At 41.6% G+C, this 144,179-nt stretch overlaps 1 protein-coding gene across 2 annotated transcripts; it reads left to right on the top strand.

Moving 5' to 3' along the window:
- Positions 1–40,248: 40,248 nt before the first annotated feature.
- On the top strand, positions 40,249–132,705 carry TSC22D1 (TSC22 domain family member 1; the record flags this gene model as incomplete). 2 transcript variants are annotated; one of them, XM_082013899.1, is made up of 3 exons in its annotated part: positions 40,249–43,109; positions 131,238–131,289; positions 132,448–132,705. In XM_082013899.1, the coding sequence occupies exons 1-3, from the start codon at positions 40,276–40,278 to the stop codon at positions 132,703–132,705; spliced, it is 3,144 nt and encodes a 1,047-aa protein (XP_081870025.1). In that variant the 5' UTR covers positions 40,249–40,275. The 2 variants fall into 2 exon arrangements, with proteins under 2 accessions (XP_081870025.1, XP_081870026.1); XM_082013900.1 differs by lacking the exon at positions 40,249–43,109 and adding an exon at positions 129,649–130,806.
- Between the last annotated feature and the right edge of the window lie 11,474 nt (positions 132,706–144,179).

Below are 144,179 nucleotides of genomic sequence, written 5' to 3'. Positions count from 1 at the left end.
CCCGCTCCAGCAGGTCCATGTCTTGCCTGGGCTGAGGGCTCCAGAGCTGGACACAGGACTCCAGGTGAAGTCTCACCAGACCGGAGTAGAGAGGCAGAATCACCTCCCTCAACCTGCTGGCCATGTTTCTTTGGATGCAGCCCAGGAGGCGGTTGGCCTTTTGGGCTGCAAGCGCACATTGCTGGCTCATGTCCGGCTTTTCATCCACCAGTACCCCCAAGTCCTTCTCATCAGGGCTGCTCTTGATCCCTTCATCCCCCAGCCTGTACTGATACTGGGGGTTGCCCCAACTCAGGGGCAGGACCCTACACTTGGCCTTGTTGAACCTCATGAGGTTCACATGGACCCACTTGTCAAGCTTGTCCAGGTCCCTCTGGATGGCATCCTGTCCCTCAGGCATGTCAACCATGTCAACCAGCTTGGTGTTGTCTGCAAATGTACTGAGGGTGCACTCAATCCCACTATGTCACTGATGAAGCTATTAAAAAGTACTGGTCCCAATACCGACCCCTGCGGGACACCACTCATCACCAAACTCTATCTGGACATTGTGCCATCGACCACTGTCCTCTGGATGTGACCACCCAACCAATAACTCAACCACCCAACACCTCATCCACCCAACAGTCCACCCATCAAACCCATATCTCTCCTATTTAGAGAGAAGGATGTTGTGGGGGACCGTGTCAAAGGTCTTACAGAAGTCCAGGTAGCTAACAGCAGTAGCTCTTCCCTTGCCCACTGATGTGGTCACTCCATCACAGAAGGCCACTATGTTGGTCAGCCAGGATTTGCCCTTGGTGAAGACATGCTGGCTGTCTTGAGTTACTCCTTGCCCTCCATGTGCCTTAGCACAGCTTCTAGGGGGATCTGTTCCATGATCTTCCCAGACACAGAGGTGAGGCTGACAGGTCGGTAGTTCCCAGGGTCCTCCTTGCTACCCTTTTTAAAACTGGGTGCAATGTTTCCTTTTTTCCAGTCTCCAGGGACTTCCCCTGACTGCCAGGACTTTTCAAATATCATGGAGAGTGGCTCAGCAATTACATCAGCCAATTCCCTCAGGACTCTGGGATGCAACTCATCGGGTCCCATAGACTTGTGCATGTTCAGGTTCCTCGGGTGGTCTCAAACCTGATCTTCTCTTACAGTGGGAGGGACTTTGCTCCTCCAGTCCCTGTCTTACAGGCCATCCCCTTGAGAAGTGTGGGAAGAGAGTTTGCCAGTGAAGACTGAGGCAAAGAAGTTGTTCAGCACCTCAGCCTCCTCCTCATCCATTGTTACCAGTCTGCCAGTCTTGCTTATCAGGGCATACGCTTTCTTTGACCTTCCTTTTCTGGCTGACACACCTGTAGAAGCCCTTCTTATAATTCTTTGCATCCCTTGCCAAGTTCAGATCCAGCCACACCTTGGCCTTCCTGACCCCTTCCCTACACAATCGGGCAGCATCCCTGTGCTCTTCCCTGGATACCTGTCCCTGCTTCCACTGCCTGGGCATTTCCTTCTTGCCCTTTAGTTTGACCAGCATGTCTCAACTCAGTCATGTCAGCCTCTTGCCCTCCTTTCCTGTTTTCTTACACCTGGGGATCGAGAGCTCTTGCACTCTATGGAAAGCGTCCTTAAAGATCTGCAAGATCCATTCTGCTCCTTGTCCCCGAGGGCAGTTTCCCAGGGGGTCCTATTGATGAAGTCCTTCAAGAGTTGGAAGTTTGCTTTCCTAAACTTCAAGGTCCTGACTTTACTCTTCGTCTGCCCCGTATCCCTCAGGACTGCGAACTCCACCATGCTGTGAAGAGCACTGACTCCTGTGCACTGCTCATTCAGTTTTTCTTCCTGCAAGCCACTTAGCATGGAGAGGAGGAAAAAAGCACAAGAGGAGTTACCTGCAGGTAATGCAAAGGAATACCTAGAAGGCTTAACCCTTCATAGAGTGTGTTTGTCCAGTACATACAGTTTAATTAACTTATTTCTAATTTCTAGAGCTCTGCTAGCCTGTTTTAGAGCACCCTGATGCAAGCATTTATTTGCAGCTGCCTGCAGTGAGGTTACAAATCAACAAATGATATAATATTTTCTCTTGGAATTTATTCTATGAAGATGATTCATACTGGACAGCTAAATGCCATCAGTGTTGTGTCAGCTTTTACGGACTAAAGTATTTTTCCATATGTGATAGTGGACTGTTCTCATTAATGGCTGAGCTGTAAACTCTTGCTTTCCCTCTTACTTATGATACTGGAAAAGATCCAATGTAGCACAGTACATATGTAAGTCATTACCCTCCCCCTAAGCTCCCCCCCAAGTATGGAATGTGACTGTATTTTAATATATCACAGAAATAAACAAATGTTATACATGTGGGGGATGAGCATAAATCAGTCATGGCTCAAAGGGCAAAGGGGCTAAACAGAGTTTTCTGGACCTGAAAATCTCTGGAGCGCAAGGGCTGTCGTGGCGGGGGGATGCTGTGCCGCTGCGCGGTGCCCCCGCCTCACCGGTTTGCCCATGACCAGCCCTGCATAGTGCCAGGTTTCCAGTTCATGCAAGTTTTTGGGGCTGATGTTTAGAGGGCTCAGGATATCCGATACGGTTTGGGTCCTGTGGTCTGCGCAACAGGCAACGATGCTCCTTACTGCTGCGTCCCAAGGCTCGGCGCAGGGAGCCTTTCCTTCCCAGCGGCTGCTGGCTGCTGTGGCACCTCTGCAGTGGGCACCAGAGCTCCCCTCCTTGAAGCCTCCTGAGGGCTGGACCCAGAGCCTGAGCACTCCCATCCCTACCTCACTGGCTTCAGCAAGCAACTGCCATGGTCTTCATGTTTCTTCTCACTGAGACAAGTAAAGGCTGGTGGAGGTTGATTGTAGAGATACCTCTGGGAACAGGGACCTCCTGAGTGCCTATACATTTTAGCTTTCTTCCCTTCTGGCCCTCTGTCCCTTGGCTGTTGGCCCTCACCATTGACAGTGTCACCACCAAAAGGGCAGGAGCCTTTTGGAGAGCTCTCATAGCCCCACCGGGTGCAGGAGCATGGTCTGTACACTAGCGGGTGCCATCTGTACTGGCTGGGAAAAAGGGCTGCTGAGAACACATGGCACACATATCTTCTGTCCTTCTGCCTGAACTCTTTCACCTCTCCCCAAAACAGGGTAGCTTCACACATCCTACCTGTGAACAATCCCGAGTCTGATCCTGGGCTCACCAGCCTAGCCGCAGGCATGGAATCCACACATAAATATGCTGTGTAGGTAACATAGCTGCCTAACTTGGGCCATCAGAGATAGCTGGTAGGTCGCCACCCAAGCATTGGGTATCACACCTCCTATCCCAGAGGTGCCCAAGTCCTCTTTCGGATCAGGCGTTGAGTTTGCCATGCTGAACTCCCCAGCCCAACCATTTATGCTTTGATCAATTCTCTGTCACACAGGGAGCGAAGAAAAAGAATATTCCTCCTGCAAGAGCCTTTTCTTCCCTCTAGATCAATGCATACGACTTCATTTGACATCAGTGGGAGCTCTGTCACAGATCAAGAGCAGTAAATGGCCTAATGGAAAGAATAATAACGCTATCATGAGTACGTACCACTTCTCATCCATCTTGTGGTTTTAAAGACCTTCCCCTTGGTGAGCTTGCTGGTCATAATGCTCACCCTCAGCTAATTCATATCTTTTAATTATCTTTTCAAAGGTGCTATCGGAAATCAGGAAAATGGAAAAGCAGATTGCAAGCTGAAATGAGATGCTCTAAAAGTTGAGTCTTTCCTTCTTTGAAAGGAAAAGTTAAAAGTAGTGAAAGTTAAAAGTTAAAGTTAAAGTAGGCAAAGTAAGTTAAAAAAACCCAGTAACTTTTATTAGCAGCACTATAATTTAAAAATTGTGAGCCTGAGATTTAATTTCATCCATAAGCTGCAGTGTAATACTTTATTGACCTCAGGTTGTTTTATACTATATTTTTTTCTACTTGTTAATGCTAGGAGGCACATCTGGATCACTTGTGAATGCTATACTTTCATTGTATTTCAAGTAGGAAGAAAATCTCTTTGTTGTGGGATTTTATTTTTCATAGTGTTTTTTCCAGCGATGTTGCATCTTTGTGGGTACCTTTCATCTAATACAATATAAACATTTATGATGAGGCTGACTGCTTCCTTGATATTCACTTGAAGCTGGATAACAAAGTAGGAAAGAGTAAGAGAAAGACAATAGAAATAGAAAAGTCTTGCTTATATGTGACGGTTACTTGTCTAGCAGCAGCATCATTACGTCCCCAAAAAACTGTTTCTCCGTTTGAGATTTCACTCTCCTTTTCATGTTTTGCATCTCAATGGACATTTAAAATAATTATTGTTATCTTTTCCTTTTGTTTGTACAGCAAAAATGTGCTGGCATTCTCACAGGTTCAGTGGTCTCATTCACTTATAGTTCCAGATGTAGAATTACCAGAAAATTTTTTTTAGGATATTGTGCAGTGACCCAAATAGCACACACAGAAGGGATTCAAGTAAAGCTAAATTATTTTTATATTAATTTTGGCATCCAAAAAAAATATAAAACATCATCCTGTTACTGTAAGTCATCATTAGGAAGAAATTGAGAGTTTCTTGATGGCATAATTGATAAATTCTTAAAAATTAGGATGTTAGAAGAGTGCAATAGTGTTAACAAATTGTAATGGATTGATTTTCAAGAAATATTCTTTCCATGTCAGGTATCACCATATATTCACACTATGGAAGACTTCCTACACAGTGAATAAATAATAATAGCCTATACACGAGGAATCTCAATAAAAGCATTTGCATTTAGTTTCAAAACATACTAAAGAGCTAAAATTAAACACGTGCTTCCCCTCCCTCAGCCAATTCATCTCAATCTTCAATGGGGAAGCAGAAGCACATCTGCACGTGACACAATAAAACACAGAAATTGAGACTATTGATAGAAAATTATTTTAGGGTAATTGCTGTTTGCATTTAGTCTGCTCCTTGGAGATGAATGAGTTGTTATTAACCAAATGTTCAAAACCATGACACATAAATCTGCTCTCCCTGTGTGGCTCGAGAGATGAGTCTCGGGGAACATGAAGCGTTACTAGAAGGAAAGAGACATTTTAACATGAAACCTGCAGCAATGTGCTGCAGTCCTTGAACAAAAGAGACAACTTCCTTTGTGGCAGGGAAGGATTTCATGCAGGAATTCTGAAATTTTAAGAGAGGGCAACTGGGGTTTAATTCATGCGATGAAACAGCACACCAGAAGGTGGGCTCTTCAGCAGAGCCCTATTTTCCACCAAGAGGGTTGAGGAGAACACGACTTGTCCAGCAAAGCCTCGGGACAAATGAAAACATATGAAAATGTTTGATATTTTCCCCACCAACCTCTGGGTGTTAGAGACCGCAGGGCAAAAAGCCGAAATACCTCGCGAGCAGCTGCCCGTCGTTTGGGACCCTGCCAGCGGCCGAGTGGCAGGGAGATGCGTGGCTCCAACGGGCTCTTCGTTAAGCGCCAGAAAACAGGCATGCCAGGTAGCAGGGCACCACTTCTGGGCAGGCTGGCACGATTCAGACAACAGGAAGGATTATCGAGACCATACGCTATTTCTTCCTCCATTTTAACTCCTTTGAGCTCCCATGAACGAGGCAAAGCAGCTCGTTTCCAGCTTCCAGAGCGCTCCTCCTGTCAGGCTCTGAAGCAGTTTCTTTTGCAGAGGTCATGACTGAACCTCAGAGAGGTCAAGTGCCTTTCCCAGGACCGAAGGGCGACAGCAATCAGCGCTATGGGGAGCGATGATGAAGATAGGTCACGCAGCAAAACAATTGCAAGTCAGGAAAGGAATCCGGGCCATGGGATGCTCAGACCCCCACACAGCCGGACATACGCTCACCACGGTGGGAATAAGAAAGAGGACTTTGTTTCTTCAAATGTCTTGGGCCTGAATGTTTATCAACATGGAGCCATCTTCAGATTTTTTCAAAACATGGTCGAGCCCAGGGCTTTCCTGGACATCGGGGCACTGCTTCAAAGGAGTTCATAAAAAGCAGTGAAGACTAATGAGCCTTTGGTAGGCTTGAACTCTATTTCAGCATTACAAGATAGATGTCCGCAAATCAAAATATTTTGAAAAAGTCACAGATCCCACGTTTATTCAGAAAATAAAATCATGTAACAAAAGAATGAAAAATCCCAGAAAACATCCACCAGAAAGACATCATTATCCAGACTCCTCTAGGAAAGTATGAAAAAAGATGAGATCAAAGGTAGCTACACCAATTGCCTTAAACCATGTTTATACATAACATTTTCCATGCGTTCTGCTTTTAAAAGTAGATTAGGATTGGAAATGATTCAAAAACTTCTTCGAAATGAGCAAGAGCCCTCTGAACGGGGATGCAGCTTTAGTAATACCAACACCAGGATGAGGAAATGCACAGAAAGAGGTTCAGATGTAGATGAAGGGCTGTAAGAGAAGCTGTTGTAAAGCCCTTGCAAATTAAAGATGATGGGCAAGATGTCCAGACATCCAGACATCTGAACACAGGGAGCTGCTTGTGTCACACGAGGACCTCAGCCATGAATAGAGGGAACCAGCAAGGGCAGACCAAGGAGAAGGAGACTTATGCTGAGCTGCTGGCAAAGAGAAATGAAAAGAATCTCAGTGTAAAATCTCTTATTCCTTTAATGTTACGTTTTGGGTGCAAGAGAGAGACAGGGTATGCATTTGATTTATGTTTTAGTACAGCTTTTCCTTTCTTTTTTTTCTGTCATGTCACAAGAATGCTCTTATTTAATAAGCTAAGGTAAGCCTGGGAAATGAGGGTACTTACCCTCTGCATGGAGCCTGGATGCATGAAAGGAAGCAAAGGGAACCTGCCAGCACCTCCCCAAGGCTAGGATTCACTGGAGTTTTCTAACTTCTACAGCTGTCACAGAGGTTTACCAGCGGCCTGATTTCACTAGAAGATTTCAGGTGTGTTAGATTATCCACAGGGAGCGTGTAAGAGCTTCTGTGCAGACCTCATGTGCCCAGTTTGGGTTTCTTTGCTGGGTAGGAGAGAGAAGGAGGCAACAGAGGAAGACATCTGCTTGCATGGGGCCAGTGCTTCCCTGACCATTTTTGACCAGCAGAGTTCTCTTGGCACCATTTGAGAAGGATGAAGGGAATGTGTCCCAGTGCACAACAGATCCTAAAGAATGGCAAGTGTGTTTGTATCCAAAATACACTTGAAATAAAACATCCCAGATCTACTGTTCAAAGAAGACATTACAGTTCCTGCCTCAGCCCACCTCCTGAGCACGTTTTGCCTTGACTCTCACTGAAATCAATGCCCCTTTGAAGTGTACTTTCCTACATTTCCAAGAAGCACAAGGGAGATACTGAAAGGTTAACCTAAGGTAATGGCACGATAAGCTATAAATTTTAAACTTTGATCTACAGTCTTTTCACCCACAGCTGTATAGATGGGTAAATTCCTTTTGATGCCTACAATCGTGTTGCAGCACACCAACATTTAGGAATTGCAGCTCCTGATTTATTGCTTGAGTGAATTTCTCTTGTTGCAAGACAAGGCACAAAGGAGCTTCTGCAGACCTGGCCAATTCAAGGGCTGGTCTGGTCAAAGCACTTCTGCTGCTGTGGGTGTGAAGAGTGAACTTAGTCACTGTGGAGCACAGCAGCGATGGGCAGGTGGGAAGACACCTGGGTGAAGACAAGATTACTCGGACTGCTGGAGTGTAGGTGTATATTCTGGAAAGCTTCAGGGGAAAGCAAACTGCAGCCTGGCTCCAGCACGGGGATGCCTCACCCTGCTGTGCCTTCAGCTTTACGGTCTGACATCATGTGCGAACGAGTGGGCAGCCGGCTCCAGCACGTACCACTGACACCGCCCTGTCTGCCCACGGGGTCACGTAACATCAGGTCAGAATCACCCTGAGCACTGCCTTTCGCATTGCTCTGCAAAGCGCATCCTTCGCTTTCTGTCACCCCCGGCCCTCCTCCAGAGCTCTGACTTTCTAGGTTTCTCATCCCCTTGAACATCTGCCTTTCAGTTGTTTTTTCCCTAGATGTGTTACGTTTCCTTTCCTGAGTGCATGCCACTGTGTTGTTTTTCAGCGTTTATGGGCAGACTTTTTCTATCCCCACTTGTGTTTGCAACAGTATTGTCTGTGAATCTTAATAAACCAGAGTGCAGGCTACCAAAGACAAGCACTTGGGTTTTTAGGAACTGCTGAGCTAACGAAAGCAGAAGGCTAGCGCCCTGCCTGCAGCCCCAGAGGTGCGTTCAGACTCTGGTGGCACAGAAAGCGTTCGAGCTTATGCCTGATCTGCAAGGATCAAGTTTTCATCTGTTATGAAAAGAAAACAGCAGCGATGGTACCCCCCCAACCCCGATGGTTTGTATAAATGCACAGCAGTAAAGATGAAAAGCAATGTGGATGGAAGAGGAAAAACCATCCCTCTTAAAAGTGCAGTTGGCATTTCAGAGGCTGCTTTTGCTTTTAATTAGTGGGTCTGGGAAATGAATGCGCATTAGCTGACGTTACAAAAGATGGCTCATGCTGAGCAGGCATGTTTGGTGGTGTCCAGAGGAGCCGAGTGAGGAACAAGCGCTGCCTGAAGGAGGTGGACGCTCAGCCTGGCATTGCCCCAGGCACCCAGACTGACCTTTAAACGAGACACAAGCCCTGGGCTCTGCCTGAGGCCACCGGGATTTTTCTAGCATGTGATGGGGTTTGGGGGGATGCTTGGAGGTTGGCTGGGGCATACGTACAGGGGCAGGTTCAGACTGCCCCACAGTTAGCTTGTCTGTCCATACTTCAGGGTGTTGCCCACTGAGACAGCCTGGGTCTGGCATTCCCTCCGCATGGGCATCCTCTTTTCCCCTTAGAGAGGACTGTTTTCCCCAGTCCCATTTCAATGTGCATCTGTATGTCCTGATTATCCCTTCACTTATAAACAGTGGGTAAAGGGTGATTTTTAAAACATCACTGGTCTATCTCTTTTAAAAATACTCCTTCTTCCCTTCTCTCCTCACCTTTCCCATCTCTCTCTTTGCTGACTTCAGGGTGAACGGTAAAGGGCAAACTCGATTTCACAGGCTTGGTATTATGTATGGTAGGCTGGAGAGCAACAGCTTTCCAAAGCAAGTATAATATGGAAGGTCTCATGGGAAAAGAAAGGAGAGTGCACATATAGCAAAAAGGAAAGCTAGGATGAATGAAAAACAAAACACTGGGGGTGATTTCCTTATGGCTGGTGAGTACTTGTTTAGTTTAGGACAACAGGTATTCTTGTAAAATGCATTAGCTAGCGTGTTCTAACTGCTACCTCTTAACATTCATATTAAAGAATATTTTGAATTTTAATATATTATCATATATTTAAAGGTAAGGCTCAGACTGAAGTGAAGGCTAATGAGGGGCTAACTTTGCTCTAGCTGGCTGATCTGTGCTAAAATAGTTTTCCTTCTCTAGACTAAGGGCGCAGTCCATGACTGCCAGCAGTTGTAGTAGCTGACCAAGTCAACCCTCATCAGCTGATCTGCAATACTGGTTGAGTGCCTACTCTTAGCTTATGAAGACATTGAACTCACGTGATTTCCCAAAGGGGACCCTCATGGAAAATCTGAACCATGGTTTATGTTCAGATGTATAAGACAAGTAGTTGCTGTGGCCCTGGTAAGCACTTTCAACAGAGGATCTGCCTAATTTTTGTGCCACAAGTACATCTCTAGATGCCATGAGGTCTGGGGATCTGGATCACTCATCAGTCCTTTGATCCTTTAAGAGTCACAGCACCTACGTGAGGCACTGCTAATAGGCAGTCTGAATAAAGCCCCTTTCTCTATCTAATCTGACCACACTGATGTAATGCATGATACGAGCCAGCATCTTCACGAGATAGGAATCTGGGAGCTGCTTATGTGGCTAAGCCTTATACCAGACACTGCCCGGTGATGTCGATTGGATGGGGGAATTAACTAGAGGAACAGTCAAGGCTCTTTGATTAAGGGATTGCATCAATTGTCGTAAGATATGTTTGCAATGAAGATCTGTGGTTCCTGCTAGCAGGTCGGTATCAGTTGTGGCTAAGAACACTATCTTGCCATCTGTTCTTGGCAGGAATTGTACAATCCTTTCTTTCAAGTCGTAGATATCATTACACTTACTCAGCCTTTGTCAGCTCAGGACTTGACCATTTTAATGCTCCCTGCAGGATGCTGTTCGCTGTGACCATCTGGAAAAAGAAGCTAGATCAGTATACAGCTGCTTGCTTATTCAGTAGCATTTCATACCGCAAATGTCTTACACATCTGCCTTATCGCCTGTCCCAGCTACTCATTTGTGGGTGTGGTGAGAGGTGTTGCTTTGAATCTATACAGTGCTGTGCATGCACACACAAAACTATGCTAAAGGAACATTAGGCTGCAAAGTGGAGTACACCTGGGAAACTTCGGTACAAAAGTAGAGCGTGGAATTTCTAGTTTAGAGGCTTTGCAAGAAGCCTCTGGACTTTGTTAAGTGTATGATAAAGGAGTATTAGGCTACATGGGCACAACCTCTCCCCACCAACCAGATTTCTGACTTCTTCCTCTGAATTGCCCTCAAGCCAGATTGCTATGATATCCTCCAGTCCCTGTGAATACACTGTCCCCCCACCAGTCCCAAGCCCTTGTCTCTTTCCTTGCACAGAAAGGATGGTACCCATCAAGTGAGCAGCTGTTTAGTGTTTCATTTTTCATCATTATTTAATGCATAGCCAAATGCTCCGTTGACCACACGTTATCCAAGCCTTTCTCAGAGGCAGATTTGTTCCTTTCCTCATGGTCCCATCTGTGCCACTCATCACTACTATGCAGTTATTAATCAATTTCTTCTCATAGCCTTGTTTGTGAGAGAGACGGTGGTTTTATTTTCATCTTGCCTGAACGTGGTTGCTAAATTCTGCTAGGGTCTCAGCTGCTTTAAGCATGCTTCACTCTTTCACAAGTTCTCACATACCAAACACAATGCAGAGCCATCGATTCTGCAGGTTGGGTCCAGCTCAGGGCTGCAGGTCTTTCCTCACTGTCACCATGTCTTGCTGCTGGTGGCCAGGGTGGCTCTCATTGCACGAATGAAGGACATGGCCTCCTGGCTATCTGTCTCTCCTGGCCTTTCAACATTCCCCTCCCTGGTGCCCAGGTAGCAGGGAGAAGGAGGTACCCACCTCAAAGGCAGAGGAAACAAGCACTGGCACAAAGATAGGAGGTCATGGGGAAAGTATCTGAGGACCAGGAGCCTCACAAAGAGAGGAAGGGAGAGAGGAACAAAGACTGTGACTGAGGTAAGGCCACTGGCTCTGCGGGATGGGGTGCTGCAGAGACTGCACCAAGGACTGGGAAGAGAGGCCAGGTAAAGGATAAATAGCTCACAGGCTGGAAAATAGGAAAGGCTGGAAAGATTAGGAGACCAGGACAAGAAGCCAGGGATAGTAAAAGAAACAGAGCAGAGACTGGGAGATGCTGGAGCATGTTCTCCACCACGGTCTTGGACAAAACCCATCCTGACACTCCTCTGTTGGCAAGAAACAGCCATGAAACTCACCCACAAACTGTGCTATCATCCTCATCTTCTCACTGGTCCACAGATGGCAATGTATCGCTGCTATCAATTACTCCTCAGATCAAGTGTCTGAGTCACTTCAAGTCTTGGAGGATCAATCTACAACAGACCACATCTAACCTACTGGCTTTTCAAGGCAGATCTTACCTGTGGAGACAAGGTAGAAGCTAAAATTCAATTCACAGTTGAAAATCTTTGGAGCTACTGCCATACTAAGTGTCGTATTTTCCCGAATAGCATTCATGTAGGTTGTAGCAGCAATGAACGCGTAGCTCTTCTGTGCGCAGCTACAACCGCATGAGGAAATCACACAGTCTATTTGCACAGCCCGTTAGCTGCATAACTGGTCTTTTGTACACAAAATCTCTGATTCAGCAAGTTCTTTAATCATGTGTCCCACTTGAAGCATGTCTCTGAAAATCAGGCTTTATGTCACGTACCTCTGAAAAATAAATTTTTGTAGCAATTTGCAGCTTTTTCTGTCATTTTAGCTCTCTTGTTGGATTTGTCTCAAGTTCGGTGCCTGAAGCAGAACATCAAGCAAACATGAAAGTTCATATAAATGATTCTGTTTGTCAAACAGTTATCTTCTTATGGCTTAAAGTGATACTATAATTGTTTTCCATTTTTCTGCATTATTACCCCAGAAGAAAAGATTACCACTGTAAAAAAACCTCTGCTGCTAAAACTACCCATGGTTTGGGGTTTCTTATCTCCTTTTGGTTAATGGGAGTAAAACTAGACCCCAGAAAAAGCCACGTTTTAGGGAATGTATCTACCTCTTTGTCTTCCTTTAAGCTCCATAAACTGTATGGGCACACCATATAGCTTCCCAGGTTTGTTTGCATTTCGCAAACACGCTAAACTGGCATGTTCTCACACAGCCATCATACACTACATTCAACCACATGGTAAGAAATTTGCCCAACTAACAGTTTTATGTCTGGTTCATGTGCACAGTACAAGACTAGTGATTCCATTCTGTCCACTGAGAAATGGGAAAAATTATCTGTATTATTAAAATCCAGTAGTTTTCCTATGCATTTGGTAATAACATTTTTTGACTAGAGCTATCTAAAATACATCCTGCCCTCCTACTCCTTGTTATGTGCATGACAGCCTTCATTGCAGGCTTCCCCAGAGATGACTGATTGTACTTGGGTATCAGAGAGCACGTTCCCAGGTCTTGGGAAGTTCTTGAAGGCAGACAGTGCGTGGTTCCCCTGGTGACTCTCAGAGGATGTATACGCCAGACATGATGGAAAGAAACGATGACCTCTCTTTTTGTCTTCAGAAACTTTACAGATCTGTCCACGGAAAGACAATTTGGGAATCAAAGAATGTTTGAGTTTTCTAATCTGCAGCCTGAATAGGCAGAGAAGAAGGAAACCACTGTCAATAAATGCAGAGCTAAAAATAGGCAGACCAAAAGCCTCAGCAGAGCTCTGGAAAAATTCTGAAGGTGGAAGTAAGAGTTATTTATAAGGTTGGGAATTGAGAGGGGTAGAAAGAGGTCAGTAGAAGACTTTATTTACATAGTTTGGGTTCCAGAAATTACTCTCCAGTGCATGCAGCATCATTAGGAAGTGTTTCTGCTTGAGTCCTGAGTCCTACCTACTGTTTGTGCCTACACAACATACTGTGCCACTCCAGGAAGCAGGTTGCTGGGCACTGCCGGGATGCAAGAGGGATGGGACTCAGGAGCTGCAACTCCACTTTTCAAAGGAGAGATTCTTACTTGCAGATACATGTTTTGTGAAAGCACTTTTTGGAGTCTGAAAGCAGGTTAAGCTGCCTCCATAGGCATGGTCCTAATTGGTAGGTAGGTAGGTAGAATTATAGATAGATGCATGCCTGGGGTGGAGTCATTTTCTCTAACCTGAACTGCAATGAAGTGAGTTTTCTAAGTTAGTTAGCTAGGGTGTATCCAGACATCTCCACGATGGCAGGTGAGCTTTGATGATTAACATGGACTTAGGCCATGTACACTTAAGCAAGCAGTGCAGTGCAATAGGAGCAGGTTGAGAGAGGGAGAAGCGGTGTTGAAAACTTGACATTTACACTATACACATTGGTCTTGCTCTAGTCTTATCCCATTAGCACACCAGACGTGTCCCTAGGGCACATCTTTTGGTTTAGTTTCATCAGCAAGGGATCCAGCTTGGTGCCCCTGAGACCACTTCGTAATGTGAAGCATAGCATGGAAAGTGGGGACGCATTTCAGAAGCACTCTACCAGTGCAAACAAAACCTCTGTTGTAGACACATCCTTAGATTACTAATTTTTATACACCTAAAATAGCTACCATGATACCTATCCCTCAGTCTGTGTAGTCCAGTGCAAATATGAGATTTGAGACAAAAACAAGAAGATTGATCTCATTTACACTTCTAAAGTTTGAAAAATGCATAGGTTGTCACCTCACATTTTCAAAGGAAATAGAGGGAACATTTATTTCACAAGAGATCATGTCTATTTTTTCTGTCTTTACTCTTATAGGTGACTAAGCTAGCTGGCTATTTCGCTTGAGGCAGATAACCAGCGTGAACAAATTCTGCAGTATAACAACTGTTACAATTTTATTTAAAAAGAAGTCTTGGGCAAGCTTAATAACAGATGGATCTTCCAACCTAACGTAATGTAATAGAATATAAATGACCAGTAAGTGTGTATTTAAATATCTCCTCTTGGGTGTATTTTAAATTGACTATTTACATTAATTATGAGTTTAATTGCGAGTGAATTTCATGAGGAATTTAATTTAGTTTGTCATATATGAGGACGAAGGACAACAGTTATGCAGGTGCACTGCCCTGCCTGGTGGTTTGAGTGGACCTCCTTGGCAGCAGAAGGACACCTCTGAGAAGTTGCCCGTGTAGAGGAACATCAGAAGGAAATGCTGGGATGACCAGCTTCTCGCCCACCTCCTGGATGAAATCATTGACAGCATGAAGAGCACTAACATTTTCAGTGACCTGATTTACTGCATGCCCTCACAAAACGATTGCACTGGCACAAGTGCAGGACAGTGAATTGCAGTGTGGAGGTGGGAAGGAGCAGTCAGGGCAGAAATCACTTAAACCAGCTTTGCTGCATCAGGAAATGAGATAAGGAGGGATGAGGTGGGAATGTCTCTTGCTGAGGCTGGAGCTTGAAAAGCAGCAGTAGTCCTTCAGCGGCTAATTTAACAGTCATCTTGCATATCAAAAGGACCCACTGACTTTTGGAGCACACAGAATAAATAACTGATACTTTGTGAAGGGGACTATCAGGTCTCAGCCATCAAGCTGATGGGAATTAGCCTGATGGGAGGGGATGTTTGCAAGGCCAGACCACATGCAGTACTGATGCTAAGAAGAGATTTGGCTATGACATAATGCAGAAGTTAACAACATGTCAATTTTTTGTTATACCATCATACTCTGCTCTTCATTACACCCTTTCAGTGCCTGAAAAGTCATTTCTTCCCAGCCATCGCTGCACTTTTGAGAGCCCTCTCTCCCTGGCAGCCTGGTTACAAGGCTCGCTCGCCGAGGTCTCCCAATTTTCCTGCTGGAACAAAGCAGCTCTCTGGAAAGTGTGTAGGCAAGAGGGAGCCAGCAAAGGCCAATTCCACTGTGAAGCTTCTTGGACCTTACAGCATTTGGGAGTGAAAAGACTGAAATTATTTTTAAGAATAAAGGCTCAGGCTTTTCATGGTTGACATGACGATCTTAAAGGTCTTTACCAACCTTAATGATTCTGTAATTCTATGATCTTACAAATGGCACCTCAGAAAGAGGATGGGTTCCGTGGCACCGATGGGTTTGTAGGTAAGGTCATGCCTTTGATGGGGAAGACTGGCTGTGCAGCCATTGTGCAGAAAAGCCTGTATCACAGAGGCTTCATTTGTGCTAGCCCGGAGGCAAATGCTTCACCAAGAGAAAATCCCACTGCGGACTTTTGGTCAGAGACATTGCCTCGTTGCTGGACTCAGAGCCTAGATGAGGTATGTGAAAATAACCTGTGAGTACAACACAAACTGCGGGGAACAGCTGTGAACCAGTAAGGTGGTGAGTGAGGCTGGTCTACAAAATGGTTGTGTATCTTGGTCCGAGTCTTCACTCCCGTGCTCTGGATACATCTGCATGCACCTGCAATTTAAGTGAGAGATTTTGTTGGACACCCGAGCCAGCAGGAAAAAGAGTCCAGTGGAAGCAAATCCACAGCTCTCTATCAGCTACCTCTGTATCAGGAAAAGGAGGCAAAACAAAGTTTTAATTTCTCAGGGACAGGCTATTAGACCTGGGAGCTCCTGAGTATCACAGCGATGACTGCTGAGACCAAAACACTTAGGGATATAGGGCAAAAGTACCCTCCATCCCCGGGTCAGGGGGCTGAAAGCTCGCAGCACCTCTTGCTCACATCTCAGCGGTGCAAGCCCCCCGAACGCAGCACGCTGCTGCAGACAGCTCCCAGCTACGGCCCCAGCCGGCAGCTGCTCCCGAAAAAAACAGCCCAGGTCACGGGCTCCAGCTGGGACTGGCCCGGAGCATGCCCCAAGGCCTGGCCCGGCGTGCCCTGCATGTCTCAGGCCCCCTGCCGCCAACGGGGGAGGCAGCCGTGGTGGGGGAAACCTGTCCCATTAACTGCTAATGAACAAGCTGGCAAGGGAGGGGATTGGTTTTTTGGCTTCCCCCTGAGAGGGAGCCGAAGGTAACTAGATAGGAAGACAAGGGTGAGAAGGTCACCTCTGCTTTTGGCGGCCCCGGGTCGCAGCTCTTTCCACGGGCGCTGGGTCATGGCCTGTGCCGGCCGGGGAGCCGGGCCAAGCCGCCGCACTTGTCCGGCGTCGGTCAGGGACGGGGCAAGGAACGGCCACAGGCTCGTTCGCGCCGTCCCCCGAAGACAAGCCGTGCTGCACATCGCCTTCAGTAACACTGGGGCAGTGCCTGAAGCTTCGGGAAGAGTTTGAAGAAGCTGATGTTTTGGAAATAGGGAGGTCTACTTAAAAAAGTGTACCGTGGCTGGAACCTGGATGTGCTCCGCAAGACTTAAGCCGGTGGAAATCGCCACTTTGCAGTTTGTCCTGCTCTCAAAATCCTGGAGCTAAGGTCAGAGGTGGTGCTGGCGGTGATGTAGATTACCCGATGTTTGGTTGAGATAAACAAATGACTGGGAAATTGCCACCTTATTAATGAGCAAGTCTGTTTTACCAAAGTTTCTGGGAACCTAAGTGCCGTCAGTGAATATATCCTCCCAAAACATGTCTGTATAGTTCCCTGTACAGGTGAAGAACGAAAAAAAAGGACACTGGGAGATAAAGTCACTTACTGAAAGTCATACAAAAGACCCACTGCCTTGCTTTTGGCATTGAAGCCAGGTATGCACGCTGGGAGCAGCCTCACCCCACATTCCTTCTGTTTTCTGAGATGAACACCCCCAAAGGCTGAGCCCTCTGGAGGTGCTTGTTTCTCCCCTTTTATTGCAAAGGGAGCCTTATCTGCGTACATGGGAGGAAGTGGAGACAACTAAGCCTCTCCTGAGACACTGTCCAATACCCTTATAATGATATTAATCGCCATTCCCAACTGTGCTGTTCTGTCTGGGATCAGGATTTAGCCTGTGATGGAGCATGTTTGCATTTCATAATCTGCCTCTGAATTCTAACAATAATCCACCATAACCACTGTAATAAACATTTCAAATTAAAATGCTGTTTAACAGGAAAATGAAGTTCTAGAAATGTATTGCAAAATTAGAATTACCCACAAAATAAAATAATTTTGACATGACATATCTGGCTGTAAATTTGCCTTGCAACAGAAATATTCATAATTACAGTAATTTGCAGCTCAGCCTCTTACTGTAGTTATATGATCCCGTAATTGCTGAGTTGTCTGCAACGCGCTGGTTGTGCTAGCTAAACCAGTTTGCTGCTTTAAAGGAACAGACTGTGAGCCAGCTCCAGTGCATCCTGAAGCCATGGAAAACTTCCCAGAGGCTGCAGCGAGCAGTGGGCTGGACCTTGAGCTGGAAGGGAGGATATTCAGCCTCTCGCAGAACAGTGTTTCTGTAACATTTGTTCAAAAAAGTGTGGAATACTGAGATGGAGACAAATTGGTTAAAACTGTGTGAATCAGCCTCTACTATAAGTCACTGCTTGTTAACAGAGTAGTTCTGGGTTTATACCATTACAAATGGAAAATACTCTGGTCAACATCATGTATAAAACTCTGGCCTGTAGTTAGGATACACAGCTGTTGATTTCCTCAAATTCAGAATTGAATTTTCACTTCTTAGGAGCCAGAATTAGGTGAGGTATAATTCAATAAATACTACTTGTAGCTTAAATGAACATACCCAAAAAACATTGAATACTTGGACTCTGCTGTAATTAATGAGCTTGAGAAGATAGTCTGTTTCTGCTGATCACATATGAAATAGCATAACCCATGGAGGTATGTTCCTAACACCAGCAGTGAGCAAAGAACTTGCATGGGAAAGGAGAGCCTGAGGTTCAGGTCCTTGATCCCAAGACAGCATCTGCATTTAGTGTTGAGTAAAACACAAAACAAGTCCTAAGATCCTGTTCCTAAACCCTGAGCCTTCAAAACCGTCCTCAGCCTGTCCTACCATCTCGCTTCCATGAAGCCTGAAGGAGGCTGTGACCCCGTGGGAAGCCCACGTTGGAGCAGGATTGCTGGCAGGATCTGTGGCCCTGTGGAGAGAGGAGCCCAGGCTGGAGCAGGGGTGCTGGCAGGACTTGTGACCCCGTGGGGGACCCAGGCTGGAGCAGCCTGTTCCTGAAGGACGGCACCCATGGGGGGGACCCAGGCTGGAGCAGTTCGTGAGGAACTGCAGCCTGTGGGAAGGACTCACGTTGGAGAAGTCTGTGGAGGACTGTCTCCCGTGGGAGAGACCCCACGCTGGAGCAGGGGCAGAGTGTGAGGAGTCCTCCCCCTGAGGAGGAAGGAGCGGCAGAGACAAGGTGTGATGAACTGACCACAACCCCCATTCCCCGTCCCCCTGCGCCACTCGGGGGGAGGAGGGAGAGAAAATGGGGAGTGAAGTTGAGCCCAGGAGGAAGGGACCGGTGGGGGAAGGTGTTTTAGGGTTTGGTTTTATTTCTCATTACCCTACTCTGATTTCAACTGGCAATAAATTAAACTGATTTCCCCAAGCTGAGTCTGTTCTGCCCGTGACGGTAATCACTGAATGATCTCCCTGCCCTTATCTCGACCCATGAGCCTTTCGTTGTATTTCCTCTCCCCTGCCCAGCTGAGGAGGGGGGTGACAGAACAGCTTTGGTGGACACCTGGTGTCCAGCTAGGACCAACCCACCACAGGGGTTTTTTTATAAAGAATGAAAACCAGGGTTTTTTTTAATAATGAATACTACTATTTAAGCTATTTTTCTTCTCGTATATAAAATAAGTGTTACAATCCATCTCATATTTTATGACACTAGATAGAAAAAGAGAAACTTGCAACAGATAGGTTTTTATATTATTATTTATATATAACATTACACCAGTGTTACAGCCATGCTTGTTCAGTTATCTTTATTGAGTACAGTGTTTGAATGATAACTCTTCTGTTATCTATTATCTATGTCGGTAATGATCACCCACTTAGGAAGCACTTACCGCAGCCAACACCATGAGATTTCTTCAATAAAATTCTGTGACTGAGGTTGGCCAAGAACCAACCTAATTTAGCTAGGAGACGTACGGAGTAAGAACTTTCTGCTGTGCCTGGGGAAGAAGCAATGACAAGCTACTTCGTCTAAGAGCATTTGGAGAGCAAAAAGGCCCAGTGTCGTAATGCCTGTTAGCAGCCTGAATCCTGCTGCTGATGGGATGGCTGCTCGGAAATGCCCCATCCGTCCAGGTTCATACGTTACAGCATTTCATGATCTTCACTGTAACTTAATGCCTCCTACAGCGAGCAGGCTCCTCGCACATAAAAACATAACCAGCCTGCGTGGACTCATTGCTATGATGAATCTCGAGGAGCGTTGCCACAGTATTTCATGCTACAGGCTTTATGGCAGTTGGTTACAAATGCTAGTATTATTAGAGAAAAAAAATATGACTATTCAGCTTGTGTAAATGCTTACAAAGGACGGTTTCAGTATGTGACCTCTGGAAGGAGAGTTCAGATGCACGTACTGCACATCTTCCCTCGCAGCGGGCCAAGCAGGGAAGCTGCCAGTCAGGTTTTGCCCAATATGTTTTGGAAATCTATTCCTCCTTCTGACCTCGTCCCACTAGGCTTTTCTCATCGCTTGTGTTTAAGTAGGTTTTCTGTCACTGTAGTTTGAACAACATTATACACCTTCCTGTCCAGGAAGGAGTCCAAATTCAGAAGCCAACACACTGGACCTGGGATTTGGGGTTGTTTGCCCCACGCTGCAATGCACCCTCTTCCTCCCTGATCTGCACTTGGAGCTGCTTGCCCTTCTCCTCCCTCATCCCTGGCAAGACCTCACCTCCTCCTCGCCAGCCCCAGGGGTCAAGTCTAGGATGCTGCTGGTGAGGAGGAGAAAGATGAGGTGATATTGTGGTTGCTGCCATGCAAGCAGAAATGGGAGCTGCAGGGACAACTGCTGCGGCTGGGAGGGCCAGCTCCATCCTGGCCAGTCTGTCCTGTGCAACCCAGTGGCAGCTGCATCAGTCCAGCATATATGGTTAGTCCACAGCACACTCTGTGCCACTCTCCTTTGAAGAAACAAGCCAGGGAGAAGGCACCTGCAAGCTCTCTTCAACCTGCAAGCCACCTTCAACCTGCAAGCCACCTTCAACCTGCAAGCCACCTTCAACCTACAAGCCCATGGGCAAATATCTGTGAATAAGCGCAGTATTTTTTCTGGAAGTAATGGATTGCAGTATAGGAATATGGGGATCCAGAGTGTTCCTACAAGGGGCAACAAGCAAAATTGCCCTTCCCTTCTCCCTGCATGCACACCATCCCAAAATAAATGTTGATGCCACCAGTGATCAGAGCAGCATGCAAACTTATGGACCAGCACCAAGACGTGCACTGCTACTGCCTCAACAGAGAGACCTTTTGGAGTAGGACTTGACTCATCTCTGTCTGTATTCTCAAATTTTTTGTTTCAGGTAGGTCTTTGGGGTGTCAGGAAAACAAGTGCTTCTTTCAGAATGGTTCCTCCATCCTCTGCCCCACCTCTTTTACTTTGTAACACCCACCATACCTGCAGTTTTTAATTGCAAGTACCTTTCTTCCACCTGAAGAGCTGTCAGTACTGATTCCTGACGTCTAATGCAGTGGTTCCTATATAGGGAGACACTGGTGCCTGCAGAGATGGAGCCAGAGCCCACAGACAGACAGGCTCTGCAACGGGTCCCACGGTGACCTGTAGCATGTGATACCAAGGATCCGTCTTCTCAGCACTTTTCTTGGCTGTATTCCAAATCCTGGGTGAAGTTTATGCTTCTCCATGGTCAACCAGTAATCACTGCATTAAGTTATCATCTTGTATCATCTATTTTTTTTCCCCTCTCTTTAAAAAAAAAAAAAAAAGAAGAAAGAAAAGAAAATCTACATGACAAGAGGGTTGTTACATCAATAAGAAAAGCAATAAAAACATTGACTTTATGGAGTCTCCTGCCCTGGGCTGTATGTTTTGTAAAGCACTTTTTCAGTCAGTGCCAGGCTGGGATTACTAAGTGTGATAACCAGATGCAGATAATCTGCATGTACAACAAGCTGAATAGCTGGACAGTGCAAATGGCATTGATTTTTGTCATGCTTAATGAAAGTTATTATTCTGACCTTAACGCTTCCTTAACTTTCAAAGCAGTGCATGGTGTTTTAGCTCGATGGCTTCCCGGCTCCGTACTGCTCCTGTTCAAGACAATAGGAATTTTATCATTGATTTCAAAGGGAACAAGCTCAGACCAATGGTGTCAACAGCAATTTTACCATAAGGTTATTCTCTTGGAAAAATGAGCTACCTTGTCAGGTTACTTCTGACCACGAAGTACCACAGTATGTGTGATGGCACCGAATATTTGCTGTGTGACATCATATGACCCTGCATGTTTCCTCAGAGTTTTCACAGCTATTGTGGCAGTGAGTAGATGCACAGCTGGGCTCATTTTCAGGTGTCCATTTCCTCTAGATTGAAGGCAAAGTCCAGGTCTATTGGCAGTGACTCTGTAAAATGTCAGTAGAGTTTATGCTTCTGTGGCCAAAGGTAAATTGAGTCATTCTTTTTAATGAAATGTTCCTTAATTGCCTTTATTCCTTTGAATAGCACAGTAAATAGAATATGCATTTCATAAAGAGATTATAGAAAAGGAGAGTTGCCAATATAATTATATAATCTTGCAAACCCTAAACCTGAAAATGCCTTTTGTTTGTTGTTTTACAGCACATCTTTTCTTCCTGCCCTCTATTGCTGGCAGAATAGTGCTTGTTTAAAAAAATATGTGACAGAAAATACCATGGGAAAAAAATGTATTGTTAAATCTCAGCCAACCTGCAGGAAGGCTCAAGCCGGGACTGTCAACACATACAATCCCAATTCAATGTCTGCTCTTTGCAGCAAAAGAAGGCAGTGTGGAACTAAGCAGAAATTAATTAGAGGACTGAAAGGAAAGAACAGAGCAAATTTTCTTTCTTTCTAATCCCGACCCAAACCCAGTTTGCAAATACCTGTCTACTGTACAGGGATATGATTTCACTTTGTAGTCCCACCCAGTGAAAGCTATAAACTAGTTTATGGTGAAATTATCATATTTTTTTAAAATCATAAACAAAATTCCTACTGATTTCGGTGGAGCTAGTCTACCATTTGATAAGCGTATCTTGTGCTATTTCAGCACTTTAAGAAAGCAATATTAGTATTTTTTTTCCAAATCATGCATTTCTTGGTCTGTATATTTCAAGTAACTCATCATAAACACTGTGAGCATAGGGTGTGATGATATATATTTCTCAGAGCTGTGGGATGTCATTTCACTGCTTGCCTCTCACTGGAGACACACTAGATAAACCAGGCAAAAGACTTCTGTGCACCTCTCCCACTGTAAAGCAAGCCAGCTCTTAAACTGACCTTTCTGATAGGAGATGTGCCTTGGCACTGCTGAACTGCTCAGGGCTTGAAGGTACCCACAGGCTCTGCTTGAAAATGCCTCTTTGTTTGGCTCGGTTCCACCAGAGAAAAAAAAATTGTGCCACACCCCATCAGATGCACTCAAATCCATTTTGGATGCTTTGGACACTCTCCAAATGTAAGCAGCTAGTTTTGCTATTGCTAAGCAAAGGTTTGCACCTTTGATTATGAGCTGGAGACATTGCTATGGCATGAAAGCATTAAAAAAAAAAACCCACAACCCACCCAGGAACTTAAACCGTGTTTGATAGCTGCCTATGCCCAAGCTGTCACTTGCTTAAACTTTCTTTGAAGCATGATGTTAACCACAGGAGTCTAAGCCAGAACTGGTGAGCAGCTGGCATCTGAGGTGCCGTTCTGTTTGGTACCCCAATCTTCCCAGAGTGCCATTGCACCCAACAGTATTAGAGTTTCAGTGTGTGCCAACAAACCTTAAGAGTTCACAGGATCCTTTCTTCTACTAAGGCACTAAGGAATGCTGCACTATTTTTGCAAGCCTTTAAGTATGCTTTAAAAGCGGTCTGGATGTGGGATGTACAGCCAGTGCCAGGCTTACCTTCCTGCTCCAGAATGAGACTGCCCTTCCCATATGGCATGACTTGCACGGAGAACTCCCGAGAGCGTCACAGCAATGTACACATTGCTTATCACACAGAGAATTACATACAGAATTTTGATGGCCTCTCGATTTGTGGGAGACTAGCGCTGGCTTTCCATAGAGACGTTATGATGTTATGGTAGGTGTGGGGCTTGGCGTGTCACCTCCCCACCTACCTTACGTCAGTATTATAAAGTCATCATCACATGGGCTGTTGTATTACTAATGGCTATACAACCACCCTCCACAGCTGCTGCAACGCTGGGTTGCAAGCTGGTCCACAGCAGGACGAGGAGAACCTGGTTCCCTGCAGCTGTGTGTCTGTGAAATTCAGGAGACCTATGACTATACAGTTTTTATGCAACATCCTTAGCTTCTCTCTCTTTCTCTTACACTCTTCTCTCCATCCTCATGTCGTATCAGGAGTGAAACTTGCACTATAACTTTTCTCCTCTACTTGCACTAAGCTTGTACTAACTAAAGGTGTTTGTTAGTACCTTTTTGTCAAATATGTTAAAAATCATATGTCATTACGAAATATATATAATTGCTGGGGTTTGGAGAAAAAAAAAGGGAAAAATATGCACTCATGGAAGTTTCAAATTTTTTGGAAACTAGGTTAAAAAAGTAATACATTAGATGTAGGGCTTTCTACCATGCTGCTGAACAAAAGGAGTAAAATGGTCACAGCACTTTATTTATAGACACAGTGCTGGGACACTGCTGCCGGGCACCTGGCTGGCAGGGGCACTTCTGCTCTGTAGAAAAACCTTTCATCAGTAGGAAGCCGATCTTCATCGCTTCCCTGCAGTAACGTTTCTAGCTACTGGGCACACTGGAAACAAGAGGCACAGGATTAAATTCTCACTGTGGTACACTGCCACCAAAATTTGGGTATAGTTATAGTCACCTTATTAACTCCCTGAAGGTATTCAAGTGCCTTTCTAAAAAATTTGCACAAGACAGAACTGCTGGGATGTGATTTCTTTAGATCAGCTGAGGCAGAGGCTCTAAGATGCCTGGTATTCCCACAAAACTGAATATCCTGGGATTTGTTGCCCACACTCTTTGTTTATGTTGTCTTTTCTACTAACTTCTCAGGTGAGCAGGTAGTTTGGATAGAGTCTGCTGCCTTTGAACAAACAGAATCCCTCTCACAGCACCAAATAGGGACTGGTTGTTTTGGTTTGTTTTTTTGCTAAATATACACTTTTTTGTCCACCAGCAATTTAGCAACTGATTATGTGTCTTTCTAACAAATCACTGGCTTAAAGAATATAGAAAGAAATAACAACAGAGCAGAGAGACTTTAAGTCCTGTAAGACTCTTGTGGAGATCTCTGCCAAAGTAGGTCAATGCGTTTGCACATCAGTTTTAGCAGAACTGCTGGAAGATTCCTGAGAAAGGTAAAATTCTGAAATTACTTTATTTGTTGCTGGCTTTGCAATCTACTTGGACTTATTTAAAGAAGTGGTTAAAATTATACTGAAACAATTATTATGGCAACTGAGACAATAGCAGTCATGTTGAGAAGAGAAGCAACATGTTCATATCATTATGCAAAGCTCTAAATGATTCCTTCAGCAGGCTGCAAACATTTCTGACTTAATCCCAGACATTTCTCATACTTATTATAATTTTTAGCATTAAGAATTAACAATTTATGAGAACTTTCAGAAGCCCACAGCAATAGTCATTATCTTAGAAAAAATTAGTTTATCTGGGATTTCCTCAAACAGCAGGAGAACAAACAGAAAATTTCTGGGAAGTTTAGGGAAAGATGTGGCAATCCAAATCCTGGTCTGTATCTAGGAGCCATAGCATTTTCTGCATACTAAATATGCATATGACTGGATGTACAGGTTTTGATAAAATATTATTATACTTATACTAACATACCACACAAATTCTTTGGTGCCTCAAGGCTTTCTCTCAAACCAGTATGTTTTCTACAAAGATTCCCAAATTTACTTCTCTTTCCCAGTCTCCTGTAGCTAAATTTAATCCCTGTTTTTTCAGCTTTGCTAGACAACTACAACCGATAGCCAATTATAATTTTTGAGCTGTGTTTTCAGCCAAAAATCTGGATTTAGGGCTCTGGAATGTAAAAAACTCAACCAGGGCATTTATATCACATGCGATTGCAAGCCTTTCCTATAAATAGCTGGGGCAGGAGAGCACCTGTGCTTTTTCCTCCCAGCATTTTGATGGATAGCTGGGTTGGCATCTCTGCAATAGACACTACACTAAATTCAAAAAAGAGGCTGAGTCAGTCCTAAGTAATGGAAAGCATCCAAATTCTCCTTGGCTTTGATTCTAACAGAGAAAGACATCATTTTCTTGTCTCTTTCCAGATTAAACTCCATTCCATTTTCTGCTGCCCTCAATGAGCACTCCTGAAAATCCCACAGATGCATTAACATTCAGTCAATGAGATATTTCTAGCAGCTAGACTACTATAATGTTTAGGTTCTTCTGTAGTTGCAAGGCCTTGATTTTAGCCTGCCCTTACAATGCATAAATTGTCTTTAATTTTGACAGCCCTGAACAATACCATCTTGACAGCCTGTAATGTTTTCTACTCTTGCTGGCTGCACCATCCTATCTTTAAGGCTGTCGCTTTGATCTGCTGTTGTTTCCTGATAGAGAGAAAAAAATTCATAATCACCATCCAAATCATGAAGAACCTGTATTTTCATGAGTCCTTGTGGAAATTCATGAGGAATCTTTTCCTTTTCAGTGCAGATTTTTGGAAATTGCTCAAAATGCGGGTGAAAAACCAATGTTCACATGTTCTTTCTTCCCCTTGTGCAGGATAAATAAACCACCCCCAGCTGGTAGCGTATCAACAATTCCACATTCAGGCATTGGGGGAGCAGCGTGAAGGGAGGGATGGTATATCAAAGGAAGCATGAGAAGCACGTTCAGGCTGTGAACATAAACTATACCTACTGAAGGGACCAGATGTGAACTAGCTAATGTTGTCACCCTCTTAAACCCTCCTCTTGAAGATTTCATGCTACAGAAAGTACAAGCTATTTTCTTGCTGCTCGCAACCTTTGCTTCAGTTGCCTGCAGACTCAGGAAGATTTGCTGCACAAGTTTACAGTGGATCATATTTTCAAGGTTTTCTTTGCAACTTCAAATGGCAGGAGCATACTTCAGGCTGGAAATGGACAGCAACAACAGGAGAAGCTATGAACTGGGAAGAGTGCTGGCACTGTTTGGGTGCAGGCCATTCTGACATATTGCGATACCCTTGACCTAACCTTGTATGAGCCACTTTGCATATGCTAACACATGAATTAGCTCAGAAAAAGCTCACCAACCAAGGATTTAACCCATCACTCAAGCAGTCTCTACTATCTTGTCAAGCTTCAGATTACTACACTGCTGAGAGTCCCCAAGCTGGTTTAATGGCAGCTCGTGTACATCTGTGCACACCCACAGTCATAGATCGCTTGCTACACAATGTAGTCAAATGTGTTCAAAAAGTATGTGCTAGTTCTCAGTGGCCTTTTTTCTGCTTAAAATTCAGTTCAGCTGAAGTAATTCAAGGGGCCTGAGTAAATGTAGGGCTCCAAAGGGACAGCCAAGACTGGTTACAGAGCATGCTCCACCAGATTGGACCAGTTTGTATTTGTCACCCACCTTTTTAGCCTGATTTCCTCAGGAAAGGTTTGTAATTGCAGCCTTTATGCAAGCACACATACATGCACAAATATATGTGTACATTTGCATGTCCATGAATTCCCCTTTCCATCACTGTCCATCACCTACTAATGACTTTGAAGATCTCAGCCACTTCCAGCCAAATCTGACAGCAGAGCAGAGATTTCTAACATGCTTATTTCCTATGGTTCTGTATAAAAAGGCAGTTAGTTAATGGATAAAAGCTCTATTTGTGTATCAGTAGCCCTGAGGAAAAGGTATAACTCTCATTAGATATCATAGACTATGTCTACACTCCTACATTAAATTTCCTAGGACCATTTCCTGCCATTAAGGGCAGCAGGCAGTGAACAGCCCATGCCATGTACTACTAAATGTTCTTGCTGTCCAAAACAAGGTGGTCAAATGCAAACTACATGCTGGAAATGGCCTTGGCCAAAGCTCTGTCCCAAACTGTGTTCAGGAGCCACTTGGAAGATTGCTTATGGGCACAGAACAACACCGTGCAAAGCACCATTCGGACAGTTTGACAGTACAGAGGATCAAATTCAAGTGACCAGAAATGTTCCCTGGGACTGTTTGATTTAGTACAGCCACTGGCAGAGAAACTCCACAGGAAAAGGATTAGAAGTGTCCCATCCACAAGAAAAGCTTGGATCATGGTCATTACCATATTAGACAATGGAGAATCCAAGTATGAAGTGCAAACCCCCAGGAAATAGGTCTCATTAAATCTGTTGCTGACAGAACGACTTGTTTGGCTGATAGCACCTTATTTAGAATTCACTCCCACCAGCAACCGATTTCAAATATGATATAGCAACTCTCAGCCCTGGATGCCAGATGCACGAGTTGGTTTTTTTAGCATTCATTTAGCTGTTCATATTTTGTTCTCTAGTATGTTTGTCTTAGCTGCCACCGTGATTGTTTTTTTGAGACACTATAATTATGTACACCTTTATTGCTTAACATGTGAATCAGATGATTTACCTTATTTGCTATTAGTGGTCATGACTGAGAATTCAGACCATGACCTCCAGAGCTGAAGGACAAAGATGTTAAAATCTTAGAGCATGAAGTCTGTTAACCAGCAGCTGCAAAGTCTCATCTTCCACAGCACAAAGAGAGATAGAGGACAAATATTAAGTATCTGGATACTGGATATCTGGAGACCAGCCTCCTGCAAGAATAAACAGCTGAAAATTGTAGCAATGCTGAGAAGAAGATTAAGACTCTGAGGAGCTGGAACCTTGAATGCCCAGGAGGACTCTGAAAATCACAAGCTGTAGGCTCCATCTCTTGGGTACCAAAGAACAAAGTCTAACATTCCTGCTACAATATTATTAACATCTCCTGTTTGTATTTCAGTGGCACCTAGTGACCCAAATCCAAGACTGAGCCACCCAACTGAAAAATGAATATACACGCACCGCGAGTCTATGAGGTGCGTACATTCTTTCCAAGAAGAGAAAGACTCCTGTGAAGGAAATTCTTTTTGTACACTTTCTTTTTTGTCACAAATACACTTGTTCCCCGAACAACAGCAATAGTGAAACTCGGTTGCCTACAGACTTTTGTCCCCCATACAGAACAGGCCTCTTTCCTTCCCACTTCACCAATGCTTTTCTCCTCAGCAGAACATCCTCCCTCTTCAAGCTCTTTGCCCCCTGCGGGGGATGCGTGGTGGCTGGCCAGAGCCCGCAGGCTGGACTGTGATGCCGTGGCCACTGCCACCCCGAATGGCCGTGGGGATGCCTGCTGTCCCATGAGAGCGGTGCATTAGGACTTTTTCCTCTCACAAGCTGTAGAAGTGCATGAACTTTAGGGCCAACACACCTTTGCGATCTCATATCCCAGCCTGAAATCAACCAACAGGTTCAAAGTTATTAAAGAGAGGCTGACAGACAAGCAGACGGACAGCCAGGCAGAACGGTTGTGTAAGCTTTGTTTCCTTAGGAAAGCAGGCTAAAAAAAGAAACAAAATGCAGTATTCACTCATCATTGTCTACAAAAACACTGAAATCAGCTATTTAACACTTTGTAACGAGTGTAATGGCTCAGCAGAGTTATTTATTCTGCTTGAAAAACCTGTTTCTAGGCCTCAGAGGATTAGCTGAGAAGCAGCATAACCTCTCTGTGACCCTACCCGAGAAGAAGCTGGTCTAACTGGAAGTCTGAAAGCAGTATTTTGAGCAGCTATGCATAGATGTGCTAGAGCTGATCTAAGCTAAGGGGAAGTTTTACAGAGAAATAAAATAATCTAAGCATCAGAAAGGAGAAAGAGTTAAAGAAAAGGAGAAGTGAAAAGCAGGATAGAAGATAAATGAAGAAAAAAACCCAGAACCACCAGCACAGCAACGAATGCATTTCAGTGTGCTGAGGAACATGGTGTGTAATTTAAATGACAGGTTAAAGGTATGTTAGGACAGTTGATAGAAGCTGAACAACAAAGAAATTTGTAGAATACAGATTTGATCGTCTTAAACACTTTCTAAATCAACATGAAGCATCATCACCTCCAAATGCAGCAGGCGCCAGGGCAAAGAGCAGGCAACGTCTGCAAAATGAAGCCAGGGCTGAACCCACAAATCTGTTTTCATCTACCTGCCAGCGTTTGGTTTGGGAGGTCATGTTTATGTGGACTGCACCGAGTTGTCCAGTTTTGTGAGAATGAAGACAAGAAACATGGGAAGGAGCTCTTGGCTGCCCAGGCCAGGCCGAACCCGGCTCAGAGCACCCTCAGCTAATGGTACTTGACAGCAAGGGGATGCAGAAATGTCAATTAGCAGATACTGAAAGCATCTACAGGCTTCAGTTAGGAAAAAAACCCATTTAAAATTATATATATATATAAGGCATACTATATATATATTCACATACACAATCATGTATATAAATATTTACATATATATGTATATTTTTATACACATTTATCTGTGTAAAGAATGTGATTTCATTCCCTGCTCTAACGTTGAGGAATAAAATCACATTCTTTCCTGCACTGGATAATCATCTGTCACTTTACTCCTGGTATCAGGTAAGAGCCTTAAATTATAGATTATTGTCCTTTGCCAGATAAGAGTATTGTATATATTAATGGTAGGAATAATCTTACAGATTATATGAGGTCTCTCTTGATCAGCATAGGATTACTCTCTACAGGCAATTCTTTAGCATTTTATCCTGGCTAAATTTGAGTGTCCTTGTAATTGATTTTCTATCGCTTTTTCACTAATATCACTGTCAGTGCCCAATGTATCTTCCAAACTGTTTGTTTTGATGTTCAGTCTAAATATTGTTTTCCTTATGCCATTGGCTCACATACCTCCCACCTAACTCTAGGTCCCTACTGAGAGACACACGCTAGACCATCTAATTACCCTGGACTCTCCTAGCAGGCAATGGAGAGAAATTAGCAGCTCCGGAGGACGTAGAGGTTGTAGATGAAAGTTCCTGTTCCCTACGAGAAATTTTACAGCAAACCTTCTAATTCAGGTGCCTCACTGGGGGTGAGCTGAATCTGGGTCTGAAATATCAACCCCCTCCTTTAAATAGTTAGAGATTATCTTGTGATCTAATGCCTCGGCCTGCAGACACTCGCAAAACAAACACACGTTATGACTGAAACTCCAGCTTTTTCCAACATCACTTTTGTTGCATTTCTATGGACTATTTCCAGTTCTCCAATATACTTCTAGTACCACAGTGTCCTTAAATTATTACAATTCCTAGGGTATATCAGCAACAGCATCTTTACAAATGTCACCAAACATTAAAAACGTTACTTTACATCCATTTTATATTCCAAAATCATATCTAATTTTGTGTTTACTAAGTGTGTGAACCAAGCAAATGTACTTTTTCTAGAAATATTAAGTCCGGATGTTATTTCCTGGACCTGTCTGGTTTCCACACCACCTCTCATCTTCATGTCTGTGAATTTCATTTGCATCCTATTAACTTCTTCCTCTACACACCAAGTAAAAAAGAACCGTCTCCTGCAGCCCACGCCAATAGGGAGCTGCTAGAAGTCCTCTCACCAAGGATTCCCCTTTGACCATCACCACTAGCTGCTGAGAAGACACCCGTCAATTCAAGAGCAAGTGCTCTGGATGTTTCTGAGCTAGATTTAGCATGCATGTTGACCATGATTTGCCTCTTGCTTCCTACAGATAGTTTAAAAGAGACGGCTGAGTCACCAGGGAGACACCGGGCAGCGGGTGTTAGCTGCGGGAAACAATCCCTTCGCTTACGGCTATCGCCGTATTTTGTCTCACAGGACAGGCACACTGACACACTGCCCCTTATTCAAGTAGGACGGGCTACTTGATCAGCACAGTCTGAGGCGTGTTTTGATGCTATTTCTGCCTTTTCTTGTTTATTATCTATGAATTCTCTTGGCTGTAAGATGTGGCAAGTGACCCTGATGGGTTTCAAACTCCTTATCAGTGCTTCCATGCTGAACTGCTAATAAAAGTATTAAGACTGAGCAGAAATAAAGCACTTTCTAATCAATAGAAACATGCTTTTTTGTTTGATGCCCTATTTTAAATAGGCAATTTTCTAGTCTCTTACTAATAACAGTTAAAATGCTTTAATGAGTGGTAAAACTGGAAATGAGGTAATGTGGCTTGATCCTAAAGTAGTGAAATATTGCAGGGCTGGCTTTTAAGCTAAGACACAAAGCTCCTATCAGACAAAAAGTTAGCATCTTTTAAGCTAAGACACAAAGATCCTATCAGACAAAAAGTTAGCATCTTTCAAAAAATATTGGAGAATACCTGGTGGCAGCATATGGAGTAACTTCCTTCTTGATAAGGACTCAACGCTGTTACCAACTAAAGGTCAACATAATCCTAAAGCTCCGTAAGATCACACCTTAGCACATACCTCATCTTTTTGTTTTCTGAGCCTACAAATATTTACACATTTAAGGTGAAGTTTTTAGGGACTAAAAGTTAATAGTCAAAGGGACTATTCACGTGACTGAAGTTAAGCCTCTGACTGTGTGTTTGAACTGTCAGGACTTTGCACATCTTTTGTTCTACTGAAATGGATAAAGGCAATTTTTTCTGGTGCTTGAGTTGGAAATCCTAAACCTGTTTCCCACTGAGTTTCGTCACAAGGACATTTAATTTGACTTTTCAGGGTTTGTCAGTGTGTGTGTGCAGAAGCAAAAGTGTCACTTACAGTAATTTAAAATGCAGATAGTCAAAGAGAAAACGCCTGAAAAATTATGAAGTAGGGAAACAAACCAAAGACACAGAAATGGAAGAATTACATTTACTATTACTGTGAATAATTTTTTATGTCCTTTAGCAGAGAAATATTATAGTATAGGTGATTTTTATTATTGGAGTTATGGAAAAACATACAACATGACTAGTCATAAAAATTGTGTTTACTACTGCTGTGCTCATGACCAGTCTGTGCTTGCTTTCAGTAAGCAGCTCAGTTACACTACGACTAATGCATATAAAAACCAAAGTTTAAGTTTGCTCAAGTACTGTCCAATAGAAAATTCTAGATTTGTGCAAACAAATATTTGCTTCCACAGAGTACGTTTTAGATGGGAAGAACTACTGTTGACACAGATGAAAGGGGGATGAAAATTAGATACACAAGATTCAGACAATTAAATGAATTCAAGAAGGATTTCTCTATACCCTTCACAAGTAGGAAAGCCTATCTGCCTCCAGTTACTATGTGATAATATAATGACAAAAATTGTGTGGCTGTGCTAAATATTAACTAGCTACACATTCTGCTTTTCCAAAGAATTCTGCATCAAACAAGCCTAGTGCTTCAGGGGAAAAAAAAAATCAAAAAATCTCTTTACTTATTCCTAGCCCTAGATTTTGAAGATTTGTGCCTCATCACAATAGACACATTTGCCCTTGAAAATCACACATACATTGCAGAACTTTTAGACATTGCAGAATTCCCAGTGTAGTCAGGGAAAAAGTGCGTTCTTAAACAAAGCATTTTCCTGAGTGTTTTCCTCTATCAGGGTTAGGATCAGTCAAAAGAAGACAATTCCACACAGTCTTTGCCACCAAGAACTACAAACTAAGAGGTCACATTTCCAACACTATTAAATAGTCCTGTGTAAACGTTTATGATTAATTCATAAAAGCTAAAACTAATCTAAAAACCTGGTTGACTTGCCACTTTTTGCTCATAGATTTTCCAGAGGTAAAAAAGGGGTCTATTTAACAAATGGACCATTTTTCAATGATTTGGTCGTCTATTTTATTTGATCTTCAGCTTAATTATATATACCACTTAGCTGACAAATCAAAGATCAAGCAGTTAACAATCTAAGACCTATACTCTACAAACAAACAATTAAATAAATGATCTCAGACTACAATGGAACTGCATCCATTACAGTTGTAGGTTGAGGTATCCGAGAAATACTTTCCAGAAGCTTGGCGCTTCCATAAGATGCAATTTCATCAGTTGACTACAAATGCAAGTGAAAACAGAGAAGTAAAGGAGGGCAAGATGATAACAGTGATAAAATCATGGTCTTTTGGCTGGTAATGAATCAGTCATGGGCTGGTGGAGGATTTACTTTTAATCCTCACTCCTGCAATACAGTGCACATAGTCAATACACCTATAATCTATACGGTTTAAAGTAACAATAAAGCTTCTAGAAGACTTTCATAAAATCTGAATCTGAATGCAATCCCCATTAAAAAAAAAAAGGCTACCTACTTGGCCACATTCCCTAAGTGCAGGTATAATGAGTATTATAAAACAACTTTTCCAGATGATATAGAAAGATATGATTTTGAGTATATTGGCATTGGAGTAGACCTGATTAGTCTAAAGGAAGATGATTTTTTTAAAGATTGCTAGACTTGTTGATTTCTGCAAGCATTTAGTTAATAAAAACTTATGAGAAAACTTCCCTTTCCAAAAAGTTCAACATTATTTCATAAGAACTAAAATAAGGACTGAAAAATGTCTCAGTAGGCGTTTTGGAATCAGTCAGTAAACCCAATCAACCAACTAACCAGCCAACTAAAAACAAAACAAGAAAGGAAGATCAAGACTTGACTTGAACTTTCTAAGAAAATGCAGAAGCAGAATTACAACTTTTTCAGAGCTGAAAGGTGAGAATTTTCTTATGACTACTTCTCTAAGAAGGAAGAAAAAAATTGCATACATCTTTGCAAATCAACTTAGAGACTACAGTCAGCAATATTAATGAACACAGAAAAGCCTTCTGTCTAAACTAACAATGGCAGCTTCATATCACAAAAAAATTCTTTTCATTAGTTTAAAAAAAATTATTTATGAAGCAGTCGCATGGGATTTGAAACACACGTCAGACTTATTTGCCATGATTTTGACAGTCTTGAGTAAAAACCCCATAGTATTCCTGTTTGTTGGCTTTATAATTACTCTGTACAAAGACATAAACTATTGCATATGCTAGGATGAACGCATACAACTGGGTCAAACAGTAAAGGAGCCAAAGAAAGAAAATATTAAAATACTGCTTCTTCTGGTATCCTTGGAGAATCTGTGGTGGCAACAAGGCTTGTTGTTTCTTCTCTGAAGAAGTATTACATATATGGGAAACAGATCTCTAAATATTTACACTGTGAAGATCTTGTTCTCTTGTAACCTGAATGATAAGATTTTAAGGTTGAAATAAGAGTTCTTCCAGACACTCACTCTCCCTACCTGGCAGCAAGGGCTGCATGAAGCCCATCTGTGCTTGCTCATTTGGGAAGCATGTATGCAGGAGATGCAATCCAAGGGGATTCTTCTATACTGGCAGCCCTCCAGCAGTCTTCAGTTTCCAGCTGAGGTAATGACAGGATTGCAGGACCCTCTGCCCTGTAGTCATAAGCAGTGACCACGGTGAACAAGGTGCTGGATCCATCCAGTGATGACACAAGTACCTCTGGTTCCAGCTAGTTGATTGATACAGTTCCTTAAAAAACAGCAGGTGGACTTGTTTGGAATAACTCTTGGGTAATTTCACCTACTTACCATACGTGAAGGTCGCCAATTGTGTTGTGGCTGAATTTTGAAATATTTGAACAACTCCTCAATAACACAATTTATAGCAATTAAATTATTAATTTCAATGGTTTAATTTTAATTTCATACACCTTAATGGATATGAAAAGCAATTAAAATCTTTAATTTGAGAATCCCATTTTCATGCTTAGACTAAGGCTTACAAAAAATGAAAGAAAGAGAAGTGTAAGCATATACCTGATAAAATGGATAAGCAAAGGAAAAAAGGTATAACATAAAAATATTAATATTTACAAACAGCATTACAAATTAATTTCAAACATGCTACTTCAGGTGTGCTTTGTCTAGTCTAGACCACCATTTGGATTGTTAACTGACCAGTGACCACATTATGCAGATAAGTTAACACTTACCCAAATTTCATTTTTTTCTTCAGTTTCTCTTGCATAGAAAGAGAACTATATGGACCCAGTTTAAAGAATGGTTTCACATGCTGTACTAAGAAGTTTATAGCCCAAAAGACTACCAGCTATTCAAAATGAATACAAGTCAGTGTGGGCAACATTTAACAAACATTTAACCAACGAGAATACTACTGTTTTAAGTCTTTTTCAGGCTTGTTGGTGTCTATTAGGTGCATACAAACTCTACAGCTCAACAATCCTTTTTGAGATACTTTTGCACACGTTTTCAGGTTTAGAAATGGATTAATCTGTATTCATAGCCTATGTGCTTTAAAAGTAGTTGGACTTTGTTCAAACATTCAAAAAATCATCTTTGAGTTACGACTAATCATAGAAGACTTAATTCCTCAAGGAAATTGTTCTGGGAAAGTTAAAAGCAGACAGAACAGGAATTCATAATGGAAGTTGGCTTGCAACCTCGGGCTCTCGTCTCAAAAAAGTTTACACATGTGAGTATCTCATTAAAGATACATAGAAGGTCTCAGTGTTGCATCAGGATGTAGACAGATTGTGGGCACTTTTGTGATGCTTTCCTGAAATCTGTGAAGGTTACATGAAGGCTCCTTCCCATAGAGGGCTCACATTCAGGTAGTATGGTCTTCAAGCTGTTCTATCTGATTAGCAGTTTTAAAAAATAATATTGTCTTGCTCTCAGAATGGGCAGAATCTTATTTAATTATGTGTCAATCGTTTTGTAGTGTGTGTATACAGGCTGTGTCTTAGAGCCACAGAGTCATAGAATCATTAATGTTGGAAAAGACCTTCAAGATCATCAAGTCCAACCGTTAACCCAACATCACCATATCCCAAAGCACCACGTCCACACGTTTTTTGAACACTTCCAGTGATGGTGACTCCACCACCTCCCTGGGCAGCCTGTTCCAATGCTTGACCACTCTCTCAGTAAAGAAATTTTTCCTGATTCTAGTCTAAACCTCCCCTGGCACAACTTGAGCCCATTTCCTCTCATCCTATCGCTAGTTACTTGGGAGAAGAGACTAACATCCACCTCACCACAATCCCCTTTCAGGTAGTTGTAGAGAGCGATAAGGTCTCCTCTCAGCCTCCTCTTCTCCAGACTGAACAACCCCAGTTCCTTCAGCTGCTCCCCATATGACTTCTGCTCCAGACCCCTCACCAGCTTCATGGCCCTTCTTTGGACATGCTCCAGCACCTCAGCATCCTTCTTGTAGTGAGGGGCCCAAAACTGAACACAGGATTTGAGGTACGGCCTCACCAGCGCCAAGTACAGGGGCACGATCACTTCCCTACTCCTGCTGGCCACACTATTGCTGATACAGGCCAGGATGCTGTTGGCCTTCTTGGCCACCTGGGCACACCGCTGGATCATGTTCGGTCGGCTGTCAACCAGCACCCTCAGGTCCTTTTCTGCCAGGCAGCTCTCCAGCCACTCCTCCCCAAACCTGTAGTGTTGCATGGGGTTGTTGTGACAGAAGTGCAGGACCCAGCACTTGGCCTTGTTAAACCTCATACAGTTGACCTCTGCCCATCGATCCAGCCTGTCCACATCCCTCTGCAGAGCCCTCCTGCCCTCCAGCAGATCAACACTCCCACCCAAGAAGATGCAAGGGTTGCAAGTCTACCTTTCAGGTACCTGGAGACCTGAGCTGAATGTCTGCATTCCAGACATAAAGGGAATTAGGCTGCAAAAGGTGGGATTTTCTCAAAGCCACCCCTGTCCCCACACCAAGTGAGAGCTAGATAAGCTAAGTTAACAGGCAGAGGCAAGATGGAAGTGTGAAATTCAGGAACAGGCAGCAAAAGCTCCCACTGTGTGTGTGACCTTGAATACTCACTCTTTTCACAAAATGGAGCTAGAAAACCAGCTTTTTTTCGTACCTCAGTGATTAAACACCACACACCGAACATGGGAGACTCAAATCTCCTCTCTGCCTGAAGGAACTAACATTTACATCTCCCACAAGAACTCCCTAATGACTCAGCTATACGATATAATACCTCGGACTCTCACAACTTTTCTCCCTAGTTAAAGCTCTACTACTCTTCATGATGTGCTTAAATATTCACTGCAGCAAACACCAAGCCATGTTTTTTCCCCCCTGTGCCCTGTTGACTAACCAGTGGGCTTCATAGGTTACAGAATTAGCCTGAGCCAGTCAAGTTCTACAAACATTTTATTATTCTATGCAAACCAGACCAATTTCAAAGCAGCCATTTGAGACAACTCTACCAGGTCATCGATGCCTGTGTTTGGAGGCAAGGATGTGCTGCCAGCAGCTGGGAACACAAGCAGGTCTCTGGGCACTGGTACCCACCCTACCATGAGGCTGCTGGAGAAACAGGGGAGATGGTTCGAACCTGTTCCCCCTCTCCATAGGAAAGTGGGATGCCCAAATTATCGCACTCTGAAAGCTTTCCTGCAGATGGTCCTGCTGATGGGAGAGGTGGAGCAATGCTGACGGTGGGAATCTGCTGGGTTTGTGTGGCCATGGGATCCCTGCCTACCTGCTGGGCAGCAATCTGCACGCTAATGGCCACAAGAACTTGAAGGAAAGTCTCCTGGCGGACATGCATGCATCGAGCGTCTTCTGGGATGAGACGGTCGTTGCTGCATGGTAAGGAGGAGCTCAGTTTGGGATGGAGGGAAGCTAGAGCAGCCTCGCCATGTCGAGCTTTGCCCGCCTGGCTGAGGAGGGCCACGCGGTCTTTCTTCTCCCAGTGGGATGCTGGCACTGAAACAGCATGGAAATGTTAGTTTCACCTCAGTTCTCTGTAGTGACTTACAAAGACCTTTGAACACCATCATTTTTGGAGCAGCGCTTCGGTGCGCTTCCTCTACACACGCGCGTCGCTTGTGAATGCAGATGAACGATTTCACCTGATCCGGCCGCCTCCGGGCGTCGCTCCCCCTCGGCACCAGCGGCATCCCCCGCCCCGCGTCCCCGACACCGTCTCGCCGCCTCAGTGCGCGCCCCGGTACCGGGTTCGCACCTCCCGCCCTGCCGACGGCGGGTGCCGCGGTGGCAGCACCCGGGGCCTTCGGTCACCGCCCGGTGACACCGTCCTCCCCGCCCCGGGGGCCTTCCCGCCCGGGCGGCTAAGCAGGGAGGGCGCCCGGGGGCAGAGGTGGGGTGGGCGGCGGCCATTTCGGGGCGTGGAGGGGACCCACCCGCGGCGACCCTCGCCGGGGGCACAAAGAGGAAGGCGGCCCCCGAACGGGGCGCCCCCGCTTTCCCCATGCGCGGAGGGAAAGAATGGGCAGGAATATTCTGGACCGAGGGAGGGGAGGAAAGAGAAGGTGATGAATAACTTGAATAAATCTGCAACGGAGCTGAGGAGAGGGGGAGGGAGGCGGCGGCGGGTCATGTGAGGCACAGTCATGCTGCGGGCCCGAGGAAGAGGCAGAGAGGGGCACCTGGGGGGACGGCGCGGACGGGGGGGAAGGGCTGCCCGCTCGCCCGCCATAGCCACAGCTTTGCCCCCTCCCCGCTTCGCGCCCCCTCCCCAGCCAGGAGCGCCGCCACGCGGGGACACCCCCCCACCACCCTTCCCCCTCCCCGGGTTCGGCGCCGCTCGGCAATTTCCGCCACGCGAGTCGAGCCTATTTCCGTCGGCCTCGGCCAGACGGGCTTTATGTCTGCCAGCGGGGCGCGCATGCGCGGCCGCCGCCATCTTACGTTGTCTCTCGCCTGCCCTCCCCTTTGGCGACTTTTCCCCTCCCCCCTGCAGCCCCGCGCAGCGCCCTCCTCCAGCGCTCCGTGAGGAGACGGCGGCGGGAGGGGGAGCGACCCGCGGCGGCAGGGAAGCCGGGAGAGACCCGGAGGGAAGAAAGGACGGGGCAGGCGCGCACGCGGGAGGAGGACCGATCCTCAGGCGCGGTTCTGCGGAGGAAGAGCGGGTGCTGCCTGTTATAAAGGGGGAGGAGGCGGAGGGGGAAGGAAGAGCGTGCGGAGCGGAGCCTCCTCCAGAGACAGCCAGACACAGAGGGAGGAGAGAGAGAGAGGCTGCCTGGCTGGCTCCCCCTTCCTCCCTCCCTCCTTTTCATGGACTCTCTTGTCGGGCTGCTGCTGCTTTTCTTCCCTCCTTATTCCGTCTCTTTAATACCCAAAATGATTCAGCTCCATGGCTGCCACTGACGGGGATGTCCCTGCCCGGCTCAGCCTGCAGCTGCCGCCCTGCTGTGCGCCGGTCCTGTACGTATCTGCGCTCTCCTCCTCCTACTACAGCGGTGATGGCGAGGGGTGCCATCCGCCTCGCCGGGCTGCCCTGAGGGCCCGCCGGCTGCCCTCGCCCGGCTGAGGAGGCGGCGGCCCGGTAGCGGCGCCCGCCGTGGGGAGGGCGGCTCTGCCGGCGAGCCGCGGGGAGGAAGGGGCTCGTCCCCGGGGCCGGCCGGCTACCGCCGGCATTCCCTCTGCCCGCCCCGCGGGAGAGGCGCAGTCGTGGGGCGGTGGGGGTGGGGGGGTGGGCGGCCGAGCAGGGCTGGTGGTGGTGGTGGTGGTGGGAGAGGGAGAAAGAAAGTGAATGGCGGAGGATTGAAAGTGTCACATTCAGAGGCTCTAATCTAGAGGCGGCAGAGGACCGGTCCTCGCCCCCTCCCTGTCTCGGAGGGGAGGAGGAGGAGGGGAGGGGGTGGTTAGCGGCGGTGCCGAGGCGCCTCTGCCCGTGCGCTGCGGGAGCCGGGGGGGTTGTGCGTGGTGTCTCTCTGCCCTGCCGGGAGCGCAAAGCTAACTCTGTGTGTGTGTGTGTGTCTGTCTCTTTCCATACCGGGGGATTGCACTCTTAAAATACACCCGATACAATGCACCAGCCTGACTCAGCCGCAGACATTAGTGCTAGGAAGATGGCGCACCCGGCAATGTTTCCTAGAAGGGGCAGTAGCAGTAGCAGCGGCAGCAGCTGCGTTACTGCTCCCACTGCACCAGGTACCGGCGTTGGGAGCACTGCCCTCTCCGCCGAGGATTATCAGCCGCCTTTGCTGGTCCAGCCGCCGCCTCCATCTCCTGCAGCATCTTCATCAGTGGGTCCACAGCCGACACCCCCTCCTCCACAAAGCCTGAACCTCCTCTCACAGTCTCAGCTCCAGCCACAGCCTCTTGCACAGACTGGAGCTCAAATGAAAAAGAAAAGTGGCTTCCAGATTACCAGTGTGACCCCTGCTCAAATATCAGCTAGTATGAGCTCTAATAACAGTATAGCTGAGGATACAGAAAGCTACGATGACCTGGATGAGTCCCACACTGAAGACCTGTCGTCTTCAGAGATCTTGGATGTTTCTTTATCCAGGGCCACTGACTTGGGAGAACCTGAGAGGAGCTCCTCTGAAGAGACTTTAAATAACTTCCAAGAGGCAGAGACTCCTGGGGCTGTTTCTCCAAACCAGCCTCATCTTCCTCAGCAGCATGCTCCTCTGCCTCATCACCCACAGCAGAGTGTTGTGATCAATGGAAGTGTTCACCCTCATCATGTTCATCACCACCACCATCTTCACCACCACCATCATGGACACCATCATCCATCGCATCCTGGGGTGGGCAGTGCCGCAGTTTCTGGAGGACCACCTCCCAGTCCATCATTTAGAAAACTATCAACAACTGGAAGCTCTGACAATGTTATATCAACTGCACCAGTTTCTGCTGCATCATCCACTGGTTCCCCCGCATCTGTTGTGTCTAATATCCGCACTACAAGTACTCCTGGCAATTTAGGTGTAAGTCCTGCTACTGGAACTAGTACCTTAAATAATATGGGTGGTGGTAGTTCTAGTGTGGCAGGTGGTGTGCTTGGTACTATAAATTTAAGCAACATCACGAGTACTGGTAATGTAAATGCTTTGTCTGGAACTAGCAGCAATGTTAATGTGAATATCTTGAGTGGTGTTGGCAATGGTACGAGTGCTTCCTCTAGTGTCATTAACAATGTTACTAATCCAACTGCAGGAATGGCAGTGGGATCAAGCCAGCAGCAGCCTGTATCTGGCACGTCAAGGTTTAGGGTTGTAAAATTAGATTCTAGTTCTGAACCTTTCAAAAAAGGTAGATGGACATGCACTGAATTCTATGATAAAGAAAACACTGTTGCAGTTGCAGAAGGAGTAGCAGTAAACAAAGCAGTAGAGACGATAAAACAAAACCCGCTTGAAGTGACTTCTGAAAGGGAGAGCACCAGTGGGAGTTCTGTTAGCAGCAATGTAAGCACACTGAGTCACTATACAGAAAGTGTGGGAAGTGGAGAAATGGGAGCACCTACTGTGGTACAGCAGCAAGCGTTTCAAGGTGTGGGTCCGCAGCAGATGGATTTTAGCAGCGCTGCTCCTCCGGCAATTCCAGCATCTAGTATACCACAGAGTGTTTCTCAATCACAGCTTGCACAAGTCCAGCTGCATTCTCAAGAAGTAAACTATCCACAGCAGAAGCCAGGGGTCCAACCTCCTGCACAGGCCAGTCTAACCACTGTTACTGGGGTTCAGCCAGCCCCAGTTAATATACTAGGTGTATCCCCATCCTTGGGCCATCAGCAACCTGCCATTCAAAGTATGGCTCAACAGCAGCTACCATATTCTCAGCCGGCGCAGGCTGTGCAGACTTTGCCAGTTGTACAGCAGCAGCAGTTGCAGTATGGACAACAACAACAACAGCAGCAGCAACAGACAGTTCCTACGCAGATGGCCGCAGGTCACGTTAAGCCGGTGAACCAAAACTCTGTTACCGGGGCTATGCCAGACTACATTCAACATCAGCAGATCCTTCAGACTCCAGCCCCGGCCATGCAGCCTAGTTCTACAGGAGTAGGAGCAGGGCAACCGGTTCCCGTTGCCCAGGCACAGAGCATGCAGCCTTCAGTACAAGCACACCCAGCCACTGCCCCAGCTCAGCCTGTTGCACATGCTCCAGCGGCAGTGCCAGGTGTAGGTGCCAGTGGTCAAATGCTGAATGTTGGGCAGCAAGGAAGTGTAGCTGCTGTGGTGCAACCACCATCTGCTGCAAACCAAATTCCACCTCCAGTTATGCCGTCAACGGCTGCTCCTCCATCTTCACAAGTAGTGCAGCCTGTGCAGACAGGAATAATGCAGCAGGGATTACAGGCTAGCGCTTCAGGCCTTCCTCAGCAAATGGTCATTGCTCAGCAAAACACCTTGTTACCTGTACAGCCGCAGGCACAAGGAGTGGAATCTGTAGTCCAAGGGATGACTGGCCAGCAGCTGCCTGCAGTTAGCCCTATACCTTCTGCTAGCACTGTTCCTGCACCAAGTCAAGCCGGTTCAGCTGTGCCTCCCGGCATACCTTCTGCTTCTATAGGTTTGGGACAGCCACAGAATCTAGTGCAAACTTCGTCTGTGCAGAACGGGAATTTGGCTCAAAGTGTTAGTCAGCCTCCCTTGATATCAACAAGTATAGGTGTGCCAGTGGCACAGAGTGTGCCACAGCAGATACCACTAAGCTCTACCCAATTCCCTGCACAATCAGTAGCTCAGTCAGTTGTAAGCCAAATTGAAGATGGCAGACGCCCTACAGAACCTTCCTTAGTGGGTTTACCTCAAGCTGCCAGTGGCGAGAGTGGTGTTGGAGCATCAGCTGTTTCAGATGGCGGTAGCAGCAACATGCCATCCTCTGCTTCCCTCTTTCCGCTGAAGGTGCTGCCATTGACAACGCCCCTTGTAGATGGTGAGGATGAGAGGTAAGACTGCCTGTAACTTTGTTAAAAGATACGCTGTTTGATAGTTTGATTTGCACTAACTTACAGGTCTCGTTACAGCCATTCTGTGAAATGAAAGCAGTGTGATGTTTTTGTCTAACTAGAAATACTTTCTCAGGTCCCAGCACATGTAGGTATTACATTAAAATACTTGTTTTTCTCTTGAGGGGGTGGGTTGTATTGATTATGCTCTGGAACTACGGCATGGGTAAATTGTGTTTAACAATCTGTGACAGTGTGTATATTCTCATTGTATAGAGGAAGACAAAAGAATACTATGGAATGCAGGTATGCTAGTGATGATTGTAGTTTAGATTATTTATTATACTGAAATAATTAATATTTATTCTTAGGTAGATTTTTTTTTATTTCACAAGCCTAAACTTCATCCTGCCTCAGCTTCTCTTTTTCAAGTATTGACTTTACTCAGGTTGAACCAGTTGCGAGTCTGTGGTGTATGTAGAAGCCTTCTCTTTGACAGCCAAGAGACGCTTTAGGCAAATGAGTATGGTGGGAAAAGGGAGGTTCAGCAATACTGTTGTGGCTCTTTAAATTGAACTTGGGGCACTTTTGGTCTTGGTGGTTTGGCTTCAAAGCGTTAATCCATTGTGAGAGCCGCTCAGGCCTGTGGAGGGATGGTGAGCCTTTGAATCTGGTGCACAGATTCTGTGCTGTCAGAGTAAGAAACTGCACATGTTCTCCTACCTTCACCTTTTCAAGTAAATAACCACTGGCTGATCTTAATAGTATGTGTGTATGAATATTCTCATTTCGTTAACAGTGTGTGCAGAGAAGCTGTGTCAGTTGTGAATGGCCCTTGCGTGTGCAGGCTAAAGTGATCTGAACAGCAGTTTTAAAGTGCAATTGTTTGATATTAATTACATGTGGAAATTCCTCACTGTATTGAGAACTTCTTGTGATACCTTTTTACAAATGGACAGGAAGACTCTGGTGGCTCTCCCAAAGAACTTCTTGTCTAAGAAGAAGCTACATTAATGAGAGAAATAACTGTAAGATAAATAACCTTCCTTGAGAGTGTGGGAGAGGACAGAAAAGAACACTAGAAAAGAAAAGCTGAGACTCAGGTGAGGAGCAAAAGAAAGCACTAAACACTTAGAAGGCAGGAAGAATGCCTTGGGAGGTAAAGTACTTCTTAAATATCTTCTTGGTGCCATAACTTAAATCAGGAGTAATGTCAGTGGCCAAACTTAATTTAAAAAAAAAAAGTTGCTGGGAGAGGCTGGATTCTTTTCCTCATATTGAAAATACTAACTCTATCAGCAGTCTCTGATTATGTTGATCATGAGGTGTTGACTGCCTTAGTGGCTTTCATCACATCTTTCTAAGATGCCAGAGAGCTATAATGAGTAGCAGCTTGTCTTCCAGGAGTGCTAGAAGACAAGTTCCAACACTGTTTCATTCTGATTATGTTTTTTAGTCAATAAGTAGATGAAGGTGGTAGAAGATGGATTGAGGTGTTAAAGCCCACAGTGTCGCTGTTATACTACTAGCAGTCGATTTTTCTCAAAAACTTTTTTTGTTTTCCTTCCTTCGATCTTTCTAAACCAGGACACTAATCGTTCTCTTCATGGGTCCCATTTGTGTTTGGTGGTGTGTTTTTTTTGGTGTGTGTGTTGTTTTTTTTTTTTTTAACCCAACCAACCAAATAAGTCCCCTAAGCTTTCAGGGGATCCTAGCTGAGTTAGAGAACCATAAACTCATTGATACTCGGTGTTTTGGAAAATGACATCTAGCATGTGACTGTACCGTGATTTTAAGAGCATATGTTAGCTGTTTGTCATGATTGGTAGTTTTTCCCAGAATGTTTAAATCCCTCAGGGTAACATTAGCCAGAAATACCTTCTTCCTCTGTTATGTGGCTAGCCAAAGATCATATCCTTTCTTCTCCCATGCACGTTGTGTCTTTGTTCAAACTGTCATCTCCAGGTAGACTATACTTTTGTTTAGCTGCAGTTGGAAAATCATTTAGATGCTTTACACAGAGCAGGATATGACTCTATTAAATGGAGACCAAAAATAATTGTGCTTATTTGTGTGGCAGGTCACTTTTGTGTACAATTAGATAATTACAGCAGCACTTCTCCTTGTATATCTGCCTGTAACATTAAAAGCTTAGTGAGATGGCTTCTGTTTCGGCTTCCAGGGGATCTCAGGGCAAGGTATTATTTGTATTGTCATCTTGACTGGAACTTCTTTTCGTATGGAGCTTAGACCTCATCACTCACTAAAGGTAGTGCAAGATATGCTGTTACTCTGCTTGGCTCCTCACTTCTCTGACCATCGGATGTCTCTAGCTAGAGTTCTCTTGAGAGTTTTTTTGCCTGTTACATTATTCCCTCTTTTACAGGAGGTAAAGGGTAGTGTTTTGTAAGTACCTAAACATTTAAGAAGCAGGTGTACTGTAAATGTGTGTATGTATAAAATCCCCATTTCTCTCATGTGCACACACGCATGTATCGTTGAAGACATATCAATACATCCCAAGTGATTCTAAACCTGGCAAGGGAGAAGGTAGGAGAAAGAAGTGGTGACATAATTGGGCCAGTGAAGAAGCTGTAAAATTCCATTTACTGTGTGCCTTTGAAAAAACATCTGACCCATGTAATGCCTTGTTTAGATTAACTCCCAGCTTTCGTTAAACCTGTATATAATTGCTTTTAAAGACACACCAGTATCTTTTAAGTCTTTAGCCCTGTTCAGTTTTTAGAATACCATTTGCAGGTCTTACTATGCCTGTTAGCAGGGCATGGCCTTTTAAATACAGACAGTGTGGAATGTATCTGCTTTGAAAACTGTAACCTTTATTTACCTATTATGAATGCCTTTTTTTTTATCTTCACTATGACTTGAAATAAGAGATACCAAAAATGAACTGCTTGGCAGAATGCTGTATGGAAAATTAATTTACAAACTTTATTTATTAAAGAGAAGATACAAATAATACTGTTATAGTTTCTGTGTTAAAAAAAAAAAACCCACCAAAAAACCCACAACAAAACCAAAACAACCCCCTCCTAGTTCTTCTGACTAGTCTTTCTTCAGCCTGTTGGGTATGCCATAGATGTTTGTAGGTTGTTAGATTCATCATCTCTTAGTATTTCAGCCTACAAAAATGCGAGCCAGTTTTTTGGATGTTAAGTATCTTTTTTTCCCTTAACTTGAATAATGGTATGGACTCGTTTTAGTGCGTAATTCTTGCATAGTTTCTTGGAATTGCAGCAGTTACCTTGATTTATTCAGTTCAGTTATTAAATCCTGTCAATTTTAGACATGGTCTTTTAAGCTTAGTATTTCATCTCTAGAACTGTAGAAGAGGATTTCTTTTATTTTTATGCTTTTGAAACTTAAGTATGGAAAAATACATATTTATATTGCAGTGAATTCTTTTGTGTGTTTATAAGCTTAGTGTTGAAAAATCAGTTTTACATCTTCCTAGACAAAGCTTTATTATGCTATAGATGCGATAAGATTTTGTACAGACTTGTATAATTTTTAAACTACTTGTAAAATGAAAACTTAAAAAAATCAATGCATTTTACAGCATTTATAAAGGCTTCTGTAAGTGAATTTAAAAATAACTTAACCAGAAATGTTGTTTACCATTACTCAATAGCAGATTTTGTGAATAAAGGATAAGAGAGCTAGTAACTGTCTCCCTGTCCTTGACAGCATTTCGTGTAGAGTTGCTTTCATTCTTTAGTCTGATGCAAGTCATTTTCACCTGCTCATGCATTTCATCCCACAGTGAAGCAAAACAGAAAGGAGGAAAAGATGATAAACACATAAAACTGACAGAGGTTTGAAGTATTATTTATTATCTGACTGTCTCTCATTTTCTATTTGAAGAGAAATTTTTTTATTAAAAGATCACTTTGCAGCTGGACAGAGTAAAAAAGAATGGAGGAAACATTTTCTGTATAGGATGTACGATTAAGTCCGTGGCGAGGCTGGAAGATTAAAGCTAAATGTGAGAATTGAAAGACTTGTGAACAGCCTCTGAGAATCTCTAGCAGTAGTAACTAGTACTAGCTTGTAAGGCAAGAGCATAGGCAGGAAACTGGGTGAATTCTCATCATGTATGCAGTAGGAAGGTTGATTAGCTACAAATGAGATTTTTACAGATGTAATTGAATACTTGTTGAAGATGTCAGTAAGCAGTAGTGAATGAACATAGTCAAGTAGAACTGGAAGTTTCAAGTGAACGTTTTTGATGTGGTAACTATTTTGCATACTTAGGTTTTTTGTAAGCAGTTTTTTGGGCTTTATTTGCTGTAAGTTTGACCTCTATTTCATGAAAAAGGAAGAAGATGCTTTTAGAAGATACTTTACAACAAAGAATTTATGATGGCTTAGTGTAGAGCTATGGTGGTATTTATTTTTTTAGCTGCATCCTAGGGACAGTGCTGTTTTCCATTTTTCAGATTTCAGACTTGCTTCAGGGTCTCGCCACCAGTTTGAAAATTGTGTAACTTGAGTTCTAGGAGATTGACTTTTAAAAATTCTCTTCATATCTTCAATTTTTCTGTTTATGGAACTTGAAAAATTAGCTACCCTCAGTGATGGCAAATCACATGAGTAAAAACAGCTCTTTGGCAAAGAAAATGCAGTTGCTGTTGTGTCACGCTGACACGTCCAGCTTATCATTTCATCAGATGAAATAAAATACCTACGGTTGGCAGAATTGACTTTTTTAGCTCTCTGCTCTAAGTAAAGAACAATGAGGGATTTGGGGTCTGCTGTATGTCTGCTGGCCATCTGTAGGTGGCAATACCTGTTTGGTTGGACCTTTTTCTGGTGTCTTTTATAGATGCATTTTTCTGCATGCTGTGATATGCTTTGAACTAAGGATTGCTACAGTGCTTGATACTGCTTTCTCCTTAAAGACAGGAAGAACCAACAGATTTCAGGGGGTTGTAAAAGCAGTAATTTAGTGCTTAAGATAAGGCAGAGTGTTGGAGATGCTGAGAAATGTACCTCTCCAAGTGATAACGTGATTTCCAGAAAATGTTCGCTAGGACTACAGTTTTGGCTGATCATTGGAAATTGTCAGTGTATAAGCAGACTAAATCGTCTATGTATGTGTATGTAAAAACAAACACACAAAAGGTACTAAAATATGTAATGTTGAAAAGTAATCTTTGTTACTGTCTCAGGGTTTGCATTCTCTATGTTGCAGGCTAATCTGGAAATTGGAATTACGTGTTTGTCAGTCTGTGCATTGGTAGTGAAGTGTTTCAGCCTTTACAAGTTACTGTGGTCTAGATAATGCCACAACAGAGTAATGACTGTAAGAGTGGTAAGCTGGCAAAATCATGAGGATGGGAGGGGAAAATAATAATTAACATTTTGGGAGTGTTTTGGGTTTTTTTAATGTACCTTGCTTAAGCGTAAGTAGAAAGACATGCAGATAGCACACCTATGCTACGAAAGAACCCTACTATAATGATGCTGTTCACTTCACAAAGGGTAATAAAGTAAATAAACCTTTTCAGAGCCGTCTTTAACAGCTTAGGAAGTAGATCAAGTTGGAAACAGTAGTATTGCTAGTATAGTCTTTTAGAAGAAACTATGCACACCTGAGTATCAGTGTAATAATAGCAAGTGTATTCTTGGTATGACCTTTTTGGGAATCACATGTGATCTGTGTTTGCAGTTTGGTGTAGGTGAAATGTGAACAAAAATAGAGGAGAATAGTGTGGCTTTGTTGTCATTTATTTAATGCACTAATTCTTTACTATTCATGATTAATTTATGAGACTAAAATGTGCTGTGTGTAATACATATTATAGTTCAACAAATAACTGAAAACTTTTTTTAAAAGTGGGCCTGTACCTTTCATTTACTGCACTTAGGCCACCAAAGGCAATGCTATTAGGCAAAAGCATGCTTTAACAGAATGCTAAGTAGGGACTAAGGGTAAGATTATTCAGTAAATTATTTCATGGTAATGATCACCGTAAATAAGGAACTAGTTTATTCTCAATGTGATTGTACAAGAAACCATAGCCTAAAGCTAAGATGGAAAGAGCTCTTGAGTGACTGGAGATACCACTTTACTTTATAGTGTTCTAAAGCATTCCCAGTGTTACGAATTACAAGATGGAAGTGCAGCATAACTATGGCATCAAACTGGAGCACCTGGTTATCCTCCTGGCTTTAATGTCTTGCAACACTGTAACTCTTGTTCTGTCTTTGGAATTTGCTAACAAAGATAGTAACTGTGCTTACGGTCAGTTGTGGTGCAAAAACCCCTAGCAGTTCCTTTTGTGCAAGCCTCCAAACACCTATTATGCATTATCAGTCTTTGAAGCAGGATTTGGTTTGTGGTTGCAGTTATATGCAAAAGTCTCCATCTTCCACTGAAGCTGGGTAGGCTTTCCTGAGACAGAGATTTGGAGGTTATGCATGTTTGGCAGGCAGGGATTGTCATGATTCCATACATGCAAATGTGCTAGTTCAGATATTGCCTTATGGACTAAATGACTTATTAGTTCCTGCTAAATTAGGACTTCTGACTTTGGTGCCATGCAGAAATTAAGAACAATACCCATTATAGTTCAAATACAACATTACACTTTAATAACTGAACTTGTGCAATTTTATGAAATTTTTTTACACTTGCAGAGTAAAATCTTGCACACTTGTTTTGGTAAAGTAGAAAAGTCACAGTAAACTTGTCACCATTCTTCTTGTAGCAAGCAATTAGTTTGTTATTGCACTTTCTTTATTTTGGCGTCATTTCTTTGGACTTCAGAAATTACTCCTGTATTCTTTTCTGCTCCACAGTCTTAAGTTACAGTTACTGGTCTTGACTTCATCTAAGCTGTTTTACTGCTGTTGATAACTTAACCTTTTTTATTGTTAGTAATTTTCCAGAATTTCACTAGTCTTTTTGTGATAATACTTGAAATTAGAGAAAGTGTACGTTGAGCCTAATTATTACTACTGTAACTTTAATAATTCATATAGCATTATTTTAAAAAACATTTAAACTGGGCTATGTAAACATAGGAGTATGCTTCAGTCTAAGTGTTATTCCATACATGTATATGAAGTCAAGCTTTCACCACTGTGTTAGAGTGAAAAATCCACATGTAGGTAATGTACACTTAGGCCAGTGTGTGTTGTCATGTGTTTTTTTAAATGTTTTCTCTCCATGTTTAAATGTTTATTGTACAGCTTTCATGAGGTGTGTAGTGTTTGTGAAGTTTCATGTATTGAGTACCTTTCACAAGCAGGACGTATGTTTAAGCACTGTGTAAGTGCTTAAATAAGGGTATTCAAGCTCGTAGCTCTTGTCCCAGTTTGTATTTCTTTTTGCAGTGCAGGGCTAGCCCTGCTCCAGGAGAGTCAATGTAACTTTGTTCAGCTGAGAACTGCTACCTAGACTAACTACCCTTTACTATTAGCCTTTCTTGCTGGGGGTTGTAGGTAGTGGACAAGCTGATATGGGTGCAGAATTTTGAAAGTGCATTAGAATAATAGTAGGAAGTAAAGCAGTTTGAGGGTTTTTTCTCATTAAGGATTAGAAATTCAACACTTTTTTTGAAGCTGGTTGTAATCCTTGTAGAGGAACAAATGCAGGTACCACTGATGTTTGTTTGTTTTTTTTCTCAAGGAAACTTCCAGAAAACTGTGTGTTGTATTTATTATAGTAAAAGTTGAGGGGTATCTTGATCATCTGTTCATATACTTTGGAATAACCCATTCTTTTGAGTATAGCGCAGGAGTACGGTTTTATAAATTGCTAAAACAGGCACAAGAAGATCTTCCATAAGTTTAGGCTTAACAGAAAGATACGGATGGGCCCACAGCCTGGTAAAAAAATACAGACAGTATTTCTAGTAAGGTATAGATTTGATAGCAACTGGGAATTGTTTGTACAGAGTGTTTTATAACCTGCTGCTTAAGTGTGCTACAGTACTTGGCAGGGCAAATTGTTTGAGTGTGTGTGACTTGTCCAACCTTCTGTTTCTATATCTTGTCTTTTTTGTGGTGTTTTTATTTGTTGGTTTGGGTTTTTTTTTTAGCATGGTTATCCAGCAGGAACTTTTCAGGGCTCTGATTTATTCATGTGTAATGGAGACTTGAACTTCTCCAGCAGTTGCTTAAGTAACAGTATAAGGGTACTGTGCTAAGTATTAGGGACAGAACTGAAAGCTGCTGAAAATGTGGATATGCATTCAACAACAGTCTTAGTGTTTTAATGCATTTAATAAAAGCTTTTTTTACTACTGTACTGCAGTGTAGTTCTTAAAGGTGAGCTACGCAGATAAGGTAATTTCAGCATGCGTTGCTGAACTCGTTCATTCCTGTAAGATCAGAAGACGCAAATGAAATGTAAGTTACACCATTTTTTTTTTTTTTGCAGACATTGTTGATCTCTTATTTGTGATCCATTGTCTCATGGGTCAGTAATAGTCCTAGGTATTGGTAACCAAATGTTAATGTCTGGTGCTTACATATCTGGTCAGCAGTCCTTTTAATTGCATAAAGTGTTAAGTTTCTGGACTTAGTATCTGTTGTGAGTTGCTTGTACTTGGTTTACAAATGGTATTTTCCTTTAAATCATTGTAAACAAATGATTGAAATAACTATTGAAATAACTTCTAATGTTTTTCCAGTAACTTTGAACTCCCTGTGCAGTGTAGAGGGATGGGATCCCTGTCACGATGAGAGATAACTTAAATGCCTTTTAAGCTTCCTCTGACCTTCACTTCACCCAGCTCTTGTCACGGTTGTGTATAAATGAGAGATGGCAGTCATAACTTACATGTAAGAAACTGAAGACATCAAAGAATTCAAAATGTAACCATACAAAATTTGTTTTTAATTATTTAGTGCTGTTATAGCTAGTAAGGAAGATCATGATTAAAAATAAACCCAGTAACTTGTGTATGATTGCTTTGACTTACATTGTGACTGCAATTTTGAAATATTTCTGTTTTTAAAGAAGTGCAAGAAAAACTTCTCAGGTGGAATCTGGATTGTGAGTGACTTGTTTGGCATATGTTGCCCCTGAGTTGGGACAAACATAGTCAAAAAAACTTCCACAGATTTCCTGGAAGATTATTTTCAGCTTGGTGATTTTACTGGATGTATGTATATGTGTCAAAGTATCATAATGTGTTTTTGTACCATGTGGAAAGATTCTGTATTTTCTGAGGAAGTTTGTCTGGACTATAAGCAGCATTTTAGTTCTTACTTCTAGGCTGAGCTTGACAGAAGTGGAATGCTTTCATTTCCTCTAGGATTTAGTGAGGGTTCATGCAGCAATGCGTGCCCTATAGAAAGGCATGTAAGAGGAGCAGAACTACTCGGGACGTTTCATGATTGTGTGTGTCGCAATTTGTGCACGGTATTAATTGTCATTGTCCCTTGATGTCACTTGCAGTACAGGATTCTCAAACTCTGAGCATCCCTGAAATCTGGCAAGGAAGGATTTTGTAGTAACATTACTTTATAATGCAGTATTATCATTTGTTTATGTTAAAAGCTGTTTAGTGAAAATCTTGACCTGGCCTTGACTTGAAATGTCTACTAAACATCTTGATTAATTTTTTTTGAGATTCTTTGGTCTAAAATTCTGAATGCTGCCTATCTGTATACATGTATATGAGAACATGTAAAACTTATTTAAAAAAAAAACCCAAAAACCCCTAAACAAACCTGCTGGTGAGAAAAGGAGCAATTGCTGCTCTTATGGTTTCATTTCTTGCATTCTTACAAAATAAGACCAAGTGAAAATAAAATAAAAGGAACCATGAGTTAATGACTACATATTTTAACTACTTGTTAAATAATTTACTGTAGCACTCGAATTCAAGGTAAAAATATACCTCTTTAATCTGTTGAATGAGGTTATTATGTTAAGAATGGATCAGTATATTGCACTGCCAAGTGTTTCTTTAGTAGGCCTAATATCCTAAATTGGGTGAAATGGCAAGTTACTCATAAATGTTCAGGGAATGGTGCAGGATATGCATGTGCCTCCATGTTCTTTTCTTTCTTCCTAAGTTTGTGAGACTCTTTCCAATTCTATAATTGCTTGTGAAAGAGGCGAGTTCCCGAGCATGTATTTGATTGGAGAGAGAGGAGGGAGGAAAGAAGGTGTGAAATATTTATGATGGTGGTTTTCATTTTCTTCTTTCTTTTTCTGATGGGGAAGAGGATTTTAATTTTTGAAATGATATCAGGCATGCGTGTGTTAGAGCCAAGTATATGCAGTTGCTGGCAATACAGCCTCTTCTTATTTATGAGATAGTAGCTAAAAGGCCTAGTCGTAAATTAGGGCTCTGCTTTGCTCACTGCTTTATAACAAAGAGCAGAAAAGATGATCCTAAAGGACTTGCTGTCTGATGTCCATATAATTTCTGAATTTATTTTAAGATGGTTATGCTTTAAAGCAGGCAAAGTCTTAAATGTTTTTAGTGCTTTATGAAAAAACAGAGCAGCAAAGCAGGATAGTAATCTGTATGTTCCTGTAGAGATGTACCTTGTTAATAATGAGGTGCACAACCTCTGGAATACTATTGGATTGAAAACTGTTTTGAGTCACACTTCTACCATTAAAGCATGGGTTAGCAACTTTTATAAGGTTTCACTGACTGCTTTTGGGTTGTGTAGATTCTTAGTGCTGCCTGCATATCCTGGAGCACAGTGAAGTAATTGAGCAGCCTTTTTGTTTCATTGGAATTTAACATGTAAATGGTAGATGATGATTTGCATGAAGATATTTTCAGCTTCTGGAGAGTGCTGTGATCTGTGGCAGGGGAAAAATAAATATTAACATGTCGTAGCAGACAGTTGTGTCTAGCAGTAGTTATCTTCACTTTTTGTATTTGCCTGACAATCAGAATCCAATCTCTGGGATTCTTTAATGTGCACATTCACTGTTCAAATACTTAAAATATTTAGAACATGCTTTTTTAGTGCTTGTCAAGCTATGGGATGGAAGTGTTTTCTCTGAAAGCATCAGAAACAGTCCTTCAAAGTATTCTGTAAAGGACATTGAAATTGTGTTAAGTGTTCATATGTATTTTCAAGTAGATACTTACTGATCTAAAAAGTGTTTTAAGAAAGTCATGCAACCCTCCCTTATAATACTTTTTGATTGGAGAGAAGTTTAAGGAAGCTTGCTTTTTGAAAAGTTTTATTTTTAAAAGGAGTTTCTTCCTACTCCAGCCTCTGAACATGATAGACCTAAACTATTCCTAGTGTTCCAGGAACATGTACATTTTATAAATATCTAAAAAGTTTTCTTCATTTATACATTTCAACAACAAAAAAAGTCCCCAAAATATTGGGGTGCCTTTTTGTAAATGATACGAATTTGCAGATTATATTAGGTGGAAGATCAAGTCAGATCAATGTAAGATCCATGCAGTTATCCAAAATCCCAAACACCCTTTCTTTCTTTCTTCTACTGTGGCTTTTAAAAATCCTATAATTCAATGAATTTATAGGTATTCTTTATAATTACCTTTTCAAAGTTGCTGTCAGATATCTCTGGAGCAGAAGTACTTTATGATAGGCACTAGATGTTCTGTCTGTGACTTAAGACGAAAGTTGATAGCTTCTGGATTAAGTCTGTAGCCTTTGTGTATGCAGACAAATCTTCCCATGGCTTTGTTACTGTGATCACTAGAACAGTCATGCAGATTGCATTCACTGAATGATATTGCCACGTAGCTTTGCATAATTTGGCATAGGCAACTTGGCACTATGAGGTCTGTGTTCAGAAATGTTCAAATGTAAGTTTTAGTTTTCTGTAGTAAGTTGTAGTATATATTTGTAGACCTTCTGTAAATTACATGCTACAACTTCTTAATGTCTTTTCTGCTAAAAACTTCAACTTTCTTGGACACCATTCTTAAAAATGTAACTATAGTACAAAAAAATCATATAATGTGAAACTAATAACTTCTTTAGCATTTTATATACTAAATATATACTCTATTCTAAGGTATAAATTTATAATGAAGTTACTCTACAATTATTTGTTCCTGTGCAAAATACTTTGAGTGTGAGGGTGAACACTGAGTATTTCAGTTTTTGCTCATCAGTTGCACATGTTTTTAGCCACTGATTTATGTTGTCTGCTTCTAATGAGGAGGCAAGTTTTAGAAAAAGCCCTTTCAGAAATCATGAGGTTGCTGGAAAGTTCTATGTTTTGCTTCAGAAATAAGAGTTAAAAGAAGTAACTACCATTGGTAGTCTACCTAAAGTGACCACAAAAGAAACGTACCAAACATAATTGCTGGGAAAAGTAGGCTTTTTTCTTTATGACAGAAGATCCAGCCATGTCTGAATACTATTAAATTATTATAAAATAGTGTTTTGTCAGTGAATGTGACCAATTTCTGTGAGATTGTCCTTAAGTGGTAAACAAAGGTGGTTTGTAATCTCAAACTGGTAAGAAATGGTTTGAAATGCAGTATCTGAAAAGAGATTTGCAATTTTTTTCTGGTGAAGAAAGCAGTTTTTCTCTCTAAGTATATTGGTGTTAGTGCATTGAATTAATATTGTACAGACATGAAAATTAAGACTATCTTTTCAGTTCTGGATTTTTTGAAAACCAAAACTAAATAAAAATTGTGCATGAAACATGGCAATGAACACCTAAAATGCCAGGATGGCTGCTGTTGACTTGGCAGCTTGATCTTCTTGAAGGAACATACTTGCGTGAATTCATCTAATCAAGTAATTGATAACAATAATAGAAGAAGGAGCTGCTGAAGAAGGAAGCTGAATAGAGCCCTGTGAAGCAGAGAGCTTGAAGACCTTGAATTGCAGTTTGCAATGGAGATTTTGAACCTTTAGCATTCTACAAGAAAGGTATCTAGAAATGTATGTGTTTCTCTTACCTTCAATATAATTTATTGGGAAGGGATGGGAGAGTTTATCTCTACTTCCTCTTGATGGCTTGTGGCCATCTAGAGGCCTGCTGCCGTGGGAAGAAGTGACTAGTGGAGATGCTTTTGGCCAGCTAGAGTGGGTTTTGTAGAGTCTAGCTAGTATGAGCGAGTGTTGTGGCGATGCCGTATATCTTTGGAAGTGACTGTTTTAATTGATGCTTAACTGTTGAGGCCAGCACCTTCCAGAATTACAAGTAATAGAAGCAATTGGTTGATGTTAATTGTAGATTTAACAGGTTAACATATTTTATGTGCATGCAAATTGCATTTTAAGATTTCCTACTGTATCTGCTGTTCTTGATATGAACTGATTGTATTGTAGCTTCACTGTATTGCTCTGCTTGCATACCTACGTACAGGCTTCAAAACTTTGTTCTGCTCCTTTCCTGATAAAGTTGGCAAAATGCAACACTTGCAGAGCTAGGTTATGCTGCTTGAACTAATGCATCCTATTTCTAAGCCTGGAATGCTGTCTTACAGTTCTTCTGCTTCAGCACTGTGTCCTGTGCTTTTTCCATTTGTCTAGTTGGGTTCCACATCTGCTGTTCTTTGCTTGAGAACTCTTGACAAATGGTAAAAACTTTGGTTCAGGAAAAGGAGGATGTCTGTTGGTTAGTCTTTACAGCAGAAGCAATGAAAGGGGGTAAGAAAAAGGATGGTGCGAGCGGTTAGCTAAAGTTTGTGTGCTGCCAATTCCCCTTGTCAGGCTGTGGGATGACCTCTTCTGTAGTATTTTCCCTTCTTTGTTTTCCTAGAGAGTCACTCTTACTTAACCAGAAGCCCTTTGTATTGTCCTTGTAGGCTCGATTTGTCTGCTCCACTGTTTGGTGCTAGCAGGAAGCGGAGCTGGTGTTAGGACCAGTGGCTTTCCTTTTCTCTTACTTCATGCATACATTCTCCAAGAAGAATGGAGTGTCTTACCTGGTTGCTTTTGCCTTCCTAAGGTTTTACCACTCTTGCATATTAACTCACCACAGTAATAGCAGGTTTAAGAGTTCCAAATCTGTTGCCAAATGTGCTGAAATAGTCATTTAGTTTTGGTGTGTGGACAGATACAAAGCCCAGAATGTTTGTCTTGTAAATTAAGTGAGTACTTTAACTTGAGCCTTTGAAAACAAAAAGCTAATGAGTTAAGGCCTGCTGTGTCGCTGCAGCTCGTCCTGTGACATCTCAGAATTCAGTTGTGGTGTTGCATTTTTTTTAAATGACTAAAGATGATCTACAAGGATTAGAAGGGATTCAAAATGAAATGACAAAGTAATGCCTAACTCAAGAAACAAATCTCTAAAGCTGAATGGTAAACCTACATCAGACTTCTGATTGAGACGATGACTCATAAGGAGCCTAAAGCTATGATAACATATCTACTTTTTTTGTATTTTAAGTTATAAATGAGAACTCGTTTAGAACATGATCTGGACCTTGTGTGCTTTCAAATAATTTGGGAACAAGAGGACACAGGTAAAATTGCCTTGGCTAATTTCAAGAAAGGTTTTGTTTTTGTAGCTCATTGCCACAAGAAACTGTGGAGGACGAGAAGTTAGCAGCACTTAAAGAATAAAAATATATGATTACATGTGTATTTTGTACGCTTATTATAATTCTGTATAGTTTCCTATAATAGTACATGGAAAAGTAAATTACTTTTTTTGGCTTCAGCTTCTAGGACTAGCTGTAGCTAATTCCGGGTAAGACAGTACATCTTCTTGAGGCAGATTTGCTGTAGCTACCTCTTTGCACCTTTTGCAGTGACTTCTGAAGTACTTTATGCTGGCAACTGTTGAAGGTGGGATACTGCTCCATACCTTCTTATTCCAAACTGGAAATAAACTACAACTTTTTCTTTTTTAAATTTATGCTTTATTTAAAATAAAAGTATGAGGGCAGGGGAGGAAATAATAGTCAAATGGAAAACCAGAGGTACAGAAGGCCCTACACTTGACTGTCGTTTATAGAAACGTGAATGATTGCAGTTGATCCTATGGCTGCTAAAAGCTAGCTGGGATGCAATGATATGTCACTGGCTTTATGCAGTAGCAAAAGTTTAGAGGTGGCTGTGTCTTTAAAGTAGGCGAAGGTGTAACAACTGCCACATTCTTTAAAGCATGGGTCAGAAATTAAGATGTCATGTAAGCAGAAGCAAGATATTTATGATTTCATTAACAACAAAAACACTTATTCACAATCGTTACTTTTCAGGAAGCTGTTCTTGTGCTTGAAAAATGTGATGGTCAGCACAGCAATGGCTTAAAATAGCATTTTGGATGCTATAGCACTGGCATTAGAGCCCTGTTGGCAAACATCCAGAAAGCCTGTAAAAGAAGAAAAATGCTTTAAATGTTAAAGCTTCAAAAGGCAACTTGTGATGTTTTAAATTTTCTAAAATTTTAAAATCATGCCTTTTAAAAAAAATTTTGAGAGTGAGCTTAAAATTCTGTGAAGAGTCGCTAGATAGAAACAATTCTTTTTGGCAACACAAAATAATTAACTGTTATAGGAGTGCATGTAGGGTAGCTAGCTGGGAAGAATTACTGAAGTTGTAGAGAGTGAAGTGATAGCTGTAACAGTGAGGTAAAAAGAAATAAATTTCAGCAGTTGTTTTTTTCTGTTCTCCCTGCTTGCATATTTTTCAAATGCCTGGCTGCGTGTCAGGATACGCTGTAGGTCTTTCTAGGCTAGTTCTTCTTTATAAACATACAAATATGTTTAGTGATTATGTGATGGAATTGAAGTATATTGTTTGTCCTTTTGCCGGATGCTGCAGGTACCAGGGGGAGGGGTGGCCTTTAGCAGCCTCCTTCCCTGCCATCCTTGGTATTTAAATCCTGCCTCGGGCAGGGGGGGAAATGCCTTCTGCTGTGATAACCCCTCTTAGAGTGTCTGTGAATAACTCCATTAGCTGTTCTATTGAATAAATAGGCAAGTAGCAAGCATTTAAAATTACCAGGTTCTCAATTTTACTGCTGCCTGCAGAGGACTCTGAATAAAAGATGTGAAATGTTTCCTGCACTTCCTCTTCCAATTCTGTCAGGTAAATGCTGTTACCAAAGTTGCTCTTAACTGTCTTCACAGTAAAAAAAGAAAGTGAACAGGACGGTTCAGCTGCATTCATGCCTGTGTGGTCACTTTTGTGCTCAGAGCACTAATAACACATTTTAAAGAGTGTTACTGGGACTGAGGTCTGTCTTAACTTTTCCAAAACACTCCATCAGAGTGCTGCTTTTTCAAATACTTTAAGTAACATTGAGGAGGAATTTGACTATACTAGTAATAAATTCTGGAGCACGTCTTTCAGGACTTCCAGATTTCTAGAGCTGCTGGTGTATCGGATGCTCTGCAGATCAGCAAGACGTCAGAGGTCACTAAACCTTAAAGGAGACAAGTAATCTACTTAGGTTTTTTTTTTTTTCCTCCTTACTTTATTTAGAACGTCTAGGTTGTAATATATTCAAAATAGCTTTCTTTTCATTGTGTTGTATTTCTGGTTTAATCCATCCAACAACAGAATACTTACATAGCATAGAACATGTATATCTTGTCCAGTCTGTGGAAATAAATGTTTTGCTTAATGAGTTTGTGCTTTGACAAGACCTGAATACGATCCTCAAAAGAGTTCCATTGTGGGAAGGACTTAAGTCAAAATCTGGGTTAAGACAAGCCCCAGGTATGTGGCTATTGGCTAAGTATTAGTATTGTATTTGATCTACAGGACCTGTTCTAGGAATTCTACTTCAGAAGCTCGAGGAGTCTGCAGACTTTTCAGGGGTTGTACCTGGTGTTTGGAGACGATGTTTGATTAGATTTTAAAGCAGAGTGTGATGTGGATTATACACAAATAATGCTATTACATTGCAAGTTAGTAGCAAAATGAGTAGTAAATTTAGAAATGCAGGAAACCTATTGGTCCTGTTTTAAATATAAAAAGTTTGGCAAAACTTACTCTTTTTTTCTAAATTAATCGCAGTTACTAAAGCCAATAAATTACCTTATGCTTCCTAGATATCAGATACAAATTACCTCTAATGTTCCCTGTTGGCTGCAGCATCAGGTAGTAGTGGAAGGAATTACTATGTTTGGCTTAAAATACAAAATTAAAAAAACAAGGTAATGTGCTCCAAGTTATTGCATATCATATAACTAATCTAGAAGACCAGTTAGAAAATATGGTTTTGCTTAGTGTTAGTATCTTGGCATGAATTTCTATACTTTTTCCGTTTTTTTTCTATAGCCTGTTTTATGCAGTAAGTTCATCTAGACTCTCTTTCCATTGCCTTAATTAAGCACCCTGAATATGACATTAGAAATTGCTGTATAACACTAAGTAAAATAGGATTAGCCAAGGGTTCTATTTACACTTTGACAACTGTTCAGGGAATGTATTCTTCCTCATGCTGGATAGTCTGTGTTTGAAATTTGCATCATACTATTGTCCAGATGATATTGTAAAATACTGTGTTTATGGGAACACTAAAGTGATGAATTAATTGTTCAGTTAGTTTTGAGTATCTTAAACTTCTCAGGAAATGTGTACAGAGTTGTTGGAATTGGAATGAAATACCCATAAAGAAATAACAACCATAACTCTTACTATGTTAGTGCTTAAAACGTGCCACATCTTGCTCTCATGTCTGCTGGAAGAGACACAAACATGAGCATCTTTATCTTCCATTCTTGGAAGATAAACTGAGCCTAAAAATGGGGAGGGGAATGCAACCACATGTATAAATTCCTTATGTGTAGCTTTACTGTTATATTAAAAGAGGTTCGGGTACATTTTTATAACTTTAAAGCTGCTTAGGAGAAAGGGGTCTGAAGAAGTTGGTGACTTTATTGATCTGTGTGGTTTTGGACTTAATAAGTATCATGAAAGAGCAATTTGTGCATTGCTGAGCAATGCAGGACAGCAGGGCTTTTGAAGATCGGGAATAGAAGCTTGACTGCAGGGGAAAACTATGCTCATGAAGGTGGTTAAGTAGCCAAAATACAGGATGAAGAACGGGTGCTGATAATGAAGACTAAAAAGAGTGTGTTCTTATGGAAGAACATACTTCTGGTGGGGAATGTTTATAAACACTGGTGAGTGAAGGGGGACAGGTAGGAAGATAAAGCCAAGTCCATTAACTGTAAAGATCCCCTTTTCCTCCAGATAGTACTCTGTAATAAATAGTATGTTTGTTTTGGCCCTTTCTTTTAAGCTGCTGTTCTTACTCAGTATGTTTAGGTATATATAATAAGACTGGCTAGCTCCTTTTCACAAGCATTTTCCACACTGTCAGTGACTAGGACTTTTTTGCTGATCTTACAAGTGTTAATCTTGTCTTTTTATTTTCCATATTTATGGTACTGTGGAAACATTTTAAGATGTACGTGTAAGGATTGCATGTGTATATGCTGCTTCTTGCATACAAGAAGATATGCCTGTGATGACCAGTTCAACAGTATAAGGGGCTAAAGTGCTCCGAGCTAGCCAAGTAATTCTGTAGGACACTGGCTGCTGGGTTGGATAAGTTTATAAATCTAATTAGTCTTATAACATAGTGCCAGTAATTTTAATAGGCGCCTTTTGCAAAAACTTCTGTTATGCAGTCAGTTATGATTTCAGCAGAAGTGTTCGTATGCGATATTGGTTAATAGGCTGTGGGGATGAATGGGATGTTATTTCTGCTGGATGAGGTTTTAAGGTAAGGTGCTCCTGGTACAGTTGGTTCTAAGTAATTAGAAAGAACAGTAAATGACTCTGTTTTGCCTTTGAAAAGAGTTGTCACTGCTGTTTGCGTTTTGGGAACAGTCATGCTTTTGGGGTTTGAGACTAATGGAAGAAAATGATGAAAGGGATTGCTGAGTTTCTAGTATTGCGGAGTATTTAGATACTTTGGTTTGGTTAATTGATGTGGCTTAAATACTTTTTAAAACTGTATACCAAAATGGTACTGAAATTCTTTTAAGTAAAAAAAAAAAAAAAAAATAAATCATGTAAGTAGAGTGAGGATGAAGACAAAGTTCAGAGGAAAAAAGGAGGCCAGAACAGCTCAGTACATAATTTGTGCTGTGTAAATTGCTTTGCAATCAGTGACTCCTGATTCCAGTGCCCTTAAAAAATGCAAAAGGGAATAGATACACTTGCATGTTAAGATCTCTCCTGAAAAACTTGTTATTCTTGTTAGTGTGTGACACTTTAAAATATAAGCTGCTAAAATCCAGAAGCTTTAGGAGATACCAGATGGAAAAGACTAGAAGTAGAATTTCAGTGATTGTATTTACTAATAAATGTATTATTCATTGGAATGAGACTGAAATGCAAACATTTTTGCATTGTTTGAAATTCATACGGAAAACATGAGCTGTTCTAAGGACTGTGGAACCTGATTCAGATACTTGTGTAACGCTGTTTTTCTATTTTGGTTTGGATGATCTGATCCCCCATGTTATTTAAGCTTTTCAGTTGCTGGACAAAAGAACCTTACATCACATTCCAGCATCAAAACAAGTTCTTAAACTTTTGTTTGTACTAACAGTTTTTGACCCCTAAAGGTTAATATAATCAGTTTAAATAATTAGCTGTGTAATAGAAAGCCTACTTAATTAAAATCCCAACACCTGAGGTTTAATGCATGGAAGTCCCAGCTTTGAAGGGAGATGGACAAACAAATCTTTTTCCGTAACTTTTTAATTGATGCTTGATCATTCTTGCAATCCTGCATAGATCTAGGAAAAGAATTCTTAAGATATTTAGAATTTATGATGTGATTGTTATTTCTGTGCTGTATCTAGGCAGGATTAATTTCAAAGCCTTTGATAAATGCTTATTATTTCTAGATATTTGGAACCCATTTTTTCCCTGGAGGAAAAAGTGATGTAGCTAGGGAAGAATTTTCTATTGGAATTTACTCATAGCAGTCTCAAAATTCATTGACATTTTGTACTGCAACTGCTTATTTATGTTTCGGGGGTTTTTTTTGTCTGAATGGCTCTGTAAGGGAGCATGAGCAAGAAGGGGGGGGAATGTGAATCGCCATGGTTTGACACAGATGTTTATATTAGTTCTCTGAACCTCAAACCTATCTCTTGCACCAGTGAACCTCAAAAATAGGAATCGGGATACCCTCCCCTTGAGGATTTTGATTTTTCACAACTTTTTAATTTTGAGTAGTTTCTGAAACTTTTTATAGCTGTAAAGTTTTCAATAATATAGCTGTAGCTGAAAACCTGGATATGCTTAAGGAGTTTTTATTGAAGCCCATGGGATTATTCAAGAGTTGTGTTATATCTTTTCTACTGTGTTTGCAGTATAGTGTCTTCTTTATCATTAATGTGGCTATTAGTTTATAAAAAACTAGAACAGATGTCATAGCTTTAAAAAGTCCATGTCTTTGTTTAAAACCTTGTTTTATAAATACATAATATAGACATGTAATATGAAATGCCCATGAGAATTTTAAAATCTTTGTTGCAGTTTAAATAAATCACTGCCTCTAAAGGGTCCCAAGTGACTGTGAGTGTTGCTTGACGACTAGGGAGGAGCAATTTAAGTCTCCTTAATTCAGCTTAAGGATTTGAGTTAATACAACTCAACACTTAAACAAAAACATCCCCTCACCCTAAACCAAACAACTAAAAGACCTCATGTTAATAATAGTGCTTCAAGAGCGTTTACATTATTTGCTTTCTAGCTCTTTTGGTTTATTTAGTAGTCTTGGCATGTACTCTCTTCAAATGCAGTGTGTCCCAGAGCATCCTGATGAAAATCTCTTGAAGTCAGTAAAAAATAGTGTCCCTGAATATTACTTGCTATCTTTGCACTTGCTGGAAATGTTTCTTTGAAGCTTCTGTTTCTGTTCACGCCTTGGTTTTTTTATGTCTTTTGGTATTTCCTAGGTTAAGTCATACAGATAGATAAAAGAATATTCACACATCTTCTGTAGCTGTCTCTTGGCTCTTCAGTTTCAAAACAAGTAATTATAAATCACAGTTATTGCACAGATTCAGGACTGTATCAAAGAAGAATTTACCATCTTGACTAAATGTTTTACACTCTTGAAACTAAAATTTTAATATGCAAACTTTTCATGTGATGCCCTAGTTTTCCTGTATATAGATTCCCCACCCCACCCCAGTTACAAATCAGCAATAAACTGTTCCTGTCAGTGAAAGTATGGTGTATTGCCTGGAAGAGAAAGGCTTCCCCTAAATTCGAAGATACCAAATTGTGCCACGTTTGAACAAGAAAGTGTACAGATTTGATAATGACGTGACAGAAGGATATGTTAAATATAGTTACTTAATGGCCTTGTGGCACATTTGTGCTTCACTGAATGTGTGATAGTTCCTATAAAGACAAAGCCTGCTTTTCCAGAAATTAGTACACAGGTCTCTTAAATGCAGCTTCTGTTTCCCACAGTGAAGTACAAGTACCATTGCTATCTACCGTGTAAAAAAAGGTGTGGTGAATTCACTGTAGTATTTGATCTCTGTTAAGCCCACAGTTCTGTTGCTCTGTATTGTCCATATTTAGTTTATTCTAATGCATTATATGATTGTCAGTTTGACAAGTAGCAATTTTTGGCAAGCTATAGAATTCGTCTGCTGTTTTGTACCTTAAGTGTTACTATGGCAAATATTTCTTTTTAATTAATTGAATTTACTACACTGTAGTGAGAGAGAGAGAACATGTAGCTTTCTGTAAATTAAATTTCTAGAAGGATCGTAAGGAAACTTACTGTTTCTTCTGTGATTTATAACTAATTCTTGCCCGTTTCACCCTTTGTTGCCTTATAGACATATCATGTCCCCTTTCCTAGCTACTTCAGTCGTGGAAGCCACAATGCAAGCAGCAAAGCTGCCTTGAGCTCAACTGTTTTGGATTGAGGGATTTTTAATTTTGTTCTGCATATTTTTGGGGAGACTTCTAAGGAAAGAAGTAGTCTTGGGTTTGTTCTTGTGTTGTGAATTCCTTTTCACTGGTGCTTGTAGAAGAGAACAGAAGCCTGCAGTAAAGACCTATGAAGTTTGACAGTTCCACAGGAGAACCTGCTGTTGTCCATTTGCCAACTCTTTGGCTTTTTGTGGTATGCTGTTACCCCATTGCTTTGAGCAGCAGCCTACAAGCTTCTGGACAGCTGTCAACCTCTGTAGGCTGTAGGCTCTGAAACTTTCCAGAGGAAGTAGCAGCTAGGTAGGTGTAGGTCATCATGCAAGTGCAGAGGCATATCCATTGGACTTGCTGTATGCATCTTGGTAACTCTCAATGGATCACCAAGTCTAACGAGGTACTTAAGACCTGTTGTTTCCAGATATTCTAATGTTGGAATGTTTCTGTTCATCACTTTCCTCATTTTGTGTCTCCTGAACTAGTAGAGAATGTGGCATAAATGCATGATGGAGTGAAAATAACATGCTCAGACTTTTGTTATACTAGTAATTCAGAACTTGTTAGGTTTTTTGTGGTTTTACTTTGGCCAGTGAGCAGACCAGAATGGGTGTATTGGAGCCAAGAAAATGGAATATGCTTTTGAATCCTTGTTCAGATTTATCCAAACTATTTTTTCCTGTTTTTTGAATTGTTAAATGGCTTTGGTAGATAACTCGAGGCAAAACAAAGGTGGAGGAATTGGCAACTGCATGTCCCTCTTCAAACACATTGCCTTGAGCCTGATGATTACCTTTTTCATGAACTTCTGTGAAACTTTTTCAAAAAGCTAGGATGTTAAGTATTAAAAGAAACAGGAGAGAGCAGATATCTGTAAGTTTGTCTTCCCCTTGCCAGGTCCTGTATTTTGGGGTCTGATTGTATCACCATGGCAGCAGGAGTTTCATAAATAAGCCTTGTTTCCCATGATGCGTTTTTAAGATATTTTAGTGTTATGGCTGACAAATTGCCAATTTCAAATGTCATCCTGAATGTACCTTGATGAAAATGAAAGCAAGTCTAAGGATAAAGTCAGCATGAAAAACAAACCAGTGATTGTAGCCTCCTAATTGAGTTTAATTACCTGACAAATTGGACTCTAAAGTTCTGAGGTTGTAAACTATTTGAAAATTGTAGGAAGGCACTTTTTTTAGATACACAAAACTAAAGGAAAGGAACTGGGAAAGCTCAGCAAAACTACGTAAATAATTGTGTTACATTTCTGCTGCAGTTGTAGGCTGAGAACTCTCAGGTTTTTTCTTTTTCAACTAACCTTTTAGCTAAGCTTTTTTTATGTTGAATTTTTTGTAAGAGTATGCACTACCTTTCATAAGTGTTTCATAAATAGGGTTTTGCTTCTATGGAAATATTTTGAACTTTGGTTTGTGTTAGGTTAAACAAAAATAAAGTAATATATTGTGAAGGGCATTTGTTCCTCCCCACCCCCAGAGAATTGGGAAGAAACATTTTTTCCCAGTGTAGTTCTCTTGTAATTTTGACTCTTCTGTTGCGTTCCATTTTATTGCCGCTTCATGTTCTCATAAAACCTATTCGGTTTTAGTGGATTCTTTATTTCATGCTGTCTCTTGGATGGTATTTATTCTAGCACAGATTAATCTCACTTCATATTTTTCTAAAACGCTGTTGTATTGGTGGTCTCCAAGGAAGAATGCTCCTGAAACTGAGCCAAGGATACTTCAAACTGGGCACTCAAAACCATTTGCAGTTGGAGAACACTTTCCAAAAAAATCTCTGTGCCTCGATTGGTTAAAGGGGAAGGGATTTCTGAAATGTTGGGTACTTAAAAACTGGGAACTTAATGTACTTCATCCCCAGTACAGGCAATTAAAAGAAGTGTGGGGCAGAACAATATTCTTGACAGGGCCTAATTTCTTCTAAATGCTTGATTGCCGGCTCTGGGAAGTGCTGATGTGTGCATTGATCATCCAAAAAAAGTGCATGTATAAATTTCAAGTTAAAATTGCATTAAGGTTTTGAGCTGTAAATTTAACTAATCAAGTGCTTTGAAATATAGCACAAATAAGAATGTGTATTTGTTATAAATTTTGAAGACCGAAAGCTGTATTTCTGAGAATCCCTCTACTTTGGTTGTTTAAACCTTGATAATCTTATTTTTCAAAATTTTGCCTGTAAATTGTCATGCTTTTTATTTGTTTAGTGTGTGCCTCTGTTAGAAAAGCTTTGGTTTCAAGGTTTAGTACCTGTGATGCCTTTTAACTTTTTCACCCAGTGATGCCAAACGTTTTGGTACTGTCCTTCATACAACCTAAAGTAGTAAAATGGAAGTAATAACAAAAAATGTTTTGCCAGCTTTGCATATTATTTAGAAGGATAAATGTTAGTACTAGAAGCTCTCTTAAACATAGTAATCACTGCTTTTAATAAATGTTCTCACTGGCAGACATTGTATGATATTAGAATGGCTTTTAAATATTTGGCAGATAAGGTGGTGCTGAACAAACTGCATTTGAACAACGTTTAAAAACAAAACAGAAAATATATAGGCTTGCATCAGATCATGAAAGAAAAGATGAATTGTACTTAGAAATGGAATGGCTGATGCAATAGTCAGGCTAATGTTGAAGCTTTAGTATTATACCCATAATACTGGCTCCAGTCCTGCCAATGGCTTCATAAATGAAGAAGGTTAATGCTGCAAGAGTGTTCAAGTCAGTGGAGTTCATTCCAGTAGCTCTGCTACAGAGGGAGTGTAGGATGTAGGAACCAACCTTAAAAAGATTGACATTCAAGTCTGTTTCTTCCCCTGGGTATCTTTGTTTATTATATGAGAAACAAACAAAAAGTTCCATGAGTACTGGAGTTTAAAAAAATAAAAATAAGCAGGGGTGCTGTGTGTAGGGCTTCTGTGGATTTCCATCATCAGTCTCCTTGACTGTGGCACTGCAGTTACCCTTTTCCTATTGCCATGCTGCTCTTCCCTTTGCCCCTAATAATTTAAGTTCTCCTCATAGTCCCTTTTCTCTGCCTTCCCCAGTGTAGTTTCCCTTTTGCTTTGTGTCTTTTGGCTTGCTGGCTGCCTGAAAAAAACAGGCTGGGGTGCTGTGCTCTCAGGTTGGGATGTGTTACCTGGATAGCTGGGTTGTCCATTAGAATGAGTAATGTTGGGGGTGTCTCTTGCCATGCCTTGCCTTGTGCTTGTGGAGGTAGAAATAGGGCTATGCTCATGTACTCTATTGCTTTCGTGACGCTTTCCTATTCTTTGAGGTGTCAAACTGGATTTAAACTGAACAGTGGCTTCAAAAGTTGTTTCATAGGGAACACACAGCAGAAATACTTTGTCATGTTCTTTTGGTTTCTGTTCTGTTTTAAAGATCCAATCAAACCAGATAGAACTACATGTAGTGGGCACTAATCTCGTGGGGTCTGAGTGGTTTATCATTACAAATCATTTAAGTGTAGTAACTAGAAATTTGCAAGTTCGTGGAGTTTTAAACTGTATGTAAACTAAATAAATTTCTAGTAACTCTTAGTCATTTACTAAAAATGCATAATTCTAATAAAATATAGAGGCGAGTTTATTGTTATGATAGTTATGAGCCCTCTTTTCCTATATACTTGTTTTTTGTGTTTAATGTTAGCTGTAATTCTGAAATGGGCTGTTAAGCTTGTGTGAATTTGGCTTCCTCATAGTAAGTCTGGTTCCTCCCATTGAATTGTGTACTTTATGACTAGACCATTTGGAGATGGATTACTGATATCCTTGTCCATAGTGTCATGTTTTTACCTCAGATTAACTTTGTTTACACTATATATTCATGCTACAACTGAACATGTAGTAGTAGTTTAAATTTGCTTTATGATGGGTGGAAAACAGGGTAGTCAGATGATACTGACTTCTCCAATTGCTAGCTGCTAAATATACACAATTTTTTTTTTTACATTAATACTTAGGGCACTGCTCAGAGTAACCATTTGCTCTGATTTAAGTGATAAAGGAGGGGGAAGGAATATGTGTTGTGTTAATGCATGCTGGGGAATGGGTGGGGAAAGAAAACATGAAGTGGCTGTAGTGAGAAGAATGTTGAGATTTACAGTTTTGTCTCTTCACTTTCCTTTTAAAATACTTACACTTTCTCAATGATGTCTTTTACTACTGTTTATGAAGTTGCAGTTAAGAATTCATCATTTGTTTGCATACTTTTTTTAGTCTATACTCAGTATTATTTTGCTACAGTAAAAGAGCTCCAGATACTGTGGAACTCAAATCTGTATGGTGCAGTTAATGATTCATTTTCTTAAAGGCCAAAGTTAAGGCCACATTATTGTCTTTCTGAGAATGGTCTGCCAATGTACATGCTGCTAACAGCTGTTCAAGTGATTCTACTGAAGTTGTGGAATATACCCATGTCCCCCTCAGTGCACTCTGCCCCCACTTTGGAGATGGGAAGCATCTTGCATATAGTTTTGTTGAATGCAGAATGCATGTTTTGTTGCACATTTTTGTAATGAACTGTGTAAGTATGAAAATGAATTATTACTTGATTGTGGTAATGAGACACTATTGATATTTTGTTAGTTTTTTTCTTTTTCTACTGCGCCCTTTTTTTTCTGTCCATGTATTTTAAACATACAAGAGAAAGAAAATTTAAAAAATGAAAAAACTGAGTCATATTATGAAGATACGTTGCTGGAAGAGCAAACTTTTGATTAGCATAGGCTTGAATATGCCCTATTTCTGAAACCTGCGTTCAATTCATTTGGAAAAAAAATTAATGCTGTATGAAGTGTGCCATTTAGTACTCGCCCAAATACTTCCTATAGCTTCTGTTCAATAAAATTGTGCTGTTGCCATTAGAATGCTTTTTATTGGGTACCATATATGATTTTTCTGTCATGCAGGCTGCTTAAATATATATGCATGCTTTATTTTATAAAATAGAATGAAAGAACTTGACTGGTAAATGGCAATTCCCTGATGACTTGAAGAAAGGACCTTAAAAGATTGTCCGGGCTAGGAATATCAGACTGTTACAGTAAGTTGCATCTTGAAGTGTGAAGTTGGCAGTTGTGTTAGAAGAATTTTTCTGTTGGACTGAAATCTACGATAAAAGTAGTTAAGAAATAAAACGATAGAGAATTACTTGATGTTCTCATGTGAAGTTATATATGTTAATTAATACTCAATATAATGCTTGTCCAGCAAAAAAAAAGAGGAGGAAGAAAGCAGTTATGCAGTATTAAACTCTGGTTTAGTTTGCAGAATGCTTATGGGGATTTCATTTATGAAGATATTGAACTATGAATTAAGAATCATTTAAAACTTGGGGAAATAGCTATTTGGAAGAGTAACTACGCTTTAAATACAGACTCATTCTCAGTTAAATCTATATAATGTAATGCTTAACTCTACAGCCTCTAGAGAATGGATTTTGAACACATGCCTAAAATGAAGGACTTTTATTAGGCATCTGCGTTGCGGTTTTTTCTATGTTGGCTGTGTCAAGCTTTGTCAGCTGCACTATGCTTTCCTTTTTGTACAGTCCAGTAAACTAGAACATGGAGTTTGACTTAATTTGAGAGTATATAAGATAGTTTACTTCTACATGAAAAAAAGTTTGTATTAGAAATGGCAGCATGGAATGTTTGTGAGATGTTTTTACTTTTTTTATTAGCTAGGAAGCCATTAAGTAGAAAATACAGTAGTTTGCGTATAATATACAGCTAAAACCTGAGAACTTTAATGCAGATCTCTCTCAGTCCTGCTGCAAACTAATTTTAGAATCTTGCATTTAAAAGAAAATGTGGTGGAAGGAAAGGAGGCTTGCTGGTCTTTTATAAGCGAGCCGATCTTAGGAACTTAAGCAAAAGCATTTTGTTAAATATAACCACTGTTTTGAGGAAACACTGGCCTTTAGATTTTGGCACAGAAATCGGAGATCAGGCAGCTAAGTTCATGCTAAGAGTCATGTCAAGAATATCTCTGGTGTATGTTGTTGTCAAACTTGTTTCAAGCTTCAAAGTAAACTATGCATGTTGTAGGTATTAATCATATACAGAAGTGTTCAGTAATGGTTCAAATGTTGAGTTTTTTTTAAGAGGGTTCATAGCGTCTTTCATGTTTGCCTGAGTGCGTGGGAAGCTCTTTTTTATCTGCCCTGGATTGTATTTATTTTTGTCAATGAAGTCTTGACTTAAATGAAGGGAAGACGGTCCTGTGAGATTCAGTATACAGTTGAACACTCTCCAACCCAGATCAGTCAGTGGGGTAAGTTTCTATTTTGGTACGGATGTTTGATGTCTGTCTTTTTCCCTGTTCTGAATAATTTTGTGAAGGCAGTAAGCCTAGGGTAGAAATAGATCTTTATGTATTTTCATATATATTTTTTTGTATGACTTTATACTGTTTTTTTTTCTTCTTGCATGCAACCTAAACCAAGTGCTAATATTTCAACAGATACAGAATGACAGTCAAACACTGCACACTGGTATGCCTGTGAAGAGGCACTGCCAAAGTTAATTGTCTAGTGCAAAAGCTGGGAGTTCTGGCTGATGAAAGCAGGTAGGTGTGAAGGTGCTTGCATGGAGAGAAGATACAGGGACAACTCAATGCAAACAGTTTTACTTAAGCAGAGCCAAATTGTATGTTTCAAGATGGCCTTTATCTCATCTGACTTACAACATTTTTATTATAAAACTTGTGGTGGTCTTATTCCAAGTTGTATTTGAGAGAATGACACAATTTTAATTTGATACTAAAATATGAGTGAATTTGAGACACTAGTCCAATAAGGAAAGTTAAGTCAGCAAATGATCAGAAAACATTTAATTAGGTAATTAAAGACAGTGTGTTTTGTGTGGTGGTAGCAGTACAACGTAATCTAGAATGCATTTTTCTTGTACTGTTAACACCTACTAGGTAGAAATAAAAACCATAATTCTAATCTAAAACATAACTGACTGTACATGAGACTTTTTTGAATCTTGAACCTAAGAGTCAGACTGTACATTGCAGAGGTATCATGGTGTGCTTGCACATCATTTGCAAGTCATGACTCTAAATTGGTTTCTGTCTCCACTACCACCAGCTCATGCTAGACAAAAATAAGCTTTAGTTACATCACGCACTTAGTGTTGGAGAACTCACACAGTTTACAATAGCATTTGACATCAGTTTGTGTCTTAGCAATTAACAGTTACTAGAAAGCTCAGTCCAGTTCTGGCTGTAGAGTTCTTATTGCTACTGAAAATGAGGAAAGGATCAAGCCTGTTGGTCAGATTGCATACTAAATTTGTAAACTCTAGAGTTAGGAAGGTCTTTTAATATAAAAGATGTAGAAATCAGCGTTTGATACGGAAAGTAACAAAAGTGCTCAATTCCGAAATGCATGTTTTGAGTACTTTCCACAGTAGAAATTCTTAAAACTGGTGACTTTTAAAAAAGAACTTACTTGTTTAGCTTTTATTTTCCAGTGCATCCATGTTTACCTTTACTAATACTAATCTATTAAATATCTATATTTGATTAAATATTGCACGAAAGGGACATTTTTGCTGTATTTGAGTTCTCCAGAGATCCCAGGCACTAGACGGAAGTCATGAAGGAGATGAGCAAGGCTCAAAACCTACAGAGAAAAGACTTGAGCTAGTTGCACCTGAAAATTCAGTTTGGACCTCCCACTCCCAAGAAACCAAAAAAACCTCAAAAAAGAAACAATCAAAAATACCGCCAAAAACACAACAAAAAACGAAAACAAATCACAGGCATCTAGTCCAGTGTGGCAGTTGAATGGTACTGGAATCACTCCTCTTAATACTGCTTATGTGTAGCATTTCAGCTTCCAGGTTCTGCAGATAAAGCGGCTGAAAGACCCTGACCAGAGAAGTGTAGGAATTTGTCAAGACTGAGAAATCAGTAGGAAAAAATGATGCTTTAAAAAATAATGATGTAAGAAATTTATGTAAGCTAATTGCATGTCAATGGAATCAAAGATCAAGCAAGCCATGTATTAAGAGCTAAAAAGGAAAGTACAAAGACACTATTATTACATAAAATCTGTAGTTTCTTAATATTTTCTTCAAATAAGTTCAAGGTATACATAAGTGTTGTAACCTTTGTTGCTATAGTGAGCTTTCTTATGTCGGAAAAACGCAAACAACCTGGCATAGTATGATCTCTTAAAAACATTTTTTTTGTTTCATACTGGCTGATGCACTCTGCCCAGAAGCATAGAGTTTCCCTAAGGCTGAATGAAGGTCTATCTTTATGACAGAAGTGTATATTAGTGCCAGTAAAGTCTGTTAATCTGATTTAAAATGTGGTTTAGTTAGGCCAAAAAAAGGTTTGTTCTCAACTGTACTTTGCCAAGTTGACAAGAAACAATAAACATGTTGTTAAAGACATGTAAAAATATTATTGCAATGTAAACAGTTTTAAAAATGAAAAAAGAATTATAACGCTGTTTAGCAAATACAAATTTCTTTAATTTTATAAAATTGAAGCATCTATTAATGGGAATTATTTTTACAACATAGTATTTTCTATGTTCAGCAAATCATTCAATTTTATACCTGTAGTGTTTTCCCACTGTTACATATGTGCCAAGAAATACTGGCTTTGTTTCTCAACTGTGTGTTGCTGTGACAGCTATATACAAGTTTGGAATTCTCTGTCATCCCTAGTAGCATGTAAAGCTGTAGCTTTACACCACTCCTAAACTGGCAATAGGAAGGGTCTTTCAGGGATTGGTACCTACACCAATCTCAAGTAGGTATTCTCTGATGCCTTGTCTGATAATCTAGACAATGCTGTGGCCTTCTCTGCTTTTTAGTAGGCTTTTAAAGAAGTTGAGCATAAAACACTTCTGGAGAGAGGCCAAATGCTTTAAAACAAATTCTGAAATTGAGAAATTCAAGATTCATACCGTTTTTGTCTGCAAGTTGCATGACACTTAATCTTTTAAAATCAACACTTTGATCAATGGTTTTGCTGCTTTTTCTCCACCTTGGGACTTGATAACATTATCTGGTACAGCTGTTGTAATGCTCAATGACTTCTTCCCTTCTCTCCTATCAAGTCCTCTCCTTCCCTTTCCCCTCAAAAAAAACAAACCCAGGAAATTTTGGGAAACTAGTAGGGTGTTTTTTTTACCGTGTCAGTAGCTTGGAATTTCAACAGCCTTACATCATCCCTGTTGATCCTTTAATATGCATGTCACGTTGGTGCTAGTTTCCAGGAGAAAAGATGCTTTACTAAAATTTGTTGTTCTTGTAATGTTTATTTTGAATAACAGTTCAACTGGATGCTGGTGCATAGATCCGGCAGTGGGTTTGCAGCCTGCACATATTTCTAGAGGTATGACTAATGGCAGCAGGGCAACAACTACTTAACCTAGAACAAGTTTCATTTTAGGACCTGTAATACTCCACATGGCTAGTTGCACTTTAAAATAATTGCATGATGCTTTAAAATTTCAGTTTGAGGGTTGAGAAATAGTTGATCGAGCTGCAGGTAACTTGACTCAGTTGTGGCAGTTTGCGTTTTATTTTCATGTTCTTTCACTTGGATCCTGCAGTTGTTGGAGCTGTAGTATTAGAAATAAAAAAAAAAAGTATTGTTGCTTATATTCTATACTACATACCAAATACATAGATTCAGTTTTTTCCTTGTTTTGCAGATGGTATTCTGGAGAATTTACTCACAACTGTTTAAACTTTTATTTACTGGCTATTGAGCTTCTGCTCACTAATGCAGAAAAATGGGAATTGTTCTTCACTGGCTCTTGAATTAGCGAGTGGCAGTGAAACCTGCCATGTAGAGAAGGAAGGTGGAAGAAAGCACTAAAGGGAGTTTTCCTCCCAGAATATCTATCAACAGTCAGGTCACTGTGGAAAGACATTGCAGAGATTCCTTTTTTTGCCCAAAGGAGAGGAGTACCTTGATTACAGGATTCCTTACCATCTTCTGTATGCTTACAAACAGAACTACCAATGCCTTTCGTGACTTCATCTATAGCTGAAGATCATCAACATATGTTGTTCTTGTGTCATCACAGCCATAATTTCTTCCTGCTCCAACTAGAAGGGTCCCATCACAGCCTGCACTTGAGGTAAATCAGCAAACTCTACGGTACAGTGACTGAGAAGAGCTGTTGTATATTCATCTCCTTAAGCTGTCTTAACATCTCATCTTGGTAGTGTGAATCACTTCTGATGATTGATAGGAGGCAACAAAAAAAACCTCTCCCAAAATTCCCATAAAAGGGATTCAGGTACTTTGGATGGTCTATTTGAGACCTCCTTTCCATTCTTTTAAATCTTTAGTAGAGCAAAGGAGTGTTTGTTAGCATTTCTCATGTCAAAATGCAGAAGGATGTAGTTGTTTCAGCCTGCAATACATATCTGTATACAGGAATCAATCAGGCTAGTATTTTTGATAGCTAGAACACAAAAATTACTAATGTCATTTATTCCTTAGAGTTCAAGACAAGCCTGTTCAAGGGAGCAAAGTTGTATGAAAGGATAAAAATTGGAAGTAAAGGGTTCTCCCTTTCTTGGAAAAGGAGAGGTACTGTGACCTTGATGTAAAGGGAATTAAAAAACAAGTTACTCCTAACTGCATGTTCCATAATGATCTTCCAGAAACTGTGTTGTTGTTCAGCTGCTTCCATGAGGAAAACGCCAATGGATGAAGTCCTCATAAATGCTTTTTTTCCTTAAATTTTACATTGGATCTTTGCCTCTTCTACTGAACTGCTACATGAATAGAATAAGACCAAGTAATTCTCTTCTGCACCCCTGAAACTTCATTAGTGATTTCACACTGTGCAGTATATTGAAGGTGATCTGGAGTCTTTTTTCCAGTGAATAGTATCTTTCCCTGGTGAAAGAGGATTTCTTGAAGGTAGCCTCATCTTGGTATTACAGAGGCCCTCGGCAGATTCCTTGGCAGAAAGGAACCTGCAATAAGTTGGGTTATGCTGCTTCATCTGGGTTGATTTGCTCCAATACGTTCTGTTGCTTTGAGCTGGAAAAGAATATTGACTTCGGAAGTGTTAGTAGTGTTTGTAGGCTTCAACGCATCACCTGAAATTAAGCCTATAATGCTGTATATGGCATTATAGTTATGAATTACGAGTAACAAGTATTAGCAACCTTAAAAGTTCCTGAGATTCAAGGTATTGCAAGTTACCTGGTAAAAAAAACCCCTTCTATTCAAAAGGGAATCTTAAGAAGAAATGTGCTTTTAATTATACTGTCCTTTTGTGATAGTTTCTTAGCCAGCATGTACAGAACAATAGAAATATGCATTGAACATGTTCTGTTTATTATGTTTTCCTCTTTTATTTTTATCTTGTATCTTCTGCCTTGCTGGAATAGGAGAGCATAAATGTCGTCCTGGAGACATCTGTTGTCCAAGTACATTTATGTGTGTGTTGGTCAGTTTTTCTTTCCAAACAGAAAGACCTTCTTTCACAAAAACATGCATGTGGGATGAAAAGACTGATCGTGACTCTCTAACCTTTGAAAGTTGGTCTGAAATAATCAAAAAGGCAATGTTTTGTCAAATTGAGAGGTATAAGAACACATCTTGGTCTCATGTTGAAAAGTCATGAAATTCCACTAAAAGACAATTAATCCTATTATTTCATGAAATCATCTTGCTGTTTAGAGCAAAACCTCTTACCTTTAGATTGAGATACCATCACCATATTCAGTGTTCTCAGAGGAACCAAGAAGCAGAGTATCCTTCTGCATGCCCAAGCACTTTCTCTGGAAGAAACTTGCTGATTTTTCTGTTTTTATTACTGTAGAATATCAGGTTTTGTCCTCAATGGCTTTATCTGTCACCTGTTAGGAAAATTTCTTTTTTTTTTTTTTGTCTGCTACTCTAGCTGCAAAAATTAAAGATGTTTTTTAAAAAAACTTATTATTACTGTGGTTTTAATGACAAAACCTAGCTTTTTTCCAACTTTTCCTTGTATTTGAAGCACAATGAAGGATAGTTTCTTTGAGGAGGGGAAAGCTTATAATTGAAGGACGTGTGAGACACCTAGCCATATAAAGATATTTTGTTTAGGGGTGTGCTCTAAAGGAGAGGATGAAGAAAAACCACCAAAATTGCCCCAAAATGAATTAAGTGAAACTGCATCAAGCATAGTGAGTAGCTGTCTTGGTTTCAGCCAGGGTAGAGTTAACACCTTCTTGGTTAACTACTGGGTCATACTCTACCTGGTGGCTTGAGAGCAATGAAGAGCACTGCAGGTAAAATGGTAGTGCCTTGTCTGAGGCACACAGCTCAGTGGCTACCCTACATGCAAATACCAGACACCGTTGCTGTCATGCAAAAGGTATTGCAATGGCTGTAAACAGATACAGGAGCGGCTATGGCATATAATTGTGTTTTAAGTCCAGTGACTACTGGTTCTGTTTTGTTGCATGTTGGCTCCATGCTACTGATGAAACTTCACAGGAGTCTGTCAGCTTTCCAGATTTGTGAAGAACAACATTTCAGCTCTCTTATGCATTATATTTTTGTTGTTCAAGTAATGACAGTTAACTCCTAGAACATCTAGGTTTTCAGGAAAAAGGAGGAATATTCTAGAAATCCAGAAACCCAACCCAGGAACTTGGGTAGGTTCTTAGCTTCCACAGCAATCATAATGTGCCTACGTTAAGTCAGAGGTTCTCACAAGAGCATTAAACTGCTGTCAGTGTTTGATCAATCTGATTTTGCAAATAGAGTGGAAGAGTTGAGATTGGAGTAAGGCCTTTACAGAGGTTTTGGGGGTGGGATTAGGAAGTCATTGACGAGGGAAACATTCAGGTAAGTATGGTCATTTCTTCTTAAAGAGATTGTGGGGAGACATTCACTGCATTGCAGTAGATGCCATTTTTAATTCACTTGAGAGAAAGTGGGCAGAGAAGAGATTTGGAATTTTTTTCCAAGAAATGAGCACTTAAATCCCCCCACCCCCACCCCCCGCCATCTACTTGTAACAAATTGAGAGAACTTTCTGGACAAAATATCTTATGATTGATCTCATCTGTTGGTAGATACCTTAAAAGTCTTGAAAGTTCACAGCTCAACACTTTGGGTTGGTTTATTTTTTGGCATCAGAGCATGAAAAAAAAATGCATGTCTAATACTCATCTCTTGTCATCCTCCACTATTGCAGTGACTATGTGTATGTCTGTGTGGCAGAAAATGAGGGAATGCAGATCACTATTCAAGAAGTTACCAACTAGCACTTTTCCTTCCCCTCCAGTCTTTCTGCCTCCCTATCCTGGAAGTATGGAGTCCCTGCCTCAGCCTACGGCTTCATTCTTTTTCCAGCTGCCCACAAAAGTAAAGAACCAGTGTGAGAGTTTGAAGAAAGAATCTGCTCAGAGGACTGAGTCTCAAGCAAAAGCTCCAGGTTGCAGACTCAGAAAGAAACTTCCTTTGGGGAAGGATCTGCTTCCAGGATTTGCTCGTCTCTTTTTTCCTTGGGCAAACAGAGTTCTTGAAGCAAACAACAGGGTTGCAGGTAGGTAGGGCCCCTTTGAACTGCCATCTGCTCAGGTGTGAAGGATGGACTTTATGCTGTTTCTCTATGCTTTTTTTTGTTGATGTTGTCTTCCACTTCTCTAGGCTGAGAGAGGGAAAGAGTGTGAGCAGTTTAAAGAAAAAATGTGGGGGAGAGAGAGAGGAGAAAAAAAATATCCTGGGCACTTGGAAAGAATGTTTTTTACACCTCTCTGTGAGCTTCCTGTCCATGGGTCATATTTGTACTTCAGTTCTTTGAAGCACTTCTGACATTCTTCGTCTGACCCTTTCTAGACAGGAAATTAAGTCAAGAGCAGAAACTGGTGGCTGGGGCCAAGGTAAGACCAGCGATTGTATATGGCCCGTAGCCACACAATTTTCATCTCCTCCCTGTCTCTTTACACCAGTGCTAGGTTTGAATGTGCAATAAGATGGAGGCTGCCAAATGGGTTTGAAATCAGACTTGATTACCAGCACTGAAAAAGTTCTCCTGTTCTAAATGTGTAAATATACTCTTCCTTCAGAGGAGCCTGTGGCTGCTGGGTTTGTTAAGTCCTGTTTCTTTGTCCATGTGAAGGAAATAGACTGGAACACCTTGATTAAGGGGATGTGCTGCTAACCCACATGATCAGCCATCTCTCAGGCCCAGAGATGGGGAATCAGTAGAATCAGCTCAGGTAAATTCTGCCTTTCTCACTTCACGCTGTGCAGAGCAACAGCCTCTTCCTTGCAAACATCCGTAGCCCACAGTCAGACCTTTCTTTCTCCAGCTACCTCATTGCTGGCACAGGAAGTTTATTCTAAATTTCCTTTTGATTTTTAGCAAAAGGAATCACTTGAAAACTGGCAATGAAGTTCTGAGGAGATTTTACCAGTTCCTCTTTCATGCTGAGTTGAAGTCATTTGGAACTATGTTACGTGCATTATTGCTTTGGTGTATCTTGTGACTCTTCTCTCCCTCTTCATTCCCTCCAAATTGCTTCAGGACACCTTCTAACCTTTATACTGCATCACAAGCCTTCAGCAGAAGATCTTGAGAGCCATTTATGTTGCTGGAAGATGACTGGGTTTGGATCTTGGCCTTCCTTAATCAGGATCTCCTGACAAAAATGGGATTGGGAAAGAAATGACTCCTTTTTCCATCACACAGAGCCACCCTAGAAAAGGAGGCCTAGGCAGAAAATTACTTCTAATGCTTTATTCTTTAGGAAATTTGTTTGGCCTCCCATGGTCCTTTTGTCACAATGTCATAAAGATGTCTTTTATAAAACCTAAACCTGGCATCTTCCTATCTGAAGATCAAGTCAATAAATCCAGGTTTAAGAGTTTACAGGTCTAATAATGTGATCAGATCTTGCTGTCCCTACATAGGAGATGCCACGTGAATCTGTGAAACAGGGTTCTGCTGTGGTTCAGACTGTTAATATTTGTAAAGCCTTTCTACTTATGGTCCATTTAAATGATTAGAAATAATATTAATAAAGCTTCTTATGAAAATGGTATTTAATTAGTCTCCTACATCTCCAAGTTTCCTTAAAAATAAATTTGAGCAAAAAATGTCACAGTGGCAATATGGGAAGTACTGCATCTCTTGAGGTTTCCTGTGGTTTTGTGTCAAGAAAAGGTACATTGGAAGCGTTGAGAGCTATGAAAGTGGAAGAACTTGGATTTTTCTTTGAGTGAAAAGTTATTTGTTAGAAAGCAGAAAGCTTATAATTGTTTTCCCCTTAAGGGATTCTATAGTCAATTAAATGTCTTGCGAGATCTCAAATAAAAACCTTATGTTTGGCAGTAGTGAACAATGTACACACGTGCCTGTGTGCTTTTGTTCTTTTTGTTACACGAGATTAGTTTTAAAGAATAGAACTTACTTTTAATGTTCAGATTAGGAAAGGGGAAAGCTTTGTTCTAAAGCTGAGTGTGAGAAGGGCTGGCAGGAGGGTGAACTGGACCCTCTGGCAGTAGGTAAAGAGCACTTTTATCTTCCTGTTTGCTACTTCTGGCAGTTGGAGTAAACGAGTCAGATGTTTATGCTTGAATCCAATTAATTTCTCAAATCAGTTACCACAAAACATTGTTTTTTAACTAATGCCTAGATCTTTCATTAAATTCACCAGCATATTTAAATTGTTGAACAGTCTTAATGTATCCCTGAGGCTACTGCTTCATGGCCGTTGTGACTTCTTACTATGCTGGAATGCGTTGCAGTCTTAGTACATTCTAAAAATAATTGTTCAGATGGTGCTGTTTAAGTACATACTTATGTAGTGAGCCATTTTCACTGGACTTTCTGAAATTTGGCGCTCTGAGGGATGGCTTTTTAATATCCTTTTTTTGCTGTGACTATCAAACTTCTTTGTCTTGCTGCTTCTATGGTTATTGAGTAATTTATAACCTGGTATTTTTAGAAAACTGATAGTCAGATGCATGTGTTAAACTATGCAACCACAGTAACACTTGTGAACTTTTGAAGTTTAAAGAGAAATAAGTTTAATATATCAAATTATTTTTTTTAATCTGTGGAAATATGTATGTGATGACCTTAGAATTGCTTAGTTGTTCAGGCGTAGACATGAATTGTGCTGAACGAGAGCAATGTTGCAGTTATAAGCTGAAGATTTGTGAGTCTCAGAAATAAATACTAACATCTGTGGCTAGAGGTCTGTGCCAGCAGTGCTTTTAGTTGAAAATACCTGTTTTTCTAACTTCCAGTCCATTTAAGGTTTGATATCTTTTGTGGCTTCCTCAATAGGTATACTTGCCTCAGCCACAGTTTTTGGTCATTTTGCTCTAAATTTAAGACCATCAAATACTTACGAACACTCAATACTTATAGTAAAGTAACAGGGGCACTGCGAACTGTTTCTAATGTTATTGTCTCAGTTGCTAAAATGACTATACACCCCCCTCGTCACAATTAGGAGGAAAAAAACCAAAACCAAACTCCCCACCAAACCAAAAAACCTGTTGCTATTCTACAGTCAGTATTTTGATACTTCTTGTCTATCAGTATTGTGTTAGCGTATTACTATCATGCTCTGAGTTTTGCAGCTGGAATCCTTGGTTCTTGATACATCTTTGGAGCAATAACTCCTGCCTTTGTGTTATTAAATAATAAAGATGTCTAAAAAAATTTTCTTCTTGTTTATATTGTACTTAATATAATTGTATGAGTATCAAGTGACTTCTGACTCCAGAATGCCAGGAAACACGGAAAAACACTGTTTGATTTTGGAGGTTTTTAATCCCCAGTACTAAACAGAATTTCACAAAATAGACTTGTGTTCCTATTTTTCCTTCTTTCTGTTCCCTTTAAGATTCCCTGAGCATTTGAGCTACGTAACTCACTTCATGTCGTCATTTACATCTTCTTGACCAGATGCCAGCTCCTCCTAATTGTTTCATAGCCAGTCAATAAAGCCCTGGCTGTTGACAGCTCCTTTTTTCCTGTCCCAGAAGAGCTATCTTGTTTAACCTGAAAGATTTGCTTTCTTCTTTCCACCTTCTAGCCACCCTCTGTGGCTTATGTTCCAACTCTTTCTCTGTTACGGTCTGCTTTGAGAGTGAGGAAGCTTTCTATAAAAATCAGGAAATTTTGGGGGGAATCTTGCTAATGTTAATGTTTCAACGGTGTGAGAGATGCTTTGTCAGTTTAGAGAGTTTAAAGAAGGGAGATGTATCCAAAAATGTGTTCCTTTTGTAAGCTAGAGAAATTATGTTGATCTTAGAAATGAGAATAAAGAGCATAGGTTCTGGGGTGTTTATATTCCCTTGCTTTACAGTGAGGGATATGGGTAATAAAACACCAACAGGTTTCTGTAAACTCCTGAAAACCAGAATGGTTCCATCAGTAGTGGTGTGCTGTAAGTTGGATTTCATTTCTCTAGTCCTGTTTGCAGGGCACTGGGATTTGAGTAGGTAGCAGTGACAGAAATCCTTTTTCACTTTTTTTTTTAATTGAGGAAAGTAGATTGATACCTTGGTTTGCTAGACCTCTGTTACTAATCCCTGAAAGAATGTGATTTAAGGGTCAGTTTAGAAAAGTATTTTTAATTGAAAACTTGAAAAAGGCATTCTCTGAAAGCAATGGTAACAAACAGTTGAACCCTTCCAGTTTTGTTTTTTATATGGACTTTATGAAGAATTGGCGGCGGCACAGCTCCTAAGCCAGGTCCGTAAGTTGATATCGGCAACGTGAGGTGAGTTGGTTGGTTGTTTCAGGATTTGTTGGGTTTGGCTACTTGTTGGGTTGTCTAAATGGCATGGAAGGCATGATGAATTAACTATTTTAAAAATGGGTTTGAAGACCATACTAAGTTTGTGTTTCTTTTACTGATGACAAGTGAAGCCTCTGATCACATGCTAATTTTTTTTTTAAAGAATATAAAATTACTGTTCTGATACACTTTCCTCTGTTGTTTAGTTTCCTTGATTCACTCTCACACATGGGTGGCTTTCCTGTTCTCTTTCGCTGGTAGAAACTGATGTTTCTTGCTTTTTCTATGTACCAATCAAGTGGAGGTCAGGAAAGTGTGTGGGGTTTAGGATTCTATTACAGAACAGTAAGTATGGAAATCTATCTTTCACAAATGCATATCACTTATGGGGGCAAAATTATTTTATTTATCCTGATGGACAGTTGTAAGAGAATGCACAAACGGTTAGAGAGGCATATGGCTTGGGGCGGTTTTCTTCTTAATAACTACTACAACACTTTTTTCAACCTTGCCAGTATCTGACCCCCTCTTGCCAAATTCAGATGAAGGTATCTGTAATTCTGAAATAAATGCCAATTAAATAACAAAACTTTTATGTTTATAAATATATTCAATGTGTTCACAACTGACTTTTGAAGATTGAAATGTGATTTAGATAGATTTCCCCAAAATTTAGGTTTGTGGTGACTTGAACTGAGATTTATTCATTGGATAGATTTCTCTCATTTAGAGCCCACATTAAAATCACAATAATATTAATCGGAAAGATTGCCAGCAAGTGTAAACTGCTATTCAGGAAAGGCACTCTTTAGAAATTAATATCACTTCAAGTAATCTTTAGAATTACTGGCATGGCATATAGGGAAGTTAACTGTCTCTCTCTTTGCTTTTAGCTTTTTTGGTGAAAAATGAAAACTCAATAGAGAACCTGTAGATCAGCATAATTTTGTAGTTTTAATACAACAAAGATATGATGGAACTTTCTGCAGCTTATTCACTTTTTTCTGTACATTACCTCAGTTAAAATTGGTTTAACTGCCTAGGCAGCATGAGCTTGCAAACTTTTTGTTGCTTGTTGGTAGGAAAACCTTTGTTAAAAACACAAAGTAAAATACACTGTTCTGTACTCTTTGTGTGGGGCTACAGGAAGAATGGAAAGACTGTTTGGACTTGCCATTTTGCAGAAATTACTGACGAATAGCAGATTCTTACCTATTTTTCCAAAGCTTTGTTCCCTATGGCTAGAGGAAGGCTTACAGTGTAAAAATCAAGAAATATCAGCTCCCTAAGGTAGAAGTTTCATTCTGTTCTCATTTGTTAATGTTGTCCCACAGGTGTATATCCTGGCATTTACCGGTGAGGGAAGGTATTAAGGAAGGATAGGAAATACTGTTTAATGTGGAGTATAAGTGAAGTAGCATGTGAACATGAAACATGAATCTCTGAGAAACAGTGGAAATTACCTTGAATACACGTGACTTGGGAAAACATCCTTACCCGTTCAAGTGTTTCATGGGAATTTTTACACACCTGCTGCTGGTGTGTGTTTAGAACTTTTCAGAATAGTAAAATTGAAATACTTTGAAAAAGATCTTCCCGATCTCTGGTAGTACTTTGCATTAGATGAGAAAGCATGAAAAACTAATTTGCAAAATCTTTTGAGTACATGTCTAACAGATGGAGAGCTGAAATCGGACTGAAGCATGTAAGAGTAAACGAAGAACAGCTGACTTCAGCACAGTTGCTGTGTACAGATGGGATGTTCCTGGGTGACTTCAGGACTACAGAGAAATTGAGGCTGAGTCGGATACTGGAAAGGCGCAGGAATTGAAATAACAGCCAGCTAATGTAGAAACTCTCCCTGAACAAGCAGTAGACTTGACAGAAAATGACTTGCAGCAGCTAAGCTTTTCCCTCGCCCCATAAGCAATGACACTAGTAAAGTCTGGGCTCTTAAAGATTTGTAGCTTGTCTGATTAGGTCCTCTGGTGTCTAATAGTAAGTGCTGATTTTGAAGCTTTGTTATGCCTTGGGCACTGGTTATGTTTGTCACCTAACAGTGTGTAAAACAGTTGCGTTAATGCTGCAGCTTTAAGGGGAAGGTAGGGACATGTTAGAAGGGCTCCTGGACTTGCCCATTTATTTGTATGTAACTTTTTAATAGCTTGTATATCTTTGGAAGCTGTAATCCTCTGTTGGATCTGGTTGAAATTAGGAATAGGTTTAAAAAATGATAGAGACATGAGAATAGGGGCTGAATGTGAATTGGAAAGAACTTTTATTAGGAAAGGAACCAATACATTAAGAGTAGCTGTAAAAATAAGAATGTGCTATAACAAACTTCTTTAGCCTTTCATGTGTTAATCTCTTCTCAGTTTTACCTTGATAATATCCTAGAACACGACTAATATTTTTCATACACTGCTTAATTAATCTCTGAACGTTTTAAAACAGTATTTACAAAGCACCTGATGAAATTATTTCCTTTGAGTATTTTAGGGAACAATAACGCTTTCTTCTGTTACATATTATGCTGAGGAGTGTTCCAAGAAGTGATGTCTGTATTGACATTTTTGTCCCCTTTGTACAGGTGATGTCTTTTAAGTGTCTGTTCCCTTGTATTAATGTTAAATTTTATGGAAAACTTTCTAGCTATTCTTCCCTATGCTTGCATGACTTTGGAAACTTCCCATCTACCAATGTTGAAAGAGTACACTAGTCAGATCTTTGTAATACTTCCTATTTAACTAGCTCAGAATGTTTTTGGTTTTTTGTTTTTTTTTAATAAAGCAGTTTTGCAAATGAGGACGATGAACAGTAATGCTACATTTATTCAGAGCATAAATGTTTAAGAAAAATCAAGGAAACTTTTGACCTCGTATCAGTCCTCACATTGTTCTCCAAAAATACATATTACTTGGAAGACTCAAATATGTCCCCACAGCTAGCAGTCAAACCAGTGCTTCTGGTGTGGCAGTATTTCAGCTGCAGGGTGTTTTCCTTGTCTCTCCAGGTAATCTTAACACCCAAATTCCTGCTTGTAGTTGATCTTAAGTTATTGTTTCAGATTAATTTTCTGCCTTCTTCAAAGACTTTTAAAAATTATAATCTTGCTGGCAATTACAACAATGATACGAAGGGCTGTGCTGCTTGCCCATTTCTTATGACTTCAAGTTAAACATTTTTCTAAGGGCTTTAATGCTATGTATGAAGGGATGAGATCAATCTAGGATTTTCCCTTGCCTTTACACTTAAGGATTGAATGGTTTATATTGCCACATTTTGTCACCCTGAACTACCATCTGTTTCGTGTCCTCCTTGGAGCGCCTACTGTTTCAAAATCTGGCTTGCTCTGTGATTCAGTGTACTTTATAAAGAAACTCTTCTTTCTGCCTTTGCATAAATACTGAAGTGTATGCAAGATGTTATGACTTGACTAGCTGTTCGTATTTGTTTGCACAGAGTGCAGAATTATAGATTGGAGATACTTGAGAACCACATTGTGTAAGGCCTTGGTTCAGTGAATAGTCTCACCAGTTTGAATGGCATGTGATACTCAGTTATTCTCAGGACACTCCTTGGAACATTTTAGGTGGACTGTGCTGGAGTAAATCACGTAGTGACTGGCTTTCTGCAAGGCAGGTGTTCTTGTTGCCTGAAGGAACTTTTTTTTTTTCCTCCTCTAGCTAAAATCAAATACAGTAAAACTGCCAGAGACCCATATTTCTTTCCCCCTTCTTCACTCCTGTGTTTTCTCTTTAGTTTCTGACACAATGAAGAGATTTTATTTACTTAACTAACTCCCCTCACCCACCAGAGAATCCTTGCAGGTTAAGTAAACCTGTAAAATGAATTGCTTTCAATATGATCCATAATATAATTTATGAAATACCCTAATCTTGATACTTAAAAAAAACCCCAAAACCCAAACACCTTGACCTGTTTCAAAATACAGGAATTTACCTTTTAACCTAGAATTCCAGAGACTATGTAATGTGCAAAGAATGCTGTTTCCATCTCCCCTCTTGAATCTAACTTCAGTTTAGTCTATGTTAAATAATGCAGGATGTCATTTTTTTCCCACCTTTTTCTCTGTCCATGCCAAGAAGGAGCCTTTGCTTATTAAACGAGACCCATGGATGGTATTTCAGTACAAACATTAATTTGGTTTATAAGGCAACGTTTTTTATCTATACCCCCAATGAACATGAATTTCCTGGTTTGCATCCAAAGTTGAATATTCCCTTAAAATTCCGACTTAACCTTAGTCTGTCATACAAGGATTTTGTTAAGAGATAAATCCCACTGAGTTGGATACCTATACTATAAAGTACGATATAATATATGATATAATGTTTATTTTTCTTTTTAACATGACACAAAAATAATTTTATCTTCAAAGACTGGGGATTCTACCCTGTCCCCCCCAGCCCCTTAGAGGTTTTTTAAAAAGGAGTAATTTGTACTTCTGAGTGGTGTAGGGCTTTGCTAGTGAAGATCATCTACTTTTAATAAGCCCTCTGCTTTTGTTGCATTGTTACTGTCTTATTTAGCACACTGACCTTATTTTTTTTGACTGAGTTTGTAGTAGTGCCTTCCTCCTATAAAGGTAGTAGCAAGACTTGGTTTTTTAGTTAAACATTTGAGAGTTTATATGTTTTCTTTTTCTTCTGCTGTGCTGTTAATGACAGTTTCAGCTGTGAGTTTGTGTTAGTCTTTTGCTAAATTGAAGCATTCTTACAGGTAAGGGAACTAAATACGTATTTTTAGTGCTTTATATAAAATTTTATGCTTTTGTATATAGAAGAAATCAAGATAGTGTCTTTCCAACCCATGAGTATTACCTGTGTGAGGGTGTGAATATATATACACACAGATATATACATATCAAGTTAAAAAGGGATCTGTAGTTGAATAACACTATATTGTGGGGTTTTTTTTACACTGAAGGAGGGTTTTGGAGATGTGCTGTATATTGTGTGACATTTATATTGAAGGGTGAAAGAAAAGTGGTAAATTAAATTTTGATGTCTTAAACTTTAATTTAAAGAGCTGCTTCATAGCACTAGGCGCTCATACTGACCTTTAAAATGAAAGCTAAAACCAAAATAAGCTCAAACTAAAGCAACTAATATGACTGCCTGCAGAAAGCAGACTGAGATAATGAGTTCTGTGAGGATTCCAGGGGAAGCTATTCCTCTGGTTATAAGGAGGTCAGGCTAAGGATGCAGATGACTATTTTTAAAGTGAGGAAATTCAGTGAGAGAGGATATTGTTTTCTACAGCTTCAAAACCATGATTCTTGGCATCTTTTTAAGTACTCAGTAAGTTAAAAGCATGAATTTACATCAGCTCCAAACTTGTGCAGTCTGTAAGAGCATGTTGGAGTATCAGGTATATTTTTCTGTGCAAGTGAGATTTTATGTCTGTATCTGTCTATATCTGTATAAACAGATATATAGATATGTCTATATAGTTCTATAGATAGATGTAGTGTGTTGGTGCAGAGTATCACTTCTATAAACAGCTTTTTCTGGGGACTCAGAACTTTAATATCTTCCTTTTGACTTTAAAGTCCATCAAACCCAGCATCTAATCATTAAATAGACAAGGGCTTTAAAATAACTTTTCCCCAGCCTTTCAAAACGATACTATTATACTAAATTTATCTAGTTACGGATGATTCCGCACTAATGCATGGTTGAATGCATTTGTCTCCGTCGGTCACTGCAGCGGTGGTGCTCCTCTGTCACTAGATAGGGCTGTAGGAAGCTTTTTTTGCCATCTGTTACTCCTGTGTGCTGCTTTTTTGACTTGACCTGAATGCTCTTGCCCTGTAAGGGCGGTGAGGTTTAAATGCTGAGCACAGACTGATTAACAAGGCATTAAGTCAGTTAATTCTTTCATTTTTAAATAAAGCATTAACACAGTTTTGGTGGTCACTGATTTGCGTTTTAAGTAAGAGATGGCTTATGTAAGCAGTATGGATTTTTAAACCATTTGTGTGTTTGGTGGTTTTAGTCCTGGATCTTAAATTGTGAAGTTCAAAGTAGTAAGTTGCTGAATCTGCTTGCTCATGGTAGCTATTGCAGTGATGGAGAACAGCTATTTTACCAACTTGTTTAAAGATGCAGGTTGTAAATGAATATGAAGAATGTGCAAGCCTGATTGTTAACATGTTTTTTAGAGGGCATTTCCTTGTGTTACAAAACAACACAAGATTTACTTACCAAGAAGTGGCTTTGTACCTAAGTGCTAGCTCAGTGAAACTTGGAATAAAGTGGGATAGGGCTTGAGGAGGGTAGGAATCATGTCCTCTGGAAGTGGTAATGAAATAACGTGACCTGCAACTTAATTTTTCAATACTTTCTAAACTTCAGATATGGTGGACGAGTATCTTTCAGTCACAGCCCTAGCAGTATATAAGACCAAGACCAAAGGTCCCACTGGAGGGGAAAAAAAGTGACTGAAATATGTTTGCTGTAGAAGTGGATTTGAATGCTGAAGTGGTTCTCCTACTTCTGTGTTGTATTTATGAGAACATCAACTCAAGGTTTCTGTTTTTGAGGAGATACTCTTGAGTCCTGAGACCATCTACAAAGAGATTTTTCATAAAAAGTTCTTTCATCTAAGAACTCAAGAGGATTCATTAATGTCACTCCTGTTTGTGGGGGAGGCATAAGAACTCTGTATGGCATTGAGAGGACCTGTTACTGCAGTGCAGCCTCCCTGAGAGGTGGCTGTTGAATTTTCATGGAGATGTTGTGGTCCTTATGGGTAGATAGATACTATCTAATGCTGTTACCAACTCGTGGTATCTTACCGTTTAGGAATCTTGTCTCTATTTATGGTCTTTGAGCTGATGCCCTTGAAGGGCATGACGGTATTTTTAGTAGACTTAGTTGCCTGTTGTATTTGTCTTGCAAATTATGGGGTACCTTCTGAATCTAAACACATGCTTATTTGTCATTGCTGTTGCTTGGAAGGATGACAGTGCACAGAGCAGTGCTTTTTCCCCAAAACACTATGTTAAGCAGGCTTGCTAGTTAAGAGGGTCTGTTCTAACATCTCACCTGGAAATCTGGGGGCTCTTCTCTTTTCCTAGGGTATAGTAACAGCTTTTGAGTTATACTAAGTCTATTTGTTACAGCATGTCAGAACAGGTGGTGTAGTTTAGGGCACGTGTAGGGAGAAGCAAGATACAGGCTTCCAGGAGAGGCTATTCCTGAGAACTCTTTATGACTGTGTAGGACTTAGTACAGTAAACACAAGTACTCCAGGTTTATCTTGGCACCCCCTCCAGCTGTGTATCTTTTGTGTGAAAGGCCATTATTCATGTTCCTGGAGGCCAGAATAAGATAAAGAAGTTTATTGCTTGCAGATGGTGCCTCACATGCAGAAATACGTGCTTTCTGGTTGTAAAGATACATGACTTAAAACCAAGGTGTGTAAGATGTTCTTTACCTTTTTAATTATGCTGACAAAAATCTTAGGCTGGAGTTCTTGTTTTCTACCAATCCTTTTTCTAGAGCTTATTTTGATGTTATGTAAACCAAATAAAAGTTCTTAGCACATTAGTTGTTACAATAAAGGAACCACAATTTACTGAAGTAAATTACTGAAGTAAATTACTGAAGTCTTACTGACTGCCTTTTAAAATAGGACTGAAAGTGTAAGTGGGAATAGGAAATGGTCTTTGCTGAGCTGTAAAGGCTTCATTTTCCTTCTATCATACATATACTTTGAACTAAGTATTGCACTCATGATTTTACAGGGAAGGAGAATCTGCACAAAAAATAGTTAAAATAATGTTGATGTAAGTATAACAGATATTTGGTGATGTTAAGTTAGTAATTTCCTCTGTAACCTGAGTGGGGAAACTGTAACAGTTTGACTAGAGATTTTTAAATTCGTGTTTCTCTGATCAACAACAGTGAAATGGATGAAATTCTCTTAATTCTTTCTATAATACTTCCTTCTGAGAATTTTAGGTCATGTGTAACTGTTACGTGTATCTAAAGATACCTTCTTGAAAGGCCTCTTTTCATGCCGTTATCATTGTGATATCGGAGTTCTAACATAATCTGATGTGCCAGGACTTAGCGTTAAATTTGGTCCAACTTGTTATTTTGGTAATGGAATTAAACCAGTACAAATTTGACACTATTGGATTCTAATGCTAAAATTATCCCAGTACATCAGTACATGAGTAGTTCTGCATTGACACTGATGGTGCATGCTTTCTTTCCCTTCTCTTTCTTTTATTGTTATATTGAAAAATAATGTGGTTTTATGGTATGGTTTAAAAACCTGTGACTGTTGATCTGAGTAAGCATATGTAATGTATTTAAAAGGATCCGTCTGTCTTGTACCACTTCCTCCTTTATTCCCTGACCCTCCCTGGAAAAACTCAGAGATGTAGTCTCCAGAATACCTTACATTTTAACATGAAGACAGAGTTGATGTGTCGTCCGTTATCTACAGAGACTTCAGGCCTGTATGATGCCAGGTACTGTCATTGTATAAATATTAAATATGTGTTGTTTCATAAAACTTTGACCTGAGAAAGCAATTCTTCTGGAAAAATGTTTTTACTAATACAGTGGATGATAAGTAAACATTGTAGGGCTGGAGAGGTAAGAAGTTATGTCCTTTCTCCTCAGCCTTACTCTGTCTACTTCTAAATCTTGCTGTTAGCCATATGCTTTAGAACTTTAAGAGCATCACCTTGGAAGTTGTTTGTGTTTGTTTTTTCTTTTTAGAAGGGTAACAATATTCTTCTGTTTTGGCTACCCACTTCTACTTTGGTGGGTATGACATCCTTCTTGCCACCTCTTCCTCTCTCTCCCCCAGCTGTTGTAATGTTGACTTTACAAGCAAACCAAAGCTTCCTCTCTCATGTTCAATACAGAAAAGATATTCTCTGTCCCAGAAACTTGACAAACAATACTAACAAGTCAATGTTTGTGCAGAAGCAGCTTAAATCCGTTGTATATCCTTTTGCGTGACCTTTGTTGTATATCCTCTTTCATGTGATTCTTTACACTTATGTCCGTGTCGAGCAGTAGGCGGCTAACAGCGATGCCACCGCTTCCTTGATGATAGTACAGGTGAGAAATCAATAACGATGAGGGAAGGATCAAACCAAAAAACGAGGCTATTTATGTTGGGAATGCCTGGTATAACCCAGTCATATGGTTGTGTGGGTGTCCTTAGACTTTCTGAAGCTCCATGCTTTAGAAAACCTGCCTAACTAATATTTGAGTGAATCGCTAGCTAGTAGAGCATTCAATTCCAGATGCTTGGTAATCAGAATTTTTGTAGTCTCACCCACCACTCCAAATTCATATCACTCATCTGTCTATTTTAAATGGGTCTCTTGCGGAGTACTTCTAAAATTATGCACTGTTTTGACTTGACAGTAACAGTAATATGTGAGCTCCTCCTGATGCTGTTCAGACGGTGTATGGTGGCTTACACTCTTCAACTGAGATGATGCTTCTGCAGGGAAGAATGGGGCATTTTAAGCATTGTGCTGATTCTTACTGTATATTTGACATTTCCGTAGCAGTGACCAACGGGGTTTCAGTTCATCATTGCGGTGATGAGAGCACAACTTGTTTGTTGGGTCAGATGTTCAGAGCACCTCACTGAAATTCAGCTATTAAAATCTTGTTCCCTGTATAAACCCTGCAAGAGCCTGCTTTGCTTGCCCTTAGTGGGGTTGTCCAGCCGTTCGCCCTCACTCAGCTTCTCTGTCCAAGGTCATTGCACCTCAAGCTATTAATTTTTGTAGGATTTCTTGCACAAGCGAATGCACCATTTAACATCAGTGAAACTCAGGGAGAGGGTTTTAAAGTCAGTAACAGTAGCTGTTTTGCCAGGTAGTAAACTATGTCATTGGGATCAAGTAACTTGGAAATGCTGAGGTTTTAGTTCACATAAAAATAAGCCTCTGCTTTTTAGAGAAAATTGAAATTAAGCGGTATTTGAAAGAGCTATCTCACCACACGTTGGTAGCGAAGGACAGAATTAGGGTTACTGGAGAAGGTAATATGTTACAAGTGAAAGGTTTCCCTCTTCCCTCACCACCTGCATAAGAAACACAGCCCTGCTTCCTCTTTGTCTGTTCCTCTTCCATTTTCTGACTAATTTTTTTTCTTTTGGGCATGAACAGATTTGCATCTTTTCAGCTGCTGTAACAGCTAGTAAGGAAAGACAAGTTCCTTCACCTTCTAGGCATAAAATGGTACTTCACAAATTCCAGATGATGTCTTTAGCTTTGCTGCCTCTACCTTGCAGAGCTGCTCTGTAATTAAAACTTAGCTTTCCTATCATCTCTGTACAACCCAAACCTCCCATGCTTTTGAATCTCTTTACTGTTCCAAGCTTTTAAATGCTAGTGGTGAATGAGGGTTTTGTCATTCACTGATTTGGATAATTTATCAAAAGTTTAAAACCACCCCCCCCAACTGTTCAGTGTTAGTTACATGTGTAATTCTGAATTGTGAACGAAAAGAGTTCAAAACCATTTGTTTGCTGATAGACAATGCTATGCAGATACTGTATGGTAGATAGTCCAGTTGCTTAGCAATAACATTAACAGTCATGAGTGTTTATAAAGCAAATATAATATGATATGGTCAACAAGGTATGTGGTGCTTTTTGTATGACTTAAGTGTCCTGATAACTGTTGGAAAACATTTATTAGGATTACACATGAGCAAGCACCTGACACTTAAGAGCAACAACTTGAGTAAGTAATTTTGATAAATGATGTGCTTGTGTTTTTTAATCTAAAACCCCACAACTTAAAACAAGTGGTGAACATGATGATTTTCCAAACACATTAGCTTTGAACTTTGAAATGTTATTTTCATGGCTTTGATAAATACTCTTGGAATGGCTTTGGATGTTCAGTCTGGAAGTATTAAGGGCGATAGGTTACGTGATTGAAAGGCTCATCTCGAGGCAGAGCGGCAGGTACGGGAGCCCCCGTAACCTCATCGGACAACCGAGCCCCCTCACCTGGCTCCGGCCAGGGCTGCTGCTGGAGATCAGCAGCCCCAGGGACCTGGGTGACAGCCACTTGATGAGTAAACAGAGAGGCTTGGCCGGGTCAGCTTGCAGGGTGAGAAGCGGGGTAGGGTCACTGTGGGACTTGCCACAGGATGCAGGGAGGAACCTTTTGGGATTGTGCACAACTCGGAGTGGGATGCTTAGCGGAGGGACCAAGGCTGGGGAAAGGAGGGATCAACCATGGTGGAAGGTTTTGGTGGAAGGAACAACCATGGGGAAAATGGAGTGACAGAGGGATGAAGTGGGCTGGTTGGCAAGTGGCTGGACAGTATGTTTGTCTGGCCATGCCTTGCCCTGATCAGTACAGTCTGTCCTGTCTTCTCATTAAAATCAATTTCTAATTGCTGGGTAAGGGGCTACCCACTGTGTGTGCCTATGGGGGTCTCTGTGCCAACAGCCAGAGTCAGGCTGCGGGTGACGGGCCCGTGTGGCTGGGGCTGAGTGAGGGGCCATGTGTCGGTGTGTCATCTCTGGAGACCATGAAGCAGGACTAGCCAGGGAGTAGAAGACACTTGGGAGTGGCCATGAAGTCCAGGCAAAATGTGTGTGCATCTGCATGAGGCAGCTGGAGGAGCTGGCTACTGGAGGAACTGGGGATCCAGGTCAGCTGCTGGGGAGACACTGGGGTCTGGCTGAGACCCCCGTTTGTGTGTGTGTTGGTGCATGAAGTAATCAGAGGCAAGGGGCCAGCTGATGGGTAGACAGAGTCCAAGGCCAGTTCCTAGAGGGATCCATACTGAGTGTGTCTGCATGTTTGTGAGAGGTCTGGGTACCAGCAACTGGAGTGGGGCCATGGGGTGGCAGCTGGGGAGACCAAGGATCTGGGGACAGCTGCTAGGGAGACTGAGAGCGAGCCCCCGGCCAGTTACAGGGGTGTCCGTATTCTCTGTGTGCATGTGGTCGTACATACCTATTCTCCTAATGGACTTTCACCCTGATCAGAGAGGAGCAGGAGGAGGCTGTTGGTGCTGCTTGTGTTTACCTACGTGCTGAATTTACGTTGACCCCTGTGGCCAGCTGTATATGTGTGTGGTTTTGTGTGTGCGCCTATGGGGAATGTGTTCTCAGCCTCGCTGCTCGGATGGACCTCCAGGCAGGGAGTTGGGGCTGCGTCGCCTCTGTTGGGCTGCTGGATTCAGCAGCTACTAATAAAGGGATGCGTGTCTGAGAAGAGATGCTGAGGCTTTTTGAAAAATCTCTCCTTATTAAAGCTCAGAATGAACATCTGAGGTGATTTACTTCTCGAGATGCTGATTCTGGTTTTCGGATGTACGGTGCTGACAAAAAGCATAAAAACCAGTAAAATGGAATATGATTTTAATGCAAAGATTTACAGGTGCTGTGTCTTACAGAAAGTCAGAAGTCCAAGATTACACCACTTATAACAAACATTGAACATATATTATTTGGAGGACAAAATTTGTTTTAAAATACAACTTTAAGTGGGCATACTATGTTTGACAGCATTGTTCCCCTGCTAGATCTCCATTAAGTGGATTTTCAGACTGTTAATGAAATCTTTTTGGTAGTATACTGTCATTTATTTGTTATTGTTCCATTTTGTTTTTAGACTACTTAGGCAAAACTCAGGGTCCTAAATCTGACCTTGAAGTCTTCTCCCTGCATGTGTTCCCTAAAGAAAAATCCAGACAAACAGGATGTAATTAAGTGTCTCCAGTTCCCGGGACAGTCCTCTATCTTAGTGGAGGTTGCAAATCATATTAAACCTGTAGTAAGTGACTCCTTAATATAAAAAGCTTAGCTTTTGTTCAGATTATCATTCATAAAATCTTTTAGATACTTAAGCTGTTCTTCAGTAATATTGTCTACTATGTAAGTTGACAGCTTTTTAAAAAATATTTTTGCCTTGAATTCTCTCAGCCACCTATTTGGCTGGAGGAAATAATCACCAGAAAAAAAAAGGAAAAAAAAAAACCCCACCAAAAAACCCAAGAAAGTGGAAAGCTACTTGCAGTAAGCATGTGAATAGAAGTTTGATGCTGTTGTGCTCTATGGAGCCTCAGATGTTTTGCTGCAAGGCTGTTTCAGAATGTCACAGGCGCTGCATAAATAGGTTGCTGTTGTATTCAGCCATATTCTTGTACCCAGTACAGATCCACTTGTCCCGTGTCCTGTTCCCCCCCCCCCTTTTTTTTTTTTTTAAATAATGGGCAGACCTCTGGAAAAGCTCACATTAGACACTCAGCATCATTCTAAGGTCTCAACTATTTTGAAGCAACTGATGTAGGGGAAAAATGTGGAATGGTTTACTTCATGTGTACATACTGCTAAAAAATCTGAATGGCTTGTGCTATTTGAGGAACAGTATGCAGCCTAGTAGCTGAAGACTGATGTAACACACTAAGATATCAGAGACCTTTAACTCTCTTTTCTAATGTGCAGAGTGGAACAAGTAACTCAATGCAATATATAAAAGCTGGGGGCATTGCTGAATCTGGAAAGAACTGATTTGAGTTAAAATCCGTAGGGTGGAAAGGTGTGTTTGCCTGCCTCATGAAGATGGAAGGAAGAGTCCTCTGCTGAATTTAAGATGAAAAAACTTAGACGGAGTTTTTGAAACTAGAAGAGAACTGCCTTATCTTTAATAAAAGAAAAAAAAGGTATATTAATTTCAGCAGAGGAGTCTTTTGGAAAGAATGTGTTATGCAAACGAAGTTTCCAAGGAGTCTGTAGACAAAACAGACTTTAAGACTTGATATGCAAAATGACTTGTGTTCTAGTGCAACTATTGGGGTGTGTACATATTATCAATAAACTAGTGTAAAGGTTTATATGAATCTTTGAAAAAAATTTTTTGTGTTTAGAAAGATTGACAGTCAGCCTTGTGTGACACTAATGTATTGGAAACAAGACTTTGTAGTTCAGATAACCTGTAAAGTTCTGGATCTGGCCTTTGAATATGGGTCAGATCTTTGAGAGCTGTGGGAAGGTCTCAATTCTGGACAATAATTAACTGATGAAATAATTCTGGTACCTGATTTTGGTGGGGTTTTTTGTTTGCTGAGGATCTTAGTGGGCACATGTCCTTTCAGTCTTTGTACATTCTTCCACTGTGGATACACAGCGCTTTTTATTTTTGTATTGTTTCCTGGCTTGCTTAGCAAGTGACTTGCTGAGATGACTCCTGCTCCTTGTTGGCAATGGAACACTGTGGCTTCAATATAGGATTAAATCTTTGATTCAGAAGTTATTAGCTTCATCCTCTTTGACCACTAAGTACTGAAATGAATGTTTTCCATTTTATATTCTGTTAGCCTCTACAAGATAGAACTTGACTTCTAAAGCATGTTAGTATTTAATCATAATAAAAAAAGGGTAGGTCCCTTACCTGAATACTTAGATAAGGACTTTTTTTGTCTATGTAGTGTCTGCTTACTGATTACTCACTTAAAATACAAAACATTGGAGTATGAGAACAATTGTCTGCAATGATTCTGGATTCAGTTTCATGATAATATTTTCCCTTTTACTTGTTAACATATTTGCATGCCTGTTCCTGCCTTCGCTGATCTTATAAAAGCTATTGGTTCTTTCCTATTCTTGCTTGCCAAAATGTCTTAAGCTAAATTAGTTGATGAAAATGTCTCTATTCTGCTGATGCTGAGTCAGAAGTGTTTATTTAAAGATGATGAATTTAGTAATCATCAAACCATGTTTAAATCATCAGGAATGCTAATTATAGATAGGCTAACCTATATTTCTGAAACACTTAATGACTTGAAGCCCAAATCCTTCTTGCTTAAGGTAATAAATGCATTGGTTTCAGTTGGAAATGGGTGACACTATAATTCACAAAAGACAAAAGTAGTAATTATCTAGATGAAAACATGAAACTTGTATCCCATGATGAGGGGAGAGAGAAGCTGAATGCGATTCTCTCTCTTTTCTATACTATTTAGGGTAAGAAACGAATAAAAACCCTTGAGATTCTTTATGCTGTATATATAATTTTGACTGTTTTGTGTTGATCATGCTTTCCTGTGTTTTGGTATATGTTGAATATTTATAGCTCTGCCTTTCCAACTCTGCTAATTTTCAGAAACTGATCACTAATTCTAGGGAAAAGTCCAGTTTAATTACAGTCAGTTGACAAACGATTCAGTACAGCTTTCCAATGTGGAAGCATTGGAACTTAATGGACCCTTACATGTTATATTAACTGCTGACAAATAAAATTAATGTAGAGCAGGCAGGTACAATTACTCTTACTTACTGTTAATGATGTTTATGAATGTTCTTACATCAAGTTTTAAGTAGAAAAAATTAGCCTGACATGCTCTATTGGTACATACAAGGCCTTAAGTATATTGTATTTTTGAAAGTGAAATGTAAAAATAAAACAAATACTCGTTTCACTGTAAACAGAATGGATGTGCTTTATGGGCTGAGGAAATTCTTTTATTGCTGCTATGACTTTAAGTTACTTTTCCAGTAACTATAGGATTATGATGGCTTCAGGAGAAATGGTATAGATGGCATGTGAGATCAAATAATGCTGAATTTGCAAAACTTCTATTTCCGACAAATGCTATGGGAAATTCTATGCTGTTAATGAAGACAGATTCAATATGCCACTCTTGCTGATGAAAGGCAGACTTAATCAATCGCCATGGATGATGTTATATGTGTTGCTACTCCTCTCCTTTCCCTGCCAACCTATCCCTCCAAGTTTAGTTTTAATACAGATGCGTATAAAGGTAAGACTTTCTTAAAATGTTTCAAGCTTCTGGGAGCTTTGGGAAAGAAATGATTGTGAATGGTGAGTGCCCTGACAAGAATGGGTTTATGAGAATTTTTCTTTAAATCCTTCCCAAGATTCAAGGATCAAATATACATACATTTTCTGATACCAAGCGTGAACCTTCTCTTAATATTGGGGGAAAAAAATAGGATTTGTATCTCAATGATGGGAAAAACCCAACTCCCAGCACCTATTATCTAATTCTCTTCAGTGAGTTCCTGTTGTGTCAAATTGCCCATGGGTTTGTTTGGTGTGGTGTGTTTTTCTTTTTTTTTTTTTTCCTGTGACCTGAATCTCTCAAAACTTTGTGACAGGAGGGGATTGTCACCTCATTAAACTTTTGTATGGCATTGGAGCCAGGACAGTCAGTGTTTGAGAACAAATGAGTCTGAGCATCAGAAGAATGTTTTGTGCTTGTGTGGAGTCCCAGTTCATAACTGCCAAGTTTAGGCAACTGCTTATCTTTGGGCTATTCTTAACCTCCACAAACATGTATTGCAAACATTTCTAGCATGTCTCTAACCTTGCTGTTAAAGCTCAGTCTGGAGTACAACTTCTAGCATAAAAAAAAAGAGGAAAATTCCGTCATAACTTTGTGACCATCAAGTTATTGAAACAGTAGAAACATCAATCTTTAACTTGTCGAAGCTATAAGACGTTCAGATAAGCATGTGGTTACTATTGGCAGTCAGTGCAGGCAGGAGTGGTTGGGATTCAGAAAGTAACTGGCTCTTAACACACTTCAAGAATACATAAAATTGTAGTTGTGTAACACAGACATTTTGAGAATGTTAAATGGGATGTTACACAGTTAAGTCTCCAGTTCATTTATATAGTCTTAACATTAATATACTCTTGCTTTCTTTGGTGTTTTTTCTCTGAACTATAGACATCAGCAACATTCATTTATACATCTCTTAAATTGATTTCTACATCTCTTAATTTCAATGTTTCTGTTCTTTTTCTGATTTATCTTGCTTTTGACTTCCAGAAGTGACTGTAGAAAGACCAGTACCCATGGAGTTATTCATTAAATATCTCTGCACTTGAACAAACTGTTACTGGTGGTTTAAATTCAGGCAACCTTCATCTAAACATTTGGACTGAAACAGTGGTTCATCAAATGGTATGTTCTGAAGGAAGTAGTCTCAAGGTACGCAGGTGTTGGATTTTGTAGAAGTGGTCATTTGAGTGTTACAGAACAGCACCAAGGCATATAAAACTAATCCAGATTCATAGGCAAGTTTTTAACATAAAGTTAAGACCAAAGTACTCTAATTTTTGCCTGCCCTTTTTTTTTAAATATTACCTATAGCTGCCTTGTAACCAGCCTTGGAATTTTTTTTAAGGGATTCTACTTAGTCTTAAGTCTGCAGAGCAGTAACATTTTGGATCAGTCTCTTGGGGCTGTGTTTTAGATAAGATCTCTTACCAGTTTGGATATAGCCTTCTTTCAGTGCTGTCTGCGCCCTGGATCATGACATCATACCTAATTACAACATAATTGTTTGTGACCGTTGTTTTTAATTATGTAATTGGATCTTATTAGCATGACTTGGTGGTACAGTTACACTGTCTCAAGTTCTTGAGGTTTCTGGGTGGTTCAGAGCTAGTACCTAGTCGTATTTACATTTGCAAGGCAAGTGAGCAGGGTTTCATCTGGGACAGTACTGTAAAACGTGTCGCCTTATGTGTGACTGATGTATTTGGTCCTCTTTTCACTGTCCCTTTCCACTTCGATATCCTCCCCCCCCACAGCAGTTCAGATTTAATTTGGGCAATTCGGAAAAGGTTTCATGTACTCAGTTTCTTGTTCCCTTCAGCTGCTGCCTTGTTTAACTTCACCAGTGGAAGAATGAGGGAATGCGACTTTCCTCCTTAAAAACATACAGGTGGGAGAAGTGTTATTTATACTTTTTATTTTTCGAGCTAATATGATCTCTTAGCTTAAACTGTTGCAAGAAAATGTGTATTACAGACAAAAGGCTACTGGTGTTGGAGAGCTGAGATCCTGGTTTGGTCTCCAACCAGGAGTGCAGAAGCCAAATAGCTGAAGTAGTCTTTAAAATACAGCTTATTATAAGGTATGTTCTGAGGAGTTGCCTGCTGTACTTTTGCAACTGTACTTTTGATGAGCCCTACAATTTCTCCTGGTTCTCATATTTTAGAAGTGTAATATTTTGGAAACAGATAGCTAGTTCTTCTGATGCTCTGTTCTTTTCCTTTCTGCAGTTTCAGAAAGTAACTCTTGCTGTTTTATTTGGGGGATCACAAACACATGGCCTTTGACCTGAATTGTAAGGTCCTTATGAAGTCTGCACCACTTTTGTTTACTGTTCTTCAGCATTACTACAGCAGTGTCTTTCAGATGGTGGTCTGTCAGGGTAGTAGTGCTCATGAACTTGGAGCTCTGTCTATTCTTGTTGAATTGCTTCAGAAGGCAACCTGATGTCATTTTGAAGTTAGCCCTCTTTTGAGCAGGAGATTGGTCTAGATGAACTGCAAAAAACCTTTCCAATCTGAATTTTTCTATTATTCAGTGGCTGGTAGCACCCACTAAGTGGTTTCAAAGGCTTCCATTTTAGCTGCTTTTCTTGATTACTTTTTTTCTTTTTATTGGACCTGCCGTGTCATTACTTGTTTCCATACCTTGAAGGTGTAAACTTTAATCTCTTAATTTGTAGAACATATAGCAAAATACACTTGGTCAATTAAGAATAGTTGCCCTTCAGTAGTATTCTTCCTCTGTATCCCAGTCAAGGTCCATTTTCAGAGTTTGCTTGTAATTTCATGCGAAGTAAACAGTAGAAAGAACTCTGCTACTTAAGTAAGTAACCAAGAAAACAGAGGCCATTCACTGAAATAGTAGAATAGAACATTGCTTTGATAATTGAAGGTATAAATATGGTTTTGATCAGGTAGTTTGTGGAGTCTACGTGCAGTATTGAAATTACAGTAGTAGACAAAACTCTAGCTTGGCACAGTAACAAAAGATTCAGACTCTTGTGTCAAATCCTGTTATGACAGTTAATTCATTACTAAATTTGGAAGGGTAGACTGTATAAAATGCCTGTTTTTGTTTGGTGGTGTTTTTTTGTTGGGTTCACAATCTTGCAGGCACATCTTTTTCTGCAAAATACTGTAGTCCAGTGTGTGTATGCAGGTAAGTCATCTGGGGGAGAGGTGAGGTGGAGGAGTGCAAAAAGGTCAAGGATTAATCCCTTTTTTTTGTGATTGCCTCTGCCATGTTTTCAGTCACTTGGATTTTGTGAATTGGATTTCTGAGCCTATGGATCTTCAGAGGAAGTGAGCCAGAGTCATTAAGTTTGAGGTGATCCCACATCTTTCTTTTTGGTGATGTTGTCTTGTCTTACGAGCTTTCACGCTGCTGGGCTAAGTAAACTAACAATAGTTTCCATTAATGCTTGACCTGGCAATGTGTATGTTCTGCCTCTTCGGAGGGAAGGCCAACTTTACTAACAAAACAGTACTGACATCACTTTTATACTAGTGATGCTTTTGGCAGTTGAAGAACAAGTCTTTGCCATGTTGGCTGATGTGCTGTTAAAACAAACAAACAGAAAAAAGGAAGGAAAAAACAAAAAACAATACCCTCAAGTGTTTGGGTGTTCATAAAAAGGAAAAACACTGAATTACAGATTCTCCAGCACAGTGAAAATGATTGCACAGTGGAGTACTTTTTTTTTTAAGCTTTCCATTCTTTGTAAAGAAACATTTTCAAAAAGATTATTAAATCTGATTTTTAAAAGTATATTGTAGCAGTAAAGTATCTTGGAAATTAAGAGTGTCTGGAATGTGTGTTCTCATATAGCCTCACTTGTGTGCCTGTGTGCACACACATGTGTTTGTATGTGTTTTCTGTGTGTTTTCTTAATCTAGGTTCAGCAAGGACTTGTTTCTTTCCTCGTAGTATCCCTGGGAATAGTGGCAGGATTTGAGTGCACAGCACTTGCTGCTTTAGTATTTGCTCAAAGGTAACTGCCAGCAAACAAAGCCGGGTTGTGTTGAGGGGGAGAGTGCGATGACCCTTTGGTATCTTCAGTTAAAACAACTGTTTGGATATTTTTTTTTTTCCTGTCATATGCTGTGAGACTGGCACAAGGGATAAGGGTCATTTCTCAATACAGCTGCAATGCCGTGGGCATGTGTTTGTTGTGGGTAAGCTGATGACCTCCCTAGCAATGGAAAGTAGTAAATTTAGGGGAGTTTTCAGGAAGACACCGGAGGGAATCTAGTAATCCAGTTAATATAAGGATTACTTTAATCTGTGAAGTGGCATTGGCTTTGCAGTCAGGAAAGGAGAAGGATTTTTAAATAGACTGTCACTTCAGTGTTTTGAAAGGAAAAAGTCAATTTGTGGAGGCATAATGTGAAATGCCTTTTTCTCTTATTTTTCAAGTGTGGATGTTCTGGTGTGGCACCAATAACTTGCTACCCTTGTCTGTGGCTTTGTTGCTGATGAGAGAGCTGAAGGAAGGGTGTTTTATTAGCCTGACTTGACTTTGCAAGTGTGGTGTACTCCAGCCTTATCTACCCGTGGCATTTTGGAGGTTAACTCTCCCAAGAAAAACATGGTGTGCTCCACGTCTGGTTCAGATCACCGTCTCTTTCTGCCCCATTCACAAGCAGGCTCCAGCAGTTGAAGCTGTGCTGGCTTCCTGTATGTGGAGCTCGGGGGAGATTAATCTGGGCTTCTCCTGCACCCACGCAGCCTTTAATGTTTACTCAGAGGGGAAACCAACACAGGTTTTGGCCCTGAGCTCTTTTGAGACCTGAAAGTGTAGGGGAAGGGGCTGGCTGGTGGCATGCTGAAGGCACCCCCTTTCTCAGGGCAGTCAGTGAGAGCAGATGCTGATGGGAAATGGGGCCAGGGTGAAGATTTAGTTCCTCAGGTTTTTCTCCAGGACTCTGTCCCTGCGAGCTACCCCTTGGCACGTTCCCTGGAGTACAGAACATTACTAGGGGCAGATACAAAAAGAGGTAGGAGGTGTGTGGCCCAGGTCCTGGGGGGATATACAGCAGCTGGGGACAGATGTGCCCGGCAGGTCCCAGTTTCCCATCTCTGGGGTGTGCTCTCCACTGTGATCCCGAGAACCTGCTTCTTGCTGTTTTTGCTGGAGCGGGTTTTGTCTGCTGTCGCTGGGGTCAGGTGTTCTTATTTGTACTCCCGGCCTCTATGTAATAAGAGATGCTTCTGTGCATTTCTCTTTTAACCATAATCTCTGTAAATGCCAGTAAAATTAGCCTGTTGTGTCTTCGTTTTCAGCCTGTTTTCCAGGGAGATAAAACAGTCGAACAGTTGTCCGGAGGAACGTGGGAGAGCTTGAACTGCCGCATCCCATTTTATTTGGGTATCTCGTGATGATTTTTTTTTTTCCACAGCAAGTCCTTAGTGGCGGTCGGAGCGGTTCCCAGCCAGGAGGTCCCCGCAGAGGGACTCTCCGCGGGCGGCGGGGGGGGGGGGGGGGCGGGGCGCCGAAGGAGGCCGCGGCGGTGGGGGAGGCCGCTGCGCCAGCCGGCCGCCGGGACCATAGCGCTCCCTGGCGGCCGCGGCGGGACCGCTTTCCCGGCGGCTGGGCGGGCTCTCCGGGCAGCTCCCCCGCCTCCTCCCCCGGGAGGGTTATTTCCTCTCCCCCCCCCCCCCCCCCCCCAAAAAAAAAAAACGAGCCGCAGCTGTGCAGGGAATGGGTGCGTGGGGGCGATCCACGGAAGAAGGAGGCGGCGCGGGCGGCAGTGCCCTCCCGCTGCGGCGGGGAGCGCGGCTTCCCTCTGGCAGCGGCCGCCAGGTGGCGGCGTTGAGTTACGCGGCCTCCGCGCCCGTACGGCCTTGGGCGGTTGGCGCGTTTAAATAAACGGTTTTAGCGCGTGAAGGCACGCTCTGGCCTTAGGCCGCGCCTCTCTAAATTTAGTCAAGTTAACGTGAGCGGGATAACCCTGTTGAACAGAAGCGGTTGCGTGTGTGGAAGCTGTGTCCTCAGGAATCGTGAGAAACTGCCGATAACCTGAGGTTTTTCTCAGCAGAAGTTTACTCTCAGGAGTGCAGCCAATGACGAGTGTAGCATTGGAAGAAAGGCCTTGTAAGGGGGAAGAAGGTCACATCGTCGTTTCCTTGCAAAAAAGGCGATGGAGTTCAGTGTTGACAGTGCAGAGTAAGCAAAATGGGCAGAATATGAGGAATTTGCATTTCAATAGGATAAGGGGTTAACAGTTTTAAACTAAAAGAGGGTAGATTTAGATTAGGTATAAGGAAGACATTTTTCCTAATGCGTGTGGTGAAACCCTGGCACAGGTTGCCCAGAGAGGTGGTAGATGCCCCATAGATCCCTGGCAATACTCAAGGTCAGGTTGGATGAGGCTCTGAGCAACCTGATCTAGTTGAAGATGTCCCTGCTTACTGCAAGGGGGTTGGACTAGATGACCTTTAAAGGTCCCTTTGAACCCAAACTATTCTATGATTCTATGAATTTGCACAATTTGAGGTCTTGATTTTCCCCACGAGATGTTAATGTTCTGAACTATTGATTTGGGTTTTACTCTTAAATAGCTTGTTGAAGTAGCATTCAATCCAAAGGCAACGTGATAGCCAGTAAAAACCAGAACAGCTTTAGCCAAGAATAACTTGTCTGCGTGTACTGGTAGTCAAACACAGCTGTATTGGCATCTGTCCAAATCAACAGCAGTTAAGTTTCGTGGGGAGTAGGTCAGGGGAAGGAATGTTGATGCTCTACTGTTATTTACAAGGATGTGGTCTGTGCTGGCATATGCCATTTGTGAAATGTTATGACAGTAAGTTGTGGGGGCTTTACATTGACCTCATATATGGGCTTTTATGGGGCTTGATGGAAGTAGTTAGTAGCATTAAGGTTGCTTTTTCTGACAACAGATCTGGCTATTTTGCATTTATGTACAATGGTGATTATTTCGCCTTTTTATAGATTGATTCGGCGGAGTCTTGGTTTGAGGTTTCCTATTTAAATTTCATTTCTGTTCAGCTTGTAACTTTAGAAGATGTTTCAACCTAGACTTCTGAAGAGAAGTCGTCGTTAGGGGCTTGCCTGACTGCTGCAAGCAGGCTGTGTATCTCTTGACTAGAGGAGTTGCTGCCTCTCCAAGCCCACAGATCCCAACAGGAGGGAAGCATCAAGGAAAGGAAAGGCAGAAAAAGCTTCAAAGATGCCAGGGCTGTGTTATGTTCAGCTGAGGCTGTGGTGCAAGTAATGTAGTGTATTTGAACAGAGTTCACTCAGGTACGGTACTCTCAGGGCATCTTTAATTACTCTTGTGGCTGAATAACTCCCAAATTGTATGATCATAGAATCATAAAATCATTAATCATAAAATCCTATGACACTTGGGAGAAAAACAGTGAGTGGTCTATATCTGTACTTATGCTTTATATCTTTCTTCAAGTTCCCAATTGTAAACAGGGAGGTTTTTCTGTCTCAGTGTGACAGTAAAAGTTAATTCCACATGTAGGGAGTCCTCCAGGGACAGGGCTCGTGTGGATAATGTTGAGCAGTGAGACTGGGGACTTTCTGTTTACACAAGCATACACTTCCGATTCCTATTTTTGTGTGCAGTGTGCTGTATGGGAAGCTTAAAAATATGCATGGCCTCTTTGGTTTTCCTCAGACATTGTGTATATAGTTCAAAGAATAGTTTTGTATGTTTTTGTTGTGTGTTTGTTTTTTTTTTTTTAAAGCCGCATTGCTATTTTTAGGTGCTTATTTCTAGCTCTGATACCAGGGGTAGCTTCATCTTGCTAGAAAATAAAGTTGGCGCAGAAGTAAAGAATAAGAAAAACACAAAAAGTTGGTTTTGTGTATTTAGAGGAATGTTTGTAGCAAAAACAGATAACTTGTCTTTCGTGGTTGTTGCATGGAGATGTATGAGTATTTTATAGGCAGCTGAGCTATTATACAGTAGGGGCCTTGAAGAAGAAAAAAGCAGCCACCTAACTGGTGAATGAAGGGAGTCTGAAGTCAGCATGAGTAACCACTTGCTTTAAAAACCAAAATGTGCTATGTGGAATACCTTTTAATTCTAGTTAAAAAAATATTTTATGCATGACATAATCAGCAATTTGAGACTTGAAAACTATGTAATTTTATCTTCAGGTTGTCAGGAAAACAATTGAGACAAATAATAAAACAGAATTAAGACTATAATGTTCCAATTTCTTCAGATACCTTTTACTGTGCAATTGAACAAAGGCTCAGGTCTTTAAAAAAAATCATAATCCAGCTATTCTTTAGAGCAATGTGTCATAAGATTTTAAGCACTTCTTTGGAGCTGTTGAGCTGTATGTAAAAAATATCAAAACCTAAAATGGTTTTAGGGTTAGTTTGTGCAGTTTAGGATAATATATAATGATTTTTTTCTTTTTTTTTTTTTTCCTGTAACTTTTGGCTTGCTTTGAAGGTGCCAGACTGATCTTTTTTTGTGTGCTGTGGATCTCAGCTTTCCTTAGTGTGGTATGCTAGAGGAAACAATTTTTCTCCATTTTCTACAGAGACAGCTGTAGCTCACGTGAACTATATGTGCTTGATATCTGTTGCCTTCACCCTCTACCCATCTTACACTTCGCTTGTGCTTGGAACTTGGTTGCCAGCTGTGTCTTCTGAGGGGGTGAAGAACACTTGGAAGGTTTATTATGTGCCAGTCTGCTACATGAAAGAGAGAAGTACCAGAAAGGACAGAGAAAAGAATACAGGAGAGATGGGGAAGGAGGGATGGACAGGCTCAGAAGCCAGTAGAATGAAGCATAGGAACAGAAAGGTGCTGCTAAGCTTCCTCACAGTAAGGGCCTCAGCTCGAGTGACCTTGTGGAGCCAGAGTGCTGTTAGGTGCTATGCATAATGGCTTTTAGGCTACCAGAATTCTTTTAGTCCACTGAATTGATTTTTTTTTTTTTTTTTTCCCCTCTGTGCATCCTGTTTGTTTTATGAGCTTCCCTTTTAGAGTTTGGCTTATGCTGGCCATGGGAAAAACCGCTTTAGAGGAGGGGAAGATATTTATAAAGGCAAACCTTAGTGCAGGAAATTCATTATGTTGGGCTGCTTCTGTGATTAGTGGAGAGAAGGGCAGGGACACAGTGGGCCGTAAGCTGGATATTACACTCTAGACCTTGCCTATGCTAAAGTGAGCTTTGGGAAGTACCTCTCGATATCCAATATGTGAATTACTTTCAGTAAGATTGGAAGCAGGCTTTTTTCTTTTTAACCATGTTCTTATCTTGAAGGGTTCCTTTGAATGGACCAGTGTCACAGATGACAAATTCATGGCTTAAACATATTCTTTTGAATAAAATAGTTAAATAATGCTTTATCTATATCAATACCTCTCTGCTCCTAGGCACAAATAATTCAGTCACTTCACAAGTAACCTTGAAGTAACAGGCTTAATGTTAATTGTACTTGCTGTTGTGTATCTCTTTAACATGTTAGCTTTGACTATAATTTAGTTTTATTTCTCTTTTCTGCTGTCCTTTCTGCCTGCCTGCTTATCTTCTTTGGAATGTGGTTCTTCAACTGTTCTGATAAACTTCTGACACAGGTAAATATCAGTCTGTTTGTAGTTACTGAGCATGCCCTCTACTTGGCAGTGTGCAATGAATCTTGAATCAGACATGCCACACACTTAGCTGTAGACTGGAAAGGGAAATCCTACTGCCATGATGAGTATCATTAGAAAAGATGATTAGCCAGGAAAATGGCCTGAATATTTTCTTTCTTATCTGCTTTTCTCCCCCCGCCCCCGCCTTTAAAAACAGCAACAACACAACATCCAGGTAGAAAATAACAACCAAAAAAAAAAATCATGTTTCGTTTTTGGCGGTAGCTCTTCTTGTCTGGCGTTTCCTGGAAGATCTTGTGCTGATAGTGGAGTTGGCATGTGTGCCTGTCTAAGGAAGGGGAAAGCAACCTAGAATGAAAAATATTTGTATGTTTTCACACTTCCCCTTCTGCAAGTCACTTGTTTCTGCCCTCACTTTTAACATTGTTCACATGGTGTGGCAGCAGGTAATAATTTTTGGTTTTCCATCAGATCCAGTGCAAAGGAGAAGGCAAGAATATGCGGGCAGGATGAAGTAGGAGAACCTTTCATGGCAATTAGTCGGAGCCCATTGTGAAATCCAATAGTGGAATATATGTAATGGAGTGAGAGGAAAAGAATGGTATTTAACTTGTCTTGTTAGCTACATTCGTGCCTTTTACTAAAACGTGGAAAGTTCAGCCCTTTGTCAATGGCAAGCCTGTTGCCATGAATGCCTGAGCAGATTACTTACATCTTTGGACTTAGATCAGTATGTATGTACCAATAGGGATCACTGCAAATGTTTAATGGGATATTGAACTGCTCACTGAAAGAGAAAGTGGTAAACTTCGATTTATTTTTTTTTTCAGGCACCTTGGACACAAGAACTCTCAGTTCTTATAACTTGATAAATTGATATTCAGAAGCCAGAAGTACACTTGGAATACACTTAGAACCCATCATCCTTAGTGTTTCTGGTGCATTTTTCAGTGAACTATATGAAGTGTTAGCCATTATTAAGTACAGCTGAAATGCAGATAGGTCTGTAAATTACCTTTGTGTCTGTCCGTCTGTCCTCCCCACTCAAACACCCGCTCACTCTCTCTTTCTCCCTGTGCTCTGAAGAGGAGTGAAAACAGCGCTGTATTGTTTTGAGCTCACACAGAGTGCCGTGCCCAAAAAAATCCTCATGCTTGTCGTGACCAAATCAGTTGTGACTGTGGAAAGACTGGTGCAACCTGGCTTTTTGCTTTTAATAGCTGCACTGTTTAACCCACCTCTACCAAAAGACAGCTGCTGTAGTGATTAAACCAAGGGCCACTGGTCCTATACTGAACTGTGATGCTCCTGACAGGAGAACTTGCATGGTGGAGAGGCTTTTGTGAATGGCTACAAAATGCAGGTCAGCACAGTTCAGAGCTGTATGAGTTGTTTTGCAATAAGCTCCCCCAGCATTGCCACCTTAGCCCTTTCCTGTGGGGTAAGTGGTGCCACAAAGATCTCTGCTAACGTAACTGTTTTACTTTGGGTACCTTAGATTAAAGTATTTCTCTAGTATGTAGTATTTGGCACATGAAATAAGGAGAGAGTTGTCATAGGTTGGATTGTTTTGCTCACTTATGCAGAGAAGAGAGATTGAGAATCTGAAGCTATTGATTATTCTTTTTTTCTCCCCTTTTTCCTCTTTTTCCAAAAGCTGTCATCATAAGACGGTGATGTCAAGGCATTGGGTAATGAATCAAAGGGCTGATCTGCCAAGAGAAATTGCAGGGCTATGGCAGCTGCTTGCTGTAGATTTAGTTTCTTAATACTTTCCTTCCTATATTTCTCTTTTCCCAGAAAAATCTGGAATTTCCAGAAATGTTCTTTCTGTTTTTTCAGATGTTATATTAAACGGACCCCAAAAATAACATCTGCTGTTACCTTTCTTTTGGGTATTTTTAACCCATAATTCCTTTATCCTCTTCACTCCCTTGTGTGGTTCCTGACCTTTCTCTCTTTAATGCCTTGCTCACCTTGCTTTTTTCTCTGGCTACTTTTTTTCCTCTGTTCCTTCCTTGCTTCCACTTGCCTTTTTATTTCTATTCTTCTTCTCACTGTTATATCTTTCTTTAGCTCACTGATGTGTTCTTCTAGTTTCCAAATCTGTAGTTAGATGGTTTTCCTATGACTGTGTTAGTTAATGTTTAACGATAAATGTATTTCTCATTTTCATTAATAATAGTTATATAGAAATAATCTCTCTTTCTCTGTGAAGATACAGTCATACTATTCCAAACCTCTATTTTGGTCTCCCAAATAACCTCCATCTCTTACTTACCTGATGAGAGCAATTAAATTCCAGAAAACTACTAATAATTACTGATTATGGAACTGAAGTCACAATTTCTGGCTTAAGGAGGGGCATTTCAGCACATCTGCAATGTTGTCACATTCTGTGCTCCTTACTGATAAGGGAAGAAAGGAAAATATAGTCAGAAGGTGTCTGAAAAAAAAATGCTTTGTCAGAAGCAGCTAGTTTCAAAATTGCTTGCCGTCGTTACATAGCCAGATAAGAAAATTGAAAGTTGTGACTTTCAGTCTTGAAATAACATTGCCGAAAAAAGATACAGGGTAAGAGCTGTGCAAGAGTTAAATATTCACAGTAAAAATAATCAAGTATAGGATTAGTGCTGTCTTCCAGTGCCTACTGAGGGAGCTAATGCTTAATGTCAGGGCATTATTGACACCTGAACTAATGTGGCTTAATCATTCGTGGTGGGCCACTCATGGGATTCATTGCAGGAGAGAAAAAGCTTATAGTATCTGTGTGTTAAAATGGCAAGGCACTCAGTTTGCTACCGGCAGTGGTGTTTTGTTGCTGCTGTTTTCCTGTCAAAACTCTTTAAGCACTTTTATATGTTCACAGAAATCAGCATATTTGAGTAGGTTTCACAACACCATGGAAGTTATTTATGTGAGAATGGATTATGCACAAAATACTTGTCAGACCCTGAAGTTTCAGTTTCAGCAGCAAGTTACACCCTTCTGCATGCACAGCACTTGTGTTGTGCCGCTCATGAGAGTTCCTGCTGCAATACCTCCAGTCCTGGTGGTCCAGGAACCAAATGCTCAAGCCTGGTGGAGTGCCCTTGCTGTTAGTACCAGTGAGTTCCTGGAGGGCTTTATTCTGGCTTAAAACATCAGAGAATAATGATGTAAAGGTTGTAAAAGACCTTAAAGATCCTCAAGTCCAAGCGTCAACCCAACACCACCATGCCCACTAAGCCATGTCCTGAAGTGCCACATCTACATGGTTTTTTTTAATATTTCCAGTGATGGTGACTCCACCACCTCCTTGGGCAGCCTGTTCCAATGTTTGACCACTCTCTCAGTAAAGAAATGTTTCCTAATATCTAGTCTAAACCTCCCCTGGCACAACTTGAGGCCATTTCCTCTTGTTCTATCACTAGTTACTTGGGAGAAGAGGCCAACACCCACCTCACCACAACCCCCTTTCAGGTAGTTGTAGAGAGCAATAAGGTCTCCCTCAGCCGCCTCCTCTTCTCCAGACTGAACAACCCCAGTTCCCTCAGCCGCTCCTCATAAGACTTGTGCTCCAGACCCCTCACCAGTTTCGTTGCCCTTCTCTGGACACGCTCCAGCACCTCAGCATCCTTCTTGTAGTGAGGGACCCAAAACTGAACACAGTATTCGAGGTGTGGCCTCACCAGTGCTGAGTACAGGGGCAGGATCACTTCCCTGCTCCTGCTGGCCACACTATTCCTGATACAGGCCAGGACGCTGTTGGCCGCCTTGGCCACCTGGGTACACTGGTGGCTTATATTCAGCTGACTGTCAACCAGCACCCCCAGATCCTTTTCTGCTGGGCAGCTCTCCAGCCACTCTTCCCCAAGCCTGTAGACTTGTAGACTGTCTGGCCTAAATGAATCAGGACGGCAAAGTGTTCTTCCCTCCATAGGAGAATGTTGGGCATGGCAGAGAAACCCAGTCTCTCTGGTCTCTGCTGCTTGCTTTAGAGCATTGAAGATCACGTTACAACTGCTGTGCTCACGGTACCAAAAGGGGTTGGTTACTCCTGTATGAATTTGTGCTTGTGTAGTGTCTCAGAGGTGATGCTGCATCATTCTACCTACTTGCCTCCTTTTCAAGACAGGTTGATTTGTTTAAAATATGATGCTAGCATCACAGAGCCCAAAGGTTTTGGGGCTTGAACTGCTGCTTGAGTGTAGGCTGCTCTCTGGAATCTGAAAGAAAGGAAAAATCTGGGGGAAGAAATTTGTAGAGTTAAAAACTGCTACTATCTTGGTGATGGTTAGAACTATGTTGTTTAAAACTTTTAATTTACACCTTTAATATGGATATTGTCAAACACCCAAGCCATGTCAGCTGTAATTTAGACTCAAAGTTCCTGTATTACTGAGGAGTTTCTGGTATCCAGTAATAGCTGTAACTGGTTCCTGTTAGCCCAGACTTGGTGATGAGTCTCAGTTTGGATGTTTGGGCAGGATGCAGATTTGGTTTGGAATTGTCCTATGTAGGCTTTCTCAAGAGGAAGGCTTGAGTCTTGGTTTGTGCTGCATTTGTCTGTTGAAACTAATTTACCCTTAACCATGAGGCTCTGTTTCAAGGATTGTATGACTAGCAACTTCATAGTACTCTAAAGTTTTCTCTTGTATGCATAGGTTAAAAAAAAACTCCAATACAACCAAACACACGTGTGTGGGTGGGTTTCTTCCCCTCCAGTCTAGCTGATTGTCTGTAAATACTTCATTAGTAATTTTGTGTTCAGTTGGTGTAACATGCAAAATAAATTGACAATCCCTTGCAGCAAAAAAATGCTGAGCTGCTGTTATTGTGCTGTGTCCATGTTAATCGGGCTCCTTGTTAATCAGAGGCTCTGCTGGTTTGGATTTCACAGGTGCTACAGCGAAGGAAAGGAGTGCTTGCTTTAGGCCAGGATAACCTAGCACAGCCAGGGTAAAGAGGTTCCTTACCTGTAGAAGTAGAACAGATACTAGGCTTGTCTCCTGTAGGCTTAATCTGATGCTACTTATCTCCACAATACAAAAAGCACTAACCAGTAAATACTCTAATTGACAATACATATTCAGTACCAATGGTCTTAATTATTTCTCTCCCCCCTGCCCCTTTTTAAATGTGTTTCTTTGTTTTTGATGTTTTTCTTTGTCCCCATACTAACATAGTTCCACAGCTTGAATACACTTTGAGGACATTTGTGTGTGTGTGTGTGTGTGTGATTAAATGCTAGAAGTTCAGTGACTTCCAGGTAGTGGAATGTAAAGCACACTTAGAGATGGCTCACTGTGATTCTTGGAGAAGACTGACTCCCTGTAGCTGCTCCTTCATGCTTATGGTGGCTTCTAAGTCTTCCTAATGTGTTCTTAAATCAGCTCTGCTTTAGAGATTCAAATTCACATCTCTTTAGCAGCTAGGATGGTTGATGCTTCATATTTGGTAGTTCGGAAACTGTCTCTTTCCTGGGTAATTAACTCAGAATTAACCATCCAGAGTTTTACAAAGGCTCAGAACTACATGATGTGAGTAATTTCTTTAAAGGAAAACAACTGGACCAGTTCTTGGAAGAAAATTCTCTTGGGTCATTAAGCACTAAGTTATCCCTTCTTGTACAGGAACTCCTGGAGCTGCTGGTTGCTGACAGGTAGGAGGATACTGCAGGAAAGCTGCATTTTTCTGCCTGCCTTTTTGGGTTCTCCCCCAGGGCTCTGCCACTGGCCATGCCTAGAGGTGGCTCCTGGGCTAGATGGGTGTTTCAGAACCAGTCAGATCTTTCCTGGATGTGTTTCTTAATCTTTCACACAGGGAGGATTTGCTTTTTAGCACTATATGTAGTGGTACCAAGATGAAAATGAAAATATACGTGTAAAACAGGCTAATTCTGTGCAGTTATAATGCGTACCTTTGTGTAACTGAAAGCCTTACCTTACGTATCGCTTGGTGATGACTATGAAGGATGTATAAGATATTCCTCAGATGTTCAGTTAGGATGTTAATAGCTAAAACCCACTTTTTTAGTTGCTTAATGATGGACTGAAATAAAGCTATCTTCTCTAACTGCACGTCATTACATCTGTTCAAAATATGCCAATAGCAAAGGTACAGCAGCAATTTCTGCTGCTAGCATTTGGGAATGAGATACTTCCCAACTTGGCATCCACACACTTGTCTTTCACTTCAGTGCTTTCGTTTTCATTGTGGTGCAGATGCCTTTGTACAGCGCTTTGTGCTTTTTACCTTTTCTCGTTGTCAGTTTTATTTCCTTTGATAATCCAGCATGCCTCGCCTCACTGATGAGTTCTAATGAATATTTTCTGAAGTCAGATCTGGTTTGTGTGCTGCTGTCACTGAATAGCAGCCTTGCAAAACACTTTCTGCCAAAGTACTCTATAAAGATTGATTTTAAAATGCAGGGGGCATGGAACAAAGCATTAAAAAAAACCCGTAAGTTATGATGCAAGTGGTATCTGGGGCATCTCCTGTAACAATAAGCACTGCAACTTCATGTAAATGTTTGTTCTTTTTGAACCCCTGAAGCAGTAGTCTTGGAGACTGTGCTGTAATCACAAAACAAGCTTTGGAAATCCTGAGTACTGGTGGCTTATATCAATCTCAGCTCACTATTTTAGTAATTTTTTTAACCCTTAAATACCTTAAGGATTGCGTGTTTGTAACTTTAAAGCTTCCGGAAGAGCTTGAATGTTTGTCTGGTATATTTTCTGCTTTGTCAAGCACTCATATGCGCATCGGAATTTAAAATGTATTCTTAGCTTGTTGCGTCACATCAAAATCGACACTGTTGCCATAGGGCTTTTTGTCTGTTGTCTAAAGGTTATCTTGCACTTTATTTTCTGCTTTTTGCTATGGTAAGGTCTGGATTATTTAAGCTGTCTCTCTAGTCCTCTATAGTATGTGGAAAATGAACCTGCTAAATATTTACCCTGCAAAGGTATGGCAGCTAACTCAGTGATGCGTGACATGCTCAGGAATTCGTGCTCAAGTGTTGCACTTCATTCAGACTGACATAAACAGTAAATTCTTCTGTTGGCTGAATGCCAGACTCATTCACTTACCAGGGTAAATCTAAACTTGGGCTGGTGTATTTTTTTTTTAAAGCAAAACTGTCAAGGAATACCACAAGTTAAGTATCTTGGAGTACGTTCCCTCCTCCCCTTTGGGTATAAGAGCTATGGGCGGGGTAGGGGGGAACATAGGTACGCTGATGCTATCATGCATGAAATCTTGTTGTTTTTTGTTTCGTTAAGTGCTAAAACTTACCCATATCTGACATCCTAGTGTGCCCACAGTGATAATTCATCTGTGCGCAATCTGTCACTTTATGTAACAGCCAGAATGGTTGAGGACAAAGGAAGGAAAGCATAGCTTGGTGCTGAATTCTTGAATGTGACAGGAGAAGAAAGAAGATCCTTGTACTTCAGGCATTTTTCGGTTGCAGCTAGAGGCTATTTTTCAAAGCAGTAAAAATGTTCCATTGCTTAGTTAATCCAGTTGACTTACAATTTCTTTGTGGTTTCTATTACCTGTAAGTTGTTGACCTACACATAACTGAGCAATACTTATATTTACTTGACTGCATTATAACCAGAATTGGCAAATTTATGGGAATGTTTAAGAGAAAAATCATGGTTTTTGGAATATCTGCCTCTGCAGTGGTTATGTTATAACACTTAATTTGGTTTTAGTCTGGTAACTGAGAAAGCAAATCCTTTGCTGTTTTTCATGAAGATGATAAATGGAACTGATAAGACTCCTCTGGGGCACAAAACCCCCAAACAAAAAGGTGATGAGTTGGAATTACGTGCTTTTAGATCAGTGGTATAGAAACCATTTTGCTTGTCATAACTGGAGAATTAACTGTCATAATAAATGAAGCCTGTGAGTGTTGGCTTACTGTAAAGTCATTACCAGATTCGGGACTGAAGCATGAGGTAAGGTAATTAGTGTTACTAGAGATGGAGCTACCTATGGCTTCTCTTCCTGGGCCCAGCAGTGTACTTGCTTCTCTGCAGAATGAAGCAGCTGAATATATTCAGTACTCCTGCATCATACATACATACATATATATACACACACACACATATGTATTTGCCTTTCACTTTCAAACTGACTCTGACACAACTTCTTTTAAGCAGAGCAAATTACAAGGATTTTAGTGTAATCTGATGAGGAGGATGCTGGAAAGATAAGTGGTTTTACAGTATCTTTTTATTTGTGAGTGGGCATGAGTTGATAGTACAGTTAGTCATTTATCTTTCATGAACTACAGTCAGTGCTTAAATTTGTGTGTCTTAAGAAATTGATTCCCCCACCCCCCATGTCATCTACTTCCTGGCTGTAAAGGAAACCCAGATTTGAGTCAGAGCAGTGTTGGAGCTGAGCGATGTATTGGTCAGATGTGCACAACTTACTGGACCCTGGTTTTTAACTGTCTTGACACTGCCCTAGTGTGATGGAGCTCCTGTTCAGAGGGCATCTTGGAATAGGAAAGGAGAAAGTAAAGACTCTCCATGGGAAAGGTGAATGTCACTGCTTTCATCCCTTTCCCACCCCAACATATGTGTATTCATTGTTTCAAGCATCATGGAAAACAGCTGTGACCAGTGCAAGTACTGCATGCACAACAGTTACAGAGAAAGATTGTCTTCCTGGCTGATGTCAGCTGTGATGTCAACTGTGCAGCTTTACAGAGGGGAGTACAGGCAACAGAGATGGCAAGAAGGATGTTAAAGAGGGTTAGGAGAAGGGCAGCTTAAAATCCAAAGCCATCAGCTCTATTGGTGCAATTCTGTGGGATATGGACTCAGCTGAGCCTGACTGCCACGGGTCGGCTGTGTAGTTTATAGAATGGCCAAGGGAGTTTGTAGGATATGTGATAGATAATGTTACCAGTAGGATTCATTAGGTATTATTATTGTACTAAGTCTCTGACTATGAAAGGATACGCAAGGATGCCACTCAAATTATAATTTCTGTCTTGGTTCAGCTTTCTGGAATTGGTTTTGAGCATTTCTCTAGTCAGCTTGATGCTTCAGCTCTTTAAAATAAGCAAGACTCTTTGCTATAAGTAATATTTCATCTTGACTATTGAAGTTATTCAATAATACTGGGTCAAACTTCCTCATCTTAATAGTTGTTAGCTGCTATAATGGTTCCCTTTGTTCCTAGCTGACTGTTACTTGAAAGCCTGTTCAAAGTCCCCTTCCTTCTACAAATCATCCCCCCCCTTTTTTTATATGGATAACGGTATCTATGCAAGTAAGCTCATAGTTACATGGTATAGATGTACCACACCAGACTAAAAATTCCTTATGGTGATCTGTGTTTCTATGAGGAAGAAGATGCAATATTTGATTGAATTTTGGATTGATACATGATGTTGTTATCTCTGGTCTGCAGAAGACTAACCAGATGCATGTCTAACTCTCATCACCGGTTCTTGTTATAATAGCAGTCAGGGATAGGATTTGTCTGTGTAAAATATTTTTTGGCAAACTGGGTCCTGTCGGTTTTGTGTCTAATTACGGTTGCCATTAAGCACTAGAACTTTGATTTGAGAAACAGTACAACTCAGCTGCCTTTCTCTAAGCAGAATTAGCTACCTGTAGCGATTAACATGTGCTTTACAAAAAGTGGGAGCAGGCTCAATCAGCTTGAGAGTTGGCGAATTTGGCACTGCTGAAAGAAGATGCATTTGTTTGAGATTTGAAAACCTAATCGTGAAGATTTAATCTCTCTTGATGCTTTATGTAACAGAACACCATGTGATCTCAGGATCTGTAGTGTCGTCAGCATTTGCCCTTCTTGTTTTTGTTGATCATGACCAACCACTATTAAACTCGACAAACTTTGAATAGAAGCAAGTGGATAATCTTTAACGGGCGAGTCTTTGTGATTCTTAAAAGTGCTGTGGAGTTCAGGACCCGTGGTTCATAGTGGAATGCTAATGCTAATCTTAAGGCTGCCAAGGACCGAGAGGTATTTCTTCCGACCCTCCATCTGGGGGAAACTAGTCAGCGGGTACTAAATAGATACATCAATGCAAGTGATACTTCTCCAGAAACAAGGCTCTCACCGGGTAACCATGAAAGTATTATTCTTAGAACTGGAACAGCATCTAAAGAGGTATTTACAGAGTTTTTAATTTTTAGATGCTTGATTTACTTGTCTTCTGCTTTTTTAAAATGGTTTCTTAAGCTATTTTGAGCAAGTACTTAAAGCTTCTCCTAAACCAAAGTGCTTGGCACTTGGTAAAACAATTTCAAACTATTTCAAGCTAGGAGTATTGTACTGGTTGCGAGCACTGTGTCACGCAGAGTCATTTGTTTATTCACTGAAAATCTACATGTCTTAATCTTTACTGCAATATTTAAAATAATCCATATTATAAAATGTTTGCCATTACAGTACTTTTCTTTCCTCTTAAAAAAAAAAAAGTTATTCCAATTATTCCAAATCTTAAGTGACGTAATGCTAAACGAAAAATAAGAATTTTAACATGATTTGAAACTTAACAATCAAACAAGTTCATTTTAAATATTTTTTCGTACATAGTATGTGCTATCTTCTGTCTTGTCACATGTTCAAAGAAAAGTTTAGTTAATCAGTCTTGTTAAATGTTTGGAGAGGCATTGAAGTACAGCTTAGTTTTCTGCAAGTTACATTTATTAACCTCCTTTTCCATACAAACAGTGAAACACGAAATACATGATTTTGATCTGGTTCCTTTCTAGTGTTTAGAAGAAATACCAAGTAACTTGGTGAATAGGAAGAATCATTTTACTGAGTTAAAAATATATGGCAGTGGGGGGGAAGTATAAGTGCCCCGATTCTTCATGTTGCAGCGCTATTTTGTGTACAGAAAGCCAATACCCTTCTGTGGGAGGGAGCACAGAATGTGTTCTTCATAACTTCTGATGTCTGAACTGGTGCTTTTGTTATGCCACACCCTTAAAATTGAAAAACCTTGCTCTTATACAAATTTTGACAAATACCGATCATTTCACTTGATAGTCTTGTCATGTTATGTTTGAGGTAATGCCTGTGGAGAATAGCTCTCCTCTGTGAATGGTGCCTCTTTAAAGAATGTAATTTTATACATAGAAAACTTTTTAAAAAAACTAGTATTTAATTTCTTCAGCAGTCAACAGTTTCTGAAAACATGCTGAACTTTCAAATGAATGTTAAAAATTACAGTAAATTAATTCATCTGAATGCCTAAGGAACCAGTGTAATGGCAATATTCTACAATAGCAATTGGAATATAATGACAACAGGTGTGTTATGCTCAAGCAGCGTGTGTATACAGCAATGCCCTGTGTCACTGTATAATACTGAACAAGAAAGGCAGTACTGAGAAGATTGTCTCCTACCATGAACTATTCCACAAAATATATAATGAAAAAAGTGTGGTAGAATATACGTGTGATTTTCTTTAACCTTTCTGCATTATTCAGAGGTTTTGCTCTAACTGATTTTTACTGATACGCATAGGAGCATGATGTAGCACCTCCGCTCATAAACCAAAATCTGCATCTGTTGACACTGTAGAAAATTTGGATGATTTCTCTTGTATTCTTATTTAGCATGTTACTTCCTGTTTACTTCTCATTTGCTTTTGTTTCCTCTGGTTTCTCTTGCAGAAATGCTGGTTTTGCTCTAGTTGTTTTTGTGTGAATTAAAGCTGGCTGGCTGTCATGTCACCATAAATTGCAAACGAAGGAGAAACTTCTCCTGCAGCTGTTCTTGGTTGGTGTTGCGTATGGTTATAGTTTCTTTCCAAAACTGACCCTCCTGAATGTGTGGGCCAAATCCAAAGGAGCATTTGGCTTTCTCTGGGTTAGACCCAGAATCTGTTAGGAGAGTGCAGTTGTGTGCAGCTTTCTGGAGGAAAGAGGAATGATTTCCAGGTCAGGCATCTCATTTAAAACTTTCAGGATACTGACACAGCTGGTGGATCTTTTTCCACTTGTAGTCCTTGGTCAAGGGCAGTTTACAGCATACTGAGAAGGGCTTTTACTCTTAATAAATTTAAGTACTTAATACTTTTTCATTTTAAGTTTTGCCTCACAGATTGAAGTCCAAGATCTAGAGTTCAGGCACTGGAGCTCCACCAAGGTGCTTTGCAAAAGTGATCCCTAATATTTAAACTAGGTATAAGGAAGCAATTTTTCCCAATGAGAGTGGTGAACCACTGACACAGGTTGCCCAGAGAGGTGGTAGATGCCCCATCCCTGGAAACATTCAAGGTCAGGTTGGATGGGGCTCTGAGCAACCTGCTGTAGTTGAAGATGTCCCTGCTTCTTGCAGGGGGAGTGGACTAGATGATCTTTAAAGGTCCCCTCCAACCCAAAGATTCTGTGATTCTGTGTTTTTGTGCCACTGGAGAGCTGTCTAGCACTAGGCAGCCTGAAATGGCGATTATACGGGTGTTCAGAAGCACCTACTTCTCTTGTAGGGCAGACTGCAGACAGGTGGCTGTGTCCACTTGAGATCCAGTGTATATCAGCACCTCTCTATTTGTACTGAACAAATGGTGTTGCGTCATTCTTCATATTTCTTTTTGAAACTTGGCTGGAAAAGCAGAAGATGTGAGCGTGGGGCGGCAGGAAGTCAGAAGGTGCTTCAGCCTCTGGTTATGGCAGTAGCTGGAAGAAGGGAGTGCTGGGTGCCCCTGCTAACTCTTGGGATGGTTAAGGTGGGCTGTAGTTGGTTAAAATACACAAATAGTGAAGGCAGGGACAAAAAACTGTTGTCTCTTGCGCTATTATATTTAGGTCATCCCTATCTGAACTTCAATAACTTTAGTTTGTTTAAAGCATACCTTAGTGAAGGGCATTTAGTCTCTTATCTGGTGGTATCAAGGGATAGGAAGCCCGCTATAGTTACGATCTAGTCCTCCTTACTGTTTTAAAAAGGCAGGCTTTAATTCATCATTAGCTAAATATTAACAGATGCACTCTAATATGAAAAATTAAAATCTGACAGCCCCTGAAACCTAGTGTTTTCTCTATTTAAAGGTAACTTTTCACTCAAGTTAAATCAAGTCTCAGTCCTTACAAGGATTTCAAGGATCCTTTCAAGTACCTTGACATCTTTCAGTCTGTCAGTATAAGTAAATTGCCCCAACCCCAACTTCTGAATAGGTTCAATACTTCTTTTCTACCCATTGCAGTTTATCAACAGCTTGTTTTAGATTGCCGGGTTCTTCAGAAATGGGGCTGAAAAACAGGTTTGGGCAAACTAATGCAAGGCAGGAGCCTATCTCAGTTGCACCAGTGCTACCTGGTGACTCAAACATTCATTTACAAATATTTTTGTTTATAGCTGTCAGGATTGCTTGTACTCGAACTGCTGATTGATGTTACGGTTTACCTGCCCAGGGCCTCTAGCAATTAGTAGTCGCCAGGAAGAGTCAGGAAGGAATTCCCCTGTTCAGTACCTTGTGTGGGAACAGGCCATGCCTCCCCAGATGGGAGGCTGCCGAGGGTTGTTTTTGTAAGAGGTGACTTATCCTTTGCTCGGTGGGACACTGCAGCCGTGGTTTCCTGGCTCCACCGCTAAATCTGGAAGAGGGGCTTTAAATCCTGTATCGCAGCAGGGCTTTTCTCTCCTTCCTAAAACTTGACGGCAGCTCACCACTTTGCTGTAGGAGAGTGGCCACTGGGCACCTGGGCTAACACCTCACATGAGAATGAGGAAACATACCTGGGAGCTGTGTTGGACTCCCATGCGTTACTAAATGGGTTACTCATCTCAGACTTCTGATACTGGAGTTAGTTGGGTTTTGTGTTTTTGTGGGGGTTTTGTTTTGTTTTGAGTTTTTAGACCACAAAGGTTCAAGGTGTCAACGATAATGGTTTCTGGAGGATGAGGTAATTGTTTTCAAGAAGTGTTAGGTGCCTGACACAGTATAGACATGAGCTCAGACCTTGTTTTCTACAAAAGACTCTTGGGAACAGCTAGTGAAACATTTTAGGTGGACATCCACCAGAAAACAGACATCAGCAGTATTAGGGAGGGGACAAGACTACTTCATAAACAGAATGCCACTCACAAATTTAGCCAACTCTGCATAAAGACGGTTACCCAGATATTGAATAGGTATGAAATAATATGCTGTAATCTTTCCTTCACAAGTTATGTATTAAAAGATTAAGAGTATATCTTCTGCTGTTTGCAGAATGTCTGTCCCAAGGGTGGCTAAATGTCAGTGGTGTCTGCCCCACGTGGCCACCGTAGATCCCACAGTCTTGAGGTACTTGCTGTTCATAAGCTAGAAGATGCAGCCCTGTGGGAAAAGGAGGCTTTCTACTGCCTGGGGTTCCTTTAGAGGAGCAGTAGGGTACTGAGGAAGGCTGAATCCCACTTGAAGGAGAACCAGGACTTAAGGATATGCAGGCCTTCTGCAGACAATATGGACCTATGCCAGACGTTTGCAGTCTCTGGCATAGAAGGTGCTCCAGGGACATGTTCTAAATATGCTGAGCTGGCACATCTGTGTTCTGACTGTTCTCCTTAGTTTGCAATGTATCAGGATTACGGGAATGAAGTGTTGTGCTGAAGTGGGTAATGCATCTCTAAAGCCGTAAGGCACAATCAGGTCAGATTAAAATATCTGTTTGTCCGTCTTTAGGTAATTTTAAAGTCATTTTTAAGCACACCTCATTTCGTAGTCTTACATACTTTCCCAGGTATCTTGCATTCTATTTCTAACCAGTATTTCTTTACCATTTATTCCTTCAGCAAGGAAAGCTTAAATGTTTTTTACTTGGAGATACTCTGTTGGGATTTCTGTGATCGTGAGTCAGCAGTATTTGTGTCTCTTAAGTCACTGAAGCTGTGTCTGGATTAAGAAGCCTGGGAGTACTTTCCCACTCCAGGGGCTAGCTGTACCTGTTGCTCAACGCTGTACTGAGCAGAAGCACAGGCATATGTCAGATTCCTCTCATATCCTCGTTGCCATAGGAAGGTGGGGGGGAAACAAAGGCTGGGCAGCAAATCATCTAGCAAATGCCCAACTTCGTGGTTGATAAAGGGGATCAAGACTTTGGGATACACCACACTGCAATAAATCTGGTAAATCAGGTCACATTCTTACATGTTTCTGGAAAATCCCCCTCATGCTTCCTTAATGGGTGGAGATACATGGGGTTTGATTTCTGTAAATGAAAGTTTTTCCATTCAGGTATAAAAATACCTTTAAATACATTAAAGTGAATTCAGCATGTTAAAGTGCACTTCTACTTGGATGGAACAGCAGGTCTTGAATTTTCTCTAAATTTTTTAGGAAATCACCAAAAGAAGGCACAACTGAAATAGTGTTTTGACCACTCAGAAATCAGGAAATAGAAAATAAACTACAAATTTGTGTAATATACCCGCATGAGAGCCAGGGGAGTTAACCTGAAAGCCATTCACCTGCTTGTTCATTGATACTGCTAATACGTATGAAACCCTTTGCCCGTGATTGCAAAAGGACTGAAATTGTGGGAGTGTGAATGGACAACTGGATAGAGGTCTGTAATCTTAGCCTATTTGCCAAGAAGAAAAGTGGCATCAAACTCTCACCTTATTGTCTTCATTCTAGTAACCAAGTTGCGGTTTTGGGGCTTTATTTAACAGAATGGCCTTAAAAATGGTTCTGCACAGCAGGGTGGTAATGAGTGATCTGCCATGTCAACAGCCGAGCAGTTGGTGGACCTTCATCCTCATTCACAGCAGATTGGATTCCAGGTCCCAGGTGCTCCATTGCCACAATGTGGTCTTACCTTATGTTTTGTCTCCGTATTTTTCTCCTTTAATCATTATTGCCTGTTTTTAATAATTTCTGCAGAAGCTGGAGTAAGGAACTTCATTCCAAACTTCCTGAAGACCGTAGGACAACGCTGGTTAAGGGCAGGGATTTTGGCTTTGTTCCTAGCAACTTTGAGTTGGCTTCTACTGTGATATATTTCTGTGGGAAATACAGATTTAATTTCAAATGTTGAATTGAAAAGTGGCCATCAAAGGGAAAACAATACTCAGTGAGAAGTGTAGGCCAGCTGTTATGCCACATAAATAATTTCTTAATAAGCATAACTAAACTATTAGCTGATCCAAGATTTTTCAATATAGTTTCAAGAGGAACAATCAGAAAAAGAGGAGGAGGTGGGAAAAGAGGAAGGGAGGGATTCAGTGGTTAAAAAAGACCAAAAAAAAGCGTAATGCGCATAAGGCTTTTTAGGGGACTGGGGACAGGGGAAATGGAGAGACTTAAGGTCCTCCACCCCCTCCTTCCACAGTTAGCACCAGTCAGTAAGATGTGGTATTCCTACTTCATGTGACTTGCTGTGACTTTTTCACAGCCTTAAGGAAATAGAAGATATTAAGTGTTTAAAGAAAATAATAAAAGATGACACTTCTTAGGGACATGTAAAATTGGCTCATTTTTAATTTGGTGACTAAATCCTTCTGTGTGCTATCAAGGTAGGGTGGGGTGGGTGGGTGCCAACCACTGCCCTGGTGTCCCTCCTGGGCTCTGGCCCCCTGGGTCAGAAATGCTGTTCAATACAGAGAGCTTTAGCTTTTCAAATGCTCTTCCTGTCACTGTGCCAAACCACTTCCTATAGTGGCTATGTTTCTTTTGTTGTGTTAGGTGTAACTTGAAATGCTCCAGTGACTCTTTGCTCTGCTCTTCATTTAATTTTGGAGTACATGGTTGAAAAATCTGTTGTACAGTTAGAACAAATGGGTTAAAATGCTAGTGTAAGTGGTTTTTATTCCGATGTGTTCTCCTTGGCTTTGAGAAAAGCATTGCACATGAAAGCTACGCGTAAGACCGGGAATAGAACACTCTTTATGGTTAAATCTAAAATTATTTAAACCAAATATCATATAAAGGAGAAACACATTTCAGCTCCATCCTTTGGGTAGTGAAACTTAAAGACTGTTAACATTTTATCACTTTTCTACATATGCTGCTTTATGGCACTAAACTTTTTTTCTCCCCTTCCATCCTGGGGATAGTGACAACATGCTGAGTGATGTTGTGTGCAGCATTCTGGAGGTAAGAAAATAGATCCCTGGCTCAGATGTCTCACTTAAAACTTTCAGGATGCTTAACACAGTTGATGGATCTTTTCCCACTTGCAGTCCTTGGTCAAGGGTAGTTACAGGATATTGAGGAGGGCTTTCACTTCTAATGAAGTATTTTACCTGTACATATTTTAAGTTTGGATATGAAATTAGGGAAACCTGTGATTCCCAAACTAGATGTTACTGCAAATGTCTAATTCTTTAAATTAGGTGGGGTAGCATCTGGATGGAATTTCAGGTTTTGAGTTATGATAGACCTCACCTGACTCTGTGAGAAGACTTTGAAACTCCATGGATGTGCGCAGAACAGGGACCTTCATCCCAAACGTATTGCTAAATGGTCATCTATGGATGATCATGGGAAAGGGGATGATGCCACATGTCCCTCTCCAAGCATCAAACTTGCTTGGAGATGGCACATACTTCCTTGCAGAGTTCTCTGTGACCAGCAGAGGCTGGATTATCTCTGTTTTTGTCTATATCCAGGTACTTGATACAGACCTTAATGTTTTGTTTTGTCAACAGTAAAATTGGTAGAATCATTATAATTCTCATCAAAAACAACTGGGGTTGACTTAGCAATTAGTTGCCTATAAAAGAGAAAGAGGATATCCTCAGAGGAGCGAGTGAGAACCGTTCCTTGTTCATCTTTTGATCTTAAGTGGTTATCTTCTTGCTTTTAAATGCAGCTTTCTGTCTCCTGTGCAGAGCGCACAGCATGATACTTCTGTGTATGCATTAAGATTAGAAATACTGTCATGTTATTTCCAGAACCCCAGTAGGGAGTATGTATTCTTTCTGCTGAATATTTATTTAGTTATGCTTTGCACATCTGGAAAAAAAAGATTTACAACTACAGTACTTCATTTCACTAGCATCTTGCATAGCTTTCCCTTTTGTCTGTTTTTCATAGAACTAAACCCCAATTCCTAGCAAACCAAATTATAGGTGCAAATAACTTTACTGTGGTGGAGGAAAAGCACACATTTTAGGAAAACTGATGAGTAATATCTGTTAGCAAGAGGTTCTTCAATTTAGCAGAGGTACGTAAATTGAAATCTGCCAAATTCAAACTAGAAACAAAATACACATTTGCCTTGAGCTGAGCAGTAAATTTTCAATGGCTTGGTTTCTTTAAATCAAGATCCTAGCTACAGGTTTGGGACTGGAAAAGGAAGTTGGTTGAGATTTTGATCTTTATTTAGACTATCTGAATGTGATAATTTTTTTTTTTTTTTTGGTCCTTAGTATCTTAATAAAATAATTATGACTTGCTGTGGGGGGAAAAAAATTCATTGGGCAGCTTCTCCAGCCTACCTTGTACCTATACTGAGATGAAGAAAAACAACCATGGCCTACAGAAATAAATAATCCCTTATTCCTTGATGTCAACTGCATCCAGAGTTTCCTCTTTAGGTTGTTAGCTTGGAGTAATTTTGCGTAAGTTTGATACTGGGAGGGAGTTGCTGTCAATACAGAAATAGCTTTCAATTTATGACTTCTAAGGCAGAATGGTACTTTGCTGTTTATTGACTATCTTTAGACGCCGTGAACTGTGTAAAGTCAGATGTCACGTATAATCTAATTGCTGTAGTTTTTTCTTGAGTAATTAACAAATTATTTTTTTAACCTCTTCAATAGTTTTATTTTGTAGTTGAAAATTGTAGTTGAAGTCCACAGGATCAGAGCCTGTGTATACTGTAAGATGAAAGTGTGCTGTGACAAATTGCCATTTTCTAATATGGTTTCTGGTGTGGTCTTTGCAACATAGTCAAAAGACTGGATTTATTTCAACTTTAGGAGGCACGTGTCTAGGGCTTGTAATGTTGGCATCTAAAGGGAGCATACATTTACAAGGTACTTGAAAGATAAATCTTCTAAGTGAAATAATTTTTTAACATGCATGCAGAAATATACCAAACCAGGCTTGCACAGAGACAAAATGATTCTGTGCTGCATCTTACCTCATTATATGCTTAAGATGAAAAGCACTCTTTTCAAGTGCTTAGCATGATTAAATTGAGACAAGAGGAAACTATTTACTGTGAGAAACTGTTTAAGAACTGAAACACTACAAAAGGTGAAGTGTGCTAAAAAGTCTTTTGACTACTGTGTATGTTGCAACTTAAGCAGTTAATTTATTTCAGGATGAAAGATGCTGGTGCTATTCTGCCCTGGTTGTTTCTCAGTAACCCATCTCGGATCTTTTTCTATTAATTTATGCAGTTTGTGAACACCTGGGGTGCTCCACAGACATGCAGGCTTCCAAAGCCTGTGGTCCTCCGTGCGAGGGGACTCTCCACAATGTCCCTCGTTGCGTATCCAGGGATAACGGAGACATGAATTGGTCGAGGCCAGTGCAGACCCAGAGCGGCTTTGCACAGATTGAGGAATTCTGCAGCCTTTCTCACCTCTGCTCCCAGGAATGTAAAATTGGAAGCTTTTGCAGGAGCCCGATGTCATGTAGTATCTGTTAATGAGGTGTTAAAAGAGACGGTTAGAAGGTTTTGAGTAACACGGTAGTTTAGTACTGCAAAGGAGGGTGAGTGAGTCAAAACAACATAATCTGAGTGAAGCACATGTTGAGTGTCATGGTGGAGGAGGCAGGAGGGCAGACAAAGCTGTGAGCAAGGAAGGGGAAAGGGAGTTTAGAGGATTATTTTCCTTAGCTCTTCCATGGGTTGTTTTATTTCATAAATGATATGAATTATAAAAAAGCAATAACAAAACCCCAAATTTAAATATGGAGTGCAGTCTCTGTCCTTGTCAGGCAGGGTGTCAACAGGGTGTTGAGGCGAGAACATCGGAGATTAGTGGTGCTCCCCTCTGCCCAATTTTGGGGATGAGAGTAGTACATGTCCTGTGGTTTTTTTCCTAGATGATCTGAGAGCTCAGAGCTTTCTTAGCCATAAAGGGATACTTATGGTTTGCTTTTTTATAGGGTGGGCAAAGCAGAACATGCATATTAATATGCAGTCCTACTTACACAGCTGACAGCTTTCTATTGAATCACAACTCAGCTTGTAGGTGTCTAAAAATTAATGAAGGAATTTGCTAAAAGCCCAATGAAGTTAATGGAAGATGGTTGATGAGTTTAGTGGGAATTGGATTTAGGATGGTATGTGTATCTGTACTTCATGAAGATATATTAATATAGATTAAAAAGGGCAATATTAGTTATTGCTAATTTAGTCTTGAGAATCGCATCATTTTTCAGTCATAAGTGGAATGATAGCATTTAATAATTATCATTATGGCAGCACCAATAATAATCCTGGAATGCATCCATGACTTTATTTTTCATGTACAAATGAAAATATATACAAATGTTTGCTGTCTGTCCTGCAACAGCAAAGCGGGCATTTCAAGGGCATGGCTGTTCAGGTATGTTATCTTAAGCGAGTTATTTAATAAGGACCTAATTAGCAGAGGTAGGACTTCTCCCTTTTTACACCTGATAAGCCCTTTTCTGATTAAGAGCTTCATGGGACCAAGATTGCCCCTGAGCTTTGTGTCCAGCTGCAATTTTATTAATTCTAATGTCCTGAGTAACTGCGGTGGGCGAGGAGTCATTTGAGACATTACTGATTTTCACAGGCCAACCCTTCATAAAACATTAATTTAGATCAAGTCTAGGACAGATGTTGATACAGATTCCAGTACAGATGATGTGCTTTTGGAGCTGTTTATTAAAGGGCTCGTTTGATCACTGAATACGGTAAGTACCATCATGTGCAGTAACCTCCACAAAGAAAGCGGTTAGTTGAAGTGTACATACAATGTATGTTTGCTGGTGGTTGTCAGGAGGTGGGAAGCTGGAGTCTGATGCATATGTTTTAATGTGTTGCTTCTAATTTACTTGCTATTAAATTTGCAAGTCAATACAGGCAAGGTTGTTTTCCTTTAATTTTCAGCCTCTCAGGCACCATTCTGCACAGCTTCCCCAGGTACCCAAAGGGCGAGACAAGAGCTGTGCCCTTGTGGGGTGTGCGTTGTATGTGGTACCGGCAAGGCAGCTATGAGGAACTCTTATTCTTAAATGTGACCTCTCTTGTGTATAGGATTAATTTGTACTACTCTGCTGGCATTACTGAATGAAAGAATAGTAGACTGGGACAACATACTAAGAAGGATGATGCAGATACGCAAGTGCTAAATTTAGCTTTAAGATGATTATTCTGTGCCTCCTGCCTTTCCTGCTTCTCTGTGAATGACACCTGTGACATAGATGTGATTTTTACTTCTTGGAGAAGTTTTCTATAGAGATTGAAGAGGTTCTTGACTTTATTTTTGTGCCTTTAAGTCATGGTAATGCCTGATGGAAGTGCAGGTCTAGCAAATGGTGTTTTCAGAGGTGGGCTGTTTCTTGTGGCAGTATCTTGCGGTCGTCTAATGCGGCCTTGAGTCTCCTAAACTGTTCTTGATAGAGAGGATCAGTGGGACTGGCCGTGACCGCACTGGTTGTGTTCTGTGGCACATGAGAGCCTAACATTTATGGAGAAATAACACCACTGTTCGGTGGGAGAAGACTTTTCCTGTTATTAATGCATGTGTTGCAACTCTGAAGACTGTAAGAGCTGTATGGTACAATCTGAAAATGAGCAAATAGGAATTTACCTTGTTTCTGTAGAAAAATAGCTGGCTGCTAGAAACCCACAGGTTCGTGCTGCGTGTGCTTTCGGTGGATGATCTGATGGCTGCATTCCGCCCCCTCCCTCCCGGTTTTACGGGCTAAAAAGGCCTGCGTGAGGGATAAAGAGGGATCGTTGCTGCTCTAGCAGACCCGTAGGAGTCTGAGACAGTTTTGTATGTGGGGCTGCGCGGGGCTGCGGCAGTGTGGGGCGCGGGCCGATAGGTGGCGGTGTCGGCGCGGCCACGGGCGGCCCCTCGGCAGCGTGGCCGCGCTCCCGCCGGGCCGCGCTGGGCTTCCCCGCCGCTCCCGAGCTCCTGCAGTTACTATTATTATTATTATCATCATAATCTTCTCTTTTTTTTTTTTTTTTTAAATTCTCCCTCTGTTCATTGCGGGTGGAAATCGGCACGGTGAGCCGCGTTCCGGCACCCGCGCCTCTGTCAGGGTTTCACGGGGGGGGAGCAGAGTCTGCACCCCCCCCCCCCCCACCCCCCCGCGTGCGGAGTCGTCCCGCGTGGGCGCTGCCGGGCGGGCAGAAAGGTGCTGCCGGGCCGGGGGTCTGCGCGCCGGGGGGGGGGCGGGGGGGGCGCCGCTAATAAGATGCGGGGGCGGGGCCCGGGCGGCGGCGCAGCCAATGGGCAGCGGCGGCGCCGCATAAGTGATGGGGGGCGGGAGGGGCCGGTTTTGTACGGCGCGGCGGAGCGCTGACCTCGGAGCTGGCCGAGCGCAGCCCAGCGCCCCGCAGGGTCCCGCCGCCCGCACACCGCGCCCGCAAAAAGGGAGGCCTGATTTCTCCGGGAAGCGTTTCTGGCCGCGATTGCATGAATGCCCAATGTTGCTAGACCGGTGGCAATGGATCTAGGAGTTTATCAACTAAGACACTTCTCGATTTCTTTCTTATCGTCCTTGCTGGGCACCGACAACTCATCCCTGAGGCTCGACAGTAGGTAAATAAGTGTTGTGTCCGAGGCGCTCTGCCGGCGCGACGGTAGCGGGGCAGGTGAACGCCGGCCTGGCTCCTTTGTCCGGGGGAGCCGCAGCGGCGGCACCGGGCGCCCGCCTCGCCTCTCCCCCGGGGGGGGGATGCCGTCCCCGGCGCGGAGCGCTTCTGTCGCAGCCCGCAATTAAGCTCCATCTTTGTGATCTGCTGGGGGGGGGAAATGTTGGGATATCTGATCCGGCTGCGGGCGGGGGGTTCGGGGCGGCTTCACAGGTTGGTTTGCTGCATTGGAGCATCCCGGTGAGGCGGCGGCGGCGGCAGGGCAGCGTGAGGATGACTTTCTCAGCCAACTGGCTACCGCTGCCCGCGTCTCTCGTCTCGTAAATAATTCAGCCGCTGCTAATGTTGTATTCCCCCTCCCTTCTTTCTCTTTTGCAGCTCCTCTGGTGCAAGTGTGGTAGCTATCGACAACAAAATCGAGCAAGCGATGGTACGTACCGGTTGGGGCATAAAACCTTGTTCGTGTTTAAAGCGGTAAACAATATCGGGATGCGGCGGGCGGTGGTTAACCCCTGCGCCGCGGCGTTTCTGCAGCGGGGCCAGGGAGGGAGGGGAAGGCACGGGTTTGGCTTTGGGGGGCTGATTTTTTTTTTTTTTCGTAATTGTTGTTGTATCGGTCAAAGGCTTCCTGCGGGGAGGAATGCGCACGTTTCTCTCTCGGTGACGGCATCGCTTTTGGCTCCTGCCTCCCCGAACGATTGATCCGGCTCCGTGCGGCGGGGGAGGGGCGCTGCTGGGGCAGAAAGCGGGTTCCCCCCATTTTTCTTGCGTTCCCCTCCCCGCCCCCCGGGCTGTACGTTTGGGGGTGCTTTTCACTTCCATTTTTTTGTTTGTTTGTTTTTAATTCTCCTCCCAGCGCGCCCCGCTGCGCGCCACCCGTGCCCCATGGGCGCATCGCCCCGCGGGCTGCCGCCGCGGCATCCTCCGCCGCCGCTCCCGGCACGGGCCTGGCGGTGCCCACAGTCGCCGATGCCTCCCCCCTCCCGGGCGCCGCCGCGGGCCCTGCCCCCGGCGCGGTCCCGCCGCGCTGCGCCTGGGACCCGGCCGCCCTTTGTTAGCGGAGCGGAGCCGGGCGCCGTTCTCACGGGAGCCTCTGCCCACTGTTGCTAGGCAAACTCCGAGCCTTTAACTCCGGGCTATAAATAACTCGGTCGCTGATTGGCCGGGGCGCGCTCTGACGTCACCCGCGGCCGCGCAGGGCCGGCGGGAGGGAGGGAAATGCGGCAACCTGCGCCCAGAACTGGCTGCAGCCGGTGCGCGGGGGGGCGGGGCCTGGCGGCGGGGGGCGGGGCCCACTGCCTGCCGCCGGGCCGCACGTGTGCGGCGGGGCCGCTTGGTCCCGGTCCCTGGCCAGGGGGCCGAGCTGTGTCACGTCGTGGTCCCTGGGAGGGTGAACTTTACCCGCCCCGAGTACCAGCGCCGGAGGTCTGCTGGCCCCGCGGGCATCCCGCTGGGATGGTCTACGCCCGAGCGGGTCGTGCTGGCTCTGCGTGTAGGTGGATCCGCTGCATCTCTAGCTGAGCTGGGTGGGAGCCTGCGCTGGCCCTGGGCTGCTTTTCTAACGCACATGCTCTCTTCTGCCTTTCAGGATCTGGTAAAGAGTCACTTAATGTATGCGGTAAGGGAGGAAGTGGAGGTCCTCAAAGAGCAAATCAAAGAGCTGATAGAGAAGAACTCCCAGCTGGAGCAAGAAAACACTCTGCTAAAAACACTTGCCAGCCCAGAGCAGCTTGCCCAGTTCCAAGCACAGCTGCAGACTGGTTCCCCACCTTCCTCTTCCCAGTCACAAGGGACAACACAGCAGCCTGCTCAGCCAGCATCACAGGGGTCAGGGCCTTCAGCGTAGTTCAAGATGTTGTTGCCATCGTGATCGCTGGCCTCTGGACTGCTCAGAGCAAGAAGGACTAGTGGGAATCTGCCACAGCCACATCCATTTCAATGCACGTTGCAGCCCAGACTGAGGACTCCATGCTCTGCACACATCAGGAGAGGCTTCTCCCCCTCCCTGTATTACGCACTCATCTGTCTCTCTCTTCCTTCCCTTCCCCCTTTGGCTTGAAGGAGTCTTTGTTCTTAGGTTGATTGAATAAAATAAACTTCTTCCAGAGAATTAGCACAAGTACACTGGGGACTTGAGCAGCTTCTGCAAGTGGCTGAGAAACAAAGCTGCATGCCTGAATTTTTTTGGTTTATTTTTAAATCTTCCGCTCATCCAGTGATATAACTGATACAAGTGCTTTTTTAACTTGGAAATAATGAAGAAATAGACTGGAGCAAAAAGTGATGGCTCAATCCCCCATAGTGCACTGGGGTTCCAAAGTGAGGACTGGTGCATAGGATCTTAAGAGGAAGAGGGAGAAAGGTAAATTCAGTGTTTAACACTTAGTCGTCACCTGATACCTTAAGTGCAAATACTTGCACCGTTTTCTGAAGCAGTGGACAGGTGCATAAAGCTATATTATATATAGAAAGCAGGTAGGTGACGTACAGTTGGGTCATAGGATAATTACAATGAAGGTTATTTGCCTACTGTATATTTGTGTATTTAGTGTAATTAATTTGTAAAATAGAAAACTGTAACTATTTAGGTTGTACAGATTGAAGTTTAGTTGTTTCCTTGGCTGATCTGAAGAAGTTTGGAAAGCTGTTTTGTTTTGGTTTTTTTTTTTTAATGCTACATAAATAAGAATGCACCTACGCAACTGTTCAGAATTTGGCAGATTTATGCTGTTTGTGTAACTTCTGAAGTTCCCTGGCTGCTGATTATCTTGAAGTAAATCTTTGTTCATTGTAGTTTGGTTCAAGACAGGAAAAAACACTCCAAAAATTACCAAACCCTGCTAGCAAAGAATTTAAAAAAATATATATTTGGGTTTCCCAGTATGGATTTTTTGCATATGATCTGTATAGTAGTATGCATATGTTTTTGTGCATGTTCTCTAAACAGTTGTAACACGTCGATGTATTTAACTGTTGCACTTGTCAACTTTCAATAAAGCATACAATGTTGATAAATCACTGTTTGTATATTGTACTAAGGTTAACTGTAATCACTTCCAACATGTTGCGGTGCAGTTTTACATGAGCAGTGATGTCAGGAATCGTAAGTCTGGGTGCAAGATCCTGTCTTGTTGGCCTTAGAGCTTTCTCAAAGTTTCAGCTAAAAATGCAGCTCCCGCTTTCCACAGTTTCTTAAAAATGCAGCAAGTGTGAAGTCGAATGAGGGAGGGAGAAGTAGGAGGCCCTGACTAAGAGCAAAGCTCCTCATCTGATCCCGTACAGTCAGGACTGTTCGCTGGCTTCTATACATCAAGTAGTAGATAAACAGGAGCGGAGGCTTCTGTTATATGATCAGCCGTAACCGTATAAATCTCGTGCAGCAGTTATTCCCTAGCGGCAAACTGTGCCCTTGCCTGGGCATGGGTCGTCCTGTGCCAGCAGCAGCTCCGATGCTCTTAATTTGGGGTGATAAAGGCAGCGTGCATTACAGCTTCCCCAGCAGATCAGCCGTAGCACCGCCTTCGCTCAAACTCCTAGCGATGAGACCAGGCTGAAATCTCGATGTCTTGAGACTTTTTCACTTTCACCTCCACAGCTCTTACCTTGATTATTTCATAATTATTTTGTTGTGAGTTGAAATCTTGTAAACTTGTATTAATTTTGCCTTGTGAAAGCGTTGAGGAGAATTTCCAGTCCTGTGCGAAGAGAACTCTTTCAATTTGAAAAAATACTTTTTCTCTCTTTAGTCATAATAATTAAAATCTAATCAGATCTAAACTTACAAATTTCTAGGTGAAAGACTAGATGTGATGCGATAGTCTGGGGGAGCGAAGGAATTTGCAGTTCTACAGTGGATTCTGTTTACTGGTGTTAAGGATGTGAATCTTGGATATTTAACAATATTCACAATTCATGGGATAAAATGGTCAGTCCTGTTGAGGAGTGGTAGGATAGTACTTTGACCGTGAAAGCAATGTCCTAAGGTTTGAGTACAAGGAATTAATCTGACTTACATTTTAAGTGTTAAGACCATGTAAAAAACTTTGTACTTAATATGACTGCTTACTCCTCATAATGGAAATCAGGAGGTACCATTCTGGTGGAACTTCATATTCTTAAGAACAGTCAGGTGTAGCAGAGAGAATGAGAAGGCTGAGGGTTCAAAGGCAGGACAGATCACCTTTTTTTTGCGTGATTTATAGCTAAATTCTTGCTTTTGCGTACTCATTGTGCAGCAGTTCAGGCACCGCTTAGCTGTATTACAGCGCAAGCAGTTGTTACCTTTATTAGGATTAGTGTATCAAAGCATGTGCACGAGTGTGTCTCTGTGGGAGTGTGGGAACTTTAATTTGTAGTTTGTGTTCTTGAGATTTCAATATATAATTTAAGAGTGTTCTTAATGAGGAAATGCCAGAGAGAAGTGCGAGATGCTTTTTTTTTGACGGATTAAGCTAAAATTAGAAATTGATGATAGCCTTTGTGGCAGAACAGCACTTGAATTATCTGGATCTGACAAAAGGAATGCTAATTTTGGTTCATTTTAAATGGCTTAATTGTCTCCAGTTGCCTTTATATTCTGAATGTCTCTTTAGCACTTCCAGGCCATAACACTGAGTATATTAAAAAGTCAATCTTAGTGTGCAGATTGGCTTTTTTACCCGCTTCGCTGACCAAAATTTGCAAAGAATTATTTTTTTGTTCAAAAAAGAAATTGACCTCTGGGTCAATTTACTTTGTTTAAAGAACAGCCTGAGCATATTCTAAATCCAAGATTATTTTTTTTAGCTGTTCTTCAATACAGTATCTGGAAGTCTGAAATTAAGTAATGCATTCATAATTTTAGTACACTGTGCTTCAATGTTGGCAAACCTGATTATTTAGTCTTGGGTACCGAATAGTTTTAAAACTATGGAGCTGGTTTTTGGAGTTGTCTATTAATTGCTAAAGTTAGGCAGAGCAATGTTTTGTTGCAGAGATGATTTTAGCAATAGCTCTGTCAAAACTAGCCTCTCTCCATGAAACGGATTCAAATTGACTGAAATTGTACTTGAGACCCAAACAAAGCTTAGACGTTTCAGTTGGTTGTGTTGTAATACTTCTGGAATGAATTGTTTTGACTTTTGCTTTTGTTCTAGAACAAATAATTTTTCAGAGCACTGTAAATCAAATGTTATCAATAGGCAAAAGCATCATCTTTTTCCACCAGACTTTTTCTTTGTACAAACTCTGAAATGCTCGGGTTTTCATCCACAGTGAGAATCAAATTAAATGTAATCTGTGTTCTGTATGTCAGGCTTTTTATTCTCTGCATATCTCCTATTCAGTAACTCTTCAGACTATATTCAAGCTGTTTGTCATTTAACTTCTTGTTGACATTTAGCTGCACACTTGCTGTATTTTTAACAGCAATATGATAAACTGATCTAAGCAAATGATCACGCAGACCACGTTGCTGGTTTTTTCCTCTTGTGGCTTTTTTTGTTTTAACCCAATAATTTTTGGCAAATAATTCTAAGGCAAGTCCAGGTTGTCCAAATTCTGAGGACTCTGTAAATACTTGGGCAAGAGAAATATGCTTCAATAACATGCCTGAAAACTCTCGGAGAGCGCTCAAACAAAACCTCCCAGCAGCAATGGAGTAAATGCAGTGCCTTAGAGATGCCTCTCCCTAATTCTTAGGGAATAAATCAATGCCTTGGAGGCAGCATCCCATCTTTCAGCTGGAGAAAGAACCCAGCGAGGCTATTTGGGAATTACCACCCTTGATTTCTGTAGCTATAGTGAATGTATTAACCTCAATACAAAGAATGTTAATTATTATTTACTCCTTGTAGTGTGAAATAGCAATACTCGAGCTCGCTGACTGAAGGCATATTTGTTTAGCTAGATATATACCATTCGCAATACCTCTCAATAAGCATCTTGAGTCCTTTAGTAAGAGCTCACATCTTACCAGACGTTGCATTATTTCTTGCTTTTCTCCTCTCTTTGGGATGATGCATTTTAACTTTCTGCGGAGGGTTTTCTGCTGGGGTGAGCCTGAAACGAGCTATAAATCCAAGGCTTTGCTTGAGCTGGAAATTAGCCCGACTCCAACCTTTGCTGGTCTGCGTAACTTCAGATGTATGAAACTAAACGGAGGATGGCTGCTGGAAGGAGCTCCTGGGAAGTCTGGAATGAGCTTTGGCATTTTAAATGCTTGTTTGAGGATACTCTGAAAACACCTGCCATTGGCCTGATCCCTTTCCTGCGATGAGTAAGCAGACTCTTCCGACTGCATTTAGTATGTGCTGAGCTAGGCCAGCAAACGGTGTGTTTGAAAAAATCCCATGGCAAGGAGTTTCAGCAGACACTGGCAACTGCCCTCCTGAATCGGGGTCCGATTTCCAACAGGAGCAAAGCCAAGCTCAACAATGAAGTTAAAAGCCAAACCATGAATAAACTGACTTCCTTGCATTGTAAATGCGTTGGAAAAGGGCAGCAGTTCAAAAGGGAAAATGAACAAAACTGCAATGACTTTCTGTGAAACTAAGTCCCAGGTGGTGGTGGTTCACCGAGATGCCCCCAGGAAAGTTGTGCTGGGCCAAGAGGTAAGAGAGTTTGGGTAAGACATGGCCAACAGGCCCCAAAAACATAGCACAAGGGGAGTTCGGGTACAGCTGAGGAAAGGGACAACAGTTCTCAAAAACCTTGTTCCTGAGCTAAGCCAGGTTCTTAGGTCATCTTGAAGCTTAACTGTGATTCTTCAGCTGCGTTGGGTGGGGGTGGTTTTTCCATGGTGTGTATGTGGTAATACGTATTGGATGCGGTTCAAGTTGTCATGAGAAAGCAGCTACAGGGGGAAAAAAAAAAAAAAGAAAAGGTCTTAACACTACAATTTATGGCCTCCTAGTTTGGGTGGACTGAAAGCCGTGTTAAAGTTCTCCCTCTTTGGACCTCTAAAGGCACTGTAAAATGGTGAGAGGTTGAGATCTGGTAAGTGCAAGCTCAGGGCAAATTCACCTGAGTCTTGGAAGTAACAAAAGGTCAGCAAATAAAATTTGTCAGCCTTTAAAAAACAAAGTCAAGAAGAACAAACCTGTGTGGCCTTCAGAAAGGAAAGATCTGTTGCTCATCAGGGAGTATGGGAAGGGAGGGAGATGAGCTTATTTGTGGATTATTTAAATTACTGTCATCTGCTTTCCAGTCCAACATACATTCAGGATCTCTAGGAGTTGGAAGCTGGCTATCTGTGCTGAGCTCTCAGATCTCCCCCAAAAATCTTGTTGAAAGTATCTCCCTGCATTATACTCCCCGGGGAGGCTGGAGTGAATGGTCGTTCTTCCTTCCATTAGCTTTATTACTGAGAACCAGCCTGTTCTGCCTCTCTGCTGCTGCTTTAATCAAAGCTTTGCTACCAGATAGCCATCAGAAAAGACATCTGCAATTCAATTAGATATGTGCTTAAACTCACGATCTCTGTGAAACCAGCCGCTGCCAGAGCAGAGTGCCCTCCAACGCCATGGGCTCGCAGCCTGCAGGGCTCTGCTCCGGTGCTTCTCCCTCCTGCCCTTGCTGGCCCTGCATACAGATGCTTGAAATGAGGACCCGTTGGAGTTCATTTCTTCGTCCTTGCAAAGCCGGAGAGAAGCTAGAAACTTGGCACCAGTCGGGAGCCACGAAATCCGCGTTAGAACGTAGTGAAAATGGTCGCTCCAGAGTAGCGTCTTTGTGTGTTGGGAGGTAGGATGAAGAATGTCCAAAGGTGCACCGGGGGTAAATAATTGCACCTTTTGCATGGACATGAAAGCATGACGAATTGATGGGAACGTTCATACCAAAAGAAGTCTGACTTCTTTATTTTCAGTCTCCAGTGCTGTAAGTGCATATCCCCTGGTGCCAGCCGCCTCCAGGGCCACCATTCTTGCTTGCAGTGTCCCTGTGAGGTGACCGAGGTGAAGCCCAAATGCCTCCTGGGCAGACCAGACCCACCGAGCCTCTGCGAGGAACAGCTCTTTGGAAATATTTCCTGGGTCCTCAAGGTAAATGTGACCTCCAAGTGATGTCAAGCTGGTCCCTGACACGTACCACAGCCTTGTTTAAAAACGCTCCAGAAGGATGTTACGAAGTGCTTTCGTGGTCTTGCTTAAAGCATTTCTAAGAACTGATTATAAAGGCTCACAAAATCCCAAGTGAGAGCAGTCAGAAGGGAGGTTTGCATGGGCTTCGTTGTCGAAAAGGTGCAGTTGACAAAAACCCCAAACCCGAAGAGAAGCGAAGGTGAGTGTGGGGAGTGGATGTGGCTGGCAGCTCCCTGTGAGCTTTCCTGCCTTCAGGGAGCAGTGACACCCGGCTGATAGAGAGGCAGGCTTGGTGCTTACCTGGGATGGGAGAAAAGCAAATGGCGACCAGGACAATGCAGCTGACTATAGCCCCCGAGTGTGGGATTTAGCAAAGCCTTGGTAAGTGCCCTGCAGCCATGGGCTTTCTCCATCTGCCGCTCACAAGGCGCCCACCTCAACTGCGACAATAAAAGTGCTTCAGGTCTGTCGGGGGCAGGTGAGAAGGGGATGGAAGTGTAAGTACTTGTAGGCGGTGCGGGAAAAAGTCCCTTTGCCCTTCTCCCCATCTCCATCAGCTTTAACTTTAAATCCAGTCAGCAATGCTGGTGGATCAAGTTCAGTCATGCTCTTAATGAACAGCAGCTCCCCATTTAATGGGCTCGTGTAGAGGATCTGAGCAGGGCAGCCTGCTTGCTCCGAAGGCAATTACTCTTGTTTACTACTTAAGTGCCATAAATGTACTCGGGCTTTCTAAGGAATGGCAGTAGCTGTATTGCCAGGGCATGTGGAGGAAACTGAAGCAGCTCCAGCCAACGATAGGACACAAATAAGTCAGGGCTGGGGGTGCTCAGGTAGACCAAGGAGAGAGGGAGATGATGGGAGAGGCCCTATTCTCGTATGACCTGTTGGATGCCAATACAGATTGATATTGGAAATGCCAGAGCAGGGCAGTGATTTTACTCCAGCCCGGCCTTGGTAGCCAGTGAGGTCTGGGAGCAGATACCAGGGCCAAGCTGCCGGGGTCACCTGCACGCAGAAGAGGGGAAATTTGAAAAGGCTTGACGAGAGCACCCTTTTTTTAAAATTATTGTTCACTCTCTCATAATACTGATGTTCTTAATATATTTTTAAAAAAATGAAGTGAAACCATACAGGGGAAGGGAAGTCTAGCATGGGCCCCTCTCTGTTTTAAAGGGTTCCCAGCGGAGGAGGTTTGTAGCTGTTTTTCTGCTGGAGCATCCTCAATGCCTGCAGTGCTTAAACTTGCTCCTGGGCACTCTGGGTTTTGGCAGAGCAGACGTTATGTGCCCAGATCCCCCCAGGCCATCCATGCTAAGCCCATTGGATCAGGAGGTGGAGGGCCTGCAAGACCAGACGACATTGGATGGGGGGCTCTCAGCCGGCCATTGCCCACCCACCCTTCCCTCGAGGAGCTGTGGTGCTGCTCGTGAGGGTTAGTGGCCCCCGCGAGTGCTGAGGCAGGCAGGGCAAGCAGAGGGCTGCGACTCTGCACCCCGTAGCCCAGGGGAAAACACTCCGGTTTTCCATGGCACTTTTATTTCATCTCGGCGTGGCTGCTCGTAGTCAGCCCGGAGGTAAAACCAACCCGCGCCACGACTCTCTTTGCATTTCCCCATGCTGCTTCAGTGGCAAACACCCCTTTCTTTAAAAAGGCTTCCTTTTGGGGATGTGGAAATACAGGTATCAGTTACTAGTAATTTAGAGAGGAAAAGACTCTCGTGTCTACAGTCTATTCTTTCCAGGAGGGTTAGAGCCTTTGCCTTTTCTCAAGACAAATTTAAGGTGGGCATTTGAATTAATAAAGAAGAACGGTCAATGCAAAAAAAACCCCAACTAATGTAAACAAAAAACACCCTGCAGAAGGTGAGGGCAATTCTGCACATGGTGATTTTTGGTGGGTTTGGTTGTGAAAATCTTACCCTAGTCCACCCCAAGGGGAAGAAAGAGACCTTCCAGCACAGCCTGACAGTTCATCACTGTTCCAGCTCCTGCACGACCAAGTCTGTGCTGCAGCACCCAGGGCATGAGTGGAAAACACACTGCTTAGTGAAGTGCCTGGCATAAAAATACTGCACCCTGATATGGGAACACCACCTGCCAACTCGTCCCTTAAAAGCCATGGCCGAAGTACTGCCCAAAAAAATGTGGCTATGTTCTTCAAGGTAGGTGTTTCTGTTAGAGGTCAAGCCCCTTGCTGGGGTCATGGGACCTCCTAGTGTGAGCATGGTTGTATTTTAGCAGTGCCTGTTCCTGCTTATCTATCCAGTGTAAGTACTGTGATACTGATGTTGCTACACTTAAAGTCATGCTTTCTGCTCAGTATAAATTGAGCAACGCAGTGTGTTATCCATCCATAACGTCCCACCTCTGACTAGCCATGGCCAGCAGCAGAGACAGGAGGGAAGGCATGGGGCTGTCCTTGTCCCGGAGCATCTTCTCACCTTCCAGCAGCCAACAACTCTGAGACTTCCCAAACCGGAGGCTGCAGCTGACACCCACGTTTTAGAGTTGCCTTCCGACGGGTCCTCCAGGCACGTGTTTAAATCCCTTTCCATCCTTTTGCTCACTCTGCAAGAGCAGTTGTTCCCCAGTTGTCCCTTTCCAGTCTGTCTCCCCAGGCTCCCCAGTGCTCGTGCTTGCCCCCCCAGCATGGCAGCACATCTGGAGCCGGGCACTGGCTCCAATCCGTGCTCTTAGCCCATGGGCATCACTTCAGACATGGAGGTTTCTGCCCTGGGTGACACTCGGTGTCGTGAGCTCCTCTGCAAGTCCTCGCCTTGAAGTATCAGCTAGACTCACGTGGCTAACGTGGTGTCCTCCGCAGACCTTGTCTCCTCACCTTCACCACCCTCGCCTGCCCGCTTGGGTACTTAAAAGAAGTCATTCTCTGCTTTCGGAAAAGGAGGGGACTTTGGGTATTGGCATCCCTTATTAGCATTGGTTTTATTTGCTTTTCATTAGACATGACATCGTTAAATGGCTCAGTTTTGTTTCTGTGCAGAGTTTTGCTTTCTCTTTCTCCAATGAGGATGTCATCCCGGCAGGGCTGAGGCCAACCTAGCTAAGGGAAGGTTTAAATGAAAGCATGTCCACCATTATGAGATGTTGCCTGTGAAAACTCAGACATCAATTTCCTTTTTCTTTTTAAAAAGAGGGAAAAGAATAGCAACCTTTACTTTTAGCCTAAATTTCCACAAAACTCCATTTCTAGCTATATATAACTCCAAAGGTTGCTAATGAGGCTACTTGGCAACATCAGTACAGACATATATATATGTATATATGCTATGATCTATGTTAGAAACAAACCCAGGATACACCTTCAGTATTGCTAATTTCTGATGATCTTATCGTAATGCCAGATAGATTTGATGTTCCCATTAAAATCTGAGCTCCTGAAATTATGCTGCTCCTATGAGACTGGTACCTTCTATTAAGAATGAGTCAGCTTCTAGCCTTCAGTTTCTGAGGAAAAGAGCTGAAAATACCAATGAGCTGCAATACATCGAGCCAGAAATCAGAAAAGAAATAAGAGAAAAGAAACATCCAATTATTTCTTAAGATTAAATGGCACATTCGGGCCTGACTTAGGAGGTTTTTGGATGCTTTGACAGCTCTGAAATCATATTGGAGCAAAGTTGCTGTGCCTTGTTCTTGTGCTCTGACAGTAGCACAAGCTGCCTTTGGTGTTATGGTGCTCTGATCCTGCAACGAATTAATCAAGGGTTTGGGGTTAAACAGAAACACAGGATCAATCTTCCCGGTTCACAAAGTGGGGATGAAGTTTTTTTTCTTGACATGTGACAGTTTCAAGATAAGTAGGTGTATGTTGGATCTTTAATCTTAAATATCGATTTCTTTATTAGGGAGCATTTTTGTACCCACAGTATTTTGTCCGGTGACTCATATTATATACAAATATTCAAGCTGAAATACTAGTTCCTTTTGGAGAGGGAATAAATGGTGACCTCGCTCTGGATCATCAAAAGCAATTCAATCTCTTCCTCATGGCAGGAATAAAGGTTGCAACCTTGTTCACAAAGAAAGGAGAAGGCAAACGGCCGCTCGCTTTGAGCTGTGCAAACAGCGGAGGAGACGCAGCGTTGGAATCGGGGTCGCACTGATGCTTACAGCTGTACCGAGCCTCTCAACATCAGACTTTGCTTTCTCTTCAGAAGCGACAGCGTTCGTTCATTCACCCCAAAAGGCACTTGGGAGTGCTTTGATTACAGCATCTGCAACGTGGGCACTGTGCAGCACCGACTGCTCAGCGGCAGATCGCTTCCTTGGAGAAGGGGCTCTCACAGACCATGCCCAGGCAACCAGGGTTAGTGTCCTTCTGGCCTGGTGGGACGGCCACCCGGACAGCCCTCGGCGTTTTCTCACGCTGGCCCCAGCGGCGAGGGCAGGTCCGAGGAATGGGAACCCTCCGACAAGAAGTTTCCTAAAGCTCAGGTTGCGTTTTGCAACGAAGGGTCAAGAGAAAGCACTGACTTTTTTGTTCTCTGGAAACCGCTGGCTAAATCAACCAGACTGAAAAATAGCAAGGACCATTTCCAACAAAAATAACCAGCTGTGGTAACGATCCCATCTCCAGTCCCCTACGTGTGCTGTTGTCTTTGCAGAACTACATCGGGAGCGCAGCAAAGAGAGCTGTTCTTTGAAAAATTAGAAGTTTGTCCCTTTTCTCCCCCAGCCCCCGTGAAACTATATCTGCCTGCTAGGAGACTTAGTTTCTCTTGAGTGTCCCAAAATGTGTGGAAAGGGAGATTTCCAAGGGGGCAATTCCTTTGACAGCTGTATTCTACTGTCAGCCAAACAATTAAGCAAAACGCTGCAGCCCTATAATTACAGGTGAGGCGATTCCCGTGTACCGTGGGAGGCTGGTAACCGCTAACAACGGTCTGGGTGCGTATGGGACCGCTCCATCTGGAAGATGGCTGCGTAGGCAGCCTCTTCCCTCCACCCGTGCAAACAGGGAGACCGAACATGCAGCACGCTGCCGCTCCGGCAGATGCATCCTGACAAGGTTAAACCCAAGGGCCTCTCCGGAGCGGGTACATACGAAGGGTTTCCTGCAGCGTTTACTTGATGGGGTCAAGGCGCTTCGAAGAGGGGCAGCAGGGTAATAGACCTTCTGGAGATGTCTTTGGTGCCGGGAGAGGCATGAACATCTTACGAAAACCTGTTTAAATGACACACACTTGGGACCTGGACTGCTAGCGTATAGTGCTCCTCAGCACCTGGGCAATCTTCA

Source organism: Phaethon aethereus (assembly GCF_964289735.1).
Source record: "Phaethon aethereus genome assembly, chromosome: 1".
NCBI classification, from domain to species: domain Eukaryota; kingdom Metazoa; phylum Chordata; class Aves; order Phaethontiformes; family Phaethontidae; genus Phaethon; species Phaethon aethereus.
The sequence above is the reverse complement of the archived record's forward strand: the minus strand, read 5'-3'. Positions and strand labels throughout refer to the sequence as shown.